The sequence below is a fragment of the Azolla caroliniana genome, unplaced genomic scaffold, assembly GCF_043228905.1.
Source record: "Azolla caroliniana isolate FFs.n. ecotype wild unplaced genomic scaffold, voAzoCaro1.0.p SCAF_6, whole genome shotgun sequence".
NCBI classification, from domain to species: Eukaryota; Viridiplantae; Streptophyta; class Polypodiopsida; order Salviniales; family Salviniaceae; genus Azolla; species Azolla caroliniana.
Genome location: NW_028230441.1, coordinates 9,259,260 through 9,403,438, shown reverse-complemented (window position 1 = coordinate 9,403,438; position 144,179 = coordinate 9,259,260). Strand labels below are relative to the sequence as shown.

Below are 144,179 nucleotides of genomic sequence, written 5' to 3'. Positions count from 1 at the left end.
ACATTGAATAAAATGTTTACAATTATTAAGTTCAAATGTGATTGAGTGATTAACCCAATCAATTGACAAAGAAGGGTTTTTATTAAAAAACCAAGGGTATCCTAAAATAACATATGTGGATTTGTAGTTTCATAACATGAAAGTCAAGCTTCTCCATATACGAATCTATTTGAATTTGCAGTTGACAAACAATGCCACTAATGTATTGAACGCCTCCATTTGCCATGTGAACTTTATAGATATGATCACGTGCGTTTATTTGGAGTTGCATTTGCTGCACCAAGTGATCATTAAGAAAATTGTGAGAACTACCAGAATCAAACAAGAAATGTGCTTGTGTTCCATTGATATAACTAATTGCTCGGAGTAAATCATTAGGTCCAAGTAAATGTGAAGGAAAAGTGCATTCACATGAACTTAAGTGGTTGGTATGAACTTCAATAACATCAAAAGACTCACCTGTGTGACTCGTAGATTTGTCTTGAGGAGGGGTGTTCATTGACTTCCTCTCAAGACGATGATAGGTATCCTTTGTGTGGCCCCGCTTCTTGCAATATGCACAAAAGAGGTTCGGTTTCTTTGAGTTGCGGTCAAGAGTGTCACTAGATTGCTTACATTTCCCAATGAACTTGAAATTCAAAGTTTTGGCGAACTCAAGTTTATTGTGGTCTTTCTGGGAAGTCCTATGGTACCGAAGTACAATGTTGACAACTTCCTTGAAAGTTGCGGGGTCCTTGTCATGGACAATCCAATGGTAATCCCCATTGGGAATACCATTCAGAAAACAAACGACAAACCATTTCTCACCTATAAGTCCCAATTTTTGGATCTGGGTCTGAGCATGATGCACATAATCCTCGAGAGAGGTAAATGGCTTGCTTGACAACGTGAGCAAGTTTTGCACTCGTTCGGTTTGAGAAGGTGGCTGAAGAACTATTTCTTAAAAACATCGACGAAACCTTCCCAAGTTGTGGGTAACTTCTTTGCAATCATTATGCCACACCACCAAGCAGCAGCTCGACCACCTAACTCACGACCGACATAACCAATTTTTACTGCATTGAGCTTGGAATGGAGCTCAACGTGAGACTCCCTAGGAATTTTTACAACAATCTTCCAATGTAATGTCCTTATAAGGTAACTAAGCCTCATATTTATACATCTCCTAGTTCCTAGGCCCCTTAAATAGATGTGCCTTTCTAAAAAACGCTCCATTCATTGGTTGTCATGATCATGATAGTGCATGCACTTATCATTATTCATGATAGAGCAAGAAGAGAAGTATCCCCAACAAAATAATCACTCTCACACCACACACCAAAACCCTAAACTTAAGAAAGACAATGACAAAGAAATAAATGAAACTCTAGTAAACTCCCAACCTTTGAACACCCAAAATAAGCTCTAAAGTCCCCTTTTCATATTGGGAGAAGCAGCTCACCTACCCCCATCAAAATGTTAAATAAAAGGTAATTAGCACCCACACACATGTGATAGGGTTTTACACAATCAATAACTTTAGCTACTAAGGCATAAAACTTATTACATTAACATTTTGAAATATTATATTTAATTTTGTATGTTCTCTTTTTCCCCCTCATTTCCCTAAATTCTACCTTTGGACCTGCCAACTAGAAGTCTAGATCAACAAACTACCACTTTAACATAATGGTAAGAGAAATGGGAAAAATGCTTTTGAAGCTATCTAAAATATCAACCAAGAACTTAAGGAATCTATGAATGTAACTTATTACCAATTAGCTAGTTAAGGCTCTTTATTCAATTTGAACCAATAATCTCCACATGGCTAAGGACCCAAATAGGCAAAAGTAATCATTATGGGATGAGGCTCGGATACAGCGACTTTGAGTGGGTTGGAGAACCAAACTTTTGGAGGTTTGATCAATTTAAATCAACATGCCACTCCTAATAGGATGATTATGATTGATGTCATGGTCAGTGTTGGGCAAAGTCCCAGGAACAGTGTCAGCCTTCCGGTTGCATTGGGACTTTTGCCGGCCAAGGTGGAGGAATGCCGGAATTGATTCCGGCCAGGTTATCCTACCAACAGGAATCTAGCCGGTTGATATTTTTTCAACCGGCTAGTTATATAGTTTTTAAAAAATATAGGTATGTATATATAACAAAAATATAGTTTTAACTTTCCCCCTCTTTCCCCCTTTCTTCCCTCCTGAGAGTCAAGAGTCGAGACTCGAGACCTTACGTTTCTTGATCCCTGTTCGCTGCTCACAGTCGCTATTTGCTTATCCCTATTGTTGCTTCCCGTTCCCTGCTCCCTATTCCTTGGTCTCTACTCTTTGATCAATACTCCTTGTTCCCTGGTCACTGCTCCCTACTTGTTCTTCCCTGTGCACAAACCACCACTCTCAGGTATGGATTTTGCTCATTTTTCTTATGAGGTATGTATTTTGGCTTTCCTCTAGCTAAACAATGTCTTGTCTCTTGAGGTTGTGCTCATTATTGTTGGAGATGAGCTATAATAAAACATTCAATTATCTAATTCTTTCATAATTATATTGCATGTTAAGGTCTTTATGCATGGCTAATAAAAGCTCTATTTTTGTGCAAAAATGAAGAAATTAAATCCCCATTGTTGTATATATGGTAGTAGACTTCATAGGTTTTTTCATGTAAGAATAACAATCATATTGTTCCTTCTCTTCTTCTTCTTCTTCTTCTTCTTCTTCTAGCATTACATCAAGGCCTTCACAAGATTTGAACCTCCTATGTTGATGGTGAGGATGCTGCATTTTAGGTTTTTGTCTTGTGAAGTCATTATAAGGTTTCCATAGAGGTGAATTAGCCTCTCGATCAAAGCAAGATTCCAGATCATGGATCCTATTAAAACATAAAGACCTTTCTATATTTAGAGGCTTTCCTCCTTCTTGACCAAGACCAAGACCATGACCATCCCAATGACCATGACCATCCCAATGACCATGACCATCATCAATATCATCATCATCATCATCTAATCCTTCCATTAGCTCCCATGCATTAATAGTTTCCAATTGATCTACACCATTATCAGCATGAATGTTATGTTGATCAGGGTGACCCATACCTTCTTGCTCTTCCTCTTGTTCTTCTTCAATGATCGGATTAAGCTCTATTCTGAATGATTAGAGGTTATTATAAATGTGGCCCAAATCATCCTTTTTGTCACTGAGCTTGAGAAAACCATAGCTTGATCTAGAAGCAAGGGGAACGACATGATGCATGTCTTTCACTCTGTTTCTCTCACTTTCTTCTTCTTTTTCTTCATCTTCTTCTTCAATATGATGATAATTTATGGGTTCTGATACAGTTCTTGAAACAGGGGCATACCAGCTTTTATTCATAACATTACTAGAGTTAGTAGTAGTACTAGTACCATTAGTAATGGCTTTTTGTGGAACAAAGTACTCTGTTCCTCTCCTCTTTCTTCCTAACGACTTTGAAGATGAACAACCCATACTTATAATATGCTTAAATCTAGTATGTATGATAAAAAGACAAATTTTTCACTAGATTACTAAGAAAGTTTAGTCATTGCATAGATGTATGGATCTCATTAATATCAGTAGTTATGATTAAGGTTAAGGTGGGGCGATAAGTAATAAGCCCAACTTTAGCGTGAGGGAAGATCATGGATGTGAATCTATGAAATGTAAAGTCCAGTAGATTGAGTTGGTCGCTTGAGGCTCCTATGTTTAGCATAATTTTTAATCCTTTCAACAGGTAGGAATCAGGACTAGACATTTTCTTTTCGACTTATCTTTCCTACTAGATGCATTGTGGGAAAACGAATTTCTTGACATATTTGAAATGATTTTAGCTATGATTTCCTTCTTTTTGACATATTTCTTGTTTGGAAATTTACATTAGCAACATGTGATTCTATGTGTTGAATATGATGTCTTCCTTGGCAAAAATCTTTATGTGCATGAATTAAAACTTCATACCATTGCAAATCAATTTCTGTCCATTACTCCCATTTGTAAATCAATTGCATGTGAGAGAGGCTTTAGTCGCCTAAATCTAATAAAAAATAAGTTTAGAAATAGGCTGAAAAACAATGCGGTTGATGCATTGATACGAATCTCTATTGAAGGACCTAAACTAGAAGAACATGACTTCAATGCTAGCATTTTGTTGTGGCGAGAAAGCAAGGCATATCGTCATATTTTTACAGGAACTTCTCATGAGCATGATGATGAGATCGAGGACTTCATAGAAGATATAGATTAAAACTTTATAAATGTGATCGATTTTGTTTTGGAACTTTCTATATGTTACATCTAATTTGATCTAATATGTTGTTAATGCTACTTTACAAAGGTTTGAAAAGTGAATTATGTTTATAAAGTTAGAAATTTTTTTGGTAAATATATATCTTTAGTTTTTGGGTTCCAAAATTTTGTGATTGATTTGATTTGGTATTGCATTAGATTTTTTTTGGTTATGCGGCCAAAAAAAATTTCAACATGTTCCGGTTGACATTGTCATTGGTAGGAACGTGGCCGGCCAAAATTTTAAAATTCCGGTTAGGTTCATGAGAAGCAGGAAAATTTCCGGTAGAGGCTACAAACTTTGCCCAACACTGGTCATGGTATCTAATTAACCCCTAGAATCAAATACAATATATAAATGAAACTCATAGTACTATAATAGTGAGGACTAGCTAGGGTTGACAATACCTCTTACATTAGTGTTATATAACTCTTAATTTCATCATATTCTGTTAATTTGTGTTGCAATGAGACACACATTTTGATATTTCTTAAGTATTTTGGGAATTTGAAACAAACATAGGGGCCTTATGCCCAAGTTTTGAAAACGTTGGCAGTCTTCTTGTGATCTTCCCCCTTCTTTCTAACCATTAAGGGCTAATGCAAATTAAGTGACCAGCATATTTGACTTTTTGCCACTCTAGAAATGGTTCAAATTAACCATTGGGCAAATCGTTACATAATGTGTTTTCAACTCAAGTCAACATATGTTTAACACAATGGTTCAATTTGAAGTCATAAGAAGAACAACGGAATATGGAAAATAGCAAGGTAATTACTAGCACATCATCATCACAAAAATTGTTTATTGGTATCAAGTTAGGATGCCCCTTGTTAATTTCCTTTATCTCTTCTTGAAGATGTTGAATAAACCACTTTTCTTCTTTTCATAGTAATCACCACCTTCTCCAACATCGACCCTGTCGTCATTGTCGTCTTCTTCATCACCATGTGACCTTTCTTTGAAATAGTAGTCTTCACCCAACTCCCTTGACTTAGTTGTGGATTTGTTTTTGTTTTTGTTTTTGTCTTTGTCTTCCTTTGTTTCAGAGGCCCTACATAAGAAAATGATGAAACATGAGCCTTCGGAATCATTGGAAGATAGGATAAGAGCATTTGAGTACATTGTTACGAAACAAGTGTTGAGAACCCCTATCTTTCCTTTGTTGATAGGTGTACATGGTTTCTATTTCAAATTTCACTCATTCTACAGATAGGATAGCACCTTGTCATAGTACAAACCTAGTTCAACTCTTGGCCAATGGAATTTGTCCTATGGACACTAATCTCTCTCTCTCTCTCTCTCTCTCTCTCTCTCTCTCTCTCCCCCATCGTGATTTGTCTCATAGTCCTATTTTGGCCTCTAGTAGACATTCACATGCCTTTCTTTCTTTCTCCCCTTGTTCTCTTCTATGGTGTGGTAAGATGGGTTCTAGACCTCCCCAAGTAAATTTGGGCATAAATAGAGTGTCCACTAGCCATGATGTTGTGGATGATACTTTGCAAATCATCATCACACACGAGATCATCCAAATTGATGAAATGAAAAAGATATTGGGACAAGATCTATGGTAGCTATATGCCCAAGAGACTTGGGTAACACCAATGGAGCCTCTTCCCCTAAGGTGGCCAATTACATAGATCATTTCATGAACTTCTCATAAGATAGGTTCAACAAAGACCTAGGTACACAAACATCTACATGTCACATGGACGGTCTACAATGGTCCAACTCAGAGTTTCATCATCCCACCAACTCAAGATTAAACCAAGTTGAATGCTTTGCATACCTAGAGCCCCAAAGATTTTAGAAAGTGCTAAGGAGTCACCATAGAGGAGGCATTGGAATGCTTACGACAATGGAGACCACGATTAGAAGGCACAAGGGCCATATCATCGCCAGATCATGGAGATAATAGTTAATCATGTCTTATATGCATGAGAACATCTAGATGCCGACATGAATTGAAAGAGAGACAAAAATGAGAGCTATATATGTGTGTGTGTATATGTATATATACACACACATACATGCACACACACACACACACATACATACATACATACATACATATGTATGTATGTATGTATGTATGTATGTATGTATGTATGTATGTATGTATGTATGTATGTATGTATGTGTATACCTAGGAGCAGCATTTGTGTCTGTGGTAGAGATGACGGAATTGCGGAATTCCTAGCCAAAACTATTTGGATCTATAAATCCACATCATGCACATGTTAATGACCGGTAAACCTTGGTGGGTCAAAGCAAGAACATTACGCATTGTTTGGCTCAACTAACTATATACTTCACTCTCTTTTTAGAGGAATTACCTAGAAATATGTTTTATAGGCTAAAGACAAACAATCAGAATGATAATCTACTTTCAAAATTACTAGAAGGTCATCTTTGTTTATTCTTAAGGCTCTTAATCACATGAAAACTAAGATTCAAATTAGTAGCAAGATGTTATCCACATAGAACGTAGGTGAGGGTAGGTCATTAATATATTTACATAAGTGAAGGGTATGTTCGCTAATGTTACAACAGGACTAATGTGACTAGATAGAAGGAATGATCATGATCTTGGCAACCAATGAATGGAGAGTCTTTTAGAAAGGCATATCTATTCAAGGGGTCTAGGTAGAAGTATAAATATGAGGCCTCTACCCTCATAAAATACATTACGTCAGAAGGTTGCCATCTTAAGACACCAGTGCTGCAAGTTAGGATTTCGTCACTACGATCATGTTATCTGTTACAAGGTATTAATCATCCTAATATGCGTCGATATGGGACATCGGTGGTAGGTTGGATATGTCTTGATCACAAATCAGGGTGGTCGGGTGGAACGGGTTCTTCTATTCAATCTATTTACCTTTCTCTTAATAGTGGTATCAAAGTATTTACTAACAATTTTCTTTTTGTTGTTTTGATGTTTTTGTGTGAGCGAAGGGGATCTAACAATGCTCGTCATGCTCTACTTAGGATCAAAACAACATTCCACACTCGGTACTTTTCTTTCTTAATCACTCTCTTCTTTTCTATGCAGCGTTATTCTTGGCTGAATGAAATTTGTATCACGATTGCTTTTCTTTCTTTCTTTGTTGCGTTTGCATGACATGTTTTGCATTGTGTTTCATGATACCTACGATAATCATTACTATTGTGCATGGGGTCAAACATGTTTGCACTAATCGCACACATTCAACTCATGGATCTTTTGCATATTTCATTGTATATGCCACTCTCCCCTCTATTGAACCATCTCTTGGCCGATTTTATAGGATGCAGTGGTCTTGACGAGGTGCATGTCAAATACCTATTACATTATTCGTCTAATTATTATCTAATTACACAATTTGCGTCCCACTTTCTTAAGATTTTCTTATAATTGTCATCTACCGATTCCATGTAGATTATTTTTTCGTATTGAGTGGGCATCATGTCGCTTTTTGGACACTTTTTCAAAAGTGTCATCTAGGTTAAGTCATGTAATCTATTGAGCGAACAAGCTCAACCGAATCCGGATCGGTATCCGGAACGGAGAACCGGATAAGTACCCAGATCGGTGTCTGGATATATCGATATCCGAAACCTAGAGCCGGATCGTAATCCAGATCAGGATGAACCGGTAGGCCATTATAGGCCTACGGATCTAGCCTAGTACGTAGACATATTTTTGGGAGTCAGTGTCAGTTGCTCGTATAAGCATTGAAGTACATGTCAATACTTTTGTCAATACTTTCAAGGCTCGAGGGCTTCATTATATTTAAAGAGGTCGTATCACGTGCATTCACGACATCTTTTATAAACCCCTTATACATATGTTTTGTACTATTTTAGATACCCTTTTATAAAAAAAGGGTTAATAAAAATATCCCTTAGTGTCAATATATATTTTTATAACAACTCATTTTAAATGCCCTTACATAGAAAACACACGTATGTTTTATATGTGTATGTATGTATGTATATATGTATTGTATTGTATCATATTGCATACGTTGTATATATTTTATGTATGGGTTGTGTGTATATATGTGTGATGTGTGCAAGTGGATGTATGTTCACATATATGTATGTATATATGCATAGATTGACATATTCGCATTTGTGGGGCCTGCTCCACAAATTCATACAAATAGGAATACGAATGCATGTAAATGTATTCGTTTTCTTTTCTTTTTTTAATATTTTATAAAAAAAATAAAAAATAAAAAACTATTTTTTCCCTATGAGCGATTGAACGAACAATGAGCAACGAGCGAGGAAGCCTCACCCTACTCCCTGTGCATGTTTCCCTTTGCTTCCCTCTACATCTTATTCTCGACCAAGAAATTAGGGTTTGCCAAATACCCTAATTTCTATCATAATCCTAATTTTAACAATATTTTTTTCTTTTCAGCCCGCGTCCTTGACTCCCTCTCATGATCTATTCTAATCCTACATCTTGTTCTCTGCTACAAACTCAAGCTTTCATTGAAACCCTAAGTTTAGCAAAAACCCTAATTAATTAATTAACTAATGTTTAAGCCCTAATTAACTAATGTTTTTCAATTAATTAATTAAGTTTTTGATGAATTAAGGTATGTATTAGTAAATTAATTAATGTATAGTGAATCAATTAATGTTTAAGTGAATTAATTAATTATTATATTAGTGAGTTAATTAATTATTAATGTATGTATGTATATACATATATGAGTGATATTTGTGTGTATACACATATATGTATGTGTTTATATGTATATATCATATATGTAAGTGTGTACATGTATATGTAAACAAATGGTTTTATAATATTCTCGAGGCCATTTTATATTCTTGAATATCACAAATATTACGAATGTCAAATACCATGTATATTACGCATGGGTCAATCTATGTACATATGTATTGTATTGTATTTCATGTTTATTTATATATGAGTTGAATTGCAACACATTAATTTTTGCTTCTACTTTTTTAATATATTTTCTTCCTTATTTTTGTTTTAAAAAAATTGTTTGTATGTTAGTGTGGAGCATGTGTCTTCACACCATCTTCATTCCAAAGAAGGATCACCATCTAAGCACTAAGCATTAAAGGCGATCTTCATTCCATTCCATCTTCTATAACATGTCTATATAACAATGCTTATATTGTGGCTTCATGGAAGTGCAAAACGATATATCTAAAACAGCATATATCATAACAAGAATATCATATGATATCCAAGAATAATTCACAACATTTAACTTGAGCAAGAACTTACTACATACAGTTACTGCAATGTTAGAAACAACACACTGAGTTTTTCTCTACGAAACATTGAGCCCTAAGTTGCTACAATGCAACCACTCACACATCATACTTTTAATCTATAAAACATCTTCTCTTCCATAGCCATAGCCATTAATCTCTCTACAATAGAAATAGAGTAAGTAAGCTGTAGAATCCACAAAGCTTTCAATTCAAGAACACCTAGTCTAAAATTTGCAAACCTACACACATGAAAACACATTTTTTACCTCTTCTTTGTCGAGCACCCTCATTCAGTAAGTTGAGCACCTATATAGTAACAATATGAAACCAAAGGTTAATATGTTGTACGAATAAAATAAGAAGATCAGAACGATAGTTGCAAACAAAAGATCACAACAAACTCTTGTTCAATTGTCATTGGAATATCCGCCCTCTGTTGTCAATCACTTCTTGAAGCTGCATGAGGCTACGCAAGACCAAAAGAGCTCTTCTTGCTTGTGAAATGACAATAGCAAATACACAAATTAAGAGGGAATGTTGCAAATGCATGTGTGCATGCATTCATATATGCATACAAACACAACCATGCATATGCAAATACACATACACACATACGAATAGGGTTAAAAACTTATAATTATATATATATGGTACTTAACCAAGAACCCTCAAAAAGTGGTCTAGATCCTGATGAAAACAAACTCCCGCCTTATTGTAGCTCATCTTGCACATCCTTGTTTGCTAGTGGAAGGCCACTTTGAAGAGGTCGATCACCTCATGTAGCCTTCTCTCTCTCTCTCTCTCTCTCTCTCTCTCTCTCTCTCTTGATCATCAATGGTTGACATTAGATTATCACATTGTGAAACAACAACAAGAGTGTTAATGTTAAGTTTCAAAAGGAATCAAAAGATCCATAAAAATATGACCTTTTAGTTTTAAGTATATGCATTAAAGTGAACCAAACTAAGCAAAAGGAATCTAGTATTGCATAAAAGGAAGAAAAGAATACACTGCATCATCATCATCCTCCTCTAACTCATCACTATAGTCCAGTTCTCTCCAAACAAAAACCCGAAAAACAGGAACTACCGAAGGTACCCGCGGATTTTGATGCGTACCAAGAGCATGGGCATGAAGTAGGAAACCCTAAACCACCGATGAAAGCCATTCAGCCTCAAAATCACTGACTTTTCAAATACTCCCAGACCACATTGAGACCCTCTGTCTCCTCGCCATAATCCTTCACAACTACACATGAGCAACCAACAACCTTCCTAGCATTCCCCGCTGAATCAATCTCGCAAAGCCCAGCCCATTCACCGAGCTTCCTGGCACTAGGAACAGAGATCAAGTTAACATTATGCTCTGAACAAAGTGCTTTTCAATAGCATTTGCTGCCTCATGTAGCCCTCTTGCAATACCGTCGTGTGTTAGAGCCTTCTTAAGCACGAGTTGTAGCCTAGTTAGGATATCCATTGGCTCTCCGACTGCAGGTGTTGATTATGTGGCTGTAGCAGCCTCAGCAAGAACATCTTCTCCTCCTTCAGCCATAGCTTCCCTATTTGTGTGGAGAGAAATGGGAAGGATGGCATCTCTCTCTCTCTCTCTCTCTCTCTCTCTCTCTCTCTCTCTCTCTCTCTCTCTCTCTCTCTCTCTCTCTCTCTCTCTCTCTCTCTCTCTCTCAGTTTCTTCCTTCCCCCCCCCCACTTTTTTTTTGCTAAAACACAACGCATATGTAATCTCCCCCACTTTCTTCCCCCATTTTTTAAAACAATTAGCATTTTAAAAAGAGCGTTATAGCTTGTGTATGTACTATGTATGTATGTTCTATACAAGTGTGTGTGTGTTTATGCATATGGATATGTATGTATGTTCTTTGTGTGTATGTATGTGTATGCTCTATACAATTGCATATGTATGTATTATATTTATGGCATGTGTGTATGTTGTATATATGTGCATGTGTATATATATGTATGTGTTGTATGTATGTATGCATGTACATATTGTATTGTATATATTGTATCAGTATGTATGGCATTTGTGTATGTATGTACATATTGTATGGCATGTGAGTATGTAGGGTATGTGTTATGTGCTTGTGTGTATGTCCTATATATGTATGTTTTGTATTGCATGGTTGTATGTATGTGTTGTGTGTGTGTGTGTGTGTGTGTGTTTATGTTCTATACATGTGCTTAAGTATGTATTGTATGTATAGCATGTGCATATGTGTTCTATATATATGCACATGTATTGTATTGCATGCATATATATGTATGTGTTGTGTCTACATATGGATGTGTGTATGCATGTATGTACATATTGTATTGCATTGTATCATATTGTATTAAATGCATTATTGTATATATGCATTGTATGTATGACATGTGTATATGTATGTATGTATTGAATTGCATGTGTTGTATATATTGTATGTATGGCATGTGAGTATGTATAATGTATCTATGTGTTATGTGTGTGTGTGTGTGTTCTATATATGTGCATGTGTATGTATTGTAAATTTGTATGTATGGCATGTGCGTACGTATTATGTGTGTCTATGTATCTACATGTTATATGTGTGTGTACTATACATGTGCATATGTATAGAAATATTACATTCGATCATCCACATGCACATATATACAACACAATACATACAGATGTGAAGCAAGGGACAATTGTAAAGATACATATCCAATTGAAATGGATTCCTGGACATGTTTTCTAGGTAAATGGATGATAGGATGTTTTAGGTATTTTATACATGTGCACATGTGAATGAATATATGTATGTACTTATGTGTATATATGTAATATGTAATGTATGTATGTTTGTATGTGTATGCCTATATGCATACATGTGTGTATGGATGTTTGTTTGTAATATGTATGTATATATCTAATGTATGTATGCATGCATGTATATATGTATGTGTATGTATATCTAATGTATGTATGTTTATGTCCATGTACGAATGTACATATGTATATGCATATGTAATGTATGTTTGTATGCGCGCGCGTGTGTGTATGTATATATGTATGTATATTTAAATGTACATGATTCAATGTGTATGGATGTGTGATTGTAATATGTGCATAATATCTCTCTCTCTATATATAATGTATGCATGTGTATGTATATGTAGCAATGTATAAAGGAATATTATGTATGTCCATGTACGAATGTACATATGTGTATGCATATATGCATATGCAATGTATGTATGTGTATGCATATACGTACTATTGTAGTGTGTATGAATATATGTAAGTACATGTATGAATGTACATATGTGTGTATATGTAATATGTAATGTATGTATGTTTGTATGTGTATGCATACATGTGTGTGTGGATGTTTGTTCGTAATATGTATGTATATATGTACATTGTAGTTTGTGATGATATGTATGTCTATGTAATATACATATGTAACATATGTATGTGTATGCATGTATGTAATGTATATATATATATATATATGTGTATGGATTTATGTTTGAAAAACTTATAACATTGTAGGCATATGTACGTATATATATATGGTGATATGTATGTATGTGTATGCATATATGTATATGTCAATATTCATGATTCAATGTGCATGGATGTCTTTGTAATATGTGCATAATACATATGTATATATCTAATGTACGTGTATCTATATGTGTGTGTACGAATGTATGGATGTGTATATATGTAATGTATTTATGTATGTATATTTTTGGGATATTTTTCATGTTTTGTATGTACATGGCTCATATATGGATGTATGTTTCTAATATGTACATAATATGCATGTATATATCCGATGTATGTGTAAGTATACATATATCTAATGTGTGTGTATGTATGTATATATGTAATATATCTATATATATGTAAATTATGTATGTAAATTTGTATATTGTGTAATAAATATGGATTATATGATATGCAATATCTAATTTATTTATGTGCGTATATGCATATATGTGTAACGTGTTTGTATGTATGAAGATTTGTATGTACATGTAATAAGTAATCTCATGTATTAATTTATGTATGTGTATGTATATAATATGTAATTTATTTTTTTGTGTTGGAATGTATATATGCATTTGTATAAATTGTGTATAACAATATATGTGTGTAATATATAATATATAAAATATGTTTGTAAGAATGTGTATGTATATATGTAATATGTCATTTTTATGTATGTATTATGTATATATGTATGGCTGATTCTAATATGTATGTAGTATGTAATGTATGTACGTATGTGTATGTACTTTCATATGGTAATATATATTTGTACATATGGCTGATTCTAATATGTATGTAGTATGTAATGTATGTACGTATGTGTATGTACATATTTACATATGGTAATATATATTTGTACATATACAATCTATGTTTAGTCAATATGCATGTATAAATGGGTGTAATGTATGTACATATATATTCATGGATGTAATGTTTGAATGTAGGTATATATGTATGCATAATATATTCTTTACTATCTCATTGACATATCTAATATTTCATGAGCTTATATAATTTTTATTTTCAAGCATAATTGATAATACCCTTATGTAAATATATTTTCAAAATATTTATTAATACCCTTATATATATACATTATGTATCTCAGTGACTAATTTAAACCCCTTTTGATGAACTCACGTGCTATCATACAAGTTTTGACAGTGAAGCCCCTGGGTTTCAAGGACTTGTATAAAAAGTGTTCAATAGGACATTGTATGTACAGAGTATTATTATTATTATTATTATTATTTTTACCATAAAACATATGCTCCATTGGTATTAATAAAAAGCCCGGAGGCAGTATACAAATAGTACATAATATTGTTTCATCTCCACCAGTATATCTGAAATGATTCTAGTATTTGTAAAAACTGTTGGGAAAAAAACAGCCATAAAACACAGCATTGATTCCAGTGATCTGCTGCAGATTCCATGTCCTCCGTCTTTCCAATCATATGTGTCAGGTGTAAGAAGATTTCCGTCTCTGTAAGAAGATTCACCATCCCACCAGAAACAGTTGCAAACAGATCTGAAGTGATTCCAACATTTGTAAAAACTGTTGGGGAGAAAAAAACAGACCATGAAAATGAAATGTACTATACTAATTCCACCTCTCACCCCATTTGCTTCGATCCCCCCAACTTATTCACTCTCCCTTCATGATGTGCTTAGGCCCCCTCACCATCATCACTCCTAAAAACAACCAAATTGCTTCATTCAATCCACCTCCACCATCTCGCCGAATGCCACCAATGTCCTGTGGAATTAACAACAAAATAAATAAAAAATTCCTCATCCCCTCATGAGCTGCTTCGATCCCCCCCACCATCATCACTCCTAAAACAGACACATTGCTTCCTTTAGTCCACATCCACCATCTCGCCGAATAGCACCAATGTCCTGTGCAATGAATCAACAAAAATGAGAAATTGTTCCTCATTCCCTCATGATTTGCTTCGTTCCCCCACACCATCGTCACTCCTAAAAACAGAGAAATTGCTTCAGTCAAACCACATCCACCATCTCGCCGAATACCACCTCTGACCTATACAAAAACAACAAAAACAAGTGAATAATGGTTCCTCATCCCCTCATGATTTGCTTCTGTCCCCCCCACCATCATCACTCCTAAAAACAAACAAATTGCTTCAATCAATCCACATCCACCATCTCGCCGAGTACCGCCAATATCCTGTGTAATTAACAACAAAATAAGTGAACAATGATTCCTCTCCCCTCCTGATCTGCTTCAGCCCTCGCACCAACACCACTCATCCTCACACCATGACAAAGTTGCTTCAAATCCCACTGCCATCATCCCGCAACCTATGAGAACCATAATATCTGTCTTAAGTCAACCCATATCTAGGGTATCTTGCTTCCCCTATTCCATCTCACCGATTAACGCAGCCCTGTAATCACAACAAAAAATGAGCGAAAATCATTCCTCGCCTTCTCATAATAATCTGCTTCAGCCCCCACTCCAACATCACTCATCCTAACCACAAAAAACAGAAAAACGGCTTCGTCCTGTCCCCATCTACCATCTCACTATCTCCGATTCGACAATCCTGTTACACTAACAACCAACAAACGAGTAGAAAACAAACAGAAATCCTCACCTTCTCCTAGTAATCTTCGACAACCCCCACCACCATCAGTCATCCTAATCACAAAACAACTTAAACCTATTTCAACCTGTCCACATCCACCATGTCGATGTCTCTGATTATCACATGAAATCTGCCTCATACCACTAAAATCTTCTTTTACTAGCATTAAAATAGGCTTCATACATGCCGCCACCGTCTCCTCCCTGTTATCTCATGTTGTTCGCCATAAGAATGGTACTGGTGGCGGGAACAACCAACGAGGTGGCACATAATTCCACCTAACCTCCGTGCCTGCATCTAACATTATAGGAATAGCTGACCAAACTCGTCGTAATCTCTTTCTTTTTCGAATGGTTGTGTTTCCATAGCCTTTATACCTGTCATACTCACCTTTAACCGAATGTACTAATAAATTCCAAAAAGACTTTACCTGATCCACAACGTGAATGTCTTCATCATTGTATAACTTGGAGCACCGAGCTTTCCAAAGAACCCATAGAGACAACGAGGAGACAATCTGCCAAACATAGCTCCGCGAGAAGAACTTGACTCCATGCAAGGATCCTGAAGTAGAATATACCTGAAAACTTCTTACATATAAAGACAATGAAGAATGATTATAATGATAAAAAGCCCTTTGTTGATCCAACATTCCCCAAAAGACTGCACCCCACGTAAAAATAGCAGACTTATACTTACGGCCTAGAAGCCTAAGAATTCGACACCAAAAACTTTTTGCGGAAACACATTCCCAAAATGCATGATGCAATGTCTCATCCGCAAACCCACACATAATACATGACTGATTACTCACCGATCCCCTCAATAAATGACCTATTGGCAATGCATAATGAATCATCAACCACCGAAAATGCAATATCTTATTCATGCATTTAATAGACCAAAACTATTTCCAAAACATAACCATATGAGTAGATGAAACATTACCTTCCTCCCAATACTTTTTTCCAGCAGGTATCGGCTCGGTCTGCCTCAACATAAAATTCCTACCAAACGCTACTGAATATTTGAAAAAAGGAAGGATCTTAGTCGAAGAGTCAGATATGGATAATTTCCAACCATAATCCGCTGGATCCCACTGCAGGTCATCAATAGGTTTAGAGTCTAACACCGAAATATGAGATGAAAAATTAACTATTAGTGGACTAGGATCGATATATATATTTTTATGTAATCTAGCAATTACTCGCACTGGCAATTGCTTTGCAGCCAACATGATTTGGGTATTATTATTTTTTAATTGAGTTTATGATGTTCTGCTCTCTCTCTCTCTCTCTCTCTCTCTCTCTCTCTCTTGTGTATTCAAGCTTTCCATTAAACCTTGGTTCTGTGTTCTGTTGTTATACAGACTAACCGATTTTGTCTTAACTTCCGCACAATATCTTTCACATGGTATCAGAATGCCAAGGTTGAGAACCTCTGCAGTCAACGAGCGATTTCCGAAGACAAACCCTAATACTCGGTAGAGAATAGAAAACGAAGGTTAGAATGGACAGAGGAATGGCTAGTTTGCTCCCAACAGAGAAGCTCGATAGATCCAACTATGCATCTTGGTTGTACAAGATGCACCAGTACCTGATCGGGCATGGCTCTGGAGTTATGTCGATGGAGTTAACAATACGGCACTTGATGCGACACACAGGGACTTCCCAGATTGGGAACAAGCGGCAAGCAGGGTAATGTACTACTTTGCGTTCCGTGTCGATCATCAGCTCCTCAGCCATATCCAGGACGTGAAGACGCCAAAGGAAGCTTGGGGAAACTTGAAGAAGGTCCTCACCGCAAGCACCACAGTCCGGAAGCTACAACTCCGATAGGAGTTGAACAATGTCCAATAGAAGGACATGTAGGTGGCCGGCTACACGGCCAAGATCAAAGACATCTGCGACTCACGTGCCTCCATCAACGTGACCGTCGAGGAAGATGAGATGTTGCAGGTCTGTCTCGGGGGCATGGTGTCGAAGTTCGGAGCATTTCGGACGACGGTCTGTACAAGGGAAAATATGCCCTTGTTTTTCGACTTACAGTTGATGCTCCTAGTAGAGGAGAACCATGTGGGTGCGTCAATGAGCACACACCCCAACAACAAGATGATGTACAGGGAGGTGGATTGGTCCCGTGGTCGTGGCAGACGAGGTAGATCGGCACACAGTGGAAGTGGCCGAAGCAAAATTGGAGGCACAATGATGGTGCCGACAACAATTCCGAACCCTCCACAAGCAGGGGGAGCCGGCGGGAGAAGACCGCGACGAATTGTTGGTATTATGGCCAAAAGGGTCATAAAGAGAGTGAGTGCTGGAAGAAGCGCACCGATTCGAACAAATCCAGATCCGGCAAGGCCGGGTGAGGAAGCCGGCAAAGCTCGCACTACGTCGAAGGACAGGAAGGATCCGGTTCCGGAGATGGATTGGGCCCAACCTTTGTCATGAAACACAAGGCTAATTTGATGAAGACAAACACCTCGGAACCGAACAAGGTATGGTACATTGATTCTGGAGCGGCAAACCATATGACAAGCCATGCAGAGTGGTTCTCTTATCTAGAACAACCGGAGGTGGTCAAAACCGGAGATGACACCTCGCATACCATTGAGCACATCGGTGAGGTCCCCCTCAACCATGTCGGGCAAAAGGGAAAGCTTATGAACGTCATGCACGTCCCGACAATCACAAAGAATCTAGTGTCAGTTGGACAGATTGTCAATTAAGGGATGCACATTCGGTTCACACACCTCGGGTGTTTCATCGAATAAGAGGGCAAAGTCATCACGCAAGGGCACGACGACAGGAGAATGTTTATCCTCAAAACGAATGATGTCGGCACCGCTATGTTCACGAAAGGGTAGAAGGTCGAGTTGGACATCGACCTGTGGCATAGGATCGGCCACATCAACTTCCAGAAGCTTCACGAGCTACAGTCAAACACGTGGTTTCCGAACTGCCAAAGTTTAGTGGCCGGAAAGGCAAAATTCATAAAGCGTGCGAACTCGGGAAGGAGTATAGGCTTCCATTCCCCAGTGAGAAGAATCGAAGCCGGAATCGACTTGATCTTATCCACTCGGATGTGTGGGGACCGACACAAAACGTGAGTATCAGTGAGAGTCGGTATTTCATCTCCTTCATTGATGATTTCAATCGACACACTTGGCTCTATTTGATCGAGAAGAAGAATGAAGTCTTCTCGTGCTTTTAGGACCTAAAGTATCATGTCGAACGCGAGACCAGAAGAAAGATCACGTGCCTGAGATTGGATGGCGGAAAAGAATACTTTTCCGACCAATTCACAAGTTATTTGCAAACAAAGGGAATAAGACGGGAGTTCTCCTGCAGATACATGCCGGAGCAGAACAACGTAGTTGAGCATCGGAATAGGACGTTGGTAGAAGCGACAAGGGCGATGCTTGAGGAGAAAAGCATGCCCAAGTTTTATTGGGCCGAAGCAATTCAAATAGCCGTCTACATCCAAAATCGGATATCTGCCTCAAGGACAAAGGTGTCATCACACAAATTGTGTTTCGAGCGGAAGCCGAATTTGGCACACCTTCGGGTGTTTGGTAGCATTGCATATGTGCATGTGAAGGAAAGACGGAGGAAGTTAGACGCGAAAGCCGAAAAGTACATTCTCGTCAGTTACTCGGATGAGAAAAAGGGTTTTAAATGTTATAACCCCCGATCGAATGCGGTCCGAGTTAGCCGAGATGTCGTTTTCGATGAATCGGCATCTTGGTACTTCTCTCCACCTGAGCTCGAGCCCGAACCGATTGCTGTTGATGATCCGGTGGAATCCGAAATAGGGAAAAGCATCGCGGAATCCGAACATCCGGATAGTTTGTCTTCTCTCCGGATGAATGGACCGAATCTGGACTGGTTGAGCCGGAATGGTCAACCTGATGTATATGTGTCATAGACACACCAAGCGCGGACTAAGACGGAGCATGGATGATGAGGCTACGACGGAGCGATGACGGAATGACACAATAGCATAAAGATAGAGATGAAGATTAAGGAGATAAGATTGGGCGAAACGAGAATACTAGATTGATATGTCCATGACTGGCGTTGTTCACCTTGAATTCCTTCAAGGTGAACTCAACTATTTATACTAAGTGGCATGCATACCTGTTGCACGCATGTGATACAATAGAGCATGTAGGCAGTAGGTAGGCATGCATGTGCCAAGTGTTAATAATACAAGGGAGAAATTATGCACATGATGCTAGCTAAAACCTACAACGAGGAAGTATATACATGATTATATGCTAGATGTGTGGTTAACACATAACACTCGATTATAACATCTTCATGTCAAGAGTTCGAAGCTTGACATTCTCCCCCCTCCAACGATGCCTTCCCAAATCGTTTGTCGGCTTAAGGGGATATTGTTGATGAAAATCTTAGATCACCTCCAAAGTATTTTGTAAATCCTAGACAAGGAGTAACCCTTCCACAAGACGAGGTATTTAACACCAACGAGCATGAGCGACCATGTGTGGTCCTCGCCTAGAACTGGAACACAAATATCAACGGGTGTGAGTGACCATGTATGGTCCTCATGGGGAGCATGAACACCAAGGGGCATGAGTAACCATGTGGGGTCTTTGCCGGGAACTGGAATGGTCCTCGCTGAGAGTTGGAACACGAACACCAACGGGCGTGAGCAACCATGTTGTCCTCACAGAGAAATGGAACACGAACGAGTGAGCGACCATGTGGCCCTCACTGGGAACAGGAACATGAATGGGAGTAATCGACCATGTGTGGTCCTCACCGAGAACTGAAACATGAACAACAATGGGCATGAGCGACCATGTCGGTCCTCACCGGGATCTGGAACACGAACAATAGTTGGAGTGAGTGGCCATGTGCGGTCCTCACCGGAGACTAGAACATGAACAGGAGTGAGCGACCATGCGGCCCTCACCGGGAACAGGAACACGAACGGGAGTGAGCGGCCATGTGCGGCCCTCGCCGGGAACAGGAACACGAACGGGCGTGAGCGACCATGCGGCCCTCACCGGGAACTCGAACACGAACAAGCGTGAGCGACCATGTGGCCCTCACCGGGAACTGGAACACAAACACCAACGGGAGTGAGCGACCTTGTGCGGCCCTCACCGGGAACTGGAACATGAACACCAACGGGAAAGTAACTAAAAAATAGAGACAATGATGAGGAGAACTAAAAGCGAATGAAATTTATGAGCAGAAACTAGGAGAAAGAAATGGCGAGGTAGATAGGAAATGCAGCGATGTTGATGATGGTACGGTGATGATGGTAACTCTAGAAGCAAGGCTGATGACAGAGACGGGTGATACTTCTAGTTGGAAGGTGAACAAACTGTCACGGACACACCAAGCGCGGACTAAGACGGAGCACGGATGATGAGGCTACGACAGAGCGATGACGGAATGACACAATAGCATAAAGATAGAGATGAAGATTAAGGAGATAAGATTGGGTGAAACGAGAATACTAGATTGATATGTCCATGACTGGCATTGTTCACCTTGAATTCCTTCAAGGTGAACTCAACTATTTATACTAAGTGGCATGCATGCCTGTTGCACACATGTGATACAATAGAGCATGTAGGCAGTAGGTACGCATGCATGTGCCAAGTGTTAATAATACAAGGGAGAAATTATGCACATGATGCTAGCTAAAACCTACAATGAGGAAGTATATACATGATTATATGCTAGATGTGTGGTTAACACATAACACTCGATTATAACATCGTCATATCAAGAATTCGACTCTTGACAATATGGTTCAAGCCCCCGGATTTCAGTCCGGAGTGAACACATTGATTGTATGCCAATTGAAGAAGTCCCTCTACGTACTCAAGCAAACTTGTGCGCTTGGAACGCGAAAATCACCAAAGACTGTGTCGGATGGGGTTTGCTCCGTTGAAATCCGACTCTTCACTTTTCATCCGGCAAGGCCGGCACGAGCCGATAAGCATTTTGCTTTATGTTGATGATTTAGTCATCGCCGACAGCGACCTAGAAGAAATCGAGCATGTCAAGTTTGACCTCGCGACAATCGTTCGAAATGAAGGATCTCGGGGACCTTCATTACTTCCTTGGGATCAAAGTGATCTGCACCCCAGAAGGCATACTAATCAGTCAACGCCACTATGTGTTGAGTATGCTCTTCAAATTCGGTATGACAGAATGCAAATCTGTCTCAACTCCTCTAAACCGGAATGTGAAGTGAAGCTTCGCCCCAACTCCGAAACGATATGTGACCCGAAAAGGTTCCAACAAATAGTCGAAAGCCTTATCTATTTGACCATCACCTGGTCGAACCTCCGCTATCTAGTCGGATTGATTTGTCAATTTATGGCGCATCCGACCGTGGAGCACCTTCAGTGAGCACACCATATACTCAGATATGTCTACGACACTAATGACAGGGGGTTACTGTATCAGACTGGTATTGACGAACAATTAGTTGGCTATATGGATGTTGATTGGCCTGGAAACGTCGGCGATCAACGGTCAACTTCCGAATATGTGTTTTCACTTGGAAGCGTTGTGGTCGCCTGGAGCAGTAGAAGTAGCTGACAGTAACACTATTGAGCACCGAGTCCGAGTATCGAGGAGCAGTTTTCGCGACATGCGAAGCCGTATGGCTCAAGAGACTACTAAAGGATCTAAAGATGGAGGTATCCAATCCGACAATGATCTCCTGTGATAACCTCAACAACATCCAGTTGGCAAAAAATCTTGTTTTCCATGCCCGGACCAAGCACATTGAGGTGCACTACCATTTTGTTCGTGAGCGTGTCCTCTCCGGTGAAGTTGAATTGGTGTATGTCCAGATCGGCAGGCAACCGATATCTTTACCAAGCTCTTAGGTTTTGACAAGTTATGGCAATTTTCGGGCATGCTTGGTGTGCAACACCTCGATTTGCCAAACTTGAGGGGGAGGAAGAAAGGGGGAGAGATGGTCAAAACGAAATGCGGAATCAAGCTGAGAAAGAAGATGTTCAGGAAGCCGAATCGGATACTGAATTTGATTTCGGCCCAACTGAAGAAGTCGGAGTGCACGGATCGACTGAAGAAGCTGAGGCCGGATGGACATGTGTTGATAGAACGGACAAGTGGAGGCTTGTCAGACGCAGGGGGAGCGACCACAAAGGGAAGCAGGAGCCAAACCCAACCGAAAAAGGGGAGGTAACACCAAGAAGGGCAAGAAGACCAAGACACGGACGTGGTCCGATGTTGTGAAGGGTCTGTAGATTGAGGACGAGTTGGAGATAGCCAATTCAGACAAGAGCTGGAACGAATTGGAGACAACCTATTCGGTCGGGATGTTCGATTCAGAAGAGCTGAATCATCTAAAGGCCAAGGGCCGAGGGAGCAGACGAGCCGACCGATAAGGTCGAGGTGCGCAAAACCAAATGGGTCAAGGAAAGTAGGACCGGACCGGACGAGGAGCGTGAGCCAAGTGGGAGGACGCTAGGGGGAGCTGGAGGAAAGGACTGGTAGACACAGACATAGCCACTACGATCCGACCTCAAGTTGAGCTTGAAGGGGGGTGTTGAGCGGGCAAGCTCAACTAGATCCGGATCAGTATCCGGAACGGAGAACCGGTTAAGTACTCGGATTGGTGTCCAGAACCTAGAGCCGGATCGGAGAGCCAGATTGTAGTTGGGATCAGGATGAACCGGTAGACCGTTAGAGGCCTACGGATCTAGCTTAGTATGTAGGCATATTTTTGGGAGTTAGAGTGAGTCACTCATATGAGCATCGAAGTACATGTCAGTACTTCTGTTGATCCTTTCAAGGACTTGTATAAAAAGTGTTCAATAGGACATTGTATGTACAGAGTACTATTATTTTTTAATTGAGTTTATGATGTTCTGCTCTCTCTCTCTCTCTCTCTCTCTCTCTCTCTCTTGTGTATTCAAGCTTTCCATTAAACCTTCATTCTGTGTTTTGTTGTTATCTGGACTAGCCGGTTTTGTCTTAGCTTCCGCACAATATCTTTCACATAATCCAACCTTAGAACTTGATTAAAACACATGAGTTCACCTATGATGTTTTACACATAGATTTGAGTATTACATCTTGCACACAACACCACCACCACTTGTCTCAATTCGTGCCCTTATGTTTGCAATTTTGCAAATCACTATCAGAATATTTGCATGGATATGTGCATACATAGCACCCTCCATTTATTTGTCGCAATTTTTTTTAGTAGGTAACACATGGTATTTTGATCTTTGTTTTCGTCATTGCTTGTCTCATATAGGTAGTGGCTTATTTTTATCTCTTTTCTCATAACATTTGCTTGTAACTCGCAAAATTACAATACTACTTGCGAGTGTAGCTCTTTTTGCACATAATACACTTTCTCGACCATACCTATACATGTTGGGTTGGCAATTTAATATAAGGCTATTTAGGAAATTACGTTGATGCTAGAACCATGGTTGAGCCTTGGGGAGTCACCATGATTGAGCCATAGGGAGCCACCATGATTATTCAAGATCGAGAACCGAGAAAGACATGCTAGCTATATTTTCCCCATGGTTTTTAAAACACCGTAGTGTTAGCATAGTTATCAAATCTTGAACCGCATCTCATATGTCTAGAGGGGTAAGGACATGAGATGCGTTCTTGGATAATATTCTTCCAATCAAAATTTCAAGTATTCATTTTGTTTGCATATTTTTTGAATCTCCTCATTTATATTGCATACACACAACTTGCATCTCCTTTGACTAGTCCCTCCGGCTAGCTCCTCAAGTAAACAAACACTCAAACTAATCAATTGAATGTTCGATCAAGCGAACGCTCAACTACAATGATCATTCGACTAGAAAGCAAGCATTCAACTAGTCGAGCACGCGTTTGACTAGACAAGGCTCGACTACAATGAGTGGCCAACGAAAGTGAGTGTCTAACTAAAACATACATTCAACTAGATCTTCTTTGACTAGTCCCATCAACTTAATCTAGTCATTTCCTTCGGTTTACCCATTTTCGTCTCCTCCATCTTTCAACTCCCTATTTTAAGACCTATGTGGTCCCACTCAAGTAGCACATGCACACGCGTCATCACAACAACGATAATCCATGCAGTGAAAACATGGAGGCACTATGTCTATGGAAATCAATTTGTGGTTACACCAGTTAACGATGTTTGCTCTTTTGCGCTTGCCAAACATGTTCTTGTAGTTCCATTCTTCTTCTATTCGTGATAGTTTGTTCACCTTCTTTTTCGCTATATCCTCCCCTTCGTTAACCGCACATCAAAAGCCATGTCTGATCCTTTTGATACCCTACCTCAAATACTCGCAGCTTTGGAGCAACTCCAAGCCGATAATGCTACCATGTCAATCTTTACTTGAGCTTCAGTTTGTCCACATTCTCGGTTACCCCAACCACCACACTCAACCCACCGTCACCATACCAAAAACCCTACTATGAACCCAAGGTCAGCCTTCCCGATAAGTTCGATGGAACGTGCTCATGACTACACAACTTCCTTAATCAAATATGTGTCATCATCTACCTATAGCCTCGTCATTACGCCACAGGTTCCCACTAGGTTGGTCTCTTGGGTTCACTACTAACGGGACTAACGGAGGCGTGGTTCGCTCCCTTAGTGGAAACGATATCACCACTTATGGAAGATTTCCCAGCCTTTCTCACTAAGTTTGAAGCTACTTTCAGGGAGACAGACCAACGATGAGTTATGCTCACGAAGATCTATTCCCTACAACAAGGTAATCGCGCGGCCTCCACCTACACCTCCGAGTTCTGCCAACTTGCTTGTGATGTGGGGTGGGGTGACCAAGCCCTACGTGATCAATTTCATCGGGGATTGAGAGATGACGTGAAGAATTTATTACTAAATTTTCCAGAGCCAACCTCGTTGAACGAAGCGATAACACAGGCGGTACGTTGTGATAACTACCTCTTTCAAGAGGAGCGTACGGCCCAGGTAGTAAGGCTTGGGTCGTCTTCCTTCTGACCTTCTTCCTCTCAATCTCCAACCCCGCCATATGTCCCTAACCAAGTCCCAACCATTGATTTACCTACGCCGATGGAGGTGGATAAAGTGGGGCCCCAATTGTTGTCCATGTGCAGAACGACAACATCGACGAGACAACAACTTGTGTTTCTACTGTGGCGTGTTCGGACATCTTGCTGCCTTTTGCTTGATGAAAGGTAGTCGTGTACCAAGAAACGGAAGGATGTGCAGTAACAACTTATGTAGTTGGGCTCCATCAGTTGAATGATCAGCTCTACTCATGAGGTGCCATCTCGAAATGGTTTTACGGTACCGATGAGCTTGTAGATAGGGACTCGGGTGATACGCACCACCACCCTACCTGATTCTGGAGCCACGACATGTTTTATGGACATGCTCTTTGGCCATACACACTCCATCCCTAAGGTCGTCAAAACAAAGCCTATTCTAGTCGAGGTTATCAACGTACAACCACTCATGTCGAGTGCCATCATAGAAGAAACGATTCCACTAGAGCTTAGTATGGGACCTCATCACGAAATCCTTGACTCCAAGCTTCTATTATCTGGTACGCTGGAAGGGATACCCGATACCTTAAGCTACTTGGGAACCTGAACACCATTTAAAAAATGTAGTCGAGGTAGCTCGTGCTTTGCACCTCCGCTATCCACACAAGCCTATGCCACCTGGAGGTCAGCACTAAACAAGGGGGATAACATCACGATCAAACTATGTGAAGATTCGAACTCTCGACATGACAATGTTATAATTGAGTGTTATGTGTTAACCAACATATCCATTATACAGTCTTGGGAATAATTGTTCCTTGTAGTTTTAAGCTAGCATCATGTGCATAATTGTTGCCTCGTATTATTTACACTTGGCACATGCATGCATGCATACATGCTCTATTCTATCACATGCGTGCAATAGGTATGCATGCCACTTAGTATAAATAGTTGAGTTAATCTTGAATGAATTCAAGGTGAACAACACGAGTTAATGATATTTGCTCTTTTGCGTTTGCCAATCGTGTCCTTGTAGTTCTATTCTTAAACTCATTGAAGTATTTTTGGGACCAACAAGATCTTGTTGGTCATAAAGGTTGTTAAGTTGATCGTATGCAATATTTTGATTTTTCCATACTTTATCGCAAGGGTTCTATGAACACCATTGCGGATGCTCTTAGTTACATTAAAGAAGTTAACATGCTTAACTTCATGGAAATAAAATCTAATCTTTTAGATCACTTTAGAGGGAAATACCTTGATGATAGTTATTTCTCAAAATATTGGACGAAAGCCGAATCTAGTTTAGATGTCGTTACTATCACCCTACCCTCAACAGTGACCTTCCACATTACAAATGGTTTGCTCTACCACAGTGGAAAGGTCTATGTTCTAGATTTACCAAAAGTGAAATAGAAAATTCTTCATGAATGTCATGATGCACCATTTGTTGGTCATCCTGGAATACAACAAACACTCATTCTCATCTCGGGTACCTTTTTCTAGCCTAAGATACACTTTGACATGCATAAATACATGACTCAATGCTTCAAGTGTCGGATTAATAAGTCAAAACAACTAAAATTTGTTGGTCATTCGCATCCCTTAGATATTCCCAACAACAAATGGGAAAGTATCTCGATGGATTTTATTGTTAGTTTACGTGGTACATAGAGGGGTCATGATGCAATTCGGGTTGTTGTTGACAAACTAACATAATTGGCTAGATTTATTCCTTGGAAGCCATATTACTCATGGTTGAGTATATTCAATTCATAACAAATGAGATAACAACGCTTGCAATATTAGACATAGACTGAGAGTAATAATCAATAGTTATGCATGTTGGCAAAAGTGAGGAAGCCCAAAGATGTCGCCTTTGAATATCAAATTGAGGATGATTAATGGGTATTGCTGAAATACCAAAAAGAATGTTCTAAGATCTTAAGTTTAAGACTCACATAGTAGATAATAGACGCTCCTTCTTAGTTGCATTGCCATTGAACAATGTAGGGTATGATTCTCAATTAGGAAGGTTGTTCCTAAAAGTCATCTATCTTGTGATGGACCTAAACAATGATGCCCTCTATATGCAATGAGATTGAACCTACAAAATTCAAATCTACACTTAGAAAGTTCATGAGTAAGAGGGCAACCCTTTTATGGAGAAGTAGTCAATGATTGAAGAATTTGAGACAGTTGTTATTGTTGCCAGGGCTATAATCGAGAATAAGATCAAATTGAAGAAGAGAATAAGAAGAGGGAAATAATAGAAGAATATCACACTATAGCCCAGAACAAGATAGAATAGAAAATAGAATAAGAAGAGGGAAATATGAGGAGAATGAAAATGTATTAATAATAAGAACAAGATATACAGTAATATGTTGAAGATTGGTGTTGAGCCATAATGGTTTATCAATACTAAAACACATGCTTGCGTAGCATGGTTTGAAGACATGCATGTCTGCCATTCTTGCAACTATGGATGACCGCCGCTTGAAGTTCATGGAAGCATGTCATTGGTTAATCATGCATTACCTTGTGCAAATTGACAACATTTTATAATATTATGTATATTATAGGTTATATATGGTAAGTTACAATAATGTTATATATATAATATGATATATAGTCTGAAAGTACAATTAAAACACAAGCACATAGGCATACACACTCTATGAAGAGCTCATTAACCCCAATGACCGAGATACATGTACTTACCACAATTACTGTCACCACCCTACCTATGGGAGGTATAATAATGAGTTAGGAAAACATGAAAGGTTTGTACCCAACTTTTGACCAAGAGTGTACTCAATGAATGGTAGACTATTATATCTTCTATGGAAACTAAACAAACATGCGTCGATGGCATTGTTAGAGATAAGGGCCAACATGACAAATTTATCTTTTGAAACTTGGGTAAAATGGGGATACTGTGACCTCTAAGACTACATCAAATGGTTGACAGAGTCTAATGGTGTAAAAGACCCTAGTTTGGATTCCTTTATTGGAAAGTTCCAAACTTGGTAGGGAAGACCACAATCAAGAAAAGAGTCATGACCCCATAGGTGTTCTCAAATAGCTGCACCTTAGGTTGGGATTAGTGCAATGAAAATATTTATGTGAGGTATGAGAACTAAGCATAAAAACCCACCTACACCACGTCATATCCCAAATTGGACTAATGTAGCTCTTGATAAACCCTCAAAACCACAACAAAAGGAACAAGAACCCGATGTTTCACGCAAAACAAATTGATTGGCAAAATCAATTTCTAAGCCCCTCACATGTCCCTAATTTGGTAAGATGGCCAATTAAAAGAAGTAAGAAGAATGGGTCGATGACCATGGGATAGTGAATGAAGACATTGATAAAGACATAGTGACCATTCAATGGGTTAAGGAATCATATCATAAGGGGCTTGTATGACTCATCACAAGAAACTGTAGATCCCCTTGCGAATATAACTAGTTCATGTTCAAGTACAAACTCCCTTGCAATTGATCTTAGGTATATCAACACCAACGAAAGGGCTCTTAATTCATCACTTTGCTATTATTATTCTCTCGTTTCTCTCATCTCTCCCTACCTCTTCCACTGTCACACACTTAGCTCCATGGGGTTGTAGTTAAACCCATCTTCTCGACCTCATCTAGGGTAATCCTTGCAATACAATTAAACCATTGATATGAATTTTCTAAATGACGATCCAAAGGATGACAAGTTCCATATATGTACGTACATTCCCATCTACGGTATATTATCATATCTGGCAATCGTAATCCATGGTACCTAGTCCCATGTGTCATATCCTCGAGACACATACCGTATATAGCTTTTGCATTTGGTCTCTAATGTGATGGCGTCTTTGGGACGCATAAAACCCATACATGTACATTATAAATTATATACATACGTATGTATGTACGTACATACGTCTACAAATACACATGTATGTACATACATATGTATAGGTCCCTTTCTTCGGTCACAAATATGTATACACACAGTCACAGACCGACTAAACTACATATATACACACAGTCAGCGAGGAAGCGAGATTTGGCCTTTGGCCATGGCTTCTTCTGTGGCGAGGTTGAGGCGTATCAGAAGACCTACTGTGCCATCGCCATCGCCATCGCCATCGTTTCTTCCACACTCTTCACGTTCTCTCTCTTCTCAACCCCTACCCAAAAGGTATTTATTTTCTTCTTCTTCTTCTGTCCATAATCTATATATCCCTGTACTTTGAAACAGAGAAAAATATTGCGCCACTTGGCAATGCCTCTCATGTGAGGTCATGGGGTGTAGACATGGTCTCAGGAATTCCTACTATGTGGATGTTTCTAGCTTCTCTAGAACTGCGAACTTTGGAAATGCCATACGTAGGTAGGTATATCGTTTCCTGGATTCTGACAAGGTTGTTATCATTAGATTCTCCAGAACTTCTAAAAGATGTGATTTTGGAACATTGCCGAGAATTTCTAGCTCTTTACTCCTCTACTCTACCACTGAACTAATGACTCGTGGAAGATCTAAAATGCTGATATTTGGCGACAATCTTAGTTGTATCTTCATGCTTTAACCTTGTTCTTCGAATGTTCTTAAAGTCTGTCCAGCTGCAATGCTTCGTAAATGATTGATTGGTCTCATATGGCTTGCTGCCCCCGGTGGATGCTATACTACATCATCATCATCGTCATCACCTCTTTCTCTTCCTCATTCCTTTGTTTGTATATGTTTCTTCTTCTTCTTCTCTCTCTCTCTCTCTCTTCTGTTTCATATGTTTTTCTTTTTCTTTCTATACACCTTATACATTCTTGTATCTTTTTTCCCCATGTATACACATACACAGGTATCCTGTTGCCATAGCCTTTGACATTGATGGAGTGCTCATGCGTGGTGGCCAGCCAATCCATGGAGCTCAGGAAGCACTTCGCAAATTATTTAAACGAAAAGATAATCCTAGTAAGTTATCCTATGCTTTTATTTTCAAGCTCTATTGCAAAAATATATTTCAAATCTAAAACCAAATGCATAATTTCCAATGAAAACTATTCTCTCTGCTATATAGAAGTTCCTCCTGTGCAAATAAAGATAAATTTTCAAGGAAAATATAGTCTTAGTAAGCTATTTGGTTTCCTACATTTGAAGTTCTATTTGCACAAAGCGATCTATTTATGCACTTTTATAGAGAGTTGGTTTAAATCTAAATGGGATCGGGTAGTTTTTTAATGGAAAAGGTTGCCTTAATAAGCTATCCAGTCTTTATACAAACTATTGTTTTATCTATAAGGGACAGAAATGATCTATTTATTCACTTCCAAAGATAGACAACTTTTGCAATGGATAGTTTATTCTAGACAAAGAAAGCTAAAGTAAGATATTACGTCTCTGTATTTGAAGTTCATATTTTTCAACCATTTGATTTATTATTCTAACATAGCAGGAAGGTAATCCAAGTAAAGCAATTACCTCTCTCTCTCTCACACACACATACCCAAGTAACCCAAGTAACCCAAGTAGACAAATATATCACCATAGTCAAGAATATGGCTGATCATATGTTAGAGTCTAACTAATTATAGACCAAAGAAAGGAAAGAGGAGTGTTAAACCACCCGATCACCCCCTAGCAACGCCGTGAGATCTATTACAGCTCTCAAGTGATGCTATGAAATATGTGATCATTGAGAATAGATTACTAGAGGCACTAAGGATGAAGTGGCAAGATGCAAGAATGTCAAAATTGGAACATTACATTGCAAATTACCTCCAGTGCTGGCCCCAATACAATGTAAAAATACCAAAATATATCCAATCGTATCTTACTACCGCCATGAGCTTTGGCTCTTGGAGAACCTTAACACTTCTTCAAACTTGCTCACTCAAGTTGGGTTTTGAGGTAGGATCATGGAATCATCACCCAAATATGAAAATATGCAGGGTATGCAATGAAAATCTAGTAGAGGATGAATATCACTTAGTTATTACATCCTCAGCATATAAGGTAATTTGTGAGAAATATGATGTCTTGTTAGATGGGCATGATAATATGAATGTCATACTCAAATGTCCACCAAGAAGGTGAACGCATATGTGCGTGCATTATTTTCACATCAAGTGTTTTTACTACAAAGTAATCCCCCCCTCTTAGGAAGGATTCGCATACAATATATGTTGATTTGGTCCCATAGATCAAAATTGGCCTCATAATGGATAATAAAATACCTATTCTATTCATCATAGCCTCTCTCCATCACACCAACCGACCTCGGTGCCCCTCACCCCTCACCATTTCTTAACCCATAAATATTAGTTTTGCAATCTCTAAAATTATTTCATCACATGACTCTGTCTCCAGGGAAGATCTTTTGCAGATAAACAACTCAAATCTAAATACAAAAACTGTGGAACCTGGTCATTGCCATATATTCTCTCTCTAGGGAAGTTCTTTTGCAGATAAACAGCTCAAATCTAAATATAAAAACAATGGAACTTGATAATGGCCATATATGTCTATATTGTTTGATGTTGTTATTCTTTACAATGAGGAATCTCAAAGGGGAGAATCATCAAATGAGGAGTCATTAGAAAGTAAAAGATAAAAGAATATGAAGGCAACTACATCAATCTTTCTTGATTTTAGTCAAAATGCATTCAACAATAAGTGTATTGGAGTGATGATACACAAATTGCTCCAATTGCTTAATACTGAAATAACAGAAAATGATCTTTGTAGGAATAACAGAAAATGATCTCTGTAGGAATAACAGAAAATGATATTTGTAGGAATAACAGAAAACTGCAAGTTTCTTTCACATGATTCTGATGAGCAATCTTGAGTTAGAATCCTGAATGCCACTCTTTGAGAATGTGAAAGGGATATTTAAAATGGTTGAAGTAAACTTGCAATCTATTGAAGATCTTTGTGTGAATACAAGAAAATCCACTCTGATTTCTTTCACATGCTTTTGATGAGCAATCTTGAGTTAGAGTTCTGAATGACATTCTTTGAAAATGGGGATGGATAGAGGAATCTTTATGATGGATGAAGTAAAGTGGAAAGCCCATGAACGTGCCGCTTCGTCCAATAATACCTTTTGTGAGAAATATTTAAAATTCTCTATTTTTTGAGCCTCAAGTTCCTCACATGCTTGTAACTCAACTCTCGTCGCTCTCATGAAATACACAAGGAGACCTAGAGTAGCTCCGTCAATGTTCAGCATATGAAGAGTGAGATAAATTGGAGCCGTTAAGATGGCTAGAGCATGAGCTCAAACCCAAAGATACTCATTGGAACATTTTCTTTGTATAGCTAGAGCTTCTTTGTGCATATCATTCCAGAGTGTTGATACCAGTGTGCAATGAAGAGTAGATTACACATCATAGAGCCTTTGACAACCATAGTTTGTGAAATCTGGTCAACAATCGCATGGACCCCATGTTTGTGAAAGAATTCACAATCTCCATAGTGTCTTGCAATCTCACCCATGACAAATTTCCTTTGTCTTCATAAAAAAGTCAAGGCAATGAGTTGCACATGAAGTTCTACGATCTTAGGAAACTGGCTCCCTTCATTTCTCCATGGTCTTACAATTTGAGCCATTTTCTGTCACACTTGGAACACATTGTCTGGTCAAACCTACATAAATAATGTAATTTATATTGTTAATCTTAGAACTTGCCAAGTACTTCAGCCATAAATTTTTGTTGAAGATCAAAATTTATTGTAACTATACAGAAGTTTGATTAAAATTTTTCTTTTCGGATTGAATTATTACTTATTTTAGTGCCAAAAGTATCTAATATTGCATTTGGATTCTTGATCTACAGGTCAGGCACAAATTCCTTTTATATTTTTAACAAATGGTGAATTTTCCTTTCCTCATTATTAAAATTTTTAATTGTGTTGTTGCATGGTATCTGTCTTAATATTACATCTTTTTCATGTCATTTTAGGTGGAGGATCTCGAGAATTCATGAAAGCATCAGAACTTAGTGGCTTGCTAGATGTACCAATTTTACCTGAACAGGTCTAAGATTGTAATTCATTTTATATTTCAATTTCATTTAAGTTATGCTTGTTATGGTATTTTTATTCTGAAAACATTTTTGAGCTATTTATTACAAACTTGTTGAGACTTATGTGGTGTAAATAGTTGTTCTTTGATAATTCCAGACTTTTACTAGAAAGTTTTGATCTCCAGAACTGTTCTAGAACTTACATACATGCATACATTGACCCATTCGTGATATTTGTGGTATTCGCCATCGGTAATATTCGAGAATACACAATGACCCCAAAAATATTACAGAACCATTCGTTTATTTATTTATTATTCAGAAAAAACAAATATTTTCACATCTATTATAAAAATATTATTACTCCCCTTTTTAATGTCAGATAAAAATATCAAATTTTGTCAGAATTAGAATTAGAATTTTTATCGTCCATAAAGAGGCCAATTTTGACCTATGGGACCAAAGTATACATGTGTTCTTGATATGTGTCTCCTTCCTAAGAAGGGATATGGGAGAGTAAAAAGTGGGGGATTAATGAACCTTTTATTTATTTATTTATTAGAGATAAAACAAATACTTTTAAGTTTTACATCTATTATAAAAATATTATTAGTGTGAGGTCCTCTTTTTAATGTCAGATAAAAATATCAAAATTTGTGGGAGAGTAAAAAGTGGGGAATCAATGAACCTTTTATTTATCTACTTATTATTTATTTATTGTTTTATTAAAAAATAAAACAAATACTTTTAAGTTTTATAAAAATATTATTAGTGTGAGGTCCCCTTCTTAATGACAAATAAAAATATCAAATTTTGTGGGAGAGTAAAAAGTGGGGAATTAATGAACCTTTTATTTATTATTTATTGTTTATTTTATTTTATAAATAAAACAAATACTTCTATGTTTTACATCTATTATAAAAATATTATTAGTCTTAAGTCTCCTTTTTATTGTGAAGTAAAATATCTCCTTTTTAATGTCTTCTTTGTTATAACTTATATGATATATCTAAGAAACTAAAAAGTAGGGATTTTATGAACTCTTTTTTATTTTTATTTTTTTGAACGAATATTTTTTCAGGCATTCGTTTGGTAACCCCCGCGAATGCGAATATGTCAATCTATGCATTCACTGTATAGTTTAACAGTTAATTTAGCCAATTGGTAAAGGTAAATAAAATTGCATGTAATATATGAAGATTCATTTCACAAAATTCAACCTTAAATGCAATGGCCATGCTGCAATTCTATTTGCAAGATCCACCCAACTTTCAGTTTCTCTGTAACACTCCATGTAATGGATAACCCATGTATCTTGCCAATTTATTTAGAAACATGAATTCTCTGGCTGTAATAAATTATGCTATATTAATGGATAGTAACTATCACAAGATGATTTTGATCGACTCTTAGGATACAAGGTCACATACTGCAGCATCCAAACAAAATCTGAACATTAGAATAAGTGGAAGCAAAAGAAAAGTGAATGATTGAACTTGGGGAGTTGACTATGCAATCAAACGCTACTATCTGTTAGTTAAAAACAAAGGATTAATCCATCAGTATAAAGCAGTTAACATTGGACAAGAAAATACTTTACAAAAATGATCTCCAAAAGGCAGAAGTTGGACCCAGATGCGAAGCAAGTTATAAATTCCAATTAGAAGTAACCCAGAGATCCTTGCGCTAGGGTAATTAGAACTCTAATAACTCCACTAGAAGGAAGACAGAAGTCATAGTAACATCTTTTAAGTGCCCAAAATGACCTATGAACTAAATGAGCGACCTATTTTCAGATGGCAACCATTTCTGCCCCAATGGTATATGTGACACCAAATCTGATTGCTGGTTATTCATGATTACATTTCAAGCCATTTAGTTTTCGTCAGACATTTTTCATTGTTTGCAAGTTATGTTGTCAGATCTTTCTAGATATTAATACAACCTCTTTCTCTCTACATCTCTTACTATTCTAGCAAGAAGTCCCATGAATCACTGGTCTTTCATGTTCCATTATTTTGCGGACTGGATCAAGGCCATATGCAAAAAATCAATGGTATCTCCCCCTAGAGGAGGTTATGTACTTGATTAATGTAATGATAAACTTAAATGTGGATTGATAATGGAGGAGGTCCGAATGTAGTTTTATAGCAACCTTTCCTCTTCAATAAACTTGAACTGCATTGTATATAAATCATTGTTGAGTGACTAATTGCTTTGCTTCTGTTTTTTACAGCTATATTTGGGGCATACATCTTTCAAAAGTTTGCTTCAACGGTATATGTGGCAATATGTTATATAAGAGGAACAAATCGTCCCTTTGTATCTTGTGAATGGAAAAATCTCACATAAATTGTCTGTTGACAGGTTTGCTGACTCTTATGTTTTGGCAGTTGGAAAAGGAGAACCAAAAGCTGTAATGACAGAATATGGCTACCGGTGAGAAATTACTCATTCATGCGTCAAGTGATTGTATGCTCCATTATATTTGAGGAACAATAGTATGCAAACATCTGCATTTGTCTTCTCATGTCTGGTATCTTTCTGAATTATGTGTGTTCATGCCCCTAATATGTGTATTTTTGGTATTTGTATCATTCGTACAACAATTATTTATGGTGACTTATATATGCATTCAACTTGTATCAGACACATGGTTTGCATGATGATTGGTTGAGCAACGTCTTGCCTCAGGAATGTTGTCTCTATGGAAGAGTATGTTCTGCATTTCAAAGATATCGACCCGCTTGCCAAATTTAAGCATTGGTCAACGTTGAGTGCAGAAAACATGGTGCATATCGAAGAAAAAGCATCTAATCCAAAACCAGTTGAAGCAGTATTTATTGCTAGTGATCCGGTTGATTGGGGAAGGGATATCCAGGTTTGTTTTGAATCAGCTTTTATAATTGCAACATTTTTATTTTTCATATAATGTGAGGCTGTATAAATATTAAAAATTGACAACATTTAGATTTTTAATTCATGCATTTACATTGTTTAGATCATTTGAGTTATGTCTGTACTCTTATGGGACAGATCTTAGTTGCTGCAATGGCATAAAATCTATTTTATTGGTCCACTTTAGCTCAATGTTTGGAAAAAGAACTCTAGGACTTGTGCATAATTTTGGTAATTCTATTTGGCGGGTGGTTGAAGTGATCCTATTCTTAAGTGGTGTGTGAGAGAATATTCACAAGGCTCCCCTCATAAGATAACATTCCTTTGTATATATTTGGACACAAACAATTTTTCATGCTTTGGGAGAAAGAAAAAATTGTCTATGCACTCTACTGGATGATTAGCACTTAGTAGCTGTTAATGATGCACACTATTCTTTTCCCTAACCTATAGATACTTAGTACCATTTTTTTTGTGATTATGATCTTAACGATTAAGATGATTGCATCATTTTATGCATATTTCTCAAAAATATTAATAATGATTGGGATAATTAGCACTTGGTAGCACTTTTGGTAGCACATAATAATACACAGTATACTTTTCTCTCAAGGTTAGTGATTGGGATGATTACACCATTCTATGCATAGTTTTCAAATAATCCATTGTTAGCGGTGTCGTATAGTTTGTGATTGTTGAGGCGGAACCACTGGGGTTGTGAATGAGGAGAGCTAGGGAGAGAGACAAGATAGATAAGAGATAGAGATAGAGATGGATTAGGAATAAAGAAGCAGAGTTGAGACCATGTATGATAAAATATGTTTTATTGGGAATACAATATTTTATTTACCAAATTTAAGAAATTCCATTGTAGGGATGACAGCTTATCTCTGCCAAACTCTGGCTTGAACCCTTGACTTCGACGATCTTGAGAGATGAAAAACCTTTCCCAATGAGCTAGCTTGGTCAATTGATCATTGGATGAATGTATTTTCCTTGATAAGTAGATGCTTCAATTCCTTTTCCTTCAATAGGTGTTTGAATAAGAGTGCATGTAATCTGTGTGAGTGCGATTGCCACTTGGCACACTTGTGTTAATGTGCAATGCATGAAAGCCATGTTGTTCACCTGAGTCAGCATGAATGTAATAATACATAAGACAAAATGACAATGATGAGAATATAGGCTCATAGAAACATTTATCCTATTGGATTACACTTGGTGGTCGATATGTAAGGTTATGGAACCGGGCCTTTCAAATGACACTCTCACAAGAACGGATCATATCAATGTTTTAATGTTTTAAAATGTGGACCTCAATGAACCATTAAAAAGGAGGTTGCTCCTTATTGTGAACATTTGATACAGGTGTTGTGTGATGTTTTGCGATCCGGTGGTTGTCCAGGAAAAACATGTGGTAGCCAACCTCCAATATATTTTGCAGCTGATGATTTTGAATATCAGGTAAGTTATTGAAAATATAATGATAAGACATATGATGCTTCTATTCTTATATTTTATTTTGCATGGCTTCAATTGGAAACAGGCAGCATTCGCAGTGGAGAGACTTGGCATGGGGGCCTTTCGAGTAGCACTTGAAGCTGTTTACAATAGGCATATATAGATTTTTATTGTATTTTCCAAAATAAATCATACAACTGTGACAGAATGGATTAAGGGTTCTCATTGAGATCCATATTCATAAATATATATAACCATTGTCGTGGATACTTGCTGTTGCTTAGATTTACTTGTATGTGACAGGACTTCTAAGCAGCCCTTGAATTACTTCTCATATGGAAAGCCAAAAGTACCTGTTTTCCGATATGCAGAAATTGCATTATTACGGGTTGCAAAAGGGCTAGAACCCAAAGCCAACAGGAACAACTTCCAACAAACTGAATTTGAATGCATATACATGATTGGGGACAATCCAGCTACAGATATTCTTGGGGCTAGGCAGGTGAAAATGAGATTCTTACTATTCTTTGTAAATTGCAACATGATGGATTATTTTCTTTAGGAATGTTATAGCATTTCAAATCAATTTGCTACCATGTGTCGTTTTATGACACTTCTGTATTTCATTCATCATCATTTACCACTTGGTACGTAGAGCATAGTCAGACAGAATGAAGCTTGAATGATGGCCATTAGGACATTATTTATACTTGTTAGGGGCAACTTGTCTATGTCTAGGTTCTGTCCTCTTTTATCTGTTGAACAGCTCTACTGGCCCATGGATGAGTCTCAAGGTGCAACTCCATGACTCACACAACGTCATTCACTCTCTGAAAGTCATCGCTGAGGTGGGTTTGTCTCATACTCTTAACGTACTGTGTAAATGATCATCTGCAAAATCCTGATGAATCTCTCAATCACAGTGATGTTGTAAGAAAACAAATCATGTACCTTTTAGGGATGCCAAACTGCTGTCATAAGACTGACTCAGTAGGCCAAGATCTGATTGCTGTGGTGGTGTCCTAATAAATACTCTCCCATTACTTTATTTGACCACTTTTTTCTAATCCAGGCTGGAAAACCATGGTTTAGCATTCTCACTAGGACTGGGTGCTTCAAGAGCAAGGGCAATGATGAGAGACATCCGGCAGATATGGTTTGTTGATCTTGAGTTACATTTGAATATGATGATAATTTATGAGCAAATGACAGGAAGAATAAACATAACTATATGATTTTGATATAGGTTGTGGATGATGTTCAAGAAGCTATACAATTTATCCTTGGAAAACATGGTTTAGAAGTTTGATGTAGGACATATAATGCCTCTAACAAATTGCTGGTGTCAATGAGAAAGAGGGCTTCATGGCATAAGGAGCAATTTATAGCCATGTAAAAATTATTACATGGATATGTACCATTTCAGATTACAAAGAAATGCTTTTCTGGAAAATGTTCTGATAATTCTCTAATGTTTTCAATCAAAACATTAACTCATTTTATGATTCCTCCAGGTATTACATGCATATTAGACTTGTCAGCCTTTAATTGTCTTTATGTTATTTTATTTTATTTTATTTTATTTTGTGTTTCTTGTTAATTAAGCCTTACTCATTCGACATCTTTGAATGTTTGTTAACTTCATATTTTTTAATGTTTTATACTGTGATTCGTATAATACCATAGCATATCCAAGCAATTAGAGAATTTAACTTGTTGAAATTTCACAGGATGCATGCAAATTTTGCTCCTAAAGTTGCGTTCTTGTCCTAATATTGTTGAAGCACCACTACACAGCTCAGAGGTGGAAATATTTTATATCCATGAACCCAATGGTGAAACAAAATCTAGAGTTTGACCTTGTCCTTGAGAATCCGCAGCCTAGTTGGAATCACAATGTTTAGGTAACTATCACTTAATAAAGATTGATGCCTTATTTGACAGTAATCTTCAGATATGTAATTGTATGGTTTTGGATTCGGCGTAAACTTTGCCAATATTTGAGCCAAATTTTTGTCTTATGTTGCATTGATATAGGAGACAACCAACCAGAGTTGATATTTGTCTTTCCCAATGTTCATTTGCACCTAGTCTTCAACAATTTCCAGTTGACCTTCCTCTACAGAGAAGCTGATTTGCAACCCTCCATCATAAGTGAATTAAGCTTGCACTCTTGGTCCGAGCTTTAAATACCTCTTTGTCACTTTGATGCACCTCTATATGTAGACTGAAGAGCAATACTCCGTACATGTTTTGAACTTGGATCTGGCCTCTTATACTTTATGCCTGGGTGCATTTTGCTCAAAGATCAGGCCTGGCATTTGAGGGATCTGCATTTTTTTACACCTCCAAGAGATCAGTTACTTTTCGACATGGGTCTTTGGTATTAGAATTGGATTTAGATTCCATGGCACAAGGGGAACTATAAAGATAATAGTCAACTTAATGAAAGTTTGTACAATTCAGTAAATCTGTTGGGAAAAAGGCAAAAGCCTTATGGCACCTTTCCAACATTGTCTTGAAGCATGTTCCTTCTTTGGGAGGAGGAACCCATGTCAGCTAACTCTAAGCTTTCCTTGCATCTCATTGGTGATCATGTGCTCGATTCCCTTGGGTCATGAAGGCTATGAGCGGTCGTAACTTATTTTAGATTTTGCCAACTAACCTTTGGTAAAGGAACTGCCATTGGTCTCACCTTCATAACAACAATCTTGTATTTCTGTGAACTCGGTATTGTACCAAGCATTAGTGTTTAGTGGAATTATTCTCAATCCTATTTGACCCTATTCAACACTCTCCATCTCCCCAATTAATTGTCCACCAACTTGTCTTTATTCTTGCCACAACTGTGCAGAGTTTGCCAAGAATAATTGAATGCAAAGAGGAAACTTCTACAACAAAGTGTTGGTCAATAGAAACATATCCAATTAACACCATTAATTTTGGGCAAACCCCCTAAAGTGCCTTAGTCATGCACATTGCCACTTAGATATTCCACGCATGACCAATTTTCATTGATTGTCTCCCCTTCTAATAAAAGTTAGACAACATGAGCCTAATTATTTTTGAGCCATACTCGATCAATCCAACAAATATTTATTGGTTCTTCTATTTCCTTGATTTGCACTAGTCTTATTCATTGCACACATCAATGTAGCCTGATGTAATGACTGTTGGCCAATTCTTTGATGATGTGGAACCCTTATGTAGTCAAATGTTAGTCAACACATTCATAGCCTTGTTACCATCGCCTTACTTTGTTGGTTGCCTCTCTTTCTCTTCATGATACCCATGATGTTGGCATGCCTAAGAGCTCTCCTAAGGGAATTGTGACTTGGTTGTTGGATAGATGCATTGTAAAATCTCCTACTTCTACCATTTTGAATCTAATGTCCTTGTTTGCTAAGAATCTCCTATCAATTAATAGATCAAAATTAGAGTAAAAAAAGGTGAGTAGATTGGACGGAGGAACCTTATCCTTCCAAGCAACCCCAAGGTATGACCAAGACATAGCCAACCTACCATCGACATCCCATACCAATTGGATATTAGGATGATTAGTACCTTGGACGAGGTAACATGATTATTGTGACGAAGCCTAGCCTGCACGGTTGATGTCTTAATACCTCAACCTTCCGATGTAATGTATGTTAGAAGGGTAGCTAGACGCCATGTTTATACTTCTTCGTAGGCATTGTCAATAGATATGCTTTTCTAAAAGACTCCATTTATTGGTTGTGAAGATCATGATAATGCATGCAACTACCATTCCCTATATGCAACACATCAGTACATTTCTAACATTAGTGAATATACCCTCACTTACATTTTTTAAATATTGGTGACCTACCCTCACTTACAATATATGGGAACATAACACTTTTATTAGGCGTTCCTTATTGTTAATCTCTTTTTTATTTCTCTTCAGCGAGAACTTTATAGATTGGGCATAATGCTTCAACTACACTCCTAAACCCTAAACCCTAAATCTTGTCCTACCATCTCTGTCATAGCTTGGAATAGTGCAACAATTCCATCAAAGAAGTCCGTCTTCACTGGATGGTCGTGGTTGTTTCAACTGACTGAAACGTGTTTATACTTCATGTCTGTGCTTTCATGTCTTAATTAATTTATCAAGTGTATTGATTAAGACATTAGATCTTATAAACTAATTTCTTCGTTAATCCAACTGTCAAGTGTATTGATTAAGACATTAGATCTTATAAACTAATTTCTTCGTTAATCCAACTGTTGAAGAGAAGGGGATTGTTTAGTAACTTAAGATTGCTTACAACGAGGGCCTCAATAAGAAGATTGCAATTCAGACTCACATATTAAACCAATTAGGTCTAAGCACGCACATCCGCAGTAACAACTTACCACTAGGGTAAGGTACTTTGAGAAAGAAGAGACTATGATTCAGGTCCAACAAATTATAATGCGTCATTGATGCTTGTAGATTATATGGGAGGCCTAAGTTCCTCTACCTTATTAAAAAACGCTGTCAATAGATAGTTTGTGATTATGAAGGTTTTTGAAGATTCGAATGAATATTTCTCACATTAGCCCTCCCCGTCTACTGGATTAAAGAGCTCCTCCAGCATACATTTTTGTGGGTATGGGCATTCGTCTTCATCACGTAGATAACAACCATGCCTATCTAGACTATGTATCTTATGCATATACCATACGTAAACCCTAACCACCCTCTTGAACATTTTCTGATCACAGAAATACTTAATCAAGTATAAAGTCAATTACTGTATGTAGTTATAACATTGGGTATATACACATACAATCAATAAAATTATATAATCACAATAATAGTATACATAGGAGTTATTGTTATTATTATTATTATCAAATCTTGATCATATTCTTAGCTCATAATTAATTTGTCATGATAGTATTATAGTAGTCTGTAGCAGATTGTTGAATTAGGATCATATTTAGCATTAGCTAACTATATATGCTGGTAGTTAGGATCAACCAAAGTCCTTCTTTATTTATTTATGGGTGCAACAACCAAATTAACTTGCCCATACACAGTTGAACATTAGTGTGTGTGTGTGTGGTCCTAGGAACCTAGGGTTCTAGATTTATTGGAGGAAGAAGAAGGTTATATATGATTTCTTTTAGAGGAAGTAAAGGGCATGGTGGTAGACGGTGGGGCTGATCATGGAGATGATGACATAGCCACGTGCGCCCCGGAAGGAGCCGCTCCCGCCAACAATGGCAATCTCATTGGTTGAGAGGTTGATGAGGCCTTGGAGGCTGAGGGTGCCATTGGTGCCAGCCCCATCATCATAAGAAACCACCTCCACCTCCACCTCATGGCTGATCGAAGTGTAGCTGGCCTGCACCGTGTAGCCGCGCACATGACCAAGGGACTCGGACACATTGGACGCGCCCGCGGTAATGTTGAAGTCGAAGACCTCGACCGACCCGAAGCTATATGTGGTGTCATTGTCGAGGGGCGGCGCCACCTCCCCCGTGTACGGGGCCCCCACCACCACTTGCACGTAATATTCGAGGGACGCGTTCCTGCCCGTGCCCGTGTCGTTCGTGGTCACCGCATCCTTGGCCATCCCTACGTACGAGTGGTAGCGGCCCGCACCCACCGCATCCGGCCAATGCGTAGTGGCTAGCACCATCACCGCCCACAATGCCACCACCAACACCTCCGTTGTGAGCCCGAAGCACGCCCCGGCATTGCGTCCGCCCATACTCTTCTTCTTCTTATGTATAGGTAGTAGGTATATGTGGTGAAATTTAGAAGTAGCAGCTAGTGGGGTGAGTGGGATATATATATATATATATATATATATATATATATGTATATATGTATATATATTGAGGTGATGGATGATGGATAGTAAGAAGGTCTTTAAAGCAGGGTTTTCACAAAATTTGGATGAAACTCCTTATGATTATATATTTATACGGATTACTACGGATCCAAAGAATATGGATGGATTGTGTGTGTGTGTCTCTATGATTGGGTGTGATTTGGAGATGGTTGATGGGGCTTGGCCTTCTTTTTATACTTGTGAAGTTGTGTGTGTGTGTGAGAGAGAGAACTTAGGAATGAACGTTCAAAGATAAGGTGGGGGTGGGGTCAGTCCCCCCCAAAAGGAAGAATTGGAGATACATACATATACATAGGAAGTAAGTGACGATGGGGGCATGTTTCTAGAATGTCTTGTGTGTGTGTGTTCAAAGTCCACACCATCTATATGTATATATACATATATGTATGTGTGTGTGTTCAAAGTCCACACCATCTATATGTATATATACACATATATGTATGTGTGTGTGTGTATGCATGTATGAGTCCTCACGTATCCTACAGTATGTATTGGTGGGTCTCCAAAGTCCAACATGTATGTATGTATTGTATGTGTGTGTGTCTATGAGGCATGACATGTTCTAGAATGTGTTGATGGGTGTTCAAAGTCCATGTATGTATGTATGGTATTGTATGACATGTCTATGTCTAAGTCTAATTCTTCCCCCATGTTTGAAATCTAGTTGCTTGGATTTCTCCACACTGAGGTCAAAGCACAATATATAACTGTCAATCATTAATACTTGGATTTGGCGAATAATATAAATGATTCCTGCCCCCCCTTTCAAATGATTCCTTTGTTTACACGAAATGGCTCCAGTACTTACACCAAGTGGATGACATATTTCTAGAACTAATCAAAGAAGATTGTGTATTGATTCAGACTAATCTTTCTATATCATAGAATTGTTTACGATTCAGCCCTTGTCTTTGACGGATTTACTTAGAAGTTAGAATGATATTGTCCACTTGTACTACTAAACACAACGAAACTTACGCCCCCACCCCAATCTCGCAGGGGTAAAAATTGTGATAATTTATATGTGTGCGTGTGCACCTCAAACTCTTTGAATACATTATTTTAGCTTTACAAAAGACTTTCTTACATTAATTTATATACCTTGTCAAATGTCGTATTGTTCAATACAACTTATCCAATTTTAAACCATCAATTTCTTATGTGTGTGTGTGTGTGAATAGTGTGATATATTCTTAGTAATGCGGCATATTATAAAGTCACCTTTTCGTCATCGTCATAATTTGTTGTCATGAGTTATTCCTATGATATATCCATGCACGTGGACACAAACATGCACGCGCACACACACACACACACACAAACACACAAACAAACAAACAAACAAACAAACAAATAAACAAATTTGTATTCTCACTTTGCCACATTGTAATATTTCGAAATTGTCATAGTATGTCGTTAATGCTTATTCCTATGCTCTCTACACTTAAAAAGTTAAATATATGTATTTTCATGTTCCCATCTTGTAATATTGAGGCATTGTCATAATTTGTGAACACTTAAATATAGACATATACATGTATTTTCATGTTCTCATCTTGTAATATTGTGGTATTGTCATAATTTGTGAACACTTAAATATAGACAGGCATACACATGTAATTTCATGTTCCCATCTCGTACGGACCGTGGTGTTGTCATAATTTGTGAACACTATTTTTTTTTATGTAATATATGTGCATGCGTACACGCTTGTCACACAAAAGTAAGTGCTAATCACAAATTTTGATGTCACAATATTATGATAGTGTCTTGTCTTGATACATCTCATTATTGTTATCATACATATTTTTAATTAATTCATCCCTCCTAGGACATGCACTCAATTTGTTTACGAGTGGTGAGAGAGAGATGTTTGTGTTAAGTAATTAGATAATTAACTAGGGTTAATTAGAGACTAATTATATGGTTACGTTAAGCAGCGGAAGATTAGTATGATATGCGCGTGAGAGTGTGTGAGAGGAAGAGAGAGAGAGAGGAAGTTACACTTGAACAGAAAGATAAATGGGGGATGATTGACTATATTGAAAAGTGTTATCCCCTACAAAAATACCCACAATGAGGTATATATACAACCCATGTGCAAAGGTGCACATGTGTGGGTAGAACATAGGTACTTATGTGTAAGTCCTACATTAAATGTACTAAGGAGTGGAGGATCTAGAATATCCCACTTAAGTACAAGGTCCTATTAAAGGCTTAAGGTCAACACATTAATTAGATTTGATTTAGGTAACTACTAAGTTACATGTGTTGACTAACTAGATTAAACTAGTTGAGCTTGATATCTCAACACGCCCCCTCAAGCTCAAGTGTGAGGCGTCCAACGTCTGGTTTAGCTTCCTTTGGCTTCGTCGGCATCGGTGCAGCTTGCGGCTTTCTTCCCGGTGTTGCGCGGCTTTCCTCGCGTCTTCGCGGCTTCGTTGCGCGGCTCTCCGCGGCTTTGTTGCGCGGCTCTCCGCGGCTTCGTTGCGCAGCTTTCTTCGCGTATTCGCGACTTCGTTGCGCGGCTTTTCGCGGCTTTGTTGAGCGGCTTTCTTCGCGTATTCGCGGCTTTGTTGCGCAGCTCTCCGCGGCTTTGTTGCACGGCTTTCTTCGCGTATTCGCGGCTTCGTTGCATGGTTCTCCGTGGCTTTGTTGCGCGGCTTTCTTCGCGTATTCGCGGCTTCGTTGCGTAGCTCTCCGCGGTTTTGTTCTCCCCCTCAAGCCTGTGACGAAGGCTTGGATCCTCGGGCTCTTGTTCGGCCACTACCTTCATCGCGAGGGCATAGTGATGGGCCATATACTCATTGTAGGCGTAACGAGTGACTTGGGTCTCCTCTCGTGATGAGCGGCGGAGTTTCTCGTTTGTCGATGTGAGTGCCTTCTTTACTCCGGGTGTCCTCATGATGGGTACACCGAACTCATCGTTTAGTGAGCGAGCCGAATCATCCGAATCACGGTTGTCGGGGTGGACCTCGACTTCATATTCGGGCATCTTAACTTTGCCTTTGTCCGATGTCGGACTTGGTCGCGACGTGTTTTCATCGCGTGGAGGCTCTTGTGGGCCAATTAGCTTGGTAGAGCTTGGATTGTCCTTTGGTGGAGGACTTGGCCGAGTTTCGTCGTCCGAGTTGGCGTTCAACTCTTCCTCGATCGGGTCCGATGGAGTCGCATCGGGCTTATACCAAGATGCCGATTCGTCGAAAACGACGTCGCGACTTATCCGCACCGCTCGGGTCGAAGGGTTGAAGCATTTGTATGCCTTTTTCGCATTTGTACATTCTTCCGACTTCGCGTCGGGCTTCTCTCGACTTTCGTTCGGGATGCGTACATTCGCAATGCTTCCAAACACCTTGAGGTCTGAGAGGATGGGCCTTCTTCCAATGAAGATCTCGTATGGAGTAAAGTCGTGCACGCTATTTGTGGTGCTTCGATTCATGAGATAGACTGCCGTGGATGCCGCTTCCGCCCAATAGAAGTTCGGCATGTGCTTCTCACGCATCATGGCGCGTGCTACCTCGAGTATTTGCCGATTCTTTCTCTCGGCTACTCCGTTTTGTTGGGGAGTGTGTCGGCATGAGAATTCTCTACGAATGCCCTTCACCTTGGAGGTAGGAGGTGAACTCGTCGGAGAAGTACTCCTTTCCTCCGTCTGATCGTAGGCATCGAATGTGTCGATCGATTTCTTTCTCCACTTGGCTTTTGAGCCTTTGAAAGTGGGAGAGCAGTTCGCTCTTCTTCTTCATCGGGTATATCCATGCGTAGCGCGAGTGGTCGTCGATGAAGGTGACGTAGTAGCGGCATCTGCCGAGCGTCGGCGTTTGAGTCGGTCCCCATACATCCGAGTGTATGACGTCAAGGAGGCCTTTGCTTGCGGAGCTCTCCTTTGGGAATGGGAGTTGATGTTGTTTGCCGAGTTGGCATGCTTCGCACACTCGGTCGACTCGTTTCGTTTCGAAAGCCGGAAGTCCGATTACGACTCCCTTTGATTGCATTCCGCGAAGTCGTTGGAGGTTTACGTGGTCGATTCACTTGTGCCACAACTCGATGTTTGTCTCGGTCTTGAGACCTTTGGCGTACATGGCTGATTTTACCTCGTTTGAGTCGAGGATGAACAAGCGACCGTCTCTCCGTTCCTTGGCTATGAGTCAACCGTCTTTCTCGATGAAACAACCGTCATTGTTGAAGCGGACTTGCATGCCTTGCTCCACGATTTGGCCGACCGAGACCAAATTCTTTGTTATTGTGGGCACGTGCAAGACATTCTTGATGCAAGTTTGCTCGCTTTCTTTCCCGAATGGGACATCGCCGATGTGCCGAATGGGATGCGGAGTGTCATCTCCGGTCTCTATGTAGCCGGGTCGATCCGACGTTCACAAGTCGCGAAACCACTCTTGGTGCGACGTAATGTGGTGCGAGGCGCCGGAGTCTACGAACCACGCGTGTTCGGAGTTGGAGGTGCTTGCGGAGTTTGCGGGATCGGAGGCCATCATAGAATTCGCTCTATGCCTCATCACGAAGAGTCCGCCGTAGTCCACATATTCCGCGTTTGTGGCGTAATTTGTGAGTTGTCGGCTTGTTGAGGCCGACTCGCTTCGTCTTTTTCGGCACTCATCTTCGCGATGGCCGATTTTGCCGCAATAGTTGCACGTAGGTGGCGTCGTTCGCCAACCTTGTTCGGCGTGGAAGCTCCCCCTTCTTGTGAAGGTTCCTCGATGGCTTCCGTTTCCTTGCCGAAATTGTGAATTCCCTTCATGGGATAGGTCGAATTGACCTCTTCCGCGTCGACCTCGTCTATGGGCACCATCCGTATCGGAGAAGAGCATTTGTCCTTCCGATGTGTTGGTCTTTGGTTGAACGTGGTTTTCTTCGACCAATAGCATTGATTGGAGGTTGAAGAACGAGGGAGGGGTATCTCTCGCCAAGATTGCCGTTCTCAACGGGTTGAATCGTTGTGCGAGGCCTCCCAAGCATACTTGCACCATCTCGTCCTCGTCGATGTTGACGTTGATAGAGCTAAGAGAGTCGCAAATGCTCTTGATCTTGGCGGTGTAGTCCGTCACAGACATTTCTTTTTGTCGTATGTTGTTCAACTCTTGCCGGAGTTGAAGCTTGCGCGCGGATGTGTCCGCGGTGAAAATCTTCTTGAGATTTTCCCACGCCTCTTTGGGTGTCTTGGCGTCACGAATGTGGCTAAGCATGTGGTCGTTTACACATGTTGCCAAGCAATACATTACCCGACTCGCGCCTTGCTCCCACGTTGGGTAGTTGGCGTGTGTGGTTTCGGGTTTGCTTTCGTGTGTGCCGTTGATGTAGCTCCAATACCCTTGGCCGACAAGGTATTGATTCATCTTGTACTCCCAAGATGAATAGTTGCTTCGGTCTAGCTTTTCGCTAGGGAGCGAGCTTCCCATTTGTTTGTTCATTTGATTGTTGTGTCTTCTATTTTGTTTTTCTTCTCTTGGTCGCGTACATGTCCTTCGTAGCGGCACTACGGTAGCGGATAGCGAATAGCCGGGATTTGTCGTCGGCGTCTCGAACACACAATCACGAATAAGCAGTGGGCTTAGTGGATTTCCTAAACCACGCGCTCTGATACCATGTTAAGTAATTAGGTAATTAACTAGGGTTAATTAGAGACTAATTATATGGTTACGTTAAGCAGCGGAAGATTAGTATGATATGCGCGTGAGAGTGTGTGAGAGGAAGGGAGAGAGAGAGGAAGTTACACTTAAACAGAAAGATAAATGGGAGATGATTGACTATATTGAAAAGTGTTATCCCCTACAAAAATACCCACAATGAGGTATATATACAACCCATGTGCAAAGGTGCACATGTGTGGGTAGAACATAGGTACTTATGTGTAAGTCCTACATTAAATGTACTAAGGAGTGGAGGATCTAGAATATCCCACTTAAGTACAAGGTCCTATTAAAGGCTTAAGGTCAACACATTAATTAGATTTGATCTAGGTAACTACTAAGTTACATGTGTTGACTAACTAGATTAAACTAGTTGAGCTTGATATCTCAACAGTTTGTAACCATGATTATGAGCTTAATTTAGATTGGTGTTTTATACATTAATTAATCGAGCAAGTTTTTGGAATGTAAGGCATTTTTATATTAATTACCAACTCTGGCACACCATTAATATGATGTATCATTGAGTATAATGTGAATTTGATACCCTAAAAATGTGTTAATTACCATAATCCAATTATTCTTAAAAGAGTAAAATGAGATCTAATTCAAGAGGAACGACAAAAATGAGAAATGTGGAAAATTATTACATTAAATAATTGCCAATGTTTTTGGGAATAAGGCATGGGTGTTGGTTTTTCTCTCAATGTGCTGACATTTATGACATTAGCCATAACCAATTATATTTCAAGCAATGCACTGAGCACTCCTGCAGTCCTACAATACTCCCAACACTTTTTTGCACTCAGAGAATACTACTAAAAGTATTAATGTTATTATGTTTCATAGAATTGTGACTCTAGAGTCTAGGCTTATGTACCTGGTGCATGATAATTTATATTTGTGATTTTTTGTTGAGAATCTGTCATATTGTTTTTGTTTATTATTGAAAAGTTTTGGCAGTAAAGTACGGTGTGCATGTGGACACATGTGATCTGTGACATGTGTGTGTGTTTTTATAGATATTAGAGATCATTGTTGGTATGTGTTTTTTTTAATGCACCTAGAGATTGTTTAGATGAACATATGTCAATATGACAATGTGGACACAACAAAATGTTTATGTATGTATAAAATTGTTAACCATCGTGATTATTGTTGGTACCCGTGATCATATTGCACCTAGATATTGGTTATATGGGCATATGACAATGTTGGCAGTGGGCACCACAAATATACATATGAGAAAACATCATTCACTACATGGAGAATATGATTTCGAAATTAAGATGATAGTGACTTGATTATGCATCTAAACTATGCACACAATTTTAATTTTAAATCTATATTTAATGAAGTAAATATAAACATCTTTACTAATTGTATTTATCCTTATTTTAGTACACAGGAGATATTGCTCAAGTTATATCTCTAAAAACTTAAGCAATAAGAAACGTTAAATGGGTTCAAGGAATAATTAAGAGAGCACATAATCACAAGAAAAATGTCTGTGCCTAAGAAATGTAGCAATGGAAGCATTGTGGACATGAACAAGGGAAGATGGCTTTAACAATGACATTGTCGATAAAGTATGTGGGATGTTGCATATACATGTTGACATGCGATCAAACCTTCTCTTTTCTCTTGTAAGGGTTCACTTGTAGGTGTCGTCTACCCTACATGTAAGAAATCATGATGTAGCATGCATTGTGGAGTTCGTTGCCACTTTACTCATCATCTACATTAGCATTACAAAGGTTGTGGGAGCCTTGGGTATTGCTTGGGGCTTCGGTGGACATGATCTTCATCCTCGTCTACTCCATTGGAGGCATCGTTGGTACTATGCTTCATGGCAATACGTAACCATCATTCTTCTATAACATATCATCTCTTTATCATTTGTATCCATTATGATGATTTACCTTAGTATTGTTCTTTAATATTCTCAACACTTTGCATAATCTCTCTAACTATGAATTCAACTTTCGATTGCCATTTAATATCTACCTAATGATGTGCTCAATTCCCACATTATCCTCTAAGCATCTCCCTTATTCGACACCAAATTATTGATTACCCTTACGATCCCACATTGCATGCTTAATCCTATAATAATCCCTCTAAATATATGCTCAATCCCATCTAATCATCTCCCTAATTACACTCTTGGTTTCTGTGTTATCCTTTGATGATATCTAAAGTTTCCAATTTGTTCAATGAAGCTCGAAGGTCTTAAATGGATCATCATGATCCACAACACATCTCTATTTATCATTTATGCATCAACTTTATTAAATAATTTATTTTGCACTTGTTTATTAAAAAAAATCATTTTGCACATGTTTATTAATCATTTAATTGCCTTGCCATCAATCCAATAAAACTAATAAACTAATTTGGGCACCAAAGTTTGGAGGTCTGAAAAAATAGTGATGTTAGGAGGAACCATTATAATATTGTGTATCGCATAAAGTACGTTGTATCTACCATGTGAAAACATTTGAAATTGCATAAAGAATTCACCAAATTCTAATTAGACCTCCAACAATTGAAGAAAAAACATACATTCACATACGATAAACTTGTTTTGTGTCCACAAGATTTCAGAGCTTTTGGCGGAGTGCTAACGTCATATGTAGTATCCTACGTAGGAGGCCACATCAACCTCACAGGGACATTCGGCTTATTCCTGACAAGGAAAGTATCATTGCCAAGGGCAGTAGTAGCCTACATTGTGGTCCAATGCTTAGGTGCCATATGTGGTGCAGGGTTGATGACGGGATCCGAACCGGGGCTTTACGCATGAAAGCCCTCAATGGTCTAGATCATGGGCACTTTCGTGCTTGTCTACATGTCTTCTCGGCCACTGACCCTAAATGCGCGTGATTCCCACATGCCGATCGGTTACGCCCAATTGTATTTACTTATTGTCGAGGATTTTTGCTTTAGGGTCCATTCATTTAGTTACATATATTCAATGAGACGCAAATAATGGAAATAATGAGTGTTCATTTATTCTCTTGTTCTCTCTTACCAAACTTAGGATATCATCCCACCAACTTGAGATTGAGAATAGTCGTACTAATGGAGTCCCTAGAGAGGAAAGGATATTTAGACTATGTCACATCGAGATAGAGGATGAGTACCACTTTACATGCAAGTGTCCAACTTACGCTGAGATAAGGGCAAAATATCGAGACATACCCGGACCCTTTCCCACCCTATCCAAACTATTAGATACTCTAAATATAAAGAAATTAGACAGATATATCTTAGAGCTAAAACAACATAGAGAGAATAAGCTACAAAATGTTGTCAACAATGACGTTTCTAATATTCACCAACATGTAACAAATGAAGTTTTTCAGGGACGGGGAGAGAACGAATGTGGACACACCTGCACCACTCGGCCTCTTCCTTGATGAAGCAGAAAACCAAAGAAGAACCAAGTGCCCTCAGATACTGGGTTTCAAAGCAACTCAACGAGGTGTAGAAGCAATTAAGAAAATAAGGGAACATTGTCGTGAGGATTTTCGGCTATGGTGAGAAAATCGACTGGGACAAATAAAACGAGGATGTGCAACATTGCACATGCACTTAGTAATTTGTAAATAAGAATAATAAAGAGAGTTGCAAATTCTAGAGAGAGAAGAATCTAGGAAGAGAGATAATAAAGATGAAAGAGAGTGCAGGTTTGGAGCTGCCGCCTCCAACATCTCCTCTCAGCTCCAGAATGGTGGTCCAACATTGAGTCGACCGGGGAACTAACCAATGGCTTGCCTTGGAAGTGGCTTACTAAGTAAATCAGTCACATTTCTTGAGTACGACAATATGCCAAGTTGATGACTTGTGATTTCACTAATTCATGAACAAACACGTTCGCGTTCACAAGTGGAAGGATCGCGCATAAATGGAAGGATAAGGGAAATTTTGGTTGATTTTAGGGCTTTTTCAATGATGTTATAAAACACATTGATACCAGTATCATACATGTTCAAACATACTATGAAAAAGGTTAAAAATCCACTATTTTCGTGATTTAGAAGTAACTAAAAAAAGACGAATTTCAAAAAGATACATTCTCAATTTATATCACAAACTTTACAAGCAATGTTATTTTATAAGAAACAATTTTTTAGAAATCATAAGAATTCAAAACACATGCTTTTATATTACTCGATTTGTTACAAGCGGAATGTAGTTACACTTAATAGCCAAATATACATTCATGATCACTCCTTTACGGAGAATCACTACTATAACTAATATACAATGACGATTCCTCCTCATCATCCTCGGATGTACCAATCAGTGCATTATCTTCGTCATAAACCAAATGGTTTGGCTCTAGATTATATGTAGCAGATCTCGTTTGCCTTTGACTCGAGCCACCTTGTAGACCTGGTAATTTTTCTTTTATTATATCTATTGTTGACTTCCTTAATCATCCGGCTTTTGTAAGTGTGAAGTCGTACACGATGATATCCACATCAGAGATATCAAGGGTCGAGGTGTTACGAATGTTTCGCTCCCTCTTCCTACCTCCCCTTCTTGTTGGGCATTCAATCATCTCCAATGTATACTTACCTGTGAAAGCATTTGCACTTCTAGTGTTGTACCAATGAACATTTATAGACTTGATCGTGTTTTCTATTTCATGCATTAGCACTTCTAGAATTTTACCAAGACAAAATGCATTAGCACTTCTAGAACATTTATAGACTTGATCGTGAGTTCTCATCAGCTGGCGTTGCAATCAACATCCCCGCGGTGAGCTCTTGCAAATTGCCTTGCCATCTAGCTTCGGCTGCTTTGGTCATCCTTGGTCCCACATAAATGTCTCTTTGTTGTGGATGGACTAAGTTGTTATTAATCGCATTTACTAGTTGCTCCGGAGTTCTATTTACGCGATCATGTTGCAGCGACCATGTGAATGGCGTTTCCAAATTCCAATTATCAACAGATACACAATTGTCTATAATTTCTTTCTGATCACTATAAAATACATCCCACCATGATGTGTCTTGTTGTGCGGCATATTTCTTGGCGGCCTCAATATGCTTTCTTTTTTCTTCTAAGGCTTGGAGCCATGACCGTTTTTGTTCTGATACCAAGTCGCTCTGCAACTGTCCTTTCTTCTCAATTGGCATTTGCTTAGCTCCATGGACAATTGTACTCAGCATACAAAGTAATAACTGGCAACCACCTTCAGGTTCCCATGTTGTAGAAGATGAATATTGTTTAGCATACAAAAGTGTAGAACCACTTATTCCATTTTTCTTTATCATAAAAATGTGATTGAAACTTATATTGTTTAACTGAGCAAGCACTTTAACATTCCCACCACCCCCATCTGATATATATCTCTTAAAGTTATATACCTCCTTCAAGTGTAACACTTTTGGGCGTGTATATGCATCACAAATGACATCAAATAGTTTAGGTAAAGTGAAAGCATCATGCCGAGACAACTGTCTAGAGAATGTGCTAAACATCTGATTTATATGGTCATGTGTGTGGCCAACCAAAAGGAAATTGACTTTCACTTTCCTAAACAATTCTTGGTTGACCAACATACTTAGATAGCCAAATACAGTTGAATTTTTGTTCTCTCTAGCAGTATTGTCCAATTGAATGTATAGAACAGGGGGGAAAGGTTGGCCCCAAGACATCAAAACTCAGTGAAAGACTGTAACTGTTAGGTTAGGGTCATTGTGAACATTGGGGTAAGTAATGAAGACATGAGGTCGAACAGACCTATTATAAGCCAAACATCCCACCAAGTGCATTTGAACAAGGCACTCATCATTGACATCTTTGGGGAGCCTCCGCATATGCGGCAAACATGTCTTCTTCTGGTCCATGCCATCTATCATTAAGCACATGTATTGTTCGGGCCTCTTCAAACACTTCTCTCTATGATGCATCACCTTCTTTCGTTCTAAGGATTGTGCCTCACGATGCTCTTGTAGTAACTTCTTACTCATATCCTTTTCCATTGATGTCTTTGCACCTTTAGCCAAACTTTTAAGATTTGCACAAACTTTTAAGGAATAATAACATTTGAAAACCGAGCTCTCCATAATCTTGTGAATTGGCTATAGGTGATAGACTTATTACGTGAGCCCAACATATCAGATCGATAGACATCATAAACTTCCCGACATGTATAATTATCAGAAAGGTGCATCCTACCTGTAGTGGGCATTACTTCACAATTTAACTGAAAGTAAGTTTTCATCCAACCAATAGAATGTCTTCCAATTGCACCTTTCATACTTGGAACCTCTTTACAATTGAGCATCTGATCCCCGCTAAGTAGACGTTGTTGTACTTTATGTAGCCGCATGTTACTAACACATAACGCAATTTTAAATGCAACTCTACATATCTGTTGCGCATGGAAGATATAATACTCGAATGATACTTTGATCCCCGTACATTTGTCAGATACTAGTTGCATATGTGACCCGAGGTAAGTGTCTTGCTCATCACCGGTCATCGAAAAATAGTATCGCCTTAATTCTCGCAACTTTGATTTTCCAATCATAGACATACAACCACGGGCACAACATATTTTTTTGACATCAAAACCAATCTGTTTATCTGATGTCACCAAGCTAAATCTAGCCAAACGAATTCTTCGTGGGATTCTTCTAATATGGATAGGGCTCCTAGATTTCTCTTCCTGCATAGAGGTTGGTGTAACCTTGTTACAATCTAATTCTCTGTTGTGACCATCGCCAATGTTATTCAATGTTTCCTTGGCACTACCTTCATTCTCCGTATCTTTATTAATATCGTATTCTTCAATAGAGAACTCTTCACATGTGTCATTATTTACATTCCCTGTAGATGAGCTCAGACAATATTCTTCGATAGAATATGGTGAGTCTGTTGACAGACAATATTCTTCAATCGAATATGGTGACTCTGTCGACAAACAATACTCTTCAGTAGAAAACGATGAGTCTGATGACAAACAATATTCTTCAATCGAGAACGGTGAATCTTCACTCATGGCTTAAGGTCTAGATAGGGCTCTATAAGTTATGTGCTTAGGGTAAGGAAAAAAACTAATAACCTCCTCTCTAAACATATACTCCTCTCTAAACATAAACTTCTCTCTAAACAAAAGCCAAATCAATAGATTGTCTATATTATGTAATATTATGTTAATGCAATACATAAATTTTTTATTTTTAATAAAGTAATTGTATTTAAAATATCAATTATTATTTAAACTACATCTATATGAAGTTAAATCAAGTATAATATAAATCTAATCATTACCAAGCCATAAATATGTGGGATCATGTTAAAATCATTGGCTAATTAATGGCACCCATATTTGATATAGAACCTCTCACTCATTGGTTCTTTAATGCTCATCATTTTAAATATTAGACTTATCAATCATTGGTTAATTCATGCCCACATCTTTAATACACAACATTTGAGAGTTAATCAATCATTGGTACATTCATGAACCTCTATCATTGTCTCCTTCATGACCTTTGAAGTCATTGCAGGTTGTTATGACTATAAAAGATTGATCAATATGTTAGTTTGACATGGTAATCATTAATGCAATCATAAGTTACTCTAGTTAATGTGACTGTGGTTACCAACTAACTATCCTCAAACTTACCAACCTTGGTTAAGGTGACTATGGTTACTTTAACCAATGTGGTCAATCCCTATAAATAGGAAGACCTCGTCATATTTCAGTCACAAGAGCACCCAAGAGCGTACAGAGCGTCCAGAGCACTTAGAGCACATAGAGCACAAAGCACAAAAGCGCGATCTCCGCCTCCACTACCACACGATCAACCATGTCTTCAAAGAGAATCGAGCGCAAGGACTCCAGGTAGGCCTCTAACACTGTGGACATTTTTGTAAATATGTTTTGTCGCTCAAGAACTCGATACGGCGTATCGAGTTCCTGTATACAATACAAACTTTATACAAGAACTCGATACGGCGTATCGAGTTCATATTTTTTTTTTGCTTTTTAAATAGGAACTCGATACGGCGTATCGAGTTCCTGTTTAAAACCTACACTTTAAACACGAACTCGATACGCCGTATCGAGTTCCTGTTTAAAAAGCAAAAAAAAAATATGAACTCGATACACCGAATCGAGTTCCCGTTTAAAGTTTAGGTTTTAAACGAGACCTCGATACGGTGTATCGAGTTCGTGTTTAAATCCTAAACTTTAAACGGGAACTCGATACGGCGTATCGAGTTCCTGTTTAAAACCTAAACTTTAAACGGGAACTCGATACGGTGTATCGAGTTCGTGTTTAAAACCTAGACTTTAAACGGGATCTCGATACGCCGTATCGAGTTCCTGTATAAAAGAAGGCTTTGAAAGAGAAAATTTGTGTTTTTGGGGCAACAATTAATTATTGTGTGGAAAAGATATCAAATTGTCTGTCAAAATCAGTCTTCTTTATGTTGACTTGCCTTACTTTTTAAAAAAAACATGCCCTAATTATAGGTGTTTTATGACCTACTATAGCTTAAAATAGTAGAAAATAACCCACAAATTGCCTTTATGATAGCAAATTCTCCTCAATATAGGTCTGGAATCTATATAAGTCATACCTACTCTTTAAAAGAATATATAACCCTGTTTACTTATTACGATATATATTTTCTAGTTTGAATAGCCCTGCCTAGATTAGATTTTTGAATATAGGACTACCATGTACTCTGAATGCATGATTGATATTTTCACTTCACCACTAATCGCCTGCTAGTGAGAATTGTTCTTCATCTTCATATTTATATTTTAATATACAACCTTAATCTACGTGACCACCTAACTTATGTTTTTGCATATACTTTCTTAAATAGGTCGTTTGAGAACCTGTCAGACCGACCCGTGAAGAAAATAAAGCTTCGCATACAGGGTTCTCCAATCGAAGCCCAGACCAAGGTAGCTCCTGAGACCATGAAGAGAGGAAAAAAGCTTCTCTTCAACGAGGAGACAAAATCTCAGCCACACATTGACGTTAGCCAAAAGAAACTTGTCGCTGCTATTGGAGGTGAAGACCTTCCTGACCCTGACCTAACGGACAAGGAATGGTGTATGCAATATGTCGACTCAAAGAAAAAAGTCGTATTGTATACAACAAAGAAGAAGGGGGAGGGGCAGCTTGGAAAGGAAACCCCATTTATGTATGGCCGTATTCTACGATTTGACTACGAAGTTGCAGATTCGGCCAACATATTGGTAATGATAGAGTGCTCCAAGGGGGTACGTAAAGTGTTCCTTTCAGAAGACGTTTTAGTAAAGGAATCTTGTGGGCCAGAAGCGTTCAAAAAAGATCTTGAAAGCTCACAAAACCTTATTGTTACCTTGAGGCCATATATACAAGGCCATGTAACTCTAAGAGATGAAGTGCCCTCCCCATTGAAGGCCACAAAAAGGGTATCCAAAGTCCAGTCAAGACCACCAAAGAAGAAGACAACCAAAATGTCGGACACCAATTCAACAAGTGAAAACGAAGAGGAGGACAATAAGGGGACGCCAGGAGCTGAGCTGGCATCAGGTGTTTTGTCATCCGAGCAGAATAAGATAAGGAGAGAGTTAATGCAACGTAAACTGGTCAGGAAAGGGCAAGTGTTTAATTTGCCTATAACCCACATCCATCGGCCCCTTATTGATGAAAAAACAGGTCGACGACCACTTGAGATTAGAGAGCCACACCGCATGCATGTTCAAAATCTCAAGAAAAAAATGAAAATTAATCCTCATGCCACTGTGGTGCCTTTCATTGTTATGGTAGATCCTGAAGAATGTGAAACCATTGAAGATTTTGATATTAGAAAGCATGATCAATATAATTACTTTGTCATTGGTGGATCGCATTCAGTAGAGGCACGTCGGCAACTTGTGAGAGAACATCCAACGACTTTCTTCTTCAAGTATACTGAGTGGAAAATTTATGTTGGGCTCACAACCAAAGAGGCTAAGTTGTTGGCATGGGACCATAATAATGATAATGACTATAGGCAGAAAATGTCGTCCATTGAGCGTATACGGTTCTTCCACCACGAGTATTTAGACGTGAAACAAAAGTTTGGTGTGAAGTTACATCCAGGCCTACGACGTCAATGTCTACATGAAGTCGGCATTGTTGTAGATGATAATGTTAAGTCCGATGGTCTTCGAAAATATGAGTCTTGGTTTCAATTGACGTTTAGAAATGGAGAAGTATGGGACCTACAAGATCAAATCTTCTCAATGTGGGAGAATAAGGAGGTAAAGGGTCAACGACAAAAGAAATGTAAGGTTGACCCTCAACTAGAGTTAAAGTCACAAGCTGCCAAGAAAATTGACTTGACAATTGAAGAAGCGGCAGACAACATGAAGCTGTCTCTGTGGAGAGCGATGCAAGGTATTAAGGACGAACAACTTCTTGTGTGTGTTTTGTCAAGGGTTGTGGCGAAAGATTTAAGCCTTGAAGAAATGGTCACTGAGTTCAATAAGTAAGTCTTTCAAATACTGAAATTGTAGTCTATCTGGTGTAATTCAAAGTTCTAATCTTGATTTCTAATTTTACAGTCATAAGGTGTACATGAAGATCCAAGAAGTTATGATGAAACAACTTGGATGTATAACTTGGGAACAAGTGAACGAGGATTATCCTCTAACGTCTTCATATAAGGCGTTATCAGAGTATTTTATTGCATTCAAGGATTGGGTTAGTATTGATGGTTTTTCATTACCCTTTCATCATATGTAGAGCTTGTATAATAATACATGATGTCCTATTGCTTCTATTAGAAACCGTGTCGAGGCAAGAAACAAGGAGAAGTTAAGGATATACACGATTTCCCTACATCCTTCCTTGCACATCTCGAGCGAGCCAGAAAAGAAAAGGATCGTCGCTTAGTCAAGGCGTACGAAATGGAGGAAGATGGCTCCTTTAAAAAATTTAGCGACAAAAAAGATATTATGAGAGATCTTTACTACAATGTGGTTTGCGGTGATGTCGTCGACTTGATCCAAAAGGTGCCAAAGAAGGAATATACGCTAATGATTGCAAATATTCCTTACGGATTTCGAATGGCTGGGTCATCATACGACGATGAACCGTTTAGGTTTAAACAATTGGAGAAGATGGTCAAGGATTTCGCTGAGCTAACGACTGCATCCTTGTGGCGAATAGTTGTCTTTCATAGTATGGACCAAGGGTACTCGGTAGCTCAAGCTTTGAGATCTCGTTGCCATGGCATCGAGAACCTTGCATGGTAAGGATTATTTATAGGTGTCTTTCACTATATTGCATTTCTTAAGGTTGTTCAATCTATTCTTAACTCAATGTATTATTTTTTATAGGATCAAGACCAATGTAAATAGAGGGCCAACTTTTCGGTTCGTTAATGCCATTGAATACATCACGATTGGCTACTTCAATGAAATTAAGAAACAGAGAATCAAGGAGCATTCTAATGAAGTGGGAGGTTCAAATCTGTTGGTATATCCAACAGTGACACAGAAATTACGACATGTCACCATGACAGAACGGGGACCTGTCAACCCATATCAAAAACCTCAACGGCTTATGATGCGCTTGATTGAGATGTTTTCTATCGAAGGAGACTGGATATTAGATCTCTTTTCTGGCGCAAGTATTCCTTGAACTAGGGTAACGATCTTGAGATAACTAATCCCTTTTTTTTTCGTTTGACAACTAAATCTTCTTGTTACTTACATCACAGGAACGACATCTGCATGTGCATTGAAGCTCTTTAGAAATACAGTTGCATTGGAGAAGGACGAGGACCAGGTTATATTTATTAATATGCGGATTAAGGCTTTGTGGGAGTGCCCAGACCAGGATGAGGAGGTCGGTGCAAAGAACCTCGCTAATACAAAAAGGTTTCAACCTGCTTCGCGAGAGCCTATTCCTCCGTTAGCCGGCGAACCGGGGGAGCTAAGAGAGCTTGATGATGAGCTTATAGAAGATATTTCGTTGGCTCGGCTAATAGGGGAAGTCAATGCATGTATAGCCGAAGAGAGTTCTACACAAGATGATGAAGAAAATGACGTTGATGAATTGATTGCTATGTAATAGACTCTATGAAGAAAATGACACTGACAATTTGTTAGGATTTCACATTATTAATACAAATTTTGGGTTTTACCTAGTGGATTCTATTCTTTATAATCTTCTATATGTTTCAATTTTATATTTATATACTTGGTTAGTAGATTTATGACATTGGTTTCACTGCGTGCATAGCTGACTACCAAATTTATGGAGAAACATGAATTAGTTTAAATTGAGGTTGATTTTGGTCCAAGCTAACCTTAACAGAACATGGCCCTACAATTGTTGCCACGACTGTCCATGTTGTTATTATGGATCTTTGTCTTCTATTGTTAAAACTAGTATGTTTCTATTCCATTTCTGCTTAGATTGTGTAGTGTGTTGAAAATGGTTCCAGTTGCGTTATCGTTTGGAATTTGATCCTGTGTGAATCACCTAAGCAATACAGTAGATCAATTTTAAATACAGGTATGAAAGCCTAATAGGTTTGTTATTTCCACGACATTATCCTAAAGTTCACTGCCTTACATTGTCCACAATTATATACGTATGGTTTGATCCCATATGAACAAACTGAGGAATAGATTAGATCAACTTTAAATACAAGTATTGAATACTTTAATAAGTTAGTTATTCCAATCACTTATCCTAATGTGCACTATCCTACATTTTCCACAATTACATACATGCACGTATGGGTCAAAGTATAAATTATAACTCATTTTATTAGTATGGATACAAGTACACCTGATATTTTTGTAAAACTTACCTAATTAATATAAGTCTTTAAGTTAGTGTTTCCCTTGTCGAACAGTAGTGACATATTGAGCCATTGTTGAACTTTATTATGCCTACATTTACTTATCAACGCGTCTAAACTTGCATGATTTCTAATGATCTCCACTCGTAGACCTATCATGTATTTTTATATTTGCAAATTCTCATCAAGTTGAGGAACATGTGATACTAGTGCATCCAATTTTTGTAGAGAGGGTGTATTTGCTTCGTTTTAAGAAGATTCTACAAGTGGAATGCGCAATCCTTCCACTTGTGAACGCGAACGTGTTAACAAAATGGTAGTGCACTTCAATATGTTTTGTTCTACCATGAAATGTTCAACTATGTGCCAAGCCACAAGCACTTTGGCTGTTAGTGAAAACTGCAAGAAGAGAGTCTTGCAAAACACCAACGTGACAAAATAATTGCATTAACCATAGCAACTCACTGCAAGTATCCAAGTAGGCTCGATATTCAACTTCTATCAATGAAGTAGAAACTGAGTTTTGCTTCTATGATTTCCAAGAAATCAAGCTTGAACCTAATGTAAAACAATAGCTAGAAGTGGACCTTATAGAATCAATATCACCCGCCCAATCAACGTCTGAGTAGCCAAGAAGCTCAATGCCACCTCTATAAAAGAGAGACCAAAGTCGAGTTGGTTGGCCAAATACCTAAGAACTCGAATAGCTGCTTGCCAATGAATTTGTCTTGGAGCGCTTGAGAATTGACTGAGAATACTCACACTATAGGACAAATCAATCCTACTGTAAATTAAGTGAAGAAGAGAACCAATTAACCTTCTATATTTCGTGATATCTTCAAATATGGGAGAATTGTCTTCATGAGATAACTTTGAGTTTGGATCCATTGGATAGGAGAGTGGCCTGCAATTTGACATGCTATATGTCTCAAGGAGCTGCTAGAGATACCTATGTTGGCTGAGGAAGATACCACCATATGTTTGATAGACCTCCATACCTATTTACTAATGGAGAAGTCCTAGATCAATCATTTCGAATGTTGTTTTGAGGTCAGCGTAGAGCTCCTTGATTTTAGAAGCAAGGAACCCTGTAATTAGAGGGTCATCAACATATAATATGATCAAGCATAGGAAATTATTTTGGGAAAAAACATAGAGATTGTTGTCATCATAGCTGCAATGCCGAAACCCAAGAGAGAGAAAGAAGGTATCAATTTTGTCCGACCAAGCTTTGGGAGCTTGCTTTAAGCCCATGTAGACCATGTTTTTCTGCTTTGGAATCTCGAAACCTAGAGGCTGTTCAACATAAAATTCCTCTTTCAAGTCACCATTGACATCCATTTGAAAGATGGGCCATCTGTTGTAAGCAGCAAGTGCAAGCACACATCGAATATAGGTGTACCTTGCCGTTGGAGCAAAAGTTTCCTCGTAATCCACTCCTTCGACTTGTGAGTAGCTTTTTGCAACAAGAAGTGCCTTATGCTTATCCAAAGTACCATCAACATGGTACTTGGTCTTGAAAATCCATTTCAATCCAATGACTTGCCAATGTTGAGGCCAAGGGACCAACTCCCATGTATGATTCTACTCCATAGAATTAAGTTCAACTTCCATTGTTGCTTTCCACTTCGGAAGAACAAATACCTCTTTTGCTATTGTGGGTTCTTGTGATTGCACAACAGTGCATAGTAAGGCAAAGTTGCATGAGTGAAGAGGCTGTTGTGACCTACGTGTTCTTTTCATGTTGGTCGGAGAACCAGATGTATACTCATGAAGTTCAACATCGGAGAGATGGGAATCATGAATGGTGGCTTGAAGCCACTTGGGAAGTGGTGGAAACTGGTGTGTAGAGGGAGGGGAAACGATTGGAGTTGAGGGAGAGGTTCGAATTGTTGGCGAAGTTAGAGGTTGAGTAGGAGGAGATGGGGGGTTTGACGGTGCGACATCTTCGTCTAAAATAGGAGATTTCGGAGTAGTTGGAATTTCAACCATGAACTCAGGTGAAAGCCTAGAGTCATCCAACTTAGACTCCACAAAATAAACATCCCTAGAGATGACTAGGGACTTTGATTCTAAATCCCATACATCGGCTTTAGATTGTGTGTTGTAAACAAGATACTTGTATTTATTGGTTTTGGACTCAAAGTTAGTCCCTATTGGAGAAATCATCAATGGTAAGCATGAAGTAGCATGCACCACCAAGAGTGGTGGTTTTAATTGTTTATTATGGGTTGGACTTAGCCTCAAACATAGGGTGTTCGTTCCAAAACACTTCACCAAAGGGTGGTTAAGGGATGGATGTTATCCAGCTATCCGATTCCGATCCGATTAATTCCGGTTACCTCCAGATTGTTAAGACAAAGCAAATTAACATGTCGGCTTTAGATTGTGTGTTGTAACTAAGATACTTGTATTTATTGGTTTTGGACTCAAATTTAGTCCTTTTGGGAGAAATAATCAATAATAAGCATGAAGTAGCGTGCACCACCAAGAGTAGTGGTTTTAATTGTTTACTCTAGGCTGGACTTAGCCTCAAACACAAGGTGTCCGTTCCGGAACACTTCACCAAAGGGTGGTTAAGGGATGGATGTTATCCGGTTATCCGATTCTGATCTGATTAATTCCGGTTACTTCCGAATTGCTAAGATTAGCAATTGAAGCGCAGAACGACAAGTACACAAAGACCCAATAGAATTAAAACAAAACCCTAATCTCATATTACTAACCAATTACATCGATTCCGGACCCTTTTATAGGCATTTGGTAGGAAATACAAAACGGTGCCTTACTGGCTACCGGCACTATTAATCGGTGTGGATCCGGATCGGTACAACTATCCAGATCTGTCGGTTCCTATAATATTTCCTAACTAATACTTATGCTTCTAATTATAATATTATTCTCCGACTCGTCCTTGCACACATTAACCCTCCGGATCATACTCTAGACCAACACATGGCACACCCGTGGGACAGTGCATTGCACATTGAACCCATGGTTAGCCCCCTGAATCCTCGTCGAGTATGTCTAGGATACTTTGATCCAAAGGCTCAAGTGGTTCTTCCATCCGTTGTGGCTGTTCCTCTATCTGTTGTTGTTGCTCTGCTCCTGCTCCTTCTGTCTATTCATTTCCAGCCCTTTCCGGCTGCAACTCAGGTTGTGGTTGTGGTTGTGGCTCCTCATCACTAATGTTAATGGCCTTCGCTCGCCTTTCCGCTTCCTTCTGTCGGCGTTCCTGCTCATATCTCTCGAACTACAGTTGTGTGTCGAGTTGATCATCTTCAAGCCTTTTGATGAGCTTCTGGACAACCTCGATTTGTGTTTCAGCCAAGGCATAAAAGTCATTAGACAATTCTTCCCGGATGGTAACATTGCTTTCTTCATCCATTTTGTAAAAATGATCATCAGCCAGCTTTCAGTTCTCCGTATCCGCCCGGAGTATCTAGTGTTTTGCCGCTTGTCGAGGCCATTGATTCCACATTGTCGCCGAACAATCGTCTATCTTATCTTTGTCTTTGTGTGGTCCCTCCATGCCGCAACGATCATCCGGATCCTGTCGATCCCCAATTTCGTTTTGTTGTTCATGGCCTCTTTTTCATTCTTAAGTTGTTTGATGAGGTCGGCAACAACAGTTTCTTGCACTTCATATTCCATCAATTTGGTTTGGTAGGATGTTTGCACCCTATCCAAAACCACCTTCAAACGTTTCAACTCCTACTAGTGCTACGATATGAGCTCCATTCTTTGTTTCACCGCTTCCTACATCACCTTCGTCGTCATCTCAGCCATCATCTTCCCTTGATCCGTTAGTGGCTCCGTTTTTTCCTTTAACTCCACCCGGGCCTCCTTTAGCTTTTCTAGCTGCTCGTCATAATCGAACCCTAGCTTCTGTTGAAATTCGCTCACTTCTGATTTTGAGAAAGACCAACTGTATCGTTGACAATATTGCGGAGGAAAACCAGAAACACAACAAATGCATAGAATACACAATTTTACGTGGAAACCCTAAATGGGGAAAACCATGGGAGAACAGAGATTCCACTATACACAAGAGAATACAAGACGAGATCAAAATACAACACTCTCCACGCAGAGTGTATCAGCCACACAGGGCTCTTGGCGTCAAACCTCACTAGGCTATGGCGCCGCTCTCTCCTTCTCACTCACACCCTCTTTCCTCTCTATCGCTCATTACAACGGAGGCTCACAACTATGTATGTTCTACACACTCTATGTTTGCCCTAAGTGTATTTATACTTATACACTGTATGGGCTATTTACAAATGTAGCCACTGTTACTGTCATTCCTATTATAACAATAATAGTTATTTAGCCGATTGATCGACTAGTCAATTCGGCTAGTCGTCTCGAGTGTTGACTGTCCAGTTGGCCCAACTAGTTAGCCTTATCTTCAACCATTCAGTCGGTCCGACTAGTTGGTCGTGTCTTCGACTTTGACCATCTTGCTGTCAACTCCCCTAATTCGACTCTCCAGGTCTTCGATTGTCGGCACTCGGCCCAACCAGTCGGCTTCTCCCATAGGAGGGAGTTGGAGGGACATATTCATAACGAACTCCCCCTTCACTCCTATGGGTGGAGTCGATCAGTCATGTCTTCTGTCAACAAACTCTGAGTCTGTCCATCGATAGGTTCTTTGTCAACATGTTGGATTCATGTTTGTCCGTATGGATCTTCACAAGGGTAAACTCTTCTTCTTCCACTTTCTCCCACAACCAGTGGTACCTTCTCTGTATGTACTTGGTTCAAGAGTGGTATGCAACATTCTTTGCTAGATGAATGACACTCTGCCTGTCACAATGAAGCAAAACTCCCTTTGCTTCGTCCCCAACTTGCTGAGAAAATTTCTCATCAAGATTAACTCTTTGCCGGCCTCTACCGATGCCATGTACTCAGCCTTTGTGGTTGACAAAGCCATAGATTTCTGAAGTCCTGACTACCACGACATCGTTCCCCTTGCGTAAGTCATCACGTACCCCAAAGTGGATCGACTTGAGTTTGCATCCCTCGACATGTCTGAGTTGGTAAACCCTTCGAGCATGGGTTTTTTGAAACCATACCGACTTGAGTCTGCATCCCTCGACATGTCTAAGTTGGTAAACCCTTCGAGCATGGGTTTTTTGAAACCATACCTGAGGCACACACCCGAGGTGCCTCTTAAGTACCTGAGTATCCATTTTACTACTGCCCAGTGTTCTCTACCTGGATTACTCATGTATCGGCTTATTGTCCCCGTAGCAAATGTTATGTCTAGTCTCGTATAGACCATAGCATACATTAAACTGTTGACAACTGAGGCATACGATACTTTCTTCATCTCAGCCTTTCCTTTCTCCCCTCTCGGGCATTGCTTGGCATTCAACTTGTAGTTGGTCGGCAACACAAAGCCGATTGACTTTGCCTTTGACATGTTGAATCTTTCTAGGATCTTCATCACATATTTCTCTTGTGACAACCACAACACTTTCTTAGTTCTATCTCGAACTATGTGCATCCCTAAGATCTACTTTGCCGGTCCAAGATCTTTCATGACAAACAACTTGCCTAATGATTTCTTCAAGCTGACGATCTTCTTCGTGTCTTGTCCGACTATCAACATGTCATCCACATATAACAAGAGAATTAAGAGGTCACCTTCATCATACCTTTCGTCTATTTTTATCAAAAAACAATCTTAATATGTTTGAATTTATGCCTATGTTAGAACAAAACGCAATGAGATCTTGATCATTTTCATTGACGAACACACAGTGGTCGACCTCTGTTTTCTGGAACCAATATTCCATCATGAAGGATTCAAACTTCTTGTACCATTGGTGTGTGTGAATGTTAATGTGTGGAAGCGTCAAACAGAACCGGCTCAGCCGGATAGCAACAGTTAAATGAGATGAAGGTTTAATAGAAAAGCTTAAAGCACAGAGGAGACAAAGAGAGAGAGAGAGAGAGAGCAGAACATAAAACTATATTCAAAAAATTAACTCTAACACTCTGTACATACAACGTGCTAAACAACACTATTTATACAAGTCCATAAAGGACTGACAAAAGTACTGACAGGTACTTCAATGCTCACACGTGCAACTGACACTAACTACCAAACAATGATTACCTAGTAGTCCAGGTAGGCTACTGCTAGGCTTCCGGTTCCCGCTCGAATCCAGCTCTCCGATCCGGCCGGTTGTTTCCGGATACCGATCCGGCTCATCCTTCCGGATGCCAATCCGGCTCAGGCTTATTCAGCCGATCTGGATCCGATTGAGCTTGCTCGCTCAACACTCCCCCTCAAGCTCAACTTGAGGTCGGATCATGGTGTTAGTGCCCGCGACAGACGACTCTTCTACCCGGCTCCTTCTGGTGTTGCTTCGCCTCGCTCGCGTTCCTCGTCCGGTTTGATCTTGTTTGCAGTGACCCTTCTGGTTATGCACACCTCGACCTCCTTGGTTGGCTTGTCTGCTCAACAGGCCCATTTTAGCTCCCTTGCTGCTGCGACTCTGACGCTTGTCAACCCGTTGGATCCTTCGTGTTGGCGTCGACTTCCGCTACGTCTGTGTCCGCTTGGCCTTTAGTTGATCCGGCTTCTCCGAATCTTGAACCGAATCGGTTTCCTTCGATTCGTTCCAGCTCTTGTCCGAGTCGGTGTTCTCCAACTCGTCTTCCAGTTTCAGGCCCTTCTCCACACCGGACCACGTCCGGGGCTTAGCCGTTTTCTTCCGGTTGGCTCTATCCTTCTTGACTCTGCCGCCACTGCCACTTGTTCTGACCTTTTCGGATGTGCCGACTCCTTCGGTCGGTTCAACTTCCTTTTTCCTCTCGTCTCCCCCTTTGTTGGTTCTTTCTTCCTCTCCGACTCCTTGTTCGATACCATCCGTTCCCTTTCCTTTTCTCCCCCTCAAGTGCGGCACGTCGAGATACTGAACACCAAACATTTCGGTCAAGTGTTGCAACTTGTCCGATCCGAGCGGTTTGGTGAAGATATCGGCAATTTGCCGATCCGTCTAAATATACCAAAGTTCAACTTCACTGCTTAGAACCCGCACACGCACAAAGTGATAGTGGCCTTCTATGTGCTTTGTCCGAGCATGAAACACGGGGTTCTTGGCGAGCTTAATGTTGCTCATGTTGTCACAAAAGATCAGGATCGGGGTCGGGACCTCAATCCGTAGGTCTTGTAGTAGTCGGTGAAGCCAGATGGCTTCATAGGTGGCATTTGGTAGCGCCTCGGTATTCAGCCTCAGTGCTCGACAGAGCCACTGTTGGTTGCTTTTTGCTACTCCACGCAACAGCCGCGCTACCCAAAGAAAACATGTAACCTGAGGTGGATCGGCGATCCAATGCATCACTAGCCCAGTCAGCATCAGTATATCTGACTAGCTTCCTAGCTATACCATGTCGGTATAACAGTCCCCGGTCCTTCGTGCCACTCACATATCAGAGTATCCGGTGTGCGCACTGAAGGAGCTCAACGGTCAGCTTCTGCATGAACTGGCTGATCACTCTAACCGGGTAACTGAGGTCGAGTCAAGTGATTGTCAAGTATATCAGGATTCCAACGATTTGTCGGAACCGTTTCTCATCGCATGTCGGTCTGGATTTGGGACAGAGCTTCTAGTTCTGGTCTAGGGGTGTGGAGACAAGTCGACACGTCCATCTGGTGAAGATGCCACCCCCTTGCCGCAACAACCGCCAATACCACACGAACCGTCGTCATCTTCGCTGCTAGGGCGAAGGTCTCATCGTAATCTATTACTTGTTGGGATTTTCGGTCCCTCCGGATGGGATGTCCGGAGATGAATGACGGCAAGCCCGGTTGCGGTTACGGAGCCGGATGAAGAAGACCCCGGCTACGGAGCCGGATGATGAAGACCCCGGCTACGGAGCCGGATGAAGAAGACCCCGGCTACGGAGCCGGATGATGAAGACCCCGGCTACGGAGCCGGATGAAGAAGACCCCGGCTACGGAGCCGGATGATGAAGACCCCGGCTACGGAGCCGGATGAAGAAGACCCCGGCTACGGAGCCGGATGATGAAGACCCCGGCTACGGAGCCGGATGAAGAATGTACCCGGAAAGAAATCCGGATGCGGGGACATATTTATGAATATGTTTGCCAAGGGTCCTTGAGGCCATATTTGTAAATAGCCCGAAAGTCATATGTGTATAAATATGACTTAGGGCAAACAGTTTTTGTTGTTGCTTATTTTTCTGTTTTCACTTAGAGAGAGTGAAGAGAGCAGCCGAGAGAGAGAGAGAGAGAGAGAGAGAGAGAGCGAGAGAGAGACGAAGAGGTCGTTGCCTCTGTGTATTACCGCCGCCTGTGGCGAAGACAGTGAGCTCAAGGTTGTTGCCTTGAAGCTTCACCATTGTACATCTCTGTTCATAGTGATAGTTGGAGTTTGAGGACTCCCGTGGTTTTTCCCGTATAGGGTTTTCCACGTTAATCCCTGTGTTATCGTGTCTTTCTCTGTGTTTCCTATTTTCTGCTGCATTGATTCGCGATTACTCGGTTGTGGCCGAGTGGCGAAGGAGAATCGGAGCGTTGATTCGCAACAAAGTGGTATCAGAGCGACGGCAGTGCAGAAAATGGAAGGCGGCAGCAGCGGGCAGCCGGGGATGATGGTGTTGAATGCACAGAACTACGCCGACTTGAAGATCAAGATGGAGGATCTTCTGATTGTTCGGGACCTGTACGAACCGATTGACAGGTCGGAAATACCGAAGGGGGTACTTGAGACGGAATGGAGGCTTCTGAACCGGAAAGCCGTAGCGACGATCCGGCAATATGTCGATGTAAGCGTCCTACAGCATGTGGCGAACGACACCAACGCATACGAGATGTGGCGGAAGCTGTCGGGCCTCTACGAGAGGAAGAATGCGTTGAACCGGACCTCCCTGATGAGGAAGATAGTGAACCTCAAGTACCGGGACGGCGAGAGTATGGTGGAACACGTAAGCACGTTCATGGGATTCGTGAACCAGCTTACGGCGATCAAGTTCCCGCTGGAGGATGCAATGCAAGCCATCATTCTGATGTGTACATTGCCGGAAAGTTGGGAGAACTTGGTGGTGACTCTCAGCACCTCCTGCACCGAAGATAACTTGTCTTTACAAACGGTAAAGACAAGTATTTTGAACGAAGAAGCGCGTCGGAGAGATAAAGAACCGGCCTCCGACTCGAAGGCGCTGCTTACCGAATCGGAACGGGGAAGACAATGGAACCGGAGTCCGCAAAGACGGGAGAAGTCGGGGACCCGGTCGCAGTCAAGAGGAAGACCCACATGCTTCCACTGTGGGAAGCCGGGGCACTTCCGGAAGAATTGTCGGCATTACCGAAAGGACAACGGAGCCGACGACACCGATTCGAAGAAGTCACCGGAGAGAAACGGTGCATACCGGGGAGCCACGGACCGGAGAGGTTCGGATCGGCGAGGGCAGGACCGGAAAGGAACGACGGCACTCGCGGCAAGTGAAGAGGAGATCATGCTCATTGCCGAAGAGAGGGAGCTGAACCTTGCCGGAGAAGAGATGACCTGGGTGGTCGATTCCGGAGCGTCGTTCCACCTGACCCCGGAGAAGAAATACTTCTCATCCTACACAGCCGGTGAGCATGGTTGTGTCCGGATGGGAAATGAAGATACATGCCGGATTGCCGGCATAGGAGACGTGTGGTTAACAACCTCGACCGGATGCAAAATGCTGCTGAAGGATGTGCGACACGTTCCGGAGGTTCGATTGAACCTGATTTCGGCCGGGAGGCTAGACGATGAAGGCTACACGGGTAGCATCCGGAACGGTGTCATGAAGTTCAGCAAAGGAAGCCTGATAGTGGCTCGGGCCCGGAAGATCAACACGTTGTACCTGATGAATGCCCGGTTATGTCCGGAAGAGCTGAACGTGGCAGCCGACACTGCCGGTGAGCTGTGGCACAAGAGATTGTGCCACATGAGCGAGAAGGGGATGAAGAGGCTTGCCGAAGACAACCTGATACCGGTAAAGCATGTACACTTGGGGAAGTGTACCGACTGTCTGGCCGGTAAGCAAAACCGGACCTCCTTCCACTCAAGGCCACCGATGAGACGTAGTGCACCATTGGAGTTGGTGCACACTGACGTGTGTCAGGTAGAAACGAAGTCACATGGCGGAGCCCAGTACTTCGTAACATTCATTGATGATCACAGCCGGAAGCTGTGGACGGCGCCGTTGAAGACAAAGGACCAAGTGTTGTCCGTCTTCAAAGAACTCCACACGAGAGTGGAAAGGGAATCCGGCAAGAAGCTGAAAGCGATACGAGCGGATAACGGAGGGGAATACCGGGGGCAGTTCCAGGAGTACTGTCGCTCGAAGGGAATCCGGCTCGAGTTTACTGTGCCGAAGATGCCGGAACTAAACGGGCTGGCCGAGAGGATGAACCGGACCATAATGGAGAGGGTCCGGAGTATGCTGGCGCATGCGAAATTACCCAAGGGGTTTTGGGCTGAGGCAATGTCGACGGCGACATACGTGATAAACAGATCACCCTCAGTACCTTTGGACGAAGACACGCCGCAGAAAGTGTGGACCGGTAAGGAAGTGTCCTACCGGCATCTGAAGGTGTTCGGGTGTCTCGCATATGTGCATGTGGCAAAGGACCGGAGAGGAAAGCTAGATCCAAAGACCCGGCCATGCATATTCCTCGGTTACGGCGACGATGAGTTCGGCTACCGAGTATGGGACCCGGTCGACAAGAAGATATTCAGGAGTCGAGACATCATCTTCATGGAGGACAAGACACTCGCCGACTGGGAGTCGGAGAAGAAGATGAAGAGCTCCAAGTCGACCGGTGAGGATCAACTCTACGAGGAGCAGTCCCGACCGGCAAGGGACCGGTTAACACTCGAAGATCCGGCCGAAGACGGTGAAGAACCAGAACCGGCCGAAGAAGATGAAAATGATACCGGAACCCGCCCCGATCCCGAAATGGATTCGGATGAAGAGGAAACGGAGGAGCCGGTTATCGAAGCTCCGGAACGGAGATATCCTCTAAGAGAGAGAAGGGCCCCCCGGAGATTTCCGGAACCAGAGCACGTGCTGCTAACCGACGAGGGGGAGCCGGAGAGCTTTGAAGAAGCGAAGCATGACACCCATAGCCGCAGGTGGTTAAGTGCCATGCAGGACGAGATGGATTCCCTGCATGAGAACCACACATATGAACTTGTGGAGTTGCCGAAAGGAAAACGGGCACTCCGTAACAAGTGGGTGTTCAAGCTGAAACCGGGAGATGCCGGAAACCCCCCGAGATACAAAGCCAGGATCGTGGTGAAGGGGTTTCAGCAGAAGAAGGGCGTCGACTTCGACGAGATATTTGCCCCGGTAGTGAAGATGACCTCCATCCGGACGGTGCTGAGCATAGCGGCAAGCATGGACCTCGAGGTAGAACAGATGGACGTGAAGACGGCATTCCTTCACGGTGACCTCAAGGAAGAGATCTACATGCAGCAACCGGAAGGATTCGAGAAGAAAGGGAAGGAGCACCTGGTATGCCGGTTGAAGAAGAGCCTTTACGGACTGAAGCAGGCTCCCCGGCAGTGGTACCGGAAGTTCGACTCCTTCATGACCGACGAAGGGTACCACAAGACGCAGTCCGATCACTGCGTGTTTGTGAAGAAGTTCGACGGAGGAGACTCTCTAATACTCCTCCTATACGTGGACGACATGTTGATCGTCGGACGGGACCAGGTCAAGATACGGATGCTGAAGAAGGCTCTTCACCGAACCTTCTCAATGAAGGACCTGGGTCCGGCGAGGCAAATACTAGGGATGCACATCATCCGGGACCGGAAGAAGAAGCAGTTGTGGCTATCACAGGAGAAGTACGTGACAAAGGTGCTTCAACGGTTCAACATGTCGGAAGCAAGACCAGTCGGGTCGACCCTCCCGGCAAACTGCAAGTTATCCGGCAAGCAAAGTCCCAAGACAAAGGCCGAGAAGGAGGATATGATGAAGATACCATATGCCTCTGCCGTCGGGAGCTTGATGTACGCAATGGTGTGTACAAGACCGGACATAGGAAATGCAGTCGGAGTGGTGAGCCGGTACATGAGCAATCCCGGCAAAGAGCACTGGAACGCGGTCAAGTGGATACTCCGATACCTAAAGGGTACGGCAAACGTGTGCCTCCGATTCGGCTCCGGTAAGCCCGAACTTGACGGCTTTACCGATTCGGATATGTCGGCTGATGCAGATACCAGCCGGTCCACATCAGGGTATGTGATGACGTATGCAGGGGGAGCTGTTTCGTGGCAGTCGAGGCTGCAGAAGACGGTTGCGTTGTCAACCACGGAGGCGGAGTACATGGCGGCTGTTGAAGCCGGCAAGGAAATAATATGGATGAAGGACTTCATTAGAGAGCTTGGTATCCGGCAGGAGGAGTACCGACTCTATTGCGACAGTCAGAGTGCCATCCACCTTGCGAAGAATGCGGCCTATCACTCCCGGACGAAGCACATCCAGCGAAGATATCACTGGATCCGGGAAAGGATAGAAGACCAGGAGTTCGTGCTGACGAAGATCCACACGGACGAGAACGGGTCAGACATGCTGACCAAAGTGCTCACACCCGACAAGCTGGAAGCGTGCCGGAAGAGGGTCGGACTGGAGAGACATCCCATGCCGAAGTGAAGGGGGAGTTTGTTGGGATTTTCGGTCCCTCCGGATGGGATGTCCGGAGATGAATGACGGCAAGCCCAGTTGCGGTTACGGAGCCGGATGAAGAAGACCCCGGCTACGGAGCCGGATGATGAAGACCCCGGCTACGGAGCCGGATGATGAAGACCCCGGCTACGGAGCCGGATGAAGAAGACCCCGGCTACGGAGCCGGATGAAGAAGACCCCGGCTACGGAGCCGGATGATGAAGACCCCGGCTACGGAGCCGGATGAAGAATGTACCCGGAAAGAAATCCGGATGCGGGGACATATTTATGAATATGTTTGCCAAGGGTCCTTGAGGCCATATTTGTAAATAGCCCGAAAGTCATATGTGTATAAATATGACTTAGGGCAAACAGTTTTTGTTGTTGCTTATTTTTCTGTTTTCACTTAGAGAGAGTGAAGAGAGCAGCCGAGAGAGAGAGAGAGAGAGAGAGAGAGAGAGCGAGAGAGAGACGAAGAGGTCGTTGCCTCTGTGTATTACCGCCGCCTGTGGCGAAGACAGTGAGCTCAAGGTTGTTGCCTTGAAGCTTCACCATTGTACATCTCTGTTCATAGTGATAGTTGGAGTTTGAGGACTCCCGTGGTTTTTCCCGTATAGGGTTTTCCACGTTAATCCCTGTGTTATCGTGTCTTTCTCTGTGTTTCCTATTTTCTGCTGCATTGATTCGCGATTACTCGGTTGTGGCCGAGTGGCGAAGGAGAATCGGAGCGTTGATTCGCAACATTACTTGTGTTTGTGCGTATCCCTTCGCCACTAACCGGGCCTTGTACCGGTGAACTAAACCATCGACATTGTACTTTACCTTGTACACCCATTTGCAACCTGTTGTTGTTCAGCTCTTGTCGGAGCTACAACTTACGAGTTGTGGTACTTGCGGCGAAAATCTTCCGTAGATTTTCCCAGGCCTCCTTCAGCGTCTTTGCATCCTTGATGTAGCTGCTCCTTGCTCCCATACCGGGAAGTCTTTGTGTGACGGCTCCGGTGCTACTTCATTTGTTCCTTCCACGAAGCTCCAATATCCATGCCCCAGCAGGTACTGGTGCATAGTTGCTCCGGTCGAGCTTCTTTGTTGGAAGTGAACTCATCATTCCTTTGTCCATATCTTCTCTCTATCTAGGGTTCGTCTATAGAAGCAAATGTCAGTTGCAGAGGTTCTCAACCCTTGCGCTCTGATACCATGTGCATGTTAATGTGCGGAAGCTTTAGAAAAATGAGATGAAAGTTTAATGGAAAAGCTTAAAGCACAGAGGAGACATAGAGAGAGAGAGAGAGAGCAGAACATAAAACTATATTCAAAAAATTAACTCTAACACTATGTACATACAACGTGCTAAACAACACTATTTATACAAGTCCGTAAACGACTAACAAAAGTACTAACAGGTACATCAATGCTCACACGTACGACTGACACTAACTACCAGACAATGATTACCTAGTAGTCTAGGCTACTGCTAGGCTTCCGGTTCTCGCTAGAATCCGGCTCTCCGATCCGGCTCCCCGATGCGGCCGGTTGTTTCCAGATACCGATCTGGCTCATCCTTCCGGATGCCGATCTGGCTCAGGCTTATTCAGCCGATCCGGATCCGGTTGAGCTTGCTCACTTGTTTCAATCCATAAAAGCTTTTCTTCAGTCTCCATAATACCTTTGGGCTGCTACATATAGATTTCTTCATCCAGCTCCGCGTGCAAGAATGTCGTCTTGACATCCAATTGTTCGATCTCCAAATTCATGCTCGTAGCAATGCTCAAAACAGTTCGAATGGAAGTCAACACCCCTTTTCTATTGGAACCACTTCACCACAATGCAGGCTTTGTACCTGGGTGTGTTGTCGACTTCTTTGGTCTTCACCTTCATCAGTCAAGAGGATGTATTGACTAGCATATGTAGTCGATGCTCTCCTTTCTCTGAGTGCGTATCTCCTTCCACTCGTTGTCGGTTCAAGTTCAGATGTCTCTACAGACTCTATTCTTGGCTCGGATTCATATGTGTCGATCAGTCGTTTAGGATTTGCCTATTCTCACCCGTAGTCCTCGATCGACTTCCATAAGTCCACTGACTCTGACTCATCTTTGTTGGTCGGTTGCTTCGAGTCGATCGACTCGGATTCAGCTATGCCGACTGGCTGTCTCCGAGCAGTCGACTGTGTCGGTTCACTTGGCCTTAAGTCAGTGGTAGTGGGAATCGATTGGGAAGTCGATTCCGACTTCTGTTGCTTCCAGTCCTCAATCGTCTTGTCTTCCAAGAAGGCTACGTCACGACTCCTCACTACCTTCACGTCGACTAAGTCACACAGCCTGTAGCCGAACTTGTCCTCCGAGTATCCCATGAATATGCATGGTTTCAACTTACTGTTTAGCTATGACCTCTAATCCTTAGCCACATGCATATACACTAAGAATCTGAACACCCTCAGGTGTCGATAGGAGACATCCTTTCCTATTCACGCCCTCTGTGGGACATCATCTTTCAATGGTACTAAGGGGGACCTGTTGATCAGGTACATGACTGTGTACATCGCCTCAGTCCAATACGATTTCTGCAATTTAGCATGAGAGAGCATGCTCCTTACTCTCTCCATGATTGTTCGATTCATCCTCTCTGCGAGCCCGTTCAACTCAGGGTCTTTGGCACAGTGTATTTGATTCGAATACCTTGGGCCTTGTAGTATTCCTTGAATTGTCCTTTATATTCATCACCATTGTGAGTTTAGACAACCTTTAACTTCCGACCCAACTCTCAGTCGGTTCTTGCCTAGAACTCCTTGAGCATTGACAATACTTGATCCTTCGACTTCAGTACGAAGGCCCAAGTCTTTCGACTATAGTCGTCAATAAACTTTACGAAATACTCTCCACCTCGATGTGATGGAGCATCCACATAGCACACATCTGCGTGTACTAGTTCCAGTGCAACTTCTCTTCTTCTTGGTGGTCTTGTATGGAATGCTTTCTGAATAAGCAATCGACACACTTCTCCAAGTGTACTCCTTTCACTTCGGGGAGAAGTTCCTAGTCGGCCAGGATGTGCATTCATTTTTCACTCAAGTGGCCGAGCCTCTTATGCCATAACTCTCCACTCAAGTTAGCTGCCACATTCACTTCCGACATGCACATTCGGGCATGCATCGTATACAACGTGCCCTCTTTTTGTGCTCGTGCCACTATGAGGTTGCCACGGTAGAATTTCCACTTGTCGTTTCCGACTCTGCCATTGTAGCCTTCGTCCTCCAATCTTCTAGTCAATATCAGATTCAATCTTATATCGGGGACATGTCGAACTTCTCTCAACGTTAGACGACGTCGTCAAGCACACGCTTCTAGTGTCTGCTATCTTGCACTCACCATGATCTCCCATCTTTACATAACCATGATCACCGGCTATGTAAGTAGAAACACTCTCTCGACGGAGTTATGTGGAATGATGCAACTGAGTCGATTACCTAGGTGCACTCTTTGCTTGCAAGATTTGTGCTTGCTTGCTCACAAATGAACAAGATCTCCTCTGCACTCGTAGCTACGACAAATGTGCCCTTTTCATCAGGAATCTTCCTAGGTTCAACATTATTTCCGACACTCTTGTCCTTCTTGAGGTGTCGACAGTCCTTCTGAAAGTGTTTAGGCTTTCCACAATAGAAACATGTTATCTTACCTCTCGACTTGGATTTGGCATGGGACTTTTCTCTCCTTGGTAGACTCCTTTGTCGATTCCTTCCTCTGTCTATGTGTTGAGTCAAGTTTGACTCCGTCTGGGCCAAGACACCCTTGTCCTTTCTTCTAGTCTCCTCGTTCAAGATGCTTGTCTTTACCGCTTCTAAAGACAAGTTCTCTTCCTGACACGAGGTGCTGAGAGTCACCACTAGATTCTCCCAGATGTTTGGTAGGGTGCATAATAGGAGGATGGTTTGCATTGCATCCTCAAGGGGAAACTTGGTTGCAGCAAGTTTATTTACATACCCCATGCATGTTCTGACGTGCTCGACTATGCTTTCCCTATCCTTGTATTTCAGCCTCACAATCTTCTTCATCAAAGATTTTTTGTTCAGGGCATTCTTCCTCTCATATAAACCTGACAACTTCTGCCACATCTTGTAAGCATTTATGTCGTTCGCCACCTGTTAAAGGACACTTACATCGACACACTGTCGGATGGTGGCCACCGCCTTTATGTTAAGAAGTATTCCGACTCTAGTACCCCTATGGGTATTTCTTCTCTCTCAGTTGCATCATACAGGTCTTTGACTATGAGAAGGTCCTCCATCTTTATCTTCCAATACGCATAGTTCTGAGAGTTTAGAACTATCATGCTTGAGAAGCCGCTTAAACCACCTTCCATCTTCAACCTCGCTCTGATACCATATTGTTGAGATTCGCTCGCTTCCGATTCTAAGAAAGACCAACTGTGTCATTGACAATATTACAACGAAATATCAAAAACACAACAAATACACAGAATACACAGTTTTATGTGTAAATCCTAAACGGGGAAAATCACGGGAGAACGGAGATTCCACTATGCACAAGAGAATATAAGATGAGATCAGAATACAACACTCTCCACACAGAGTGCATCAGCTACATAGGGCTCTTGGCATCAAACCTCACTAGGTTATGGCGCCGCTCTCTCCTTCTCACTCACACCCTCTCTCCTCTCTGTCGCTCACTACAACGGAGGCTCACAACTATGTTGTTCTACACACTCTATGTTTGCCCTAAGTGTATTTATACTTATACATTGTATGGGCTATTTACAAATGTAGCCACTGCTACTGTCATTCCTATTATTATATAACAATAATAGTTATTCAGCCGATTGATCAACTAGTCGATTCAGCTAGTCATCTCCAGTGTCGACTGTCCAGTCGGCCTTATCTTCAACCATTCGGTCGGCCCGACTGGTTGGTCGTGTCTTCGACCTTGATTGTCCTATTATCGACTCCCCTAAGTCAACTCTCCAGGTCTTCGATTGTTGGCACTCAGCCTGACCAATCGGCTTTTCCCATAGGAGGGACATATTCATAACAACTTCTTATGTTCCGCCTCCAGTTGCTTATGGTCCCAAAACAACTTCTCGAAGTCCTCCGTTTTCCGTTTTAGGCGCTAGTTGACCTGTGACCGCAACCGATCATCCCGATCCTTCTGCGGCCGGATTTCTTCCTTTAGCCTTTCTATTTCTCTCTCCGCCATTTTGCGTAGCTTATCCTTCTCTTGCAGCAAGTTCTCTCTTTCTTCCTTCAGCGGGTCGTTATTTACTTGACTCTTCCGGAGACTTTCCTCGGTTCTCCGTTTCTCTTCCTCAGTTGTCTTCCTGTGATCTCTCTCTCTCTCTCTCTCTCTCTCTCTCTCTCTCTCTCTCTCTTAGTGATTCTTGAGCGGCCAACTCCTCCCTTTCTCCCGCTCACATTCTTTTTCCGGGGATGTGCTAGCCACCGGTTTTTCCTTTTCCTAGGCTCAGTGGATTATCCAATTCTACCGGCTCTGTTCTTGACCTTGTGCTTTGGCCCATATTTGGCATGAGCACAACGAACTCCTTGGCCCTTGCGAGCTCCTCCTCCAGACTCTGGATCCACTTCTGGGTCTTATCAACTTCTTCAATTGTTGCCAACAAAACATTCTATTTGTTTCCGCTCGAACCATTGTTCTTCTTCCATCCGGTCAGCCACACCAGAAAAATGCTTTCTGAGTCACTCCAGCCATTGCTGGTAGGTTCTATGTTGTGTGAGTACAACGAACTGCTACACTAGCTTCGACATCAGTTCTTGCTACTCCTCAAGCCTCGATGTAATTGGCTCCTTTCGTTCTGGTCGGTGTTCCTCTTGTTGTTGTTGCATTTGAAGACCCGGTGATATATGGCTTTCTTTCTCTAGCTCTTTCGGAACCATCTTCACTACTTCTGGTCTTTCCGCTGGCTCTTTCTCCGGTCTGGGCTCCACCACCGTTGAGCAGGGAATCGGTATACTGTCCTTTTTCGAACCTGATCCTTCCCCATGCCCCACAGCGACGACGACTACCGAGACAATGGAACCGGACGGAACTGGACGACTAGAATGGACCAGAAGCTGGGACAATGTACAGACAAGGTCAGATAGACGGCCAGACAGCTGCGACCTGAGGAGCGGTGGCCGGAAATCCACCATCTGAAAAAGTGGACGAACAGAGATGGAGACAATCATGGCAACGATGGACAAGACCAAGAAAAGACCGACAGACAGACAGCTAGACGAGCCAGGGGGAACAAGTGCCAAATAGCCAACGACCGGATGCCTGTTACGGACGGACTGACAATAGTGGCTACGAAGTGGCAGCGTCTAGAACACCAACGACTCAAATGGACAAGAGATGGCCAGAGAAACAACTGGAAGGGATGAACAAAGATGAACCAAAGACCGATAGACAACGATAACGACGATCAGCCGAATGAACAGGCGACAAACGGGCGGATGAACGATGATGAACGATGATGGACAATGGAAACGACGGAGTGGCAGAAGAAAAGGATCAACGAAGAGGATTCAAAAGAAACATCGGAAAATGAAAGGAAGATTCTGAAGAAGAAGTAGAAGATGTGAAAGAAGAAATCGAGCAAGAAGAGAAGAAGAAAGATACAAAGAAGAAGTAGAAACTGAGAGAATGAAGAAGAAGAGGAAAGAAAGAGAGGAAGCAGTGTTGCCTTTTGACGGCTAACATTGCCTGTCATGAGAACGGTATTCCAAAAATTTTGCCCGTCAAATGACGGTTTGTCAAAAGAATTGCCCTTCAAAAAGTAAATACATTGAATATTTGTACGAAACAATACATTATACTCTTCTATCCTTTGCATCTTTCCAAATTTCATGTACACGATCCCATTGTATTTCTTCAACGCGTGGCCCATTCAATGAGACCCGCATTAAATCATCTAAATGCTCTATATTCAATCGATTTCTTTTCATCTCTTTGATGAGATTTTGCTTAGAGAACCCTCTCTCACACGAAACTGTGCTATATGGAATAACCAAAGTAGCTTGCCATAATTTCATCAAATGAGGGAAACTATCTTGCTAATCCTTCATTTGCAAAACATACGCCAAGCTTCCTACATAGTATAGCCTTCACAATTTAAAAGTAAAGTGTCAACAAACCTATAGAGTTCCATTTCACAAGCCTTTGCATTATGTAAAATTTGAAGACATGCATTGACATCAACATTTGGTTGTAAGTGAGAAATCAAAATTCCCAACCATGTCTTTGCTTTAGTATCCCTAATCACATCATCATCTGCATAATGGCATGGGCTGAATAATTTTGCTGCATTGAAGAGGCTTAAGTCAGGGAATCTTGCATTTAGTCCATCAATAACATTTTGCACATAATTTTGAGATAGTTTAATACAACTTTCAAGTGATCCAGATTTTGTAATATTGGGATTCGTATCATTTTGACTTGCTTTATCCATAGGAATTTGTTTGAAGTATAGTTCATGTCTATATGTAACGCCATCTTTATCCTCTATTTCCAAAAACCCAACTTTAGAACATCTTAAGAACTTGGATAAATACATTGTTCCATCCGCAAATGTGTCATTTCTCCATAAAGACCTCCGCAAATTAGAAATAGTAAAATATCAAATTTTGCACTAATTGAAGTTACATCCAAATTCTCTTTTTGAAGTTTCAAGCTCAAAATATTCATCAAATGCAACACATCAACCATCATACAAAAGCAAAATTGCACACTATAGATACAAGGGTTCTAGAAAATATAGTGTGCAATTTTGTATCTATAGTGCTCAAACCTAATAATTCCCCATACTACTCTTTATTGTACCACTCATTTAAGTTCTCTTTCTTCCAAATAGTAAGTATTGTTGGCATTATACTCACTAGTCTTTCCATGACTTGACCACGTGACAACCAACAAATATTATGAATTTGTAAGGGTCTATGAGCATCCAATTGCATTTGTTCCAAGAGCTCTAAAATTTCATGTGTCCTTTTGGTACTATTGTTAGCCCATGCATATACCTTATTTGCAATTTTTTCTACAAGAATGAGCTCAGGGATATCTTTAGATACATCTGAAATAACCAATGCTTCTCTATGAGCAATACAATGTACACCAACCAAATTTGGGATATTATTTTTGATTAATGTTATTGTTCCAATTTCACTACCAATCATTGATGACGCACCATCCGTTGCTAATCCAATCAACTTGTTCATGTTGAGGCATTGATCGCCTAATAGATGCTTAACATGTTCATATATAGTTCTACCTTTACCATTGGGAATTTTCAGCAAACCCATATATTCAGTTTGCTTAGGCCCACAACCACCACATTGCAAGTATGTAACATTCACAATGAGATGCAACTCTAATCCATTGTTAGTACTTTCATCTAGCATCAAAGAGTAGTATGGGGAATTTATTAGGTTTTAGCTTTGAATTTCTAGAAGATATTTCCCAAAGGCAACCAAAATTTCATATCCTCCATATCTACTAGTATAAGATATATAATCATGTTGCTTAGGCATATTAGGCACCTCTAGTAGCACAACCAAATCACATAATTCTTGGTATGTAGCGATAGACAAATCTTCTTTTGCAATAAAGTACATGAGTTTCATTGTTGTTATGACCTTATTTTTATTAATATCATCCAATTGTGAGACATGCTTTGGGATGGACATTGCTTTCCCTTCAACATCACACATCCACTTTGATGCACATAATTTATGACCACTTGAGTTAACATGGGTCAAAATTGCATCAAGTTGCAAAGTAATGCATCCAGAACCAACACCCCAAGGCCCAGGACTAGCATATTTCTCACACCATGTACATTTCATTAATGTTTTCTCTCCTTGCATAATGCATCGTATCCATGGGAATTTATCTCTCCATGCATCACGAAATTTTCTCTTAGGCTTTTCTTTGGTTTTAGAGGAACAACTCTCTTTAGTTAAACTCTCTAAATCAGTCTCGAACAAGTCCATATCCTCATTTACATCATTGTTTATATTTATGTCATTTGTATCGTTCGATGGTTTCCATGCAAACATTGCACTAATGGTTCATTGATTTTTTCTTTTGGGAGCCATAATTATGCTAAATAAGAAGAAATGGAACATGTAAGAAAAGATCATGCCATCAATTCAAAACAATCACTAGCATCATTCAACCCATACATATTAGTTATGACCTATTGAGCCCTTAGGGGCGAAACTAGTTTGCCCATTGTATTTGACCATGCCCTCATCCCCCACCCCATGTAATTTTCCATTTCTAATGATAACTACATGTCTTAATCTCTCTCTCTCTCTCTCTAACTCTTTTAATTTTAATTAGTAATTTGTATGTATTCTCCTCCTTAATGTCTCTCTCTTTTAAATTTTAATTAGTAATTAGTTTTAATCACCTCCTTAATGTCTCTCTCTCTCTTAATTTTTAATTAGTAATTAATATGTAATCTCATCCTTAATCTCTCTCTTTTGATTTTTAATTAGTAATTAGTTTGTAATCTCCTCCTTAATGTCTCTCTCTTTTAAATTTTAATTAGTAATTAGTTTTAATCACCTCCTTAATGTCTCTCTCTCTCTCTTTTAATTTTTAATTAGTAATTAATATGTAATCTCCTCCTTAATCTCTCTCTATTTTATTTTTAATTAGTAATTAGTATGCAATCTTCTTCTTAATCTCTCTCTCTCTCTCTTAATTTTTAAATACTAATTAGTATTTAATCTTCTCCTTAATGTATCTCTCTCTCTTTAATTTTTAACTAAGTAATTAGTATGTAATCTCTCCTTAGTCTCTCTCCCTCTCTTGTAATTTTTAATTAAGTCAATAGTTTATAATCTCCTCCTTAATCTCCCTCTCTTCTCCTCTCTCTTTTAATTTTTAATTAATAATTAGTGTGGAATCTCCTCCTTAATCTCTCTCTCTCTCTCTTAATTTTTAATTAGTAACTATTATGTTATCTCTTCCTGTCTCTCAAAATAGGCTAGGATGTTTATTGTTATAATCATGTTTCATTTAATTATTTTTAATCTTGTCATTAACTAACCCCATCTTCCCTCCCCCTAGTTTCTTGTAGGTAGATTTAGATAGATTTAGGTTTATGTTTTAATCTTAATTTGTTATTAATCTTCCGTTTAGCCCTAACATTAGCAATTAACTCCCATCCCTTATCCCTAATCACGCCTCTCCCACCTCCCCTTATCACAAGCCGAAGCCGTTGTCACACCATTCCGCACTCCTCATCTATGACCTCACCGTCAACAACAATTTCAATAGGCGTTTATGCCCTTCAAAGAGTTTACAAGTACATATTGAAAGCAAGAACAATGCCTTCAAATGGCTCATTGCTGCCACATGAGAAATGGCTCATTGCTGCCTTGAATTTCACTACCTATTGTTATATTCTTATAGCAAGAATGTAGCCATCACTGACGCCATCCAATAGTCATTCCATTCACTCATGTACTCAACCATAGAACCAAAATCTTGTGGAAGATCAAAATAATGAATTTCAGCCACTTGCCTAGTTTTCTATTACAACTTTTCATTTTCCTTACATTCCACCATTTTTAAATCCATCACCTATGCAACTAGGGAGAGTGATTTTGTAATGATTTCTGGTCCCACATGTCAGCAACCATTATGAAAGACTCACAGTTGTCCTTGTGTGTTGTTTTAATATATCATCATTTATTTGCCTCTCTAGACACACAGGTTTTATGCCATAATGGAATTATTTATTTGAAAGATTGACTTAAGCATGAAATGCCCCATAACACACTTAAAACCAAGACAACATGAAAGATACTTACTTTATTCTGAATGGAGAAATTGATGAAATTGGTGTCCACAAGAACTTGGTAAGGAGGACCTAAAGCTGTGTTGTATTTGAAAATAGCGCTGAAGATATATTCGGTCTGCAGCAAAGTATTCCCAAAGAAGTTCTCTGATTTATACATGTTTCTTGGAGATAAATATTTACATTTATGTGTGTGGATATGTGTATTTATATCTCACATGTTTCTTGGAAGCAAATCTTTCTCTGAATTCTTCTTTTAGCATTCAAAACCTCTTCTTTGTGACTGAAAATGAGGGAGAAAAACTAGTTAAAAAAACAAACTTGACACCAAATGGAATGTGCTTTGTAAGTATCACCTATGTGCTTTGTAAGTGGTGTCCATGGCAATGGAATTTTATGAAATCTTCAATGAGGATGGTTTAGTCTATTTTAATCTTAGAGAGAGAGAGAGAGCACTACCTTAGATGGGTGAGCAGGAGATGTTGTTGAATCTATGAGTAGCAGGCAACGAGCAACAAGCTTCGAGTAGGGATAGTGGGCAGCGAGCTTCCAGCAACGTGTAGGGCTAAGGGAGGAACGAACAAACAGGGGAAAAGGGGGAAAAAGGGGGAAAGTGGGGGAAATTAGATGGGGATTCGGGGATTTGGGCAGAGGAGATTCATAATTTAGAGTCTAGAGTCTAGAGAAACATTAGGAAACTATATAAAGTCCCAATGCAACCGGAACAGTAACATTGTTCCCAGATGCTAGGATTATAATACTATTGTATTGGTCTTAGTAAAATTGGACGGTATTAAGAAATTTTAAGCCTTCATTTTTACATTTTAATAAAACATATGCCCGTCAAGATTGACAGTTTCATTTTTAAATTAACCTTCATATACGGTTAAATTTGCCAAAACCGTTCAAAACAGCCGTCAAAAGGCAACACTTAGAGGAAGCAGCGGCAGCAGAAGAAGAAGAAAAAGTAAAAAAACCTAAAATAAAACTGAAAAGAGAGGGAAAAAGAGGGAAAAAACAAGGGGGGGGGGGCATGTAGAAAATTTCAAAAATTAGAGGGGTATCAGACATAATTTATGATAAAATTTAATAAAATTTAACTAAGGGCATTATCAAAATTTTAGAAATCTTGAGAGTATAATACATAATTTTGCAAACTCATCAACGTGGAAGCAATGGACGAGATCAACTCACAAAATAAAAGGAAGAATACACATACACACAACGTTTTTTTGACAAGTCGAATGATACCAAAGTTCGTGAGCCTACAGAACGGGAGTGTTCGTGTCGAGGAAGATTCGCTGACCGAAGGAGATGTTCGAGTCAAGCGTTCCGATCAAGAGAGTCAATCGATGAGAGGACCGATGGAAGTTCCAGTCGAAGAATGATGACGATCAAGGCATGTGGGATCGACGTGCAAGGCACTCTCCCATGGGTGTGCCATAATGTGTTACCGTACAGGATGTACGGGAGATGTAGTGTGATGAGCAAGGGTCGAATTCTATAATGTTGTTGATGTGTATGTGTAGATGGGCACAAGCGTAATTGTGAGTGTGAGTATTGCGTATGAAAACACATGCACACATGTGTGCATCTAGACTGATATGAGGAGGTGTGAGTGAGTGATAAGTGTGAATGGTCAAGGGGACTTGCACCCCAATGCATCTACCCTTTTGTAACTATTTAACCCCTTATGTGGAATGAATGAATAAGAAAGGAAGATTTTTCTCTCTCTTGTCATCTCTTCCTCTCTCTCTTCCCTTATGTTGAACCCCCTTGGGAGGGGGGTGGAGCCATTCTAGGCACCACCCCCCACCCCGTAAGGCTTCTCAATCTCCATCACCAATCATCATTATCATAAATATTAACTCTAACCGTACACCCCCCTCCCAAGGGGGTTCAACATAAGGGAAGAGAGAGAGAGAGAGAGATCTTTCTTTCTTATTCATTCATTCCCCATAAGGGGTTAAATAGTTACAAAAGGGTAGATACATTGTTGTCCATTGGAATTGTAACCGCCAAACATAACGCATGGAGAATAGAGTATTATATTAGGAGCGTTAAAGTAACGCGTGTAACGGTTGTACACAGGGAGCATAACCGATTAGAAGCTCTGTGTATATAAAGGGCGAGAGACCATTGTAAAGGGCTAGCGTATTATGAGAGTGTTGTTTTAATATAGTTTATCTTCTCTGATCTTGGTGCTCTGTCTATTGGTCTATTGGTCTCTGGTTTCCGTGTATCGTTCTCTGTATAAGACTGTGTTGCAGTAAACACAAGGTAAGTACGCGTTGGGTGCTACACCCCTATGGAGGTTAGGTTGTAGTCGTCTTCCCCTTATGCCCTACAAATCACGCACTACACTTCCATATTCCCTTGCACCACGATCACCTTGTAAGCTACCCCGAAGGACTGAGGGTGGCTTGTGTTCCTAACCGGTAACACTTTTGGCACGCTTGGTGATCTGTGAATCCTCGCAACCGAGCAAGCAAGGAATGGATGTCTAGACACCGACGTATTAGAGAACCTATGCAACAAGATCAACCACTAACTAGATCCATCACCAAACAAATAGAAGAACGCACTACGCGGAAACCCCGTCTCAGCGACCACACCTCCTCTTTTCAAGAGTACACGGTAGACTCCACGCTCACAGAACAGAGCAGCTTTGATCACGAAGTCTTATCGCCACACGACCAAAGTAGTGTGAACAAACGCCACAGTAGCTCACACCACGGGTGTCAATAACCTTCGTTTGCCGACGGTCACCATCGCGACCAGAATGTCTTTTTCATACCCCCGCTTCAACAGAGAAACCGACGTTGTGAGCCACATACGATTGTTCCTCAATGTCTGGAATGCTAATCACATCGTGTAGAGGTTTGAAGACACGGAAGCCCACGCATCGAAGATCACCGAGTTCGGGTTAACTTTGGATGGTCAGGCTGCGTGTTGGCATTCCCAAATGGATTTGGCAGCAATCACAACCTTTGACTAGTTGCAATCGAAGTTCTTGCATTTTTTTCATCGGAGGGTGCCACAACGTGAAATTATCGGTCAGTTCTATACCATCAAGCAACTTCCAATAGAATCCGTAGCGGATTTCAGTCTGCATTTCCAAAGTTTACGATGGAACCTTACACGGGCCCCGGCGATGAAGAGGCCAAGGAAACGTTTTTGGCAGCCCTACGACAGCCTATCCGGACGATGCTGAAGTGTGAAAGGGGAGACGTCGGATATGGTCATCGAGCGATCATTACAACTCGAGTTAGAGGAGGAAGATGAAGGACTGTCCATGGCATCGTTATGACAGGCGTTGCCTCAAGAAGAGGAACATCGATTCCGCCAAGCCATTCAGTGCACAATCTATTTAAACTTCGGGCATTCCGCGGTTGAATGTAATATGAGAATACATTGCCCCATTTGCCACTCACGAACACACATGATGGATCAATGTGAATACAATATGCTGAACAGGCCCACACCGGTAGTACGCTGTATGGAGCCACAACGGAAATTTCGCAAGAATGACCAAGGCCAGCAAGAGGAGCGTCCCCGGTATACGGACCGAAATCAAAGAACGGAGTCGCGTGACGAGGGCAACATGGAAACCGACGCATCGGCCGAGCGTACCAATGAAGCACCTACAGACATCACGTCACTCTAGTGCATGACAAATGAACAGAGCTGAACATCCTCGACATTTTGGGCAACGAATAGGAAGCGGATGGGTTCGACGTGCCATGGCACTATCCCACAAGCGTGCCAGGTGTTGTCCGTTGGAATTGTAACCACCGAACATAACGCATGGAGAATAGAGTATTATATTAGGAGCGTTAAAGTAACGCGTGTAACGATTGTACGCAGGGAGCGTAACCGATTAGAAGCCCTGTGTATATAAAGGGCGAGAGACCATTGTAAAGGGCTAGCGTATTATGAGAGTTCCGTTTTAATATAGTTTATCTTCTCTGATCTTGGTGCTCTGTTTATTGGTCTATTGGTCTCTGGTTTCCGTGTCTCGTTCTCTGTACAAGATTGTGTTGTAGTAAACACAACCTAAGTACACGTTGGGTGTTACGCCCCTATGGAGGTTACGTTGTAGCCGTCTTCCCCTTATGCCCTACAAATCACGCACTACACATCCCTATTCCCTTGCACCATGATCACCTTGTAAGCAACCCCGAAGGACTGAGGGTGGCCTATGTTCCTAACCGGTAACACCCCCGTCACCGGATTCGCCGGATTCCAACCGACTCAAATAATCTGCTACTGCATGTTGCACTCCGGGCCGATGATATATGTCGAATTCGAATTCCTGCAGTAATAAGGTCCATCTTGCTAGCTTCCCCATTAGTGACGCCTTTGATACCAGATAGACTAACACGGAGTGGTCCACATGGAATGAAAATTTCCGGCCTAACAAATACTACCCGTAGTTTGTTACGTTATAAACCAACCCAGAGCTTCTCTTTCCGTTGTTGAATCATTTCACTTGGCTTTGGAAAGCTTCCAGGTCACGTAATACACCGGCCAGAACCATTTCGACTCTGTGAGCTGCATTAGGACACTTCCGATGGCTACATCTTATGCATCTACAAATACGTGGAAATCCTTTGTCCAGTCGAGAGGTTATACCACTGGTGCCTGTGAAAGCATGACTTTGAGCGCTTGATAGGCTTTATCCTCCTGCTCCGTCCACTGAAATGGTAATCTATGTACTACTGCATGCAACGGAGTTCCGAAATCCGCTAAGTACTAGAGCATCTAGCTGTTCCACCAAATTTGCCCCAAGAATCGGCTCAAGGACTTCGCGTTTGTTGGCGTTGGTGCTTGTAGAATTGCTTTCACTTTGTCCGGATCCACTGCAATTGCTTCTTTGCTCACTATATGTCTGAGTAGTGCTCCGCTGGTAACCCCGAATACGCACTTTGCCGAATTTAAACTCAATCTGTATCCCCGGCATTTCTCAAGACACATCCGGAGATGGTTCAAGTTGTCCTCCCTCCGGCTATAAACAACAAAATCATCAAGAAACACCTGCATGAAGGCCAGAATATATTCTCCGAATATTACCATGATAATCCGTTGAAATGTTGTTGGTGTCGTCTTTATCCCAAACATTATGACGACTACAACAAACACTCCCCATTCCTTCATGAAGGTCATCTTTTCCTGGTCATCCGGATGCATCCGGATTTGATTATACCCACTAAATCCGTCTAGAAAGCTGTAAACTTCATGTCCGACTACCACGCCCAATACGTCATCCGTAAATGGTAGCGGAAAGGTATTCGTCACCGTGGCTGCGTCAAGTTTCCGGTAGTCGACACACACCCATATTTTCTCGTTCTTCTTCATTACTACGACTATCGGACTTAACCATGTAGCCTACTTCACTGGCCGAATAAAACCCACTCTAAGCAACTTGTCAATTTCTTCTTTTACCTTCAACGCATAGTTCAGATTCATCCGGTAACGTCTCTATGCTACTAGTTTAGCATCCTTGCTAAGGCGGATCTGATGTTGATACAACTTGGGGTCCAAATCCCGCATATCTTCATAGGACCATGTGCCAAAGACATCCTTGAATTCTTTCAATAGTTCGATCATTGCCGTTTTTTCATTAGGTGACATTTCCTTCGCCACATTGACTTGTCTAGGCGCCTAAGTTGTCCCGAGGTCAACGTCTTCCAGTTTGGATGCCTTTACTCTTTGGGATACAACCATCTCTCTCCCAAACGATTCATGCGCCTGCCGGAGTTCCCGGATTGCCTCCCGATCCGGCTCATCCAATTCGTCCTCTTGGTGTGAAATGTACGGCGTGACGACATCAGCTACATCTACCTCGAAAAGTGGTACGATCTTGGCATGTTCGTCTAAGTATTGGTCAATTTCATCATCCGTCAATCCGTCCAACATATTGATACTTTCAGCATATAGCGGTGTTAGCTACTTGCTCGTACTGGCCCATTCCCGAGTTGGTACCCGGGCTTTGGTTTTCCCAAATCTGAAAGTTATCACATTCTTCTGCTAATTCTACTTTATGTGTGTTGTTTTCAACCATGGTCTTCCCAATAATAGGGGATATGCCCCCGGCGCATTGAGCTGCAATACCACGGGGAAAATACGGAACGCATGACCTCTGATCATGATGTCAAGGTTTTGGATGAGTCCTATTGACTAGACCGAACCGGTATCTACCATTCGTAGCCAGAATGGGCACAGTTCCCATTCGTTGATGCCCAATGTTTCACAAGTCCCTCAACTGGTTACATTCACGTCGGATCCTCTGTCAATAATCGTTCCTGGTACCTCATTTCCCTTATGATGTCCGTTACTACCGGACTACTCGTGTCTACCACGACTGATACTTCCTCCGGATTTGAGAAGAATGTTGGTGTCGGCTCCGAATTGAGTGGTGACAATGCCTACTTTAACCCTTCCGTAAATCTGGGAACCAATTGCAAAAGCCGGCCCAGTGGCAGCATAATCTAACATTGTTGCATACCCTACCAGGACAGGTCGTTGTCCGTGTTGTCGATTGGCACTTCCAGGAACTTGGTCTGTTCTTCCAATTCGGCCATGTTCCTTTCATTAGCCTTTTGTAACCACTATGTAGCCTACTTCCGAATTGCCTCCTGGGTCTCCCATTCCGTGGCCTTTCCTTTTGATCGGGTGGTGACTTGTTGTACATTCATGAATTCGGCAGTCACCATGCTAACTGGCGGTTGTTTCTCTTTGGCTTTTCCAAGGCAATTGTTGTTGTAATGGTCTTCCCACTGACGATAATAACAATATAGTTTTTGGATACCGCTCGTTTCCCCTATTTCTGCATTACCTGACTAGATACCAGAATTAATCCGGTTGGTATCTTCCAGCCTCCGTGGTTACGGTAGTGGGACGGAATGATTTGTATCTAGCTCTCGACGGTATTCCCGGATCGTCTCTCGACGCTCATCTCGTCGAAAATTTCCTCTACGGTTATTCGGGTGTCGTCGGTTATTGCAATATCCTTGCTTATCCTAGTTCGGGTACGCTCGTCGTTCCAGAAACCTTCTTTCGTATCTTCACTAGTCATAATCTGCAGAGTAATCTCTTTTGTAGTGGTCTCAGTCATAATCTTCTCGTCATCTGTCATCATAGCGGTAACCACGTTTCGGTCGGTATCGGTCATCATCCTGGAACCGGTCCTCGTCTGGTCGTCGCTCACCTTGAGCTCAATGTGTTGAACCGGTGTTGCTTGCCAATTTAATAGATTGTACTCACACTGCTCCATGGTGTGAGACCAGGAGTGACACAACATGCACCAGGTCCGCATTGTACATTCCAATGTGGAGTGGTCAGGGTTGAGGCATGTTGTGCACTACATGGCCTACCAAAATCGCAAGTCTTCTTCTCTAGGTAATGCTCATTGCAGGGCCCCCATCACCATGTAATTACTGTTTTGGGCCTTATCCATTTCCTACTCCTGGTGGGTGACTTCATCCATGGTGTTGGTCCTGAAGTCCAACATTGATAGCATTGTCCGAAGCGTCTCCTAGAGCGCGGCCAAAAAGACTGCTTTTGACTCATCCTCTAGAGGTTCCCTTGTAAGCTAACTATGCAGTGTCTAGATTCGGATGATGAATTGTGGGACTGTCTCGTTGGGTTCCTGATATACCGTATAAATTTGTCCGACGAGCTCCCTCTGGTTCACCTGTCGGTAAAACAGTCACAGAAATTTATCCCGCAAGGCTTATAACATGGCGAAGCTACCCACAAGATGCTTTGCGTGCCATCTTGTCGTCAGTCCCTCCAGGGTCATGCCAAATTTCGCAATTTTTGACCGCTCTACTTCTGCTTCCGCCAGCCGTTGTGAAACATGATTGGCTTCCCATGTTTGCAAAAAGGCGTACACGTGTACCTCTGCATCCGATTCATCTCTATATTTGGGGTACATGTACGATTGTTCCGGTGGTGGCGTCAGTACACGATCGTCCTTCTTCTCCGATTGTCGATCCAGTGGTGGTATCAATACACGATCGTCAGTCTTCTCTGATTGTCGGTCCGGTGGTAGCGTTGGTACGCAATCATCCGTCTTCTCCGATTGTTGTTCCGGATTCTCTTTGTGTGTCGGTCGTATCGTCGTTTCCGACTCCAGTGTCGATGTGTGCTTAGATCCATCTTCCTCCAGTTCGTCCGGAGTATCGTGACTAGATCGGTAGTTGGAGTGGACATTGTGTTCGTTGTCTATCTCTTATTCAAATGCTGAAAATACTTCCGTGTCCTCGGTGCCTGTGGCTAGAGTTTGCAGTATCGATTCTGTGTCGCGCAAACTGCTCAAGTTGATGCCTTCATCTGAATGTCGCTAAGTTTGCAATCGGATTGTCTCCTCCACGACCCGCCGAATCTCTCTAGGAAAAGACCGATCCTGTCGGATCTCCTTAGCCACCCACTGGTAGGCCTCCCGCCTCCGTAGTCTCTTGGCCAGTCTTCTTGCTCGTTCGACAATTGGGTCGTTTGTCAATCTAGTCATCCATTCCTTGTCGTTCGTTGCACTTTGCAAAAATCGTGGTCGCCAAAACTATGTTTACTATGGGTTGGACTTAGCCTCAAACACAGGGTGTCCATTCCGGAACACTTCACCAAAGGGTGGTTAAGGGATGGATGTTATCCGGCTATCCGATTCCGATCCGATTAATTCCGGTTACTTCCGGATTGTTAAGACAAAGTAGATTAGTTATAACACGCGTAAGATTAACAATTGAAGCACAGAACGGCAAGTACACAGAGACCCAATAGAATTAAAATAGAACACTAATCTCATATTACTTCCGTTAGACCAATCACATCGATTCTGGACCCTTTTATAGGCATCCAATAGGAAATACAAAACGGTGCCTTACCGGCTATCGGCACTATTAATCAATGTGGATCCGGATCGGTACAACTATCCGGATCCATCCGTTCCTATAATATTTCCTAACTAATGCTTATGCTTCTAATTATAATATTATTCTCCGACTCATCCTTGCACACATTAACCCTCCGGATCATACTCTAGGCCAACATTAATAGGACCACAAAGATCCATGTGCACTAACTCCAAGATAGATGTTGCACGGTGTTGGCCGGAGTATGATCCGGAGGACAAGTGTGGAAAGGGACGAGTTGGATATTATAATTAGATTAATTATTAATTAGAAATATTACTGGAACGGAGGGATCCAGAATAGTTGTACCGATCCGGATCCGGACCGATTGATAGTTGGTAGCCGGTAAAGCACCATTTTGTATTTCCAACCGGATGCCTATAAAAGGATCCGAGAATTGATGTAATTGGCAACGGAAGTAATAAATGTTTGAGTGTTCTACTTTAATTCTATTGTGTCTCTTGCTTACTTGTCGTTCTACACTTTCATTCATAATCTTACACGTGTTTTCATTAATCGGGTGTGTATTAATCATCCGGAGAGTATCCAGAAAATACCCTTTGGTGAAGTGTCTAGAACGGACACCCCAGTGTTTGTGGCTATGTCCAACCCAGAGTAAACACAGTTATGGCGACCACGATTCCTACATGGTGCAGAGAATGACGGGGAGTGGATGACTAGACCGATGAACAACCCAGTTGCCGAACGAGTGAGAAGACTAGCCAAGAGGCCTACCAATAGGCGGTCAAGGAGATCCGATAGGATCAGTCTTTTTCCAGAGAGATTCGGTAGGTTGCGAAGGAGACAATTCAGTTGCAAAACCAATGAAATTCAAACAAAGGCCGCAGTCTGAGCAATTTGCATGACACATAATTGATACTGCAAACCCTAGCCACATGCGCCAGGGACTCGAAAGCATTTTCCGCATTCGAGTCGAAGTCAGACAACGAACACAATGTACAGTCCAACTATCGTTCGAGTCACGATACTCCGGACGAACCAGAGGAAGACGAACCTGAGCACACACCGACACCGAAGTCAAGAGGAGAATATGGAACCACAACCAGAAAAAGAGAATAATCGCATACCAACACCACCACTAAACCGATAATCGGAGAAGAAGGATGATCGCATACCGACACCATCACTAGAACGATTGGCAGACGACGACAACATGTTGTACACGTACTCCAAATACAGAGACAACCCAGATGCGGAAGCACATGTGTACGCCTTTTTGCAAACATCGGAAGCCAACCATGTTTCACAACGATTGACTGAAGCTGAAGCTGAGCGATCAAAGATCGTGGAATTCGGTATGACCCTAGAAGGACCAGCGGTGCGATGGCACAAAAAGCATCTTCTGGGTACCTTCGCACGTTTGAAGCCCTACAGGATAAATTTCTATGACTGTTCAGAGGGAGCTCGTCGGCCAATTTTATACGATATATCAGGAGCCCATCAAGATTGTTCCACAATTCACATTCGATTTCAGACACTACATAGTGAACTTACAACCGCACCTCTGGAGGATGAGACAAAAGTAGTCTTTTTGGCCATGCTCTGGGAACCACTCCAAACAATGCTTTCCGTGTTGTAAATTTTGGACCAACACCATTGATCAAGTTGTCGACTGAGTGGCTGAAATGGATAGGGCCCAAAACAGTAACTACATGGCGATGGGAGTTGTACAACGAGTGTTGCCTAGAGAGGAGGACCTACGGTTTCAGTAGGCAGTCCAGTGCACAACATGCCTCAACCCCCGCCACTCCACATTAGAATGCACAATGCAGGCTCAGTGCATGCTATGTCACTCCTGGTCACACACCATGGACCGGTGTGAGTACAATATTTTAAATCGACAAGTTGCACTAATTCGACACATTGAGCCCTAGGGTGAGCAACGACCGGACGAGGAAAGGTTCCAAAGAGACGACTGCTACCGACCGAAACGCAGTTACCGGTATGATGACAGACGGAGAGAGGACTATGAGCGAGATTACTCTCCGGATAATGATCGGCTAAGAGACGATAAAAGGTACCCGGAACGGCGAGTGTACCCAGACCTAGACAGATGGTACCCACAATGGCAAGGGTACCGCAACAACCGACACAATCCAAACAAACGTAGAGAAAATTTCCAGCGAGATGAGTGGCGTGAACCGACACGAGAATATCGACGGGAGCCAAATACAAGCACGATCGTCCCACAACCAGAGCAGTGGCGGCCAAAAGATATCAACTAGATGAATTCCGGTATCCAACCGAGTACTACAGAAAAAGAGGAATCGAGCAATATCCGAAAAGTGTACTATTACTATTGTCAGAAGGAAGGCCATTATAGCATCCAGTGCCCAGTCAAGTTTAACAAGAAACAGCCGGTAGTGAACATGGTGACCGTAGAAGTCATGGATGTACAACATGTCACCACCCGATCGAAAGGGAAAGTTGTAGAGTGGGAGGCCCAGGAGGCAATCCAGAAGTAGGCTACAGAGTGGATACAAAAGGCCAATGAACAGAACTTGGCCGAATTAAAAGAGCAGACCAAGTTTTCGGACAACCACTCGAGAACATGGACACCGACCCGACCTGGCAGCCTTTGCAACAATGCCAGATTATGTTGCCACTGGGCCAGCTTTTGCAATTGGTTCCCAGATTTACAAAAGGGTTAAAATCGGCTTTCTCAAAACAAAATTTGGAGCCAGCGCTGGTATTTTTCTCAAACCCAGAGGAAGGACCGACAATTATCGATACAAGTAGTCTTGTAGTCACGGTAATCAACAAAGGAAGCGAGGTACCCAAAAGAATTATTGACGGAGGCTCTGGTGTAAATGTAATCAGCCAACTGACATGTGATACATTGGGCATCAAAGAATGGGAATCGTGCCCATTCTAGCTACGAATGGCAAATACTGGAACCTCGACATTACAATCAAAGGGCACGCGTTCCAAATCTCCACAATGATCCCGCAACTCAACGCGTCATGGGCATACCCCCTGTTATTAGCAAAACCATGGTTGCGAACTGCGCATATTAAGCAAAACTGGCAGAAGAACATGATTACCTTCTAGCGAGGGAAAACTAAAGTGTAGGTGCCGACACACCAACAAACTAGCACAAGTAAGCAAGTAACACCGCTATACGCGGAAAGTATTAACATGTTGGATGGATTGGCAGATGACGAAGTCGACCGGTATTTAGAGGAACATCCCAAGATCGTGCCACTATTCGAAGTGGATGTAGCCAAAGCCATCACGTCGTACATCACAAACCAGGAGGACGGAATTGACGCGCCGGATCAGGAGGTGATCCGAGAACTACGACAAGAGCAGGACATTGTCGTATCCCAAAGAGTAAAGGCTTCCAACTTGGAAGAGGTCGACCTGGGGATAGGTGAGGTGTTGAGACCAGTAAACGTGGCAAGGGAAATGCTACCAAAGGGGAAAACAACAATGATCGAGCTACTCAAAGAATTCCGGGACGTTTTTGCATGGTCATACGAAAATATGTGAGGCTTGGACCCCCAGTTGTACCAACACCAGATCCATCTCAGTAAGGATGTGAAGCCGGTAGCGCAACGACGTTACCCGATGAACCCAAATTATGCGGCAAAAGTAAAAGAAGAAATTGATAAATTGCTAAGAATCAGTTTCATCTTACCAGTAAAGCAAGCAACGTGGTTGAGCCCAATAGTCGTAGTATCAAATAAGAACAGCAAAATCTGGATATGTGTTGACTACCGGAAACTTAATACAACCACAATAACCAATGGCTTTCCACCACCATTCACAGATGGAGTATTAGATGCAATAGCTGGTCACAAAGTGTACAATTTCTTGGATGGATTCAGTGGATAGAATCAAATTCGGATGCACCCGATGGACCAGGATAAGACGGCGTTCATCACAGAGTGGGGAGTGTTTGTTGCAGTGGTCATGATGTTTGGACTAAGAAATTGGGCACACATGATCTACTTTTCTTCTAGAGGTTTGTATATATGATCAGATTGTCATTATGATCTGGTTGTTCATATATTATCTACAATCAAGACAAATTTGGCATTATGTTGACCACCACTGTGTGGATTTTGAAGAGGACTCAAGTACATGAAATCACAAGTGCACTTAGATCACGGAGATAATAATGAACCATTTTGTTTAGAATCGCCTGAAAAGAAATATTTTAAAATTTTAATAAAGAAAGAAAATAGCAGATTTAGTCAAAACACCATTTTTTGTTTTCTACAATGTCCGCACGTAAGTATCCTGAAAAGTGGTTCACCTGATTGAACTTAGAGATCCTATTGCACTTCCACACTCCTAATAAAATATTCGCCTTCTCTTTCGTTTGGATATGAACATGATTACTATCATTAAAAATATCATCTCATGCATTCAACATCAATGTTTAATTGGTCAATGTTTTAGGCAGAAAGCGTAATATCATCTATGTCTTCAAGGATAGTATGAACATCATCATCCACATCCTCCCAATACCATTTTGGTCTCTCACTGTTTCTCACTGATACACATATCCAAATAGGACGATATGCCATCCATATACATGTGATATCATGCGTGATCATTCAATAATACAACAGGCCTATGATGACAATGTCTGTTGGGAACTTCCTTTGTTTCAATCAAGAGTTAGTAAGCTACTTTTCTTGTGCAAATCACATGCATTTGTCCTAAGCTTCTATGAAACTGTCACCAGTAATGAAACCCCATGAGAACAGATGTCATCTCTAAACCAATGAAGCCATGGTAAACTTCTCAGTTAAGCTTCCACAGAAGCATAAATTTCCTTCCTTTCAGAGTAAAGCAACAAACTTATGCTCTATACTATTGACCTCCGTGGTCTTGCACCCTTCTTTAAAGCGTAAGTTCTCTCACACCTCATACTCAATCCTTCATTTACAAAGCATACACGTTAGAAAAAAAAATTGCCAATTCTCTTTTACAAAGCATATATATTTGATGCTAGAACATATGGTATAGAACATTCAGGAATCACCCAGATCATTTGCTCAGCTACTGATCTCCCTCTCTCTAAATCATGATGAACCTGGCAAGCACTAATGAAAATCTCCCACACAACATCATTGGGCAGAAATGGCATTTCAAACATTAGCATCTCAGCCTCTTCTAGCTTCCCTACTCGACCATACAAATCAATCAAACAACCATAATGCTCTATGGTAGATGACACACTATAATCCTCATTCATCAATTTAAATTGTCGGCATGCCTCATCAACCCAACCAGCATGACTACACGATGAAAGAACACTTATGTAGGTAATCGCATCAGGTTTCACTCCTTCACATTGCATCTTCAAAAGAAGTTCAATAACGACTTTGGCATAGCCATGGGAAGCATAAGCCTCTATTAAAGAGGTCCATGAGACAACATCACGTATACACGTGTTATAGAAGACATTATCAGCATCATTAATGCATCCACACTTTCCATACATAGATACAAGGGCAGTACTAACCACAGGAAATAAATCAAAACCTAAGCAAACTATCCATGAATGAACTACTTTTCCTTGAATCGGCACTATCAATTCAGCACATGCACTAAGAACATTGATGAAAGTGACATCATTAGGCTCCATTCCTTCTTCCCCCATCTGTGTAAAAAGCTTGATGGCCTCCTCATGCTTCTCATGCAAAGTATGTGCCAAAATGATCGAATTCCATGATACAGTATCTCGTTGATTTTGATCATTAAAGGTCCACGTTGCTTCCTCCAAATGACCACATTTCCCATACATATTTAGTAGCGCATTAGCGACTAACAAAACTGAACAGAATCCATTTTGGTAGACCTTGGCATGGATCATTCTCCCAGTCACTAAATCCGAAAGATTGACACAAGCAACAAGAATCGAACTAAATGTTACTTCATTAGGTCTCATTCCATGTCTCTCCATCCTAAAGTAGAGATCTATCGCTTTTCTGCTTTCATTAGAAGCATAGATTGTGATCATGGCCGTCCAAGAAACACTATCTTTTATGTGAATGAGATTGAAAGCTTGCTGAGAGCTCTTCAAACAACCACATTTACCATACATATCGATGAGAGATGATCCAACATACGCGTTTGTTTCTAATCCAGCATTCAGTATATAGACATGGAGGCGTTTACCTCTTTCTTTGCATATACATGATCCAACAATAGCGCTAAACGTGTGATGGATAGGAAGCATACCTTCTGATAACATATTTTCAAGAATCTGAAATGCCGCAACTTCATGGCTATAAAAAAGAACACATGCTATAATCATGGTTGTCCAGGAGAAGATGTTCCTCCGTTCCAATCTGTAGAAAACAGAGAAGCTTTCATCAAGAAAGCCATGTTGTCCATAGATCTGGATGAGGTGGTTGGATAAGAAGACATCTTGGTTGAGAGAATCGACGATGAGATGATGATGGATGGATCGGATTTCTATGCCATTGCTGGATTGCAGCAGAAGAGAATAGTAGGGTACAGCAGAACCTTTCTTTCCTGCAGAAGCAACAGAAGAAGAAGAAGAAGAAGAAGAAGAAGAGATGGATCGAATATGGCTGTGTATTCTCTCACCCTTCATCGCTGGGAAATCATTTCAGTTATTGTTCACATGACGATGGTTGCAGCGAGATTCGAACTCCTTACCTCTCGTCTCGGGAAACAGAGAGGTTTTTCCGTCTCTCTCTCTCTCTCTCTCTCTCTCTCTCTCTCTCTCTCTCTCTCTGTCCCTCCGTGGACCGAACTAAAGCCTAACTAACGGACGGAACTGAAACCCAACCGGCTGGCCCCTCCGTTAGTTAAGCTTTACTTGGTTGGCTTTATTAAATAAAGACCAGCCGGTTCGTTCGTCTTAGTTCCTTTCCTTTGGAAGAACTGTGTACATACATACATATCGTTGGGGGTCTGTTTCCCGCATTTCTCCATACAACACACTCAAGCCACTCACTTACTTGCGTATAATTTACACACGTTTTGCTTGGTCGAGCCGTTGTAAATCTCTTCCATGAGTTAATGTTATGTATGTATGTATGTACACATATATTTATGTCAAAAGCACCACCAAAATGATTTGCCGACATTTGATTTGACGATGTTGCATTGTCCATCTTTTCAGGAAGAAGGATCCTCTTTTGCTAGCTTGGTTTGGCAACCAAGGTATAGAGATACCCCTCTCCCCCCCCCCCAAAAAAAAAAAACCATCTCGTCCCATCGTGTTCACATTGCACAAAGGGGAAGAGATATGTTATATACGTATTATGTAATGTAGCGAGTGAGAGAGCTAGGGCTAGCTCGGGTTGGTGGGTCGGTCAGTCGGGGTAAAATAAAAGATAATGCTAGGTAAGAGGCTAGCGAGAGTGGCACCGAAGATCCATACATAGTGACAAATGGCTTGGATTTAGATGTAAGTTGTAGCTATTAAGTAAAACAAGTGGCTCCAAAATAAGAGGAAGGAGCTTCACCAGCACACAAAGAGAGAGAGAGAGAGAGAGAGAGAGAGAGAGAGAGAGAGATGACGATAATAAAAAATAGAGAGAGATTAACGTCTTTTGAGAGAGAGAGAGAGAGATGATGACCTTCGCCGTCGCCGGCAGCTTAAGATGACGGCGATAACGAAGAAGAAAGAGACGTCCGGCTGACGGAGGCCGCCACGTCAGCAGCCGGGAATTGAAAGGGGCGTGCGCTCGCTCCTTCTGTTTTTTCTTGCCTTTTCAATATTCATTTCGTCTCCTTCTTCTCCTTCTTCTTCTTCTTCTTCTTCTTCTGTTTTCCTCCTCCTCCTTCGTCTTGAATCCGATCGATCGCGTCTCTGCGCACGCCATCGCCATCGCCATCGCCGTCTTGTTTCTTCTCCTTCATTCGTTTCATCTTCCCCTTATTCCTTCATTCCTTGATTCATCGTCTCCTCCTCCTCCTCCTCCTCCTCCCCCCTCATTCATTTGTTCGTTCTTCTTCCGCTTCTTCTTGATCTCGTCGTGTTCCTTCCTTTCTCCTTCTTCTGTGCAAACAGAAAGATCATCCTTTCCACTATCTTCATCACCATATCTATCTCCCTCTGCATCACATTAAGGAGATCAATCGAATCCTCTCCCTATATCTTTCTCTCCTTCCCTATGGCCGTAACATATTCATCGCATTCTACAAACCCTAAGAAGAGATCATTTCCTAACGACACATCGTCATCATCTTCTTCTTCTTCGTCTTCTTCTTTTTCGTTATCCTCTTCACCGTCCTCCAGAAAGAGCAACAGATTATCCTCTACAAAGAAGATGAAGGTAGCAAAAACGACCACGAAAAAGAAAATGAATCTTTCATCGTCAACATACTCGCCCTCATCATCATCATCATCACCATCACCATCATGGTCGCTATCCTCGGAAGTTAAATCAACCTCTAGTATCTTCTCCAGACTCATTAATTCAGGTACGATCTCTGATCTTGAACCCATTTTTTACCTCAAGAAACGAGATGGATCGATCATGAAAGAAGGAAAGTTTACCCGCGATGGCATTCTATGCTCTTGCTGTGGAACATCTTTCCTTTTGTCAAAATTCGAGGTCCATGCTGGAAGCACATTGCACAGACCTAGTGCAAACATATTTCTTCGTGATGGACGATCCATCATGCAGTGTCTGCAATCCATGGAAAGCGTTGAATCAAAATCTAAAGTGCTCGAATTGAGTACCGAAGAAGATGATGGAAATGACAACATTTGTCAGATCTGTGGAGATGGTGGTCGGTTGATGTTATGTGATAGTTGTCCATCAGCATTTCATGCCGAATGTCTCCATTTAGATGAAATTCCTGAAGGGGAATGGCACTGCTCGAGTTGTAGATGTGGTCAATGCGGAAAAGCCATTGAAATCCATCGCAAGAATTCCTCATGGAAAGCTAAGTCCGAAATGCCAATTTGTGCACAATGTCATGTACCATACCATAGGGCATGCTCACAATCAAGCCATTCTCAAGATTCAGAAGGAAACTGGTTTTGTAAGAAACAATGTAGATATGTTTTCAAGAAACTAAGGAACTTGATCGGCCACGTGTTTAAACTAGAGGGAGATCTTTCATGGATTCTCATAAGGTCCTTCAAAGAAGATGAAGCACCAATGGTCAAGAATGGTGTGGCCTTTAATTCTGAGAAGAAGCTTTCTGAAGCTTTAAAAGTCCTCCGAGAAAGCTTTGATCCTATTATTGACCATGAAACTAAGATTGATTTACTACCTCAGGCGGTATTCAACAGGAAATCTGATGTGAGGAGACTAGACTGCAGTGGATTTTATACATTGTTATTGAATGAAGGTGAAGAATTGGTATCAGTGGCAACAGTTCGGATTCATGGGAACAGTTTAGCCGAGATGCCATTCATTGCTACTCGTAATGATTTTCGTCAGAGAGGGATGTGTAAGTCTTTGATGAATGCATTAGAATCAATGCTTCGAGAGATTGGGGTCTACAAATTGGTTCTTCCTTCCATCGCCGAACTCATTAATACATGGACAAGGTCATTTGGATTTGAATCCATGAATGGTGAAGAGCTTAAGATGATTTCGGACGTAGTGTTGATGTCGTTTCCAGGGACGAGCCTTCTTCACAAAATCTTAATTGGATCTGAAGATGAAACAAAGAAGAATGGAGAGATTGATATCACTTCTAAGAGAAGAACACAACCTGGTCTTATTAGGTTTAAAGTCAAGCTTCTTCCACGTAGTAATGGCACAGAAGCTTCTCGACCTATCAGTTGTCATTGATCGAGTCAAACCTTATAAATATGGAAAAACAAAAGGAATAAGGAGATTTTGTGATTCATAGACACTGATGGAGTTGAGCCGTTGAAACTAGAGAAAAACAAAACAAGGAGATTTTGTTATTAGTTGTTGGTGGTTGAATCAAAAGCTTGCTAATGTGGAAGAATATACTTACAATAACTGTGTTCAATAAATCCTTCTAATATAGCGTAACGATTGAATCAAATTCATCAATACAAAAGACAAACAAATTCTTTTTTTGTTTTCTCGCCTATGATGGATTCAAGCAAGCTTTTCAATGGGAAACAAATAAGAGGAACTCGTTGATTGTATCAAGTCTTCCAAAGTAGAGTTAGTTTTGTTTCGGTGTGTCACTCATGTTGAGCTCAAGGGGGCGTTTTTCATACAACATACAAAATTTTATAAGATCCATTTGTTTCAACACCCATCAAACAGAGATTCGTGATTTTTTTCTTGTCCTTTGTTTACTTCAGCCAGGTATATTGTTTCTTGTACGTACACAAGTATATGGGAAAACACCATAGTACGTATGCATAATTGATCAAAATATAGTTCCTTTTTCTTTGGCTCAGATGTCCTATTTATTATGCAAAATAGTCCAAAAGAATCAATTGTCTTAAGATGTTCCTCTTGAGAAAACTTGAGAAAACAGGGCAACATTCCAAATGGAAAACAAGAAGAAAGCTACACTTGATTTGGAAATCAACTTTTCGTATATAATATCTGTGCCGAGAATATTTAAAACTCCCCATAATCACACCTCTTCTAATTGTGATACCACATCTATGTGAATCATGTGATGAAATCAATTGGCTAACTATTATGCTTGATCATAGGAAGGCTTTTAAGATATTGCCTTCTCTGCTCTTTTCACCACAAACATGAACATTGTTGTCGCTTGCATCAATTCTGCTCTCAAAGTACATGTATTTAGATTAACATTATCTTATTTAATTATTAACAAAAGAATTATGTGTGCATGTGTGTTTGTATATACAATAGGCATAGATACAATAGAACTACACGTTCAATGTAGATTTTGTAGCACAGGTTTAGGGACATCCAAATTGGTGTGTATTGAATCCAATGAAGAGTTTCAGTCTTTCAAGCCAAACCAATGCAACAATGTCCTATGTATATGGCCTACAAGAATCAAGTTCAATACATACCATCCATTCATCATTATCTCATTTGATCATTCCATTTCTTATTACAGATCATCCCATTGAACGGAACACATATCTAACCCAAATCTGCCTAATAGACAAGAATCAAATTGGTTGCTTCTGAATTTTAATAGACATGATCAGAATGTTTCATGTGTGAATACTTCATTATTAGATAATTCACTTGGAGTGATATTTGGTTGGTTTCTCTCAACCTTCTGAAGACCAATACGTGTTTTTCCTTTCTCCAAGGAAACATATCATTTCAATCAAATAAACCATGAGGATTTTCCAATGTTAACATATTCATTGCGAAATACTTGTTAGGCACTACGTTTACACCCTTAGTTTTCTTCATTTGAATGTTTGTAAACCCTAGGCTATATTATCACGTAAAAGCTCTCAAACTCGTAATGAAACCCACACTTTAATGGAGACGGGCTTTCCTACTTAACTATATCTCTGCAAATTAAGGAAATATTATACTTATAATCTGCACTTACAATGTAAATTTCCTTCATTTACTTATACAAGGTTCAACTACAAGTTTCTTTTCAAAATTGTACCCTAGACCAATTTTTTATGAGCATGCATGAAATACAAAGTTTAAATATAATTTTGATAAATTAACGTGGGAATATGGGTAAATTCAAAAGGTAAAAGAAACTTTTCAAATACAAAATGGAAGGTAAATATTCCATGGATTAGCCTACTTTTTTAAGAAACAAAGGTATACCATACACATACCAGAAAGACCTCAATAAAAAGTGTTATTTTTAAGAATTCAACCAAACACATGGGCACAAGTCATTCCAAACACCATGATAGCACTAAGGAATCTATTTAGATGGAAAAGCTTTCAAATTTCGGCAATTCACGTAAGGTCTTACTTCTCTATGTCTTTTGCGTGAACATTTCCAATATAGGCCCTCATCATTTGTTTTTGGTAGTCACCCTTGCATTTCAAGCAAAGATTCCCTAATAATTTTCTAGAAATTTACTTGTCATTTGACTCCATTTGATAGTTTATCAAAAACTTTACACATCAAATAATTGTTAGTTTTTTCAAATTTATATTTAGCAAATTTATGACAATATTTCACCACATTTGTTTCATGACAGGTATCAATGAAATTCCAAAAAAGGCTTTCTACAACTCCCTCAATATCTAATTAACCTTTTGATCCTTTCAATCTTTCCAAAATTCAAACACACCATCCCATCGCATAACATGAATTTCTTGGCCATTCAATGATACTCTATATGCTCTATAATCAATCTATTTCTTTTCACCTTCTTAATGACATTTTGCTTAGAACTCTCCCTCATAATTAGCAATACTATATGGTATGTCATAATTAACAATATATTAATAAAGACAAAGTCCATTTGAAAAGCCTTGCATCATGTACTTGTTGAGAGAGTCCTTCATTAAGGGAATAATGGCAAGAACTAAATAATTGTGTTACATTATAGAGACATAAGTTTGGGAACCTTGCATTTAATCCAATTGCTACCTTTTACATAGTGTTAACATGTTACATACAACTTTCCATTATCCATCTATGTGAGGCATCATCCTTTAGGTTTGGAATTGTTGTAAAGCATATCTATTTATAATGCAATATTTGTCCTCAATTTCCAAATATGAGACTTTGCCAAGGAACTCCCACATTTACTCTACATTGTACATTTAAATTGGGATTTACCATCATTAAAAAAACATATCTAAATTTGCATTGGCATGAAGGGGTTTCAAAGTTTTCATGGCAAAAAATTGGTAACTAATTACTTGTAATTTGTGGCTGGTCATCCCATTGCCAACAATCTAGAAGTTGTGGTCTAGACATAGCCATAGGGTTTAACAGCAAAAGTGTTGTATTTGGGGAATGGTGAGACATTTCACGTCATGTGAGGATAATTATGAATGGAACCACATGTAAATGTTGTTGAAGATGAAGAGCACCTAATTCCACATAATACAAAATGTGTTGAACTATTGTGAATCTTGCAAGCAATCGACTTTCTATTTCATTCCATTAGCAAATGAGCACATTTTTCTATCATATGCTTAATGTTACAATAATATACAGTAAACAATATACAATGTGATACATGTCACTGCCATACACATTGGTAGAATAAACCATGAAACTAGAAAATGGGAACTTTAACCCTCCACTATTTTCACCGGCGACCTGCATCAAGAACTCTAACTCACTGAGCAAATTTCTACATTTTCCTTCCAAAATCGTAAAGAGGAAAAACCCTGAAAACCACTAACATTTTTATTTCCAAGAAATGCACCTGGTCAACCACCTCTTGAGCAATTATACGTGCAATCATATGGCCAATTAATTCCATTAGCCTCAACTTTATGTGTGTTATTTGAGAGCAAACATATGAACAATTCATCCCTTACTCTCTCTTTCAGGGATTGACCAGGGCATTTGAGGAAATGACTACAACTTAGTTATTAACATAAAACATGGGTATTTCAGAGGTTTCCCCGATCACAAATGGCAATCTAGTGTGGATATCTGGTATTTTACCCAAATGGAGTTTGTTTAATGCTTAGCAGTTCAACGTCCATCTGCTCAAAAAAGACATTGCAATTATATTGGCAACAGACAAACTAGACAGTATGTGTGACATGACATGTTAACTCAAGTTACAGGTGAGAAGAGCTCAATATAATGCCCTATAAACTGGAAAAGTCTAGGCTTTTTCAAACCTCTAGTGTTGCATTTGGTGGAATTTCTTGTATTCCTTTTTGTCCATATGCAAGCTCAGGGGGTACAATGAGAAGCCGCTGCTTATGATAATATCAGTCACAATGAAGACATGAGAAATAAAAAGGGATACACAAGAAATATAAACATCCATAAATATAAAAGTTCATTTTCACGATCATCGTATGAAAATTCAATCAATTAGGTCAGAGTGGAGCACATTAACAAAGTTAAGACAATGGGAGATTAGGGGGAGATGAGATGAAAACAAATAAGAACATCTGATCAGGGACATGTACAGAAAAATAAATGGCTTATACGAGCTAAATGAAATATTTATGCATGAATAATAACTGTATTCAATCAATAGCCTTACTGTACCTGACCTCCTACTCGCATGCCTTCCACTCCATAATCTAGACCTTTTAGCACCATTCCTATATCTGATGCACCCACATCAAACCCATAGGGCTGCAAAATTTCCAATATCACAAAAATAATAAAAAATCCCTTCAATTTGGTGAGGAATTTGCATATTTATCAGTCAAAAACAATCCTTCAATTTATGTTACATGCAGCATATTTCTCACAATGTGTCTCTCTACTTACTGTTCCACCAGTGACTCCTACTCCTTGCCGGCTCGTCATGAAAGTCACACCTTTCCACTTCACTACATAATGCACCTGACAAAAATAAGTTCAAAATATGTACAAATACATGTACTTTGAAATGCTTCAGCCTAACGTAAGTTACACCTAACATAGCCATATATAAATAAATAGGTAGATAGAAATAGATACGTATATATCGATATGAATACATATCGATATTAGATGTTTCAGCCTAACATAAATTACAACATATACACTGTTCCTAATACCTATTTAAGAAATAGATACGTGAATATATATATATATATACACACAAAGATCAGTTTAGTTCAAGAGTATAATTACTGCAACCCGTGAACCCTTTGATGCAACAGCACCGCCTCCAACCTTCAGGTCATAATACCTTCAACATAAAACAATACGTTCATTATGTGATAAGCCATCTCTAGTTCGTCTTATTTCGATTTATATGTATGTAGCAAAGAGAAAGAAGCATGACCTAATCCTTGCTTTACTCTTTAAACAATCTAGCTAGTAATCTATAGCTTGGATCTATGTTCAATTTTTCAACCATGCAGTGGTTCTGCATGAATGGGTTATATTAGAGTTCATCATGACATAGGAGTGGTTTGCTACACCAGGTTACATTAATCAAAAAGATTGAGAGTTTATTTGTAACTAACAACCATGTTGTTGTAATGCTTGACCATGACAAATATCAGACACTGGAGTCATGGCAGACATCTTATGCTTCGTAAACATGCAGACTTGAACCAAAATTATGGAAGTTCCCCATAAACATAATACAAATTAGGCATGGATCTTTATGTACATCATGAGACCTATACTTCAATATCTTCCAGATTGATGAGAACCTACTTGAGACCAGTTGGAAGGATCTTGTACTCACTCTCAGGAACTTTCTCCCCCCTCAACTGTTAGCAATTAGACCAACAGGACCAAGTTTAGAAGAAAAAAAGCCTGGGAAACTTGACGGGCACAACAGGTTTACAGCATATTTGCTTACTGCTCTTCTGCTAGTGGATGCAGCTTCAGCTTTATCCTTGGTAAGAATCCCTAGGATATCAGAAACATTTTATATTAATAGTAAGGCAAGTTTCCCAATACATCTAGTGAGTGAATGAGAATTTAGTTTTCTGCTTGACAAGTAATCCTACAACATTGATCATTGTGATTGTCTTCATACATACGTGCAAGACCACCACTTAACAACAAGATCCTATCAATAAACAACACAAATTTATATATAAAATATGATGAATCAGATTCATCTATATCTGCATGCAATCATATCCTTACTCCATGAACCAATTTGTGTACTCACACTCTAATCATCATCTATACCTATCTGATGGAGAAACTACATCATATCTAGTATTAGATATTCGTATATTTAACTTATTCTTTTCTTTTACATTTTTCTAAATATCTTGTGTGTACCATCAAAAACACATGCACTGCATTGTCACACCAGTTTTCAGCACACAAAGAAATTGCCACATTAGACAAATGTAATAGATGAAGCCTAGTACTTCATGGGAAGTATCTCATTGTATCATGCAGTATGTGTTGGACATATAGACTAAGACACTAGCCATAATCCGTTAACCTGAATATAGCCTTCAAAGAGAAGGTTGGTTAGGCATGAAACAATACGTGGAGATCTGTGATGGAAATCTTCACCCTAATGAATAAAATTTTAGATTGTTAGTGGCAGATCGTTACATTTTCAGTAGATGATCAGGCACATGGCGTCCTTCACAATCTTCTCACCACAAGCATAGAAATCTAAGTTAGAGACGCAAGAAGGAACAAGCACAGCCAGAAAAATATGCACACTATATTTGTTGCATACAATTCAATGGTAATTTTGAGCTTCTCGATCACATACTGATAGCGATTTGATTGGACTTTTTTATTCTTGATCATATAAAGGTATCTAAAGTGTTAGAAATATAAGCCTAGACATGTGTGTCAACACACCCTAGATAGGAACCCTCACGTGAAGAGTATTTAGGGTTAGTCACATTTTTGTATTCAAGGCTATGTAAAGCCATATTATAGTTCATTGTGCATGCTCTCTCTCTCTACACGTGTGTCTGTGTACTTTAATGCTAACCCTAAACCCCTTGCAGAGATTTTAACATGGTATCAGTGCCAGGTTAATGATCTCGATCACTGTCAAGGACAGGACAAGACGGATCGAGAAGAGGGTTGCAGCTGCGAGTGATCGGGTGGAAGTGGACCACCGCATCGGCGTGAAGAAAACAAGGACGCTGCATTGAGCACAAGCCTAAGAAGAAGAGAAGAAGAGCCAAGCAAGAAGAGGGTTGTGGTGGCAAGCGATGCAGGTGCAAGTGGACCACCGCATCGGCATGAAGAAAACGAGGCTGCATTGAGCACAAGCCTGAGAAGGGGCGTACATAGAGGAGGATCTCGAGAGTCCGCCCAAGGTGGATGAGTATCATCCAATGGCCGATTAGCAGAAAGAGCTCAAGGAATGGTTGCAGTGGTCAAGGAATGTTCTCTACTAGGTATCGCGGAACATATCAGACGCCATGATTGGACACATATCAGAGTGTGAAGAATGAGTTGCGCACAATCAAGAAAGTGCGGATGGCAGATGGCGATTATACACTCACTATCAAGAGCATATGTGAGTTGCAAGCATCCATCAATGTAAAGGTCAATAATGAGGCTCGAGCGAGGTCTTCTTTTGTGGCCTATGGCCTTCAAGTCGGCAATCTTGACGAGGGAAACGCTCCCACATTTAACAATCTTGTCTCAATGCTTACTGTTAAAGAGCGAAACCTAATGGAGGAATCGGGCAGGAAACCCGTTGAATAGGATGAGCAACTGCTCTATTCAAGCTCAGGACAAGGCATGGATGGGTACCATAGCGGGCAATACCACAATGAAAGGAGAAGCCAAAGCAATGCCGCTGATCGCTCCCATGGAAAATGGAATGAATCTATCGGAGCACGTCATCCTGCTAGAGGCCACCAAAGAGGTATAGAAAAACAAAGTGGATGTTGGTACTGCAGGAAACAAGGACATGTCCAGGCAGATTGTCCAACCAAACAACAATCACATGAAAAGAATGGGAGCTGCCAGCATACAGACTATGCTGTATGCTGCAGCAGGAGAGACAGTAGAGAAGCATCGGGTAGAAAACACGACAGTGCACAAATGGTGTAACATGCACTTAGCACCAACAGACAATAACGAGGCGAGCAGAAGTCAAACATGGTACGTTGACTCAGGCACATCAAACCACATAACAGGCCACAAGGAGTGGTTTGAGCGCCTGGAAAAGATTGAAAGATCCAGCCACGCAGAATGGGCAACAACACGGCACACCCTATTGAGCACATCGAACAGATGCTTTAATGAACAAAAAAGAAAGCTGATGGCAAGAGGAAGAAGAGAAGGACAGATGTTCGTTCTAGATGTTGATGCATAGAGGATGTTGAGCCTAATGTTTGTACAAAACAATTCACCAACAGACATAGACCTCTGGCACAAACAGCTAGGCCAGATCAGCACATATAAAAAAGGTAACTGATGGCAAGAGGAAGAAGAGGACGGATGTTCATTCTAGATGTTGACCACAATGTTCGTACAAAACAATTTGCCAACAGACATAGACCTGTGACACAAATGGGTAGGCCACATCAGCAAATTGACATTGAGCACAACATTGCAAAAGAATGTGGTGAGCAGGCTCCCGAGGTTCAAGCACATTAGGTTTGAGCGGATGTGCAAAGCTTGTCAACTAGACAAGAAAGATAGACATCCCTTCTCGAAAGAAGGAAGAAATACTATGTCGCCTTCACAGATGACTTCTTAAAGCAAACATGGATTTATTTTATGAGGCTGAAGAGTGAAGTGTTTCAACACTTCAAGCATTTCAAGGGTCTTGTTGAGATGCAAGAGGGCAAGCCGATATGCTGCCTTAGATCTGATGGAGGAGAGTTCTTCTGACGAATTCTCAAACTTCATGAACAAGCAAGGAACCCAACAGCAGCACACCTGTAGGTATACGCCACAGCAGAACGGAGTGGTGGAGTGGAAGAATCAAACAATCGGCAACATCATCTGAGCAATGATGTATCACAGCAGTGTACATCATGAATAGTGGGTGAGCAGAAGACCACTCTGGAGGAAACATTCTAAGAGAGGAAACCAAACTTTGTCACCAAAGAGTGTTCAGATCAGTTGCCTATGTGCATATTCTAGCAGAAGTTCAAAACAAGCTTGTGCGAAGGCGGAGAAGTGCATCTTCATTAGATATTCAAAGGAGAATAAGAGCTACAGGTGCTGCATCCAAGTAGAGATGTAGTCTTTGATGAGGAGAGCTCTCCGTACACCATGGAACCAAGCATAGACATGGTTGAAGAAGCCCGTGACCAAGATAGTGCTAGCGGTAGCAGATCATTGGATACTAACAGCCCTAACCCAAAAACTAGCAGATCGGCTAGCAGGCTGACTAGCCGACCGACTAAACAGACCAGCTAGCGGGGGTAAAGATGTCCAATAAGATTTGAGTGGACTGAGCAGGAGCCTGCCAGAAAGCTTGAAGAGGAGATCTTGGAGGAGCGGCTCATACACAAAGCACTACGACAATGAGAAAGCAAAGGTCTACCAAAATGTCATACCAAAGGCAGGAGTGAGTTATATTACTCCTCAGACGAGGGCTTGGAGGTGCATGCCATACATACAAACTCCAGAAGTGAAGAAGCATTGGAAATGGCCAGCCATCCAACAACTCAGAAAATCAACCCACACAAAGCATCCAATATTGAGGTACATATACAATGGTTACACAGCCAAGCATTATGCTTATATGGCCAGAGTAATGGAAAAGATGGAGCCACTAGCTTTGGTGAAACTACCGGAAAAGTGGAATGGATAGAAGCCATGGAAGAAGAGATGGACGCCTATCAGCAAAACCAGACATGGAATCTAGTCCTGCTATCAAGTGGTACGAAAGCAATAGGCTGCACGAGGGTATTCAAGATCAAGCATTATGCTGACGGAGCAGTAAGCCAGCACAAAGTGTGCCTAGTAGTGAAAGGATATGGCCAAATTCAAGGCATAGATTACAAAGAAACGTTTGCACTAGTTGGAAAAATGCTAAAGATATGCTCAATACTAAGCTTAGCGGCAAGTAAGGGATGGCAAATACAACAGATAGATGTGAAGAATGTATTCCTTCACTAGGAACTAGAGGAAAAAGTCTCTATGCAGCAACCACCAGGATGCGAGAAACAGGGCAACGCCAAGCTACTGTGTACATTGCGAAGGTGCTTTATGGCCTGAAGCAAGCACCATGAGCTTGGTACAACAAGCTGACAAAAAGCTTGGAGCAGATCGGGGTTTTCAAATGTCAACATCCGATTGCTTGTTATATGTCCGTAAGGACAAAGAAGACATCCTATTCGTGGTAATATATGTTGATGACCTCATAACAGGAGGAGCTACAGTGGAGCGTATTGAAGAAGTGAAGAACATGCTTGAAAAAAAGTTCACGATGAAGGATCTAGGAGAGTTGCATTACTTTCCACGGACTGAGATCATCCACTCAGTGGAGGGAATGTGGCTCTCTCAATATCAATATTTCATGAAGCTGCTGAAGAATTTTGGCGTGGTGATTTGCAAAGGGATATCCACCCCTCTAGAGCAGAGTGTGAAGATCCAACTGGACAGTGGATCAAGGTTGGAGGACTCAACCATGTATAGGAAGATCTTGGGGCGGATAGATCTACCCTACGATCACCCATCCAAATCTTAGCCATGCAATGGGACTTGTGAGTCATTTCATGCAGAACCAAACGCCTCATCTGGATTGCATCAAGAGGATCCTAAAGCATGTTAAATCCATAGCGAACTTTGTAGTATGGTACGACACGTTAGCGCCAGTTGAGCTGAATGGGTACACAGATGCTGACTTGGTGGGAAGCCGCGAAGATAGAAGATATATTAGTAGATATATGTTATTTCTAGGTAGCTGAGCAGTAGCGTGGAGCAACGAGAAACAACCAAGGATTGCGCTCTCCAGCAGAAAAGCGGAGTGCAGACGAGTGGCACTACCTACCTATTACGGGCATGACCATATACTATCCCGTGGTAAGAATGTACCGTAGTGTTACAAGCATGACCATATAATATCCCGTGGTGAGAATGTATTGTAGTATTCTATACATGTGGATAAAGTGTGAGGGTTAAACGAGAGTGTAAAGAAGGGGAGGATTACTTTTAATCCTCGGGATTGAGACAACCCATTAGGCCAAGTGTGCACTTGCCTGGGGGGCTTGGGTCTGGCTATAAATACGAGGCCTAGCTCTCTCTCCTCTCTCTCCTCTAGTGTGCGTCTGTGAATCCTCATTGCAGAAATTTCAACATAAAACAACATGATTCGAAAAGATAATACATGTTCCCACCTGAAATGGCTGTTGAGACGACGAATCCCACAAAATTTTCCCGCCTGGTCAATTTGCATTTCTGTTTACTATCTTCATTATCACAAGACGACGAAGCTCTAATTTGGAGTTCAACAGGTGTAAATGCTTCTGTAGAATTTTTGGAGAATAAAATAATGCCTAATAAATACATGCACACAATAAGAACGTGCAGAAATGTTCAAACTTATTTCAGAAATAGAAGCAAAACTAAGACTGGATTTACTTTTACAAACGGAAGCAAAAGGAATACTCAAATTCCAACGATGACCCGGATCAAAATGGACATGGAAAGAAGTATTTCAAAGATTTAAATTTCTTTCACAAAATGGAACCAGATGAAAGGCTCAAATTTCGTTTGTAAAGTGGAATCAAAAGGATTGCTTGAATTTATTGTAAGAAGGGAATCGGAAGAGATACGTGGATTTGTTTAACAAACGGAAGCAGATAAATTACTCCAATTTCTTTAAGAATATAAAAACAAGACAAATAGTCAAATTTCTTATCCAAAAGAAACCAAATTACAATGCTTCAAGTTCTCCTTTTACAAATGGAATCAAAAGAAAGAATCAAAGAATATCCAGACGCAAAACAAAGACTCCATTTCGTTTTACTAATGGAATCAAGGAAATCATTCAAATTCCTTCCACAAAGTCAGTAAAAAATAAGAAAAATACAACAAAAGACTGAGCAGCTGTTGATAGGAAACCGACCTCTTGTTTTAGAAAGAAAAAGGAAGGAAAAGTCAGAGATTAACCTTTAGAATCTTAGATTTCTCAAAACACGGAAGCATCGTGGATTAGTAAGACATGACAGAACCGCGAACAAATATCAAGATGAAAGGATGCAGCAAAATAAGAACAGAGTATCATTGGATTCCAAAAAAAAACACAGCAGCATTGAGGGCGATTCCTTGTAGACAGAAAGGGGAAGAAGGAAGTGTACCCGAGCGATAACAATCGGAGGAGGAAGGAAGCACGGGGAAGGCGCAGGACAGAGAAGAAGCCATAGATAGATAGATAGATAGATAGATAGATAGATAGATAGTTCTTGAAAGCTGGCTCAGATGAGAGAGGAACAGAGGAGCTTCTGATAACTCTACAGTTATGTACATATTTATGAGTTGTACACACAATATCAATATGTATTGTGAAATGCACATAAGACACATGCACACCACAATCTGTATGTATTTTGGATGAGGGCTAGAAGAGGATTATTAGAGGATTTACTCGAGAGCAAAGAGATATCGAAAGTATTGTTCGCAATGCTCTCCTCGCTTAGGCCCACTCTGGTCGAAGGATGTCAATTGGATATTTAGGGAAAATTTATGAGTCCCTTTCTCCCATGGATGGGACCACAAATTTATTAGGATTGGCTTTTCTGTATGGAAACAAAGCCTTACCTGGTTTGCTCCACAATAAACCCAACCCTATGCATTATGCTGAGTATCTCAGACAACGGGTGGTCTAGAACCCGTCGTTTACAACATCAGATGGTTTAGTGATGGGTTCTAGACAATGGTTGGGATGGGGGGGAAATGGCAGACGATCTTGCTAACTCGGTTAAGACCTGGCAAGTTTTTTTTATCATGCTCTTGGGAAAGCAAAAACAAGTACTAGCTAGGATGCATGGAAGACAAATCATGTATCATCGAATTCAGGAAGTTATGAGTAGCATCACCATACCACCCAATAGCTCTTACCATAAATGGGTAGGTGTTTTTTCAAGATTGGAAATACTCTTGATTGTAAATGGGTATTTCGAGGATATGACCTTCTATTTTTTTTAGGTGAATAACACAAAACAATTGTCTCAGTCGCAAGACATGGCAATAAATTATCCTTATGCTATTGGACACGAGATAAGGGTAATCGGTAGATGATATAAGGTCACATTGGAAGTTGGTGGGTGTTGGCTAAACAACCTTTGTTTAGATTAGATTGGGACCTAGTTGATTATCAGTGGACATATCCATTTACTAATAACAACTTTAATTTTTTCCAATATTATGTATAGTTGGGAAGACATGTGCTCTTAGATAGAATATTGGAGTTAACTGAATATTGCTCCAAAGTTTCTAGCTAAGTTATGGGTTAACCTATGGGCAAGAAAACATACACAACAAATATTGCATGTATAGTGGTTATTTGTACACATGTTTGCATAAGATGGGCATATCCTCTAGTTGTGCTCACTATCATTTACAAGCTGAAACTTAGAAACATTGTCTTATGGGATTTGCATTGAGTCTCAATTGGTATGGCAACACCTACACCTCCTTAGAATATTTGCTAACTACTTTTCCCCATTGGTATTCACATGGGGCATGGTGGTTTGGATGTCACTGTCCGATCTACTTTCCATTACGAAATTGAAACAATGGACCATGGTTTTTACACCAAATCTAGAAGTGCTTGTGCGCTTCCATCAATGTCTATGCAATTTTTAGGGATAAGGAAGGAGATCCAACCATTATGGGAGATACTGAGTTGTACTACTACATATTACATCTAGAAAGAAGGCTTGGTGCTCTCTTGTTTTTCATCAAGTTAGAGCCTCACAAACTAAATGGGTAAAAAGTATTTGGTTGGACATGATTGATACTTCTGAAGGGTCAATGGGATTGTATTGTTGGAGATTTTGATGATAAAGTTGTTGAACCCCATCAAATTCTTACTTTGTGGACAACTACTCCACCTATGACCTTCAAGAATGACACTCCTTTCTGGCACTTCTAACCACTAAAATGGTTGTTTTCTATGTTGACCACATAGGAATGAAAACCTTGTAAATTGTTACACTAATGAAAGGATGTCTTTTATGGGAAAAAAACATCACACAAGAAACACGTGGAATGGAAACAACATGGGACAAAAATGCACCAATATTAAGGTTAGAACTCATTATAGTTATCCCAAAGATGGGACAAAACCAAAACCTGGAGTTGGGACGAGTCGGGACAACTCCCAAAATAGCTAAAGAGAAAGAGAGAGCGCTCCACACTCCTTTAGCAATGCAAAGTGAATTGGGAAATCAATAATGACAATAAATGAGGAACGACTCCTCGTTATACAAGGCCAAAGATGGTCGTTGGGGTTAGTCGTTGGGTAGTTTCTTGGGACATACCACGAAGATTGGATCCCCTTGTGAGTTCCAATCAGTTTTGGGATTGTGTCCCATTTGGGACAAAATAGGGATACCAGTACCACATTATAAAAAAGGACCCGTGTAGATAGATAACTCTTCATACCATGTTATCTCACAAAAACGAGCACGCATATGGTCGGGAATACAACCAAACCAATGATGATGGGTCATGTAACATGTGGATGGGAAATGAGAATCACCAAACTAAAAAACTTGTGCATTCTACTACGTGTGACGATCAAGGAATCCCATACTGTTGTTGGACTCACGACTAATTACTAGCCATGGCCTCGATTCAATATGAGGTATGCACATTGATGTTATTATACATAAACATATCATGTGTGGGGGGTGGGCTACTAGACACACAAGACTCTGAACATCTACCTACCCTCTTGGCGTTTATTTTTATGGTGCACATTAACAAGTCGAGGATTACCTTCTCCTCTCGTGCTTTGTGCTAGAAGAAACCCTACACTCAACCATTTACATGTTATGAACTTGAGATAGAATATCCGACATACTATCAAACAATAATAAGTCACGAAGTAGGTACGATTATTCACCTTACGGACGAGGTCTCTAGTTCAAGTCCAGGATGGCCCGACAGTGCCATCATTGCTACATCGGGCTAATGTGTTCTCTTTGTTTTTCACTTATTACTAATATTGTAATTAGCTTACCCTAGTGGTAAGTTGATGCACTACAAGCATTGCATTGTGGGTTCAAAACCCAATTTCCTCACCTCTCTATTATATACTTTATACATATCTCTTAATTCACTAGATGCCACTGTGGAATGTAGGGGGTTGAACCCATGACCTCCTAGTCTCCGTTGGGCAAGCATTCTCTCTCTCTCATTTTTAGATACATGTTTATATGTATACATTTTAGACCCTTAACTTGTCCTTGTGTGAGCCGGAAATCCTAGGAATGTCAAGAAACATGGTTGCATCCTCCCCATGCCTGCATTTTGACTAATAAATGGATGCCACATGGTGGGAGAGAGAGGGGTATTCTCATAATTTGTGAAAATCCAGGAAAGAAACAAATTATGAGAATACCCCCCCACATACATACATACATTTCACATCTTTCTCTTTTCTCTTCTCTTTCTTTCTCTTCTGTTCTGTCTGTTCTGTAGGTGCCTTAGAAACTAACCATACTACTCTTACCTTCTCCTCACCACTCACGCACACAACACACAGACAGACACGCAGACTACTGAGTGATTGATGGCTATGGAGGAGCACGAAGGTAGCCAAGACCTGAAGCTCGTGCTCGCAGAGAAGCTTCACCTCATCAGATCCCCTCACTTCCCCGACATCGAGAAAATCCCTCTCAAAGAATATGCCCTCAAATTCATTCGTGATGATGGTAAAAGAACAAGCTAACAAATCCTTTTCGCTTCCTTCTTGTTCTTCAGCTTTCTCTGTATTTCTATTCCTGGATTCGTTTCTTTCTCCACATTCTCTGTGGCTGAAACCAGTTTTTCTTTGTGCACCTGTGCCTAAACGTGTTTCTCTTCGTTTTCCTCGGCTTCTTCATCTTCAGCATTCCCTAATTTACACTTGTTCTTCTTTTTTAACTCTCTATGTCCTTCCTTCCTGTTAAGATCGTTTTCTTTCTGTTTCTGTTCTTAAGCGATCTATTTGATTTCACTTCAGTCTCTCTCTCTCTCTGTGCTTTTCAGTGATGTGCGTGAATCACGTTAAACAATATATATATATATATATATATATATATATATATATTAGTTTGCGTACTTCTCCTAAGGGTTTGTCGAAGCTATATTCTTGCATTTTTCTCATGTCCTCTATTTTTCCATCCCGTCTCGCTTCTTCTCTTTTGAATTTTTGTTGAACCAGTTCTGTTGCTTGTGTTATAGAGCTCCCGTGGTTTAACAGAGATCTCAGTCTCTCTGTTTCTCGTAAACTTTTCTTTCTCGTACGCATGTGATGATATGATTTTCTTGAAGCTTTCTTGAAACTCACTCAGGTTCGTCTTCTTTCTTTACTTTTTTTACTTTCATTCTGAAGATTCTTTGAACCGGTTTTGGTGCATTGTAGTGTCTTTCTCTTTTTCTGCTCAATAAATTTCAGTATCTATGATTATCCTGAAGCGTTTGTGAGACACATTTCTTCTGCCTCCTTATTCACGTTCTTTTTTTCTTTCACGTTTAAAAGGAATGGCAGAGCTTTACCAAAGCCTATGCAATGAGCTCGGCTGGGATATTGATCAAGCATTGCTCAGCAAGATGCATTCAGACATCGAAGAAAAGATCAAGAATCTCGATGAAAAGTAAGAATTTTAAAATATAACCTTTCCACTCTTGATGCTCACTGATTTTTAAGTTTTCTGTGGACATTGAAAATGAGACACACTGGCTCAATGCCATGAATTTTTACTGTCAATGCTCAGTGACGTCTTTTGGCTTTCATTGGACCTAGTAAATGCACCAAACAGCCTTAGATAGTTTATATTCTTCCTCCTACTGTTCATTGAAGTTTTAGCTTTGTTTAGAGCTTGAAAATGCACCAAACTAACTGCCTTAGACCCAAAAGTTTCTCTCTAAATGTGCTTTCCAATTTTGGTTTTTTTTGGTCCTCAGAAATGCTACAATTGGCTGTTATTTAGATTTGTTTGTCTTATTGTTAAACTTTAAAATTTTTTGTTCAACTTTGTAAATGCGCCAAACTGCATTGTATCCGAAATTTGTTTCTCTAAAATATTGAACTATTCTAGCTTTGTTTCGAGTTTGGAAATTCTACAACTGCCTTAGACGATGAGCTTTAATTGTGCACACATGCCTAGATCTTAGAATGTCCTTCATGATGTATGAAATTCAAGCTGTGTGGGCACTTAAAATGGATGCAACTGCCGTATATTTAGATTTCTTTGTTTATGAAGGATCAACTTGCCAAATTATAGACAAACCATCTCAAATCTGGGTATATATGTACCAATGTTTTTTGAATATTTCAATACAAATTACAGTATTCGGGTTTTGTTGTGAACATCATTGAAATGGATGGTCAAGATACGAACAATAGACATTGTTGATATGGAAGATCAAGATACTAACAATAGACATGCAGTCTTATTGTATGTGTGCATCCCTTGGTTATATCTGTCTTTATATGGTGGAAGTACTCTATGTTCGTGGAATTTGCTCATAATTAAATATTGAAATTGAAATGTACTTATCCAAAGAAAAAATAATAATCATTAAATTTAACATCTAAATTTGCTCATCATTAAATATTGAAATTTAAATATTATTTATCCAAAGAAAAAATAATAATCTTTAAGATGTGAAAGATTATCGAAGAGATCAACTGATATCAAACAAGTAATTCAGGGATGGCTTTTTGGAAATCGTTTCATTAACCTTTTAACACTGTGAGGCCTAAACTATCTTAAGTTTCTTGAAAGATAGTCTATCTTTTCTCTTTAGATTTCCTTTTAGACATGAATGTGCAATCTTTGTATATGAACTCGTAAGAGCAAGTACGAATATTGCTCATATGCGTGGAAAAATCCCTACATGTAACAGTTGATGACCCTATTTTCTATGCTGCATAAAAACTATAATTTCAATGCAAATGATTTGGGCTTAAGATCTTTGATGGAAGTCTTCGGTAGCCAATAACAAAGAAATTTGCAACAGTTATGAGTGTAAGTGTGTCCTTTAAAAATGGAGCTTGAGAAGACAGCCGACTTTTGGGCTTATCTTTTTTTGTGAATTCAGACCTAGACCCAACACTAACAGCATGCATGCAATATATGCAAACATAAACGGTGATTATAATTATGAGTATGCTACCACCTCGTCAATTATTGTGTGGGCCAATTACAATTTATTCTACTCATTTAGCAATTGCCATTTATGGATGTACATTGGATGAATCCTGCTTGGTTCACTCAAACATGATGGACTGCAACTGCATGATAATGTTCTTCTGATCGATGAGGTATTAGTGTGAGTCGAGGTAACTCCCAATCCACAATCTTGCATGCTTAGCCCTAGCACCACAAAAAACTCTCACAGAAGAATTGTTTAAAGAATACAAAAAAACCAAAGATATACTGGAAAAGACTGATGTGAGAAATCTGAGTGAGAAGAGCACATGTCAATGTTTAGTATCCTCGCAGAAATTTGGCGGACAATCTAGATATATGAGAAGCCCAAGTTCACTTCTTACTCAACCCACATTTTCGCTTGCAAAGTATCATTGCTCTTGCATATTCTGGTAGTGCCTCATCTCTCTCAGGATGATCTCTTCTGTCTTTATTTACACAATTGAAGAGAAAATTTATCTTGTGTCGTGATAGGTCTCATATCTGAATGATCAAGAGAAGGTTTATCATATACAGATAGGAAACAGCCTAATATTTGGCCTGTGTTCTTGGAATCAGAATTGTGGTTCCCATAGAACCTCATTCTTTTGTTCACCTGTGTTTTGACTACTCATCTTTAGCTTCTTTATTACAAGAGTTTTTAAAGTGTGGGTTCAAAATATGGTTTCTGGAAACATTTTCAGAAAAAAAGTTCTATTATTTTAACTTTAAATGTCTTTTCAATATTATTTTGCTTCTTGTGTTCTTCTTGAAAGAGGAATTGTTAGTGTCCTGGAAAAGTTTGTATATGAACCTTATTTGATCCCCTTGCCCTTCCTACATCTCTCTGCAGTCATTGATAAAGTTTGAATTATTCTATGATTAAGAAACAAACACACAAGCGCCAATTTTGAAATTTATAAACAAAACTTAACTACACATATTAGCACAATTACACACAAAAGTAATAGCATCATAGACAACTCCCATCTGTGAATTACAGCAGTATAAATTCTAAGAAAAAACTGTCTTGCTTGTAGAGTAAGAGAAGGAAGAACGATTTATAAATTATGAAATGATGTTTCTTACATAGAAATGAAATGATCGGAAACATATTTTTGTTGAGTTACTGTTTGTATGGATTTTTGGAGTTTAGGGCGGGAAATGGAAATTTCTTTGTTTCTTTGCTCCTGAATGGCTGGAAGCTATGCTTAAAAAGCAAGTGAAAAGCCAGAAACCCCATATACAAAGATGAAGATCAAATGGTGCTCTGAGAATTTAACCTGCAATATAGAAACCACAATCTGAAGCAGGTTGTGATCAAAGTTGAAGTAGTTAACAGATTGGCTTTAGAGGCTTGTTAGGAATGCCAGACCAAGAGGTCCCATGGTTCCTGTGAAAGGTGCATGATATATCATGGAGAATCTATCTTCGCCATTCCCTGCCCCCTATATGTAATGGAAATAGAAATGGTTGCTCGTTGGATAAAGAAACATGGTTCTGGACCATGGATCTAGGGCCCGTTGCTGATCCATCTTCAATGGGCTGTCTAAACTTGATCCAATCCCAGGCTCTTAGACACTATAGAATTTAAGCAGTATACTGTTATAAGCAGCAATGCTCAAAACTCTTTTCTGAAGACTGCTATCTGGACTGTCAAGGGATATTATCTGTTAAGAAAGTATGTCTTAAAGGATCGTGTATGAACCCCATATTTAGGAGCTTGCGCAGCCAATACAATGTGTAAATTATGTCAGATGTAGGGAAGTTAAGAAATGGTACCACGGTAGTCTATTGGAGTTTGCTCTGGTTACTATTGTAAATTATATTGCCATGCTAACCAGGTTTCTTTTACTTTCTAATGAACTTTACGCTCAGTGTTGAAAAATTTCAATTCGTGTGTTGATACATGATACATGCACTGTTTGTTTCCTGTGTTTTTTAGCTTCACAAGCTTTGTTTTGCGATAAATTCTAGTTTGTCACAAATGCTTGTCATTTTTCTTGATGGGGACAGGATAAAAGACGCTGAAGAAAATTTAGGAGAGAGCGAGGTGCGAGAAGCATATCTAGCTAAAGCGCTTTACTTCATACAGATTGGTGATAAGGTAAAATGACCATTTGTACATTTTTGGTTTTGTACATGTAGAAATAATGTAATTACAAATTGGAATTGGTACTATGGACTTTTGTGCATCTGAAGGAATAAAGTTATGTACATAGGAGTATTGGTTAATCAGAATTTTATTAATTTTAAACTGTTTTAGTGGGAGTATTGGTTAATCAGAATTTTATTAATTTTAAACTGTTTTAGTTTCAGTGCAAGTTGTGTGTCGTCATTGAGTCTTCATGTCATTTTATTTCTGGTAGTCTTAAAATGCAAATTTTCAATTGCAGGAGAAAGCTCTTGAGCAGCTTAAACTAACAGAAGGAAAGACTGTTGCAGTTGGGCAGAAAATGGATCTTGTATTCCATACACTGAGAATTGGTTTCTTTTCAATGGATTACAAGCTGGTAGCAACAAGTATAGAAAAAGCCAAAATGTATGCCCAATCCAATGTTTTTGTTCTTCCTTTTATCTTCTATCATAATTGATATTTACTTGAAGGATTCTATCTTTGCAGCTTATTTGAGGCAGGTGGTGACTGGGAGAGGAAGAATCGCCTTAAGGTTTATGAAGGCCTATACTGTATGGCAACCAGAAACTTCAAGAAGGCAGCAGAGCTTTTCCTGGATTCAATATCGACATTTACCACCTATGAACTGTTTCCATATGATACCTTTATTTTCTATACAGTTCTGACAAGCATCATTTCGTTGGATAGGGTTTCACTGAAGCAGAAAGTAGGAATTTGTTTTTTTTTGTTTATTTATAGTTTAATCAAACCATAACGGCTATTCCTTCATTGATGAACCAGAGATATTGACAAAAATGGAAAGATATCTCATTTACAGAATTTCTGAATGCACCTTACGGTTCCCACTATGACATTTTTCATGGGTATGGTAACAGGTTGTTGATGCGCCAGAGATTTTGACAATAATTGGGAAGATACCTCATTTAACTGAATTTCTGAATGCACTCTATGGCTGCCAGTATAAATCATTTTTCATAGCATTTGGTAATAGTAACACATTTGTGGTTGTTTTATCAAATCGAATGATCAAGCCAAACATGACATTTTTTCTTTTTAACATGTAGATGGGTTGATCGATCAGATTCGGCTTGATCGATATCTTCTTCCTCACTTTCGATACTATATGAGGGAAGTCCGAACTGTAGCATATTCTCAGTTTCTGGAGTCCTATAAAAGTGTCACAATGGAAGCTATGGCAAAAGCTTTTGGAGTCAGTGTAGACTTCATTGATAGGTAAAGTTTATTATTGGAATTTTCTTTGAAAATGAGCAGTTTTTTTCCTTCCATATGCTATTTGTAAACAAGTTCCAAAAGGAAAGCTGTGAATCCATAAAGATGGAAACGCTTTCCCATCTGATGTGCCAACACTAGTTTAAAGGATTCTTTTGATTTGTACTGTCCTCCCAACTTTGTAAATCTAAAATCAATGATCATTTAGGATTGTGAGCCTCATAAGAAATATGAACATGTGCAATTCTCCTTGGTCATTTTCTTATTTAATGCCATTTTCTATGGTTAGGAAGGTTTCAGTTGTGGAACTGATGGAATGTTTCTGTGTTCAATGTATTTAGGGAGCTGTCTCGTTTCATTGCTTCTGGTAGGCTGCATTGCAAGATCGATAAGGTAGCAGGTGTGTTGGAGACAAACCGTCCTGATGCAAAGAATGCTTTATACCAAGCTACCATCAAACAAGGCGATTTTCTACTAAATAGGATTCAAAACCTTTCTCGGGTTATTGACTTATAAGTGTTTTATCATGTAGCATGCAATGCATGTTTTTTAGAACAATTTTTCATGCTATGGATTGAAGAATTCAAATTTATTGGGTGCCATTGCCTCTAGCTCTCAAATTATCTTGTTCTTTTTAATTGAAGGTGATCGCATATTTAGTGCTCGAGTATTGTGAAAAAAAATAATTTGAACTTCTTCCAATGTTAGTAAAGATTGGAAGTTGTCATACTCTTGTTACCCGACAGGCATAGGGAGATTTCTGGTGGTTGAGTATTGTCAGAATTAAATGAGTGGCAAGTTTTTTCAATTTCATTTTTGCCGGTTTAGGGGATTGATGCCAGTACATAATGGTCTATGCATTGCTTTATTCCTGGTTTAATCGAGAGATGTACAAATGTTTGTGAATTTGGTGGAATCCTGGAACTGATTTTTGAAGAATATTGTGTCATGGACAATGAAATGACTGTTACATCAAATCAAGTGATTCAGCATTTCTGGCGAGTCCTGTGGTTGTTGTGCATGTTTGTGCTCAACGTTACCAGTAGTTCTGAGGGCAGTTCAATACTGTATGGAGACTTGTTTAGTGATTATGTTCAGGTTGTTTTTGTGATTTTTCGAGTTAGTATTTATGTGCTCGAGCATAATGCAAGGAATATTAGCGCTTTGTTTGTATATACACTGTTTGAGACAGTTTAAAAAATAGTTTTAGGTATGGCCCAAGCCTTTAGGTCACGCCTTGCTCTACTGAAAATGAAGTACTCACTAAAATTACATTTTTCTGAAGGATCAAAACACCAGTTTAATGCCAATAATTGGATTTATGTTGAATACTGTTGAATGTGATCGTGGGCCCTGATAAACTCTCAAAACCGATTATTCTTTGATGGATCTGTCAATATTAATGGTACTTAGATAACTGTCAATATTTTTTGTTATTCATATTGAGGCAACAATTAGTCTTCATTTTGTAGGTGTTAATAGCCCATTAGTATTAATATCAATAACTTATAATACCTTTGATTATGAGTATTAACTAGAGCCCATGATACAGATTATTGGTAGTAAAGATTATTGTGAGTGACTAGTGACATCAGGTATTTGGGAATATATCTGAAGATGTTAAAAACATCTGAGTGTTGTGATTAAAGGTCACTTATGAAGAGACAAATAGAAGAACTGTCTTGCTATGTTCTTCCACATGACATGGGCACTTCTAAGATGGGTGGGTCTTGTCAAGAAATGGTAACTCATGATACACCGTGATTAAAAAATGGTCAAACTTAACCAATATATAGTGCTAGTTCGCTATCTGAAGTTAACTTCGTTAACTTCAGCAAATTATAACTGAATTGAGGATGACATCGATCAAACAATGAGATCCCACATCATACATAATTCAGGCAAAATTGACTGCAACCACTACGTTAGTATGACTCCTAACTTTTGAATCAGGAGACATGGAGCTCAACAGGATACCCCTTCTAGTTCAAGTGCCACAAGGTGGGTCTGTTCTCAGCTTTCATAAACAATGGCAATCTTTGAAAAGTATCAAGATGCTCTTACATCCAGCTCACTCATGTGATATACTGCAATATTCGCTCTTTCAGCAACACCAGCAGTTTGGCAGGCGACAAGCAATGATGTCCATGTTATAATGGTTGGTTGAAATGGTATATAATTAATCATTAATTCAGCCTCTTCCAGTTTCCCTATCCTTGCAAGTAAGTCCAGCACGCAATCCAAGTGCTCTGGAATTGCAATACTCTTCTGATCCTTAAATGTCTGAAAGATATAATACTGCCCCTCTTCTAGAAATCCACCATGACTACATGCAGATAGAATACTTGTAAGAGTAACTTCATCCAGAACCAATCCATTGTGTTGCATTTGCATAAAGAGTAACAGTGCCTCTCTAACATGTCCGGAGCAACTATATATTGATATTATGGCAGTCCATGTAACTACATCTTTCTTCGAAATGTTCTTGAAAATGTTAAATGCATCCTCAAGGATGCCACATTTACCATACATATTCAATAATGCTGTTGTTACAATGCCATCTAATTCAACTCCAGACTCAATGATAAGTGCATGCAAGAGACTGCCACTTATTCCTGCTCCAAAACTAGTGTAAAAACCAAGCATGATAACAAATGTTAATTCATTAAAAAGAATTCCAGCTCTCCACATCCCGTCAAACAGTAAAAGAATATCATGGTCCTGCTCATAAACGGTAGAAACTTTGATCATGCTATTCCACGTTACAACATTTTTGTCCTCCATAGTTTCAAATATATGCTGTGCATCTCTTAGCGAACCAATCTTGCCGTACATGTTTATAAGAGAATTTCCAACCAAAACCTCCTGTTCCGACAACACATTTACAAGGAAACTGTGTAGAATGCGTCCTTTTATCAAAGCTTCCTGATCAGTGCACATCGAAAACATTATTGCAAAAGTAACACTATCTGGGTTTGTTTTAGCAAGCATTTGATCAAAAACTTCAAAAGCTTTCATTGCATTCCCTTGCCGATAGTTCCCTGAGATAATGGCATTCCACGATGCTGCATTCGTCTCAGGCATGTAATGGAAAATTTTCCATGCATCTTCTAAATAACCACATTTTATATACATATTGACAACAGCATTATACACAGTTTTATCTAATAATTTACTCAGTATAATACAGCTACTGATATAATTTCCCAGCACAATGGCACCAAGATTGCCACATGCCTCCAGAATACTAATATATGTTACATTGTCTGGGAGAAATCCTTCTGTTTTCATTTGTGACCACATTTGGATAGCTTGCAAGTCATATCCTGAACGGATATGCATTTTGATAATCGTATTCCATGAGACCACGTCTCGATTTGTCATTTGATCAAATACCGTTTCTGCATCTACAGTACTTCTGCAACCGGCATACATACTAAGAAGTGAATTGCAAACTACTGAGTTAATCAACAAGTCACTATGAACAAGACGTGCATGCATTTGCTTACCATCTGATAATCTCATGTATCTTCCAACCATTTGCAGAACAGTCACAACAGTTCCATTATTAGGCATGACTGATGTCCCTAGCATCTGCTGAAAGAGTTGAAGGACCTGATGATAATTCCCACTCTGCAAAATCACCCCAATCATTGTATTCCAAGAAACTGTGTCATTTTCATATATCGTATCAAATACTGCAGAAGCATCTACCAAGCTGCAACATCTACCATACATGCTAATGAGAGCAGTGGAGACTATAGTATCTGTTGTTAATCCAGCACTGTTAATGCATGTATGAAGTTTCTTGGCATGGGCAAGCATACTCATCGATGCACAAGCATCAAGAATGCACAGAGACAAATACCCATCCAGAATATTTCCTTCAACCTGCATCTGTTCAAATAGCTTAAGTGCTTCAAGGTTTTTGCCTTGATCAGTATATGCTTGAATCATGGCATTCCAAGATACTCCATTTCGTTCAAGCATTTCATTAAACAACATCTCAGCCTCTTTCAGACTCCCACATTTTCCATACATATTTATAAGGTTAGAAACCACAGCTTGACTCAATTCTAAACTACTGGAAATAACATAATCATGAATCAGCTTACCTTCGCTGAAATTTTCTGGGCTAGCACATGCTCCAAGCATGCTCACATACGTGAACTCATCTGGGATTATTTTCTCCAATGTCATCTGATTAAAACATTTTAATATTTCTACTAGTTTGCTTTGTTGAGCATACGCTGAGATAATGGTGTTCCACGAGACTATATCTCGATAATGCATATTTTCAAATACCCATGTCGAATCATCAAAAATCCTACATTTGGCATACATATTGATAAGTGCATTAACGAGAAAAATATCTGAGTCAAATCCCCTAAACATGATGCCTGTATGAATATTCTGGCCTTCAGATAGGACTTCAAGGTTTGTGCACGCATCAAGAATATGTACAAAAGTTACAATATCTAGGTAAACGTTTTTTTTCTTCATTAGGCGGAAAAGTTGAATTGCATCTGTCTCATGCCCAGAATGGATATATGCTGAAAGCATGATAGTCCATGTCACTGAATTTCTTTTTAACATTCCATCAAACAAAGCACAAGCATCTTCTAAGCTGCAGCATTTTCCATACATGTCAATAAGTGCATTTAAAACAAAAATATCTTTATCAAAGGCATGCAACACAGTGTTAAGATGTATCCATTTGCCTTCTCGAACACATCTTTGTCTCCCACAGGCAGTTAGCACATCAATAAAGCTGAAATTGTTCGGGTGTTCTCCTGATGTATACATTACGTGAAAGAGTTCACATGACTCTTTAAGAAGACCATGTTGAGCGTATACTGCAAGCATTGCATTCCATACCTCTGTACTCTTTCGAGGAATCTTTTCAAATACAGTAAATGATTTCTCCAATTTGCCACACTTTCCATAGAGTTTAATAGCAGACGCTGCCACTGAGCTATCAATCCCTAGCCCATTTTGTAATGCTAAATTGAAGATTTGCTCACCCTCACAGAAAGTTTCAAGCTTAGCACAAGCTTCAAGAAGTGTAGTATAGGTGACACTATCTGGATTAATAATACCTTCACTTCTCATGGCACCAAAGATCTTGAAAGCTTCTTCTTCATGCTGATTAGCCACACATCCTGCAATTATGGAATTCCAGGAGATCAAGTTGTGTTCAGGTAAGATGTCAAATGTTCTATGAGCATCATTCAGACTATAACATTTGCAGTACATATTGACAAGAGAACTTCCAAGAACAACATCCATCTCAAAACCTTCTTCTATGAGATGTGAATGAATTTCCCAAGCCTGAAGTAAAGATTTTGAGATGCTGCATACATCAACAAGACAAACAAAAGTCACCTTATTTGGAACTATTCCTTTCAACATCATTTCATAGAAAAGATAGAAGGCATCTTGTGTACAACAAGAGTGAGAGTAACCCGAGATCATGGCATTCCATGAAGTTATATCTCGATTATTCATTAAGTCAAATACCTTTTTAGCATCCTCAATGCTGCAACATTTACTATACATATCAAGTAACGCAGTACCTATTATAACCTCCTCTTCATGACAAACATGACTAAGAATCACATGCATATACTGGCCATGTCTCAAATTATCCACATTTCCACATGCGGAAAGCATGCTGACAAACGTGAATTTGTCAGCAAACAGGCAATTCTGATGCATTTCATGAAACAATTGAAAGCATTGAGTTTCATATCCATACTTTGCATATGTTGCTATCATAGCATTCCATGAAATCAAATCTTTTATATTTAAATCTTCAAAAGGCTTTTGAGCATCTTCAAGGTGACCACATTTTCCATACATATTAACTATAGACGTTGTTAGCATTATGTCAGACTCAAGGTTCATGATCACAGCTATAGCGTGTATACATTTTCCTAGCTTTATAAGTTTCTGTTTACAGCAAACAGAGAGAATGTTAACGAAGGTGAACTTATCTGGGAAGAATGGCTTTTTGCAGAGAAACTGATCGAAGAGGAGGAGGGCTTTCTTGACGTTTCCTGATCGAGCATAGTGTCTGATAAGGGCGTTGCAGGAGGAGGGGGAAGAAGAGAATGTAGGATTGAAGGTCATATGAAGAAGAAGAAGAAGAAAGGAAGGAAGAAAGAAAGAGTAGGAAGAAGAAGAATGGATGGAAGGAAGGAAACGGTGGGAAACAGGGTTGCCGTTTCTTGACAGTCAAACATTCACTGTCTCTCATGCATGTGAGAGAGAGAGAGAGAGAGAGAGAGAGAGAGAGAGAGAGAGAGAGATGATTGACAAACATAAGTGGTTGGAAGAAAGGGTTATAAAGATATGGGGTTTTCATAAGCCCATTACTTGGTGGTTTCATGTGATCAAGGCAGGTTGGTGTTCTCGATTGATGCTACGAGCCAAGGTATTTATTTGGAGAGTTATGGTTGGAGCTTTACCATTAGGGGATGCATTAAAAAGAAGAAACATTACTAAAGGATTGTGTTTCTTTTGTTCGGTGGAATTGGAACATAGTAGACATCGATTTATTTCATGCTTGATGGCAAGGATGGTTTGGAGGTGTATCAGTTTAGTATGGATGTCTCTAACAGGAGTAAGTCTATCTTCCTTCAGTTGGGTTTTTGCACATATGGAGAACAATGAACCGATGCCTCATTTTCAAATTATTTTTGAGTTCTTGAGGTATTGGGGGCTATGGTTCAATTGGAATATGCGGAATGCCTTCATTTTTTATTCGCAAGTTGCGGTGAGAAAATATGTTCTAAAGTTAAAAGGACTTCTTTTGTGGCAATTGACAGTGCTAGAGAAGTCATAAAATCTCAACTAGGAAGAGAGAGAACTCTGCAAGGTCACATATCATCATATTCGCCATTTGAATTGGTGTGTAGGGTGGCGGCGTTGAGTTTGGTGTCGTAGTTTTCTTTAGATCCCTAGATAGAAGGGGTTCTATAGTTTGTTGTAAGTTAGTCATGGTGGTGTTTTTTCTTTCGTAATGAAAGCCATTATTTACGAAGAGAGAGAGAGAGAGAGAGAGAGAGAGAGAGAGAGAGAGAGAGAGATTAATCCTTCATGGGTCAATATGTATTATGTATACATATGAGGATGTGTTCACTGTTTGCTGCCAAATTATATCATAAAGAGAGAGCTCCTCACTATTTGCACCCAAATCATGAAGTGGCCTGGTGAGTTGAGTGAGGGAATCATGGCCACCACGGATGGTGCAAGATGCGTTTTCAAGGGCGGGCACGTGCAATTTGCACCGTCTGATCTTTTTCCAAAAATGAAAACGCGTGACTTGCTAGTAACCTGGCTCTGACTAACCTCTGTCACCAATAACCCCACTATGTTCTCTTCTATTGTCACTCATAACCCGACTCTTTTGGGTAACCCAAGTAAACCGACTTTGTCAAGGGTAACCCAACTTATTTGAGTAACCTTGAGTAATTTGGCTGAAATTTTTGTGCTAAGCTCAAAAACTTCAAAAAACTTCAAAGTTCATACACCATGAAAGTTAAAACTAGCGCAACCCATCACTGAATGGAATTTGGAAAACAAAAAGTCAATGATCATTCCAAACACCATTCTGTTTCAGATTTCATCCACATTTAAAATTTGAGCAACAAAAGTTCAAAGCCACAATTTTTCAACCACCATGAAACTTAAAATGCCACAAAAGTTCAGTCAGGAAAAGCTTCTAAGATCACACATATTCTACAAAACCATAATAATCTAACCTTTCAAATTTCGGAGACACCAAAGTAAATAGAACCACTTTTGTCACAGATATGTCATTTATTGCCGAAATTCCTCAACCACATGCTTGTACATGGATCTTGATCTTTGCTCGAGCCATTGAAGTGATTCTAGTGTATGATTTCGAACTCTGGAAACCCCAAAAAAACTCTTGGGCACTCGATAACCTGAGAGTTGTTTAGGACAATTGCTCACACACACATTTCTAACATCCATTTATTTTGAAGTATTAAGATAAATGGATGTCAAGCTAGAGATCCATTTGGACTAGGCAAGTTTGGTTGGACATGAGCGACTTTTGCTAGATCTCAAGGCATCTTGCATCATCGAAGAGCAATCATCTTCTAACAATGCACTTCCTATTTTCAACTTGTAAAGAATCGAGGGTGATTCTTTGCACCGGAAGGACTCCGTGTGTGCATGTATGTGCACAAGAGAGAATGAGAGAGAGACAAAGTGAGAGATCTAAACAAGAAATTGTATATTACATCCAACAGTAACTAAGTTACAAAAGGTTGGTTTAAATACCAACTAGTCTAGGGCAAATGCCATTTCTACTAATTACAAAAATGTCCTTGTAAGTTGTCCACCGACTAGTGTGAACACTATTCCTATGGGAAGTTGAGTTCGATTCTCAACATGCCCCTTCGAACACAACTTTCGGATGTCAAAAGATTGTTTTGGTTTGGTCTTCGAAATACTTTGATTCGGTTGAATCAGCTTCGATTTTGGTTTCCGACACGGCTTACGATTTCGATTGTCCGATTTTCTATGTTCAATTGTTCGATTGTTTGTTCGTACTTCAACTCCTCTAGTCGGCATCGATCGATTTATTGGTTACTGTTCGACATCGGCTGCTACTATACTCCCCCTCAAGAGCGACTGGTCGGTGATTGAGAGACCAAGGTTCATCGCAAGCTGTCGCAACTTGTCGATACCTCGGGCCTTCGTAAAGATATCAACAACCTAAAGGTTCGTCCTGATATGTTGTAAATCGATATCACCAGATTGAATGCATTCGCGAATAAAGTGATAGTGCACTTCGATGTGTTTAGTCCATGTGTGGAATACTAGGTTCCAAGCGAGATAGATGCTGCTCATGTTGTCACAGAAGAGGCGAATTGGATTCGTGATGGGAACACCCAGGTCCTTCAAGATGCATTTGAGCCATATAGCTTCGCACGCGGGGACTGTTGCGCCCCTGTATTCGGCCTTCGTGCTCGATAATGCGACTGTCGGGTGCTTCTTGTTTCTCCAGGAGATCGCTCCACTATCGAGGGAGAAGACGAATCCGGAAGTCGATCGTCTATCGGCCTTATAGCTAGCCTAGTCTGCGTCCGTGTACCCTTCGAGCTGGATGATCGTATCCGACTTGTATGTGATGCCGAAATCCATCGTCCCACGGACGTACGTGCGTACCCTCTTAGCGCAATCGAGATGAACATTTTGAAGATTCTGCATGAATTGGCTAAGTAGGCCGACCGTATAGCTGAGGTCGGGTCCTGTGATGGTTAGGTAGATGAGGCCACTGATCAGTTGACGATACTGAGTCGGCTCGTAGTCTTCGGTTCCCGAATCGACATCGAGTTTGAGATTTCGGTCGAGAGGGGTAGACACAGGTTTGCACTCGGTCATTCTGAACTTGTAGAGTAAGTTGAGAACATAGTGTCATTGAGAGATCAATATCCCGACTGGTGGCCGAATTACTTCGACATTGAGGAAGTAGTGGAGCTCGTGTAGGTCTTTCATTTTGAACCTGCCGTATAGGGGTGATTTGACCTTATTGATCCCGACAAGATCCTTTCCTCCGATGACCAGATCATCCATGTACAGGATCATGACAATCGGATTGTTCGGCTCGTTTCGGATGTAGAGGGAGTTGTCGAATTTCGACATTCGAAAACCGATTTGATGAAGATAATGCGTTATCTTTGAATGCCAAGCACACGGTGCTTGCTTAAGGCCGTAGAGTGGCTTCTTGAGTCGGCACACGACTTTCGGGTGAGTACGTGATTTGATGCCAGGTGGTTGTATCATGTACACCTCTTCTAATTCATCTTGTAGAAAGGCATTCTTTACGTCCATCTAGTGGAGGTGCCACCCTTTTGTAGTTGCGAGAGCTATGATTGTCTGAACAATCGTCATCTTTGCCACCGGGGCAAAGGTCTCCTCGTAATCAACTCCGTGTGTTTGAGCGTATCCTTTTGCGACAAGTCGTGCTTTGAAGTGATTTACTGAGCCATCGGGGTTGCATTTGACCTTATAGATCCATCTACTACCTATCACTTTCCTGTGAGGTGAATGGGGAACAAGGTCCCATGTCTCGTTTTTGCACAAGGCCTGCATTTCTTCATTCATCGCATCGACCCATCGCGGGTCCTTCACGGCTTCGGAAAATGTTTCTGGCTCTCGGAAAATTGCTATCTTTATCATAAAGGCATAATGATAATGGTCCACTTAGCCTTGTCATTTGTGGGTCGTCTTCGTATGTGAGTCTGAGTTGATCTTCTTCTTGTATCTCTTGTTCGGCAAATTCTGAGTCGATTGGAGTAGAAATCAGAGTCGTCTCAGGATTGTACCAGGATGTCGATTCATTGAAAATGATGTCTCGACTCACTTGAGCTTTTCGGGTAGATGGGTTGTAGCATTTGTACTCCTTTTGTCCAAGTGAGTACCCTACGAGGATACATTTCTCTGACTTCAGGTCGAGCTTTTGTCGCGTCTCGTCGGGAATATGCACATAGACTATTGAGCTGAAAATACGCACATGTGATAAACCCTAAACCTCTCATGAGGGGTCACATTGTGTACCCCAAAGGTTGTACACATGTTCATGAGATATACGGATGTGTTCGGCGCTTCTGCCCAATATGATTTTGGCAAGTTCTTCTCATTCATCATTGCCCATGCAACCTCTACTATGTGCTGATTCTTCCGTTTGGCTACACCATTTTGGTGAGGTGTATGTCGACATGAGAATTCTCGTCGAATTCCTTCCTTTCGGAGATACGCCGTAAATTCGTCCGAGAAATACTCCTTTCCTTCATAAGATCGAAGGCATCGTACGTACTGACCCATGCCTTTTTCGACTTCATTTTTGAACTTTTGGAAGTGTTCAAACACTTCACTCTTCTGCCGCATAGGGTAGATCCAGGTGTGCCTGGAGAAGTTGTCGATGAACGTGACATAGTCGTGACAACCTCCGAATGTTGCGGTCTGGGCTGGTCCCCACACATCTAAATGTACTGCATCTACGATCCCTTTACTCACATTCCTCCCTTTTGGGAATGGATGTCGGTGTTGTTTTCCGAATTGGCACGCCTCACATATGCTCGTAATCTCTTTCTCATTAAATGTCGGGAGTTTGATTACGACTACTTTTGACTGCATGTTCTAGAGCTTTTGGAGATTGATGTGTTCGATTCTCTTGTGCCACAGTTTCAAGTCTGTTTCCACTTTGAGGCCTTTTGCGAACATAGTCGATTTCACCTCCTCTGATTCGAGGATGAACATTCGGCCTTCTCAGCGACCATGCACTATGATTTGCTCGTCCTTTTCGATGAAGCACCCTTCATTATTGAATCATACTTGCATACCTTGTTCGACAATCTGGCCGACCGAGACTAGGCTTTTTGTGATGGTTGGGACATGCAAGAAGTTCTTGAGGTAGGTTTGTTTACCGTCATTTCTGAATGGAACATTTTCGACATGTCGAATTGGGTGAGTCGTATCATCTCCGGTTTCGACATAGCCGGGTCGATCGGGCTTTCGTAATTCTCGGAACCAATCTTCATGGGACATCATGTGATTGGATGCTCTCGAGTCGACACACCATATGCTATCTGAAGAAGAGGTGCTAGTCGGGGCCTGTGCCGACATCGAATGTGCTTCATGCCTCATTACGAACATCCCGCCACGATCGTCGTAGTCAGAATTTGAAGCGTAGTTCGTGAGTTGTCGGCTAGTCGAAGCCGAATCTCGTATCATTTTTCAGCACTCCTTTTCATAATGTTCGTGTTTTCCACAATACCCGCATTTGATCAAGTTGTTACGATTGCTCGGTCCGGCGGGGTGGTTCCCCCTTCTACCGAACTCTCTAGGATTGTTCATGTCATCTTGCCACTGGTGAGAGTTGCGTTCTCGGGTCGAATGACCCTGTTGCCCTCGGCCAAATCGACCTCTATTTCCTTGGTTGAATCCTCTTCTATCGTCCGATTGTGAGTAGAGCATCTGACCATCCGATGCATTGCTCCTTTGTCGAGCATGGTTTTCTTCCACCAATAATATTGATTGAAGGTCAAAAAAGGAAGGTGGGTTCTCCCTTGCGAGAATGGCTGATCTGATCGTGCCGAATCGTGGTGCTAAGCCGCCGAGGCATATTTGCACCATTTCGTCATCGTCGATGATAACATTGATCGATCCGAGGGCATCACACAATTCCTTGATCTTCAAGGTATATCCAATGATCGACATATGCCTCTGTTGTTTCGTTCCTGTCGAAGCTGGCTTTCGTGCAGCCGTATTGGCCGCAAAGATCTTCTTGAGATTTCCCCAAGCTTCTTTCAGTGTTTTAGACTCTCGAATATAGCCGAGCATGTGGTCATGGACGCATGATGCAAGGCAATACAACACACGGCTCACGGCCTGCTCCCACGCTAGGTAGTCAACGTGTGTTGGGTTTCGTTTCGTTTCGTGAGCTCCCTCGATATAGCTCCATTAACCTTGTCCGACAAGTTGCTGATGCATCTTGTACTCCCAAGATACGAAGTTTGTTCTATCGAGCTTCTCGGTGGGAAGAGCGCTTCCCATCTGGGTGTTCATTGTCGAACTTCTTCTACTCTTGATGCAAGTTGTGCAGAAATCATTGCTACAATGATCAGTTGGTTCTCTACGAGCTTGAGCACAACACATGCAAAGGTGATGGGCTTGGATCAACCTACCACGCTCTCTGATACCATGTAAAGAATTGAGGGTGATTTTGTGCAGCGGAAGGACTGTGTGTGTGTGTGTGTGTGCACGAGAGAGAGAGAGAGAGAGAGAGAGAGAGAGAGAGAGAGAGAGAGAGAGCTCTAAACAAGAAACTGTATATTACATCCAACAATAACTAAGTTACAAAAGGTTGGTTTAAATACCAACTAGTCTAGGGCAAATGCCCTTTCTACTAATTACAAAAATGTCAGGCTAGTAAGTTGTCCACCGACTAGTGTGAACACTATTCCTATGGGAAGTTGAGTTCGATTCTCAAGACAACTTGTTGACCATATTATGCACCTCCATTGGTATCAGAAAGAATCTAAGAGAAACTTTGCTCTAATGAACTAGTCGTAGATTTCTGCACTAGTTCTTTTGATCGGCTCATTTTGGCAACATGCCTTGCACACCCAACATCAAATTAGTCATCTTTGCAATAATTCATCGTTTCAAACCGCTTTATGCAAACATGTGCTATTCTTGATTTGAACATCCACGAGAGTATCGTGTAACTTACATGCTTCTACCTCGATCACTTATGCAGGTTTAGTCTTATTATATTTACTTACACTCATTCCCATATATGTTATTTGTTGTTGCGTTTTGTATTAATTGGCAACAACATTGGTCAATTCATGCTTTTATGCATGCACAAGCAATTCCATGATCACGAAGATCCAACGCCCAATGTTTTTTTAACTCTTTAAGAGTCTGTGGGAGTGGGTGATGCGATGCGCCCCATATTGAGTGCAAATTTATTTCCCACTATCTCTCTTCATTGCTCTATGTAACTTCTTGAAGATTAGGTGGCACCGTAAGGTAAATTGCCTCTTATTTCCTAGCATGAGTCGACTCTTCATGTGCCTCCATGAGTTAAGATTAAGAGGTGCACCCTTTGCGATATCTATAAATCATTCAATCATGAGCTTAATTATTCCTAATAAATCTTTAACCATCAATTCATGTGTATCTCGATTGAATGCAAAATACACGGGGGAAACAATACATCAAGGGATCTACGTTGTCCTCGGTTTCGGATGCTCCAAACTTGTTGTCTTGAGCAAATGTAATTGAAATTGTGGAATATAGAGATATTTCCTCTATTTTGTCTTCCGACATGACAAATATGAAATCAACGTCTCCCTACATGATCACAAATTATAGGTAAGTGTATGAAATTGCTAGCACTTATGAAAATGACAAAAAGTAGAAAGTTGAGTTTATAACGAAAATTGAGGGAAAAATGATTGCAAAATGATCAAATATGAAGCTGACTACCTTTAATGATCATTTATGATGGAAAAAGAATGGCTGAATTATCGCTTATGATCGTTGAAATGTGATCATCACATGTAGTTGGCTTGACTTTTGTCATTTTGATTGGGGTTCTCATTAAGCTACTACATTGGGTCGGGCTACTCATTGGTGTCTTCAAGTCGGGCTACTACATGAGCTAGGCTACTCATTAATGACTTTGAATCAGGCTACTACATTGAGCCGGGTTACTCACAAATGTCTTCAAGTCTGGCTACTAGTTGACATGGGGTAGTTAACATATGCTCCAGTTCAATCAAAATTTACAAAATTGGAATATGCAAAATGTAATGGCAAAATTCCAAAACTTATGAAATCTATCGGCCCAAAACAAGACTTGCCCAAGTCATCTGAAGAAGCTCCATGTCTTCATGTCCAAACTAGTGCTCAAACCCTTATCAAACAACAATTATAAGAACCAACTTACGAAGACTATTTGTACACAATCAGAACATGAAAGACACTTACAAAATCTGGAGAGATCTCAAGCCTTGTATGAACTCCTCCACTAGCCTCCGAATCATATGCATCACATAATATCCATAGTCGGCACATTTGGGTGAGGTGGGATGCGGAGGTCGTGATGTTGGTTCTTCGGTATGATGCAATGGTCTCCAAGTGTGCTTGAGACCTCCCTTGCAACCATCTCATTCAATGGATTGCCAAAATACTACCTAGTTGGTCACCTTGTGTGCATCCAAATTGGTTTGACTATTGAGAATCTTCATCCAAAGCACCCAATGACCAGCAAGCACTCTGGGTGAGAATACATAATCCTGCTTTCGCACACGTCCTAGGATATGATCCACCTTGTTTCTTTGAATGACAAGTTGCACCCAAAGTGGATCGACAATCCAATACCAACTGCAAACCTCTTAGGGTTGCGTATATTCCATCCACATGTTGAATACGCTTGACATCATCCGGGTGGATGCCATCTCCCCCGCTTTGCACAATGATCGCAAATCAACATCACCCACGTAGACCAACAGATCCAACCTTCAACATGCAAGTTGGAACCTATCTTTTAGGCCAAAATTACAAGTATCACAAACCATTAATACTTGCCATATTTGGTGAACAAAATGAACAAATCCAAAACACTTTGGCATACCTTACTAACTTATTACCACTTATTATGTTTTGTGATCTTGTTGCTTTCCCAAATCCAATGTGAACAGTTCCAACATCTTGTGCTTCCTCATTTGAATTTAAAGATGGAATCTCCTCACATAGGGCCAGATCCACCTTATTCTGTAAACTTTGATTTTGGCCCTTCTCAGTTGAGTTGGCATGGAATCAAACTGTGGGGTTTGTCCATAATTAGTTGAGACGTGCCCATCTTAGGATTGGCCAAGTTGGTGATGGAATCACTACTCCTTTGGTCGTCTTCGATCGGTTGCTTAGTTGCTATGTTGTGCACGTTGGTTGTTGTACTCCCCCTCAAGTTCGACAATGCGGCTATCATTAGGCCAAGGTCCATCATGAATGGCCTGAGCTTGTTGACTCCTAAGGCTTTGGTGAAGATGCCGGCTACTTGAAGGTTCATATTGATGTGCTGCATATTGACATCTCCAGCCTGAACGCGTTGTTGGATGAACTGATAGTGCACTTCGATATGCTTTGTGCGCGTGTGGAACACTGGGTTCGGAGCCATATGAATATTGCTCATGTTGTCGTAGTAAAGGAGAATCTGATCCTTGATGGGAATGCCTAGATCCTTCAATACTCTTTTCAGCCAAACGGCTTCACATGGTGTGATGACCGCACCCCTATATTCGGCTTCTATGCTCGAAGTGCGACTGTTAGTTGCTTTTTGCTGCTCTAAGATATGGCTTCGCTGCTGAGGGAGAAAACGAATCCTGAAGTCGATCGTCTATCGGCCTTGCAGCCAACTCAATCAGCATTGGTGTACCCTTCGAGTCGAATTGGTGTGGTTGATTTGTAGACAGGGTAGAAGCACGCTACGGTGTACCAGAAAAGTACTGTTTTTGGCCACAAAAATTGTCAGTACTTTTAGTACTGTTAGTATGAATAATTCAAAAAAAAAAAATCAGAGAAAAAGAAAATCGATTTTGGAGAGTGGGGTGACTGTAGTACAAGTGTCATTTATTGTAGAAGGAGTGGGGGGAACAGGTGAGGAGATGTTCATTCCATTTTGGGGGCTATTTTCCCCTCACGTCGATTTTGGCGCTTCCCCTCACGTCGTTTTGGCGGTTCCCCTCATACTCCTCTTCCTCTATCCCTCTGAGCTTTTCATCACAGATCCATGTTCAGTTTCTGATTTCCTCCAATCTAAATCTCAGACATCCATGTCTGTTTTGAGCGTTTAAGTTGAGGATTTCTGATTTTTTTAGGGTTTCTGTTTTTGTTAGGGTTTAGGTCGAGGTACAGAGACTGTTGGTAGCAGCCAATAGTGACTTCTTCGACAACGACTTTCTTACATCCATCCATTGAAGTTGGTGTCGTGGTGATTTGTGGCTTTTTCCACCAAATCGAGGCGGCATTGGAGGTTCCTTCCGCCAAATCGAGGCGGCATATCCAACGCTCCGTCCACCATTGGAGGTTCCTTCCACCAAATCGAGGCGGCATATCCAACGCCCCCTCCATCCATTCGAGGTTCCTTCCATCCGTTTTTTTTATTTTCAGTACTAAAATGTTACATTTCTTCATATTTCAGTACAAAAATTTTAGAACTGACAATTGTCATATTTGATATGTAATTCTAATGTTTGAAACGAAATATCTTTCACTTTGCAGGCCACATTTAAAAACATTTGATTTGGTGTCGTGGTGATTTGTGGCTTTTTCCACCAAATCGAGGCGGCATTGGAGGTTCCTTCCACCAAATCGAGGCGGCATATCCAACGCTCCGTCCACCATTGGAGGTTCCTTTCACCAAACCGTTTTTTTTATTTTCAGTACTAAAATGTTACATTTCTTCATATTTCAGTACAAAAATTTTAGAACTGACAATTGTCATATTTGATATGTAATTCTAATGTTTGAAACGAAATATCTTTCACTTTGCAGGCCACATTTAAAAACATTTGATTGTGTTTTCTTGGTTGAGTCTATATAACATTAACTACTTTTGCAAGCCACTTAATTTTTGCGGATAAATCTAGTGACCGAATGGGGGTTCCTAACGAGAGTGAGTTGTCAAGTAACTCATGCATATCTGAAAGGACTAAGAGACGAGTGGTTCTTCACATAGTCCGTTATTTGGTAGAAATAACAAAGAGATTTAGTGAAGAGGATCGTAGGGATATTATCTGTAGAGTGTTACACCATCAAAGTTTGAATGAAGACATGGAGAGAATAAAATTTAGGGACCAATGTGTTTCAGAAGAGATTGTAGAGTCTATGAAGTCATCCCTAGACTTAGTGAAAGGTGTAGAGAGCTTAGACAAACTTGCTGCAAAGAGGGCAGCCCTACACATGGTTGTGAACGGTGCGAGAGGAAAAAAATATAGTGATACTAAAGTTGCCTTAGCCCTGGGTATTCAAAGAAGGAACTTGAGGAAACATCGCCAAAATATACACTCAAACAAATTCAAGTGGATGGGGTTGGGACGTAGACGACGATGTGATGCCTTATCTCAAGAGATTATTGAGAAAGTGGATTCATTTTGGGCCAAAAATACGCGTGTCTCACCAAATAAGAAGGACGTGTGTAGACAACGAATAAGTCAGGGTAAGTACCAGATTCACCCTAGACACTTCTTGGAGATGACAGAGGTATTCCATTTTTTTATATCATTTCACATTCCATAACTTTGTGTTTTGACCAACTGTATATTAATGTTTGCTATATATATTGGTTGATGTAGGCTGAATTGTACATGAACTTTAAAGATCAACATCCAAGCTTGACTGTTGGATTCCGCAAGTTCCAAGGTTTGAAACCATTTTATGTTAGAAAATTAAATGAGAGGAATACATGTTGTTGTGTGTACCATGTGAAGATGGACATGTTAAGGCTAGCCGTGAATGCAATGCGTACTGATTGTAAGGGTATACACGGGGAATTATGTGTCTGCACTTGTGAGATATGTAGACCAAATGGGGAGGATAATAGGTGTAATGCACGAAACATGACTTATGCATCT

At 40.4% G+C, this 144,179-nt stretch overlaps 8 protein-coding genes, 1 long non-coding RNA gene and 1 pseudogene across 11 annotated transcripts in view; 4 read left to right on the top strand and 6 right to left on the bottom strand.

The window, feature by feature from the left end:
* Positions 1–5,000: 5,000 nt before the first annotated feature.
* On the bottom strand, positions 5,001–6,493 carry LOC147863024 (uncharacterized). Its single transcript, XR_015529955.1, has 2 exons — positions 6,440–6,493; positions 5,001–5,347 (listed from the first exon to the last, which is right to left on the bottom strand). It is a non-coding gene; the product is annotated as an uncharacterized LOC147863024 (long non-coding RNA).
* Positions 6,494–10,698: 4,205 nt separating this feature from the next.
* Positions 10,699–11,130, bottom strand: LOC147863023 (small ribosomal subunit protein eS12 pseudogene; annotated as a pseudogene).
* An 18,600-nt stretch (positions 11,131–29,730) lies between these two features.
* Positions 29,731–39,614, top strand: LOC147863022 (hydrolase family protein / HAD-superfamily protein). Its single transcript, XM_087321454.1, has 12 exons — positions 29,731–29,923; positions 30,582–30,694; positions 33,562–33,597; positions 33,688–33,761; positions 35,987–36,027; positions 36,118–36,189; positions 36,445–36,631; positions 38,017–38,112; positions 38,195–38,262; positions 38,413–38,611; positions 39,182–39,265; positions 39,356–39,614. The coding sequence occupies exons 1-12, from the start codon at positions 29,802–29,804 to the stop codon at positions 39,416–39,418; spliced, it is 1,155 nt and encodes a 384-aa protein (XP_087177580.1). The 5' UTR covers positions 29,731–29,801; the 3' UTR covers positions 39,419–39,614.
* A 42,339-nt stretch (positions 39,615–81,953) lies between these two features.
* Positions 81,954–83,540, bottom strand: LOC147863021 (uncharacterized). The gene is made up of 4 exons (XM_087321757.1): positions 82,963–83,540; positions 82,734–82,870; positions 82,278–82,644; positions 81,954–82,137 (listed from the first exon to the last, which is right to left on the bottom strand). Exons 1-4 carry the CDS (start codon positions 83,538–83,540, stop codon positions 81,954–81,956), a joined length of 1,266 nt encoding a protein of 421 aa, XP_087177883.1.
* A 16,225-nt stretch (positions 83,541–99,765) lies between these two features.
* Positions 99,766–101,583, bottom strand: LOC147863020 (putative pentatricopeptide repeat-containing protein At3g47840). The gene is made up of 2 exons (XM_087321879.1): positions 101,455–101,583; positions 99,766–101,379 (listed from the first exon to the last, which is right to left on the bottom strand). The coding sequence occupies exons 1-2, from the start codon at positions 101,459–101,461 to the stop codon at positions 99,824–99,826; spliced, it is 1,563 nt and encodes a 520-aa protein (XP_087178005.1). The 5' UTR covers positions 101,462–101,583; the 3' UTR covers positions 99,766–99,823.
* A 1,066-nt stretch (positions 101,584–102,649) lies between these two features.
* LOC147863019 (increased DNA methylation 1-like) lies at positions 102,650–105,221 on the top strand. Its single transcript, XM_087321612.1, has one exon. It carries the CDS (start codon positions 102,993–102,995, stop codon positions 104,628–104,630), a length of 1,638 nt encoding a protein of 545 aa, XP_087177738.1. The 5' UTR covers positions 102,650–102,992; the 3' UTR covers positions 104,631–105,221.
* Positions 105,222–107,827: 2,606 nt separating this feature from the next.
* On the bottom strand, positions 107,828–116,725 carry LOC147863018 (peptidyl-prolyl cis-trans isomerase FKBP16-4, chloroplastic-like). Of its 2 annotated transcripts, none has more exons than XM_087321806.1 (10): positions 116,586–116,725; positions 115,623–115,781; positions 110,186–110,235; positions 110,038–110,093; positions 109,504–109,561; positions 109,156–109,230; positions 108,928–109,017; positions 108,549–108,626; positions 108,367–108,407; positions 107,828–108,012 (listed from the first exon to the last, which is right to left on the bottom strand). In XM_087321806.1, the coding sequence occupies exons 1-10, from the start codon at positions 116,647–116,649 to the stop codon at positions 107,985–107,987; spliced, it is 699 nt and encodes a 232-aa protein (XP_087177932.1). In that variant the 5' UTR covers positions 116,650–116,725; the 3' UTR covers positions 107,828–107,984. The 2 variants fall into 2 exon arrangements, with proteins under 2 accessions (XP_087177932.1, XP_087177933.1); XM_087321807.1 differs by having other exon boundaries at positions 115,623–115,751.
* A 3,261-nt stretch (positions 116,726–119,986) lies between these two features.
* Positions 119,987–126,657, top strand: LOC147863017 (26S proteasome regulatory subunit Rpn7). Its single transcript, XM_087321254.1, has 8 exons — positions 119,987–120,167; positions 120,977–121,091; positions 124,647–124,737; positions 125,027–125,172; positions 125,254–125,473; positions 125,643–125,751; positions 125,832–126,000; positions 126,339–126,657. The coding sequence occupies exons 1-8, from the start codon at positions 120,026–120,028 to the stop codon at positions 126,511–126,513; spliced, it is 1,167 nt and encodes a 388-aa protein (XP_087177380.1). The 5' UTR covers positions 119,987–120,025; the 3' UTR covers positions 126,514–126,657.
* A 794-nt stretch (positions 126,658–127,451) lies between these two features.
* Positions 127,452–132,222, bottom strand: LOC147863016 (pentatricopeptide repeat-containing protein At2g39620-like). 2 transcript variants are annotated; one of them, XM_087321147.1, is made up of 2 exons: positions 130,113–132,222; positions 127,452–130,010 (listed from the first exon to the last, which is right to left on the bottom strand). In XM_087321147.1, the coding sequence occupies exons 1-2, from the start codon at positions 132,127–132,129 to the stop codon at positions 128,047–128,049; spliced, it is 3,981 nt and encodes a 1,326-aa protein (XP_087177273.1). In that variant the 5' UTR covers positions 132,130–132,222; the 3' UTR covers positions 127,452–128,046. The 2 variants fall into 2 exon arrangements, with proteins under 2 accessions (XP_087177273.1, XP_087177274.1); XM_087321148.1 differs by having other exon boundaries at positions 127,452–131,159; positions 131,463–132,222.
* A 10,261-nt stretch (positions 132,223–142,483) lies between these two features.
* The window catches only part of LOC147863015 (uncharacterized), a 4,929-nt gene continuing 3,233 nt past the window's right edge, over positions 142,484–144,179 (top strand). The window contains exons 1-3 of the mRNA XM_087321755.1: positions 142,484–142,686; positions 142,828–143,808; positions 143,901–144,179. The exon at positions 143,901–144,179 is cut by the window's right edge and continues 363 nt beyond it. Of these exons, the coding sequence (XP_087177881.1) occupies positions 143,203–143,808; positions 143,901–144,179 (885 nt within the window). The 5' untranslated portion in view covers positions 142,484–142,686; positions 142,828–143,202. The remainder of the gene's footprint in view (positions 142,687–142,827; positions 143,809–143,900) is intronic.

Coding starts and splice junctions, on each gene's coding strand:
- LOC147863022 (XM_087321454.1), top strand. CDS start 29,802: ATGGCTTCTTCTGTGGCGAGGTTGAGGCGTATCAGAAGACCTACTGTG. Junction 36,632..38,016: donor ATTGGGGAAGGGATATCCAG/GTTTGTTTTGAA, acceptor CATTTGATACAG/GTGTTGTGTGATGTTTTGCG. Junction 39,266..39,355: donor AGAGACATCCGGCAGATATG/GTTTGTTGATCT, acceptor ATTTTGATATAG/GTTGTGGATGATGTTCAAGA.
- LOC147863021 (XM_087321757.1), bottom strand. CDS start 83,540: ATGCTAGATGAAAGTACTAACAATGGATTAGAGTTGCATCTCATTGTG. Junction 82,871..82,962: donor AAAGAGAACTTAAATGAGTG/GTACAATAAAGA, acceptor TTGTATCTATAG/TGTGCAATTTTGCTTTTGTA. Junction 82,138..82,277: donor TGTGAAATGGAACTCTATAG/GTTTGTTGACAC, acceptor TATTCCATATAG/CACAGTTTCGTGTGAGAGAG.
- LOC147863019 (XM_087321612.1), top strand. CDS start 102,993: ATGGCCGTAACATATTCATCGCATTCTACAAACCCTAAGAAGAGATCA.
- LOC147863018 (XM_087321806.1), bottom strand. CDS start 116,649: ATGGCTTCTTCTCTGTCCTGCGCCTTCCCCGTGCTTCCTTCCTCCTCC. Junction 115,782..116,585: donor CTCCGATTGTTATCGCTCGG/GTACACTTCCTT, acceptor TGTATTTATTAG/GCATTATTTTATTCTCCAAA. Junction 109,562..110,037: donor ATCCTTCCAACTGGTCTCAA/GTAGGTTCTCAT, acceptor TTTATGTTGAAG/GTATTATGACCTGAAGGTTG.
- LOC147863017 (XM_087321254.1), top strand. CDS start 120,026: ATGGCTATGGAGGAGCACGAAGGTAGCCAAGACCTGAAGCTCGTGCTC. Junction 121,092..124,646: donor ATCAAGAATCTCGATGAAAA/GTAAGAATTTTA, acceptor TGATGGGGACAG/GATAAAAGACGCTGAAGAAA. Junction 125,173..125,253: donor AGTATAGAAAAAGCCAAAAT/GTATGCCCAATC, acceptor CTATCTTTGCAG/CTTATTTGAGGCAGGTGGTG.
- LOC147863016 (XM_087321147.1), bottom strand. CDS start 132,129: ATGACCTTCAATCCTACATTCTCTTCTTCCCCCTCCTCCTGCAACGCC. Junction 130,011..130,112: donor CCCAGAAAATTTCAGCGAAG/GTAAGCTGATTC, acceptor GGAGTCTGAAAG/AGGCTGAGATGTTGTTTAAT.